At 32.8% G+C, this 144,179-nt stretch overlaps 9 protein-coding genes across 12 annotated transcripts; 4 read left to right on the top strand and 5 right to left on the bottom strand.

Moving 5' to 3' along the window:
- The first annotated feature begins 1,795 nt into the window (after positions 1 to 1,795).
- LOC145593112 (uncharacterized) lies at positions 1,796 to 6,390 on the top strand. The gene is made up of 2 exons (XM_081649623.1): positions 1,796 to 2,046; positions 5,727 to 6,390. The coding sequence occupies exons 1-2, from the start codon at positions 1,879 to 1,881 to the stop codon at positions 6,276 to 6,278; spliced, it is 720 nt and encodes a 239-aa protein (XP_081505749.1). The 5' UTR covers positions 1,796 to 1,878; the 3' UTR covers positions 6,279 to 6,390.
- Positions 6,391 to 17,025: 10,635 nt separating this feature from the next.
- LOC145591826 (uncharacterized) lies at positions 17,026 to 19,235 on the bottom strand. Its single transcript, XM_081648320.1, has 4 exons — positions 18,663 to 19,235; positions 17,788 to 18,585; positions 17,491 to 17,632; positions 17,026 to 17,369 (listed from the first exon to the last, which is right to left on the bottom strand). The coding sequence occupies exons 1-4, from the start codon at positions 19,233 to 19,235 to the stop codon at positions 17,026 to 17,028; spliced, it is 1,857 nt and encodes a 618-aa protein (XP_081504446.1).
- Positions 19,236 to 50,198: 30,963 nt separating this feature from the next.
- On the top strand, positions 50,199 to 55,843 carry LOC145593110 (basic leucine zipper 9-like). Of its 4 annotated transcripts, none has more exons than XM_081649621.1 (6): positions 50,199 to 50,573; positions 53,926 to 54,049; positions 54,215 to 54,359; positions 54,649 to 54,724; positions 55,072 to 55,197; positions 55,313 to 55,843. In XM_081649621.1, the coding sequence occupies exons 1-6, from the start codon at positions 50,292 to 50,294 to the stop codon at positions 55,601 to 55,603; spliced, it is 1,044 nt and encodes a 347-aa protein (XP_081505747.1). In that variant the 5' UTR covers positions 50,199 to 50,291; the 3' UTR covers positions 55,604 to 55,843. The 4 variants fall into 4 exon arrangements, with proteins under 4 accessions (XP_081505747.1, XP_081505746.1, XP_081505745.1 ...); XM_081649620.1 differs by having other exon boundaries at positions 53,923 to 54,049; XM_081649619.1 differs by lacking the exon at positions 50,199 to 50,573 and adding an exon at positions 53,727 to 53,762.
- A 2,121-nt stretch (positions 55,844 to 57,964) lies between these two features.
- Positions 57,965 to 58,735, bottom strand: LOC145593109 (calmodulin-like protein 2). Its single transcript, XM_081649618.1, has one exon. The coding sequence runs from the start codon at positions 58,636 to 58,638 to the stop codon at positions 58,090 to 58,092; it is 549 nt and encodes a 182-aa protein (XP_081505744.1). The 5' UTR covers positions 58,639 to 58,735; the 3' UTR covers positions 57,965 to 58,089.
- Positions 58,736 to 64,961: 6,226 nt separating this feature from the next.
- On the bottom strand, positions 64,962 to 77,517 carry LOC145591506 (uncharacterized). The gene is made up of 19 exons (XM_081647981.1): positions 77,421 to 77,517; positions 75,855 to 75,953; positions 75,522 to 75,752; positions 73,726 to 73,812; positions 73,007 to 73,096; positions 72,753 to 72,879; positions 72,446 to 72,546; positions 71,927 to 72,095; positions 71,658 to 71,779; positions 70,726 to 70,854; positions 70,550 to 70,648; positions 70,399 to 70,456; positions 70,198 to 70,273; positions 69,990 to 70,119; positions 67,778 to 67,935; positions 67,310 to 67,382; positions 67,017 to 67,211; positions 66,398 to 66,491; positions 64,962 to 66,202 (listed from the first exon to the last, which is right to left on the bottom strand). Exons 2-19 carry the CDS (start codon positions 75,927 to 75,929, stop codon positions 65,283 to 65,285), a joined length of 2,934 nt encoding a protein of 977 aa, XP_081504107.1. The 5' UTR covers positions 75,930 to 75,953; positions 77,421 to 77,517; the 3' UTR covers positions 64,962 to 65,282.
- Positions 77,518 to 83,248: 5,731 nt separating this feature from the next.
- On the bottom strand, positions 83,249 to 91,970 carry LOC145591505 (uncharacterized). The gene is made up of 15 exons (XM_081647980.1): positions 91,668 to 91,970; positions 90,972 to 91,099; positions 90,629 to 90,700; positions 90,431 to 90,544; positions 90,059 to 90,127; positions 89,892 to 89,948; positions 88,166 to 88,219; positions 88,014 to 88,076; positions 87,794 to 87,856; positions 87,396 to 87,560; positions 87,152 to 87,307; positions 84,652 to 84,732; positions 84,499 to 84,560; positions 84,250 to 84,374; positions 83,249 to 83,645 (listed from the first exon to the last, which is right to left on the bottom strand). Exons 1-14 carry the CDS (start codon positions 91,837 to 91,839, stop codon positions 84,293 to 84,295), a joined length of 1,338 nt encoding a protein of 445 aa, XP_081504106.1. The 5' UTR covers positions 91,840 to 91,970; the 3' UTR covers positions 83,249 to 83,645; positions 84,250 to 84,292.
- A 1,592-nt stretch (positions 91,971 to 93,562) lies between these two features.
- On the bottom strand, positions 93,563 to 95,736 carry LOC145593108 (large ribosomal subunit protein eL42-like). The gene is made up of 4 exons (XM_081649617.1): positions 95,602 to 95,736; positions 94,084 to 94,263; positions 93,921 to 93,995; positions 93,563 to 93,818 (listed from the first exon to the last, which is right to left on the bottom strand). Exons 1-4 carry the CDS (start codon positions 95,602 to 95,604, stop codon positions 93,759 to 93,761), a joined length of 318 nt encoding a protein of 105 aa, XP_081505743.1. The 5' UTR covers positions 95,605 to 95,736; the 3' UTR covers positions 93,563 to 93,758.
- Positions 95,737 to 101,497: 5,761 nt separating this feature from the next.
- On the top strand, positions 101,498 to 108,380 carry LOC145591825 (uncharacterized). Its single transcript, XM_081648319.1, has 10 exons — positions 101,498 to 101,516; positions 102,731 to 102,894; positions 103,564 to 103,725; positions 103,823 to 103,867; positions 104,689 to 104,905; positions 104,990 to 105,091; positions 105,179 to 106,060; positions 106,173 to 107,620; positions 107,686 to 107,751; positions 107,811 to 108,380. The coding sequence occupies exons 1-10, from the start codon at positions 101,498 to 101,500 to the stop codon at positions 108,378 to 108,380; spliced, it is 3,675 nt and encodes a 1,224-aa protein (XP_081504445.1).
- A 14,843-nt stretch (positions 108,381 to 123,223) lies between these two features.
- On the top strand, positions 123,224 to 132,572 carry LOC145591504 (SUMO-activating enzyme subunit 1B-1-like). Its single transcript, XM_081647979.1, has 11 exons — positions 123,224 to 123,326; positions 123,479 to 123,577; positions 124,241 to 124,292; positions 124,387 to 124,582; positions 127,405 to 127,484; positions 127,615 to 127,731; positions 128,606 to 128,656; positions 128,803 to 128,869; positions 131,705 to 131,808; positions 131,877 to 131,981; positions 132,082 to 132,572. The coding sequence occupies exons 2-11, from the start codon at positions 123,495 to 123,497 to the stop codon at positions 132,196 to 132,198; spliced, it is 972 nt and encodes a 323-aa protein (XP_081504105.1). The 5' UTR covers positions 123,224 to 123,326; positions 123,479 to 123,494; the 3' UTR covers positions 132,199 to 132,572.
- The last annotated feature ends 11,607 nt before the right edge of the window (positions 132,573 to 144,179 follow it).

The following is a 144,179-nucleotide window of genomic DNA, read 5'->3' as shown; positions in this document are numbered from 1 at the left end:
TTCCAACGTTAAATACACTATAAGAATATCATCAATCTTAAGTGGGACATTATCTATATAGAGTAGCACAAATAACATCTAATCGATCACCCTAACATCTTATTAATGAAGCTGCACGCGAATTTGAGACAGATACATTATATGATGACTACAAGAATAACATCAATTATTTCTAATTGATTGCAATCCAAAATGAGAGAATAAGTATAGCATGAAATTGAGAATATAATTTTTTACTCTAATGAAACATATTCAGATTCGAATAACTCAAGAACAAATTCTAGTTAAATGGATTACAATAATTCGCATTCGAAAATCTCAAATTAAATTTATTGGGTTATTCGCATTTCGTTAAAAGGAAGTTTTTGGGTTGGATAGATGGTACACCTGGATGGTCGGAAACGTTTATTAAACGACAATTACATACTTCCTCTGTTTTTTTTATTGCACTATAACTTTTTGAGGAATTATATATTAATTGTACCATTCCCTTATTTGGTCATTTGGTGTGCTTTACTCACCCTTTAGGTGTGTTCACATACAAAATACCTTAATTATCCTTATTCACATGTAATAACAACTATTGTTATCCACATTTTCTCTCTCTCATTTGTTTGTTTCACATACTCTTTTTCTTAAAAATCGTGCCCATACTTAATGGTGCAATTAAAAAAAGGATCTTGTTAACGAGTGCCCCAGGGCGTTAGATAAGGAGTAATTATATTGGTTGAAATGGTATTAAGTTAGGAATGCATGACAAAACCACTCGTCGTTCGGTGTAATTTATGTTAATTTTACTCTAATATTTGCACTTTAATTCTCTTATCTAACGCCCCAGGGACGCTTATTAGATTTTGCCTTAAAAAAAACATAGGAGCATAATGAAATTTAAATGCATGTGTATATAGAATGGAAATTAACATTATAATCCCCATAGCAATGCAATTTCATCCTCAAACATTTGTCTTCTTCATGTTTTTTCATTACCATATTTATTACCACCTAGGAAAAGGTATTAGGTTGGAATGAAATTTTTTTAAAGAAAATTGGTCAATTTGGGATGAGCTAGCATTACCATGGGCATTAACCTTGATTTTTCTTACAATTTTACATACAAATTCATTGTCATTACCATCTCTTATGACCACCTTACAAACAGGCCATAAGTGCTAAAACAAAAGAAAATGTAAATATTAATTAAAACTTTTTAACACAAAAGAGGTTTCCAATACGATCCCTTAACTTATTAGTTTATCCCATTTTTTTAAAGTAGTGATCATTACTATCCTTTCTATCTTCTCTTAATCAATGAATTTTTGTAATTTTAACACCAAATCAAATGTGTTCGTTATTTAGTTGTTGTATGCACCTTATGTATAGTTTGTAGTGTTGCAGTCAATTTTTCCAATCTTTTACTAATTAATTAAGTAAAATCTCTTAATTATTTATTCATAATACCATGTATGCTATTTTAAAATTGGCATGCATGTACATAAATCCATTAAAATTTATAAGCAATACTATTAGCTACTTGTAAAATATAATATGGTCGACCTAACAAAGTGGGAGAATGAGACAAGTTCCACATAATTGATTTATCATGTTGCTTATTAGTAGGTAAAGGATAGAAAGCCCGTCACACCTTTATTTATTTGTTTTAGTCTTTTTCATCATGTTTTTGCAAATTGCACATCTTATTCAAACACGTCCACGTACATTTCATTCCACGAGTATATACACACTATATATATATATTCCTCGATCTACTTATAAACTTAACTAGGTAGTAGAAAATTATAAGCATTTCAAACATTCTTGCTTATAAACTATATTACAATAAATAAAAGAGAGGGCAAATAATTATCAAATTGAAGAGAGATGGAATGGAGAAAATGTTATTTGGATTTGCTATTGGTGCCTTTGAGTTTCTTGGTTTTGACTATATATCATATATGGATATGGAATAAGGTTCGAACTCAACCCCTCTCTACAATCATCGGCACTAATTCTCATGCAAGAAGATATTGGGTTGCAGCCATTATGAAGGTAAATTATAATTCTATATCTGTGACTCATTGGATAATCTATATTTAACCATATTAAATAGATATCCGATTTGGTTGGAAGTGATTTACAATGAGTAGATAGCTAAACATATTAATGCTAAATTTATTACATTCAATTGAAGTTTTTGTTGAGCTTGGTGAAAATGATAAAGATTTCATGTTAGATTTTCATAAAATTCTAGATAGTTAAGTAAGCTAACTTACCTTGGATTGGATTACTTGGGTGAAAAAAATTTAAATTGTGTAGAAGTTGAGCTATAATTTAATTAATCAACAAAAAAAGAAGTAATCATGGGAAAGAAAGATTAAAGCCTATGTGTGAGTGGTTACTAAAGTGTGTATAATTTTTTTTATTTGTACTTAATTAAATTATATTCTTGACAAATTAGTTACCCTTTTATTTTTATTTTTTTTCGTTTAAGAAGCATATCATTAGAAGAGTTAACTCTGGGTGAATTTGAACTCCATTGCACTCTTTTAAATTGGTTTCTTAATTATATTAACTATGATGAAGACCTATAAAAACCTCAAAGCTTTTTTTTCCCTAATAATTTAACACGTATGATTTGGTGTTATCATTTAAAATAATTTAATTACTAAAATAAGCCATTTCATCAACTTTTTATGAAATATATACAGTAATAATGACTCCGTATGAGGTGTTACTATATCTTACCCTGACGTTTTTTGACAGTATTATAGTTCTGAAGTAACTGAAAACAAAAACGAGAACATCTCACGTATGAAGCATATTTTTTTATAGCACACTAATTCTAAGGCAATGCATCTCCATTCTTGTGAAATAAGTTTTCATTTCTTGTTTGGTAACGTATGAAGCGTTTGAACTTATTTTGCCTAATATAACGACTAGACATCATCACAAACACAAGTTCCATGTGTATGATGATTATACATGAGGAAAAGAAAAGACATTTAAGAATTGCAAAACCAATCTCGTTAAAACTTGGTAAATAAAATGTGATATTTACCTATGAAAATGATAATATTTTTTTTTTGAAAGAATGAAAATGATAATATCATGCGTACACGAAAAAAATATTTCATAAATAGAATGAATAATAAATTAATAATGCATGTACACGAGTGTTACAACTATATACTTACTATAATAATATTTATATATTAAGAAAAAAAAAAAGAAAGAAAAAAAGCATGCAATATGAAACGTTAAGACGGCTAATACCTTACTATCGTTACGATGTGAGGTGGTGATGATGATAACGGTTTATAGTTAGCTAGTAGTTGTTTGCACGCATTTTGGCGCGCAATTTCAGGATGTTTAACAACTTATACTACAATAATACAGGTGTTCTACAAGTGTAAAGGTGTTTTAACAAATTTAATAAAATTTTCTACATTGCTAAATATGGTTAAATACTTAGAATATATAGAAAGAATGAAGTTAGTGTAGTTACAAATAGATAATCATAATTTTAGTATGTGCTTAGGTAAACAGTAAACTTAGTTAATCAACCACTTGTATCTATTTTCTTCGAGATTTTTTTTCTTAATATAATATGTTTAATTTTTAAATTAAGGATATACCTATTTTGTCTCGATTACTTGTTATTCCACCATATGCCCCACTTAATAACCCACTATACCATCAACGCATTAACTAGTAATCCTCATCAAAGTTATCAAAATTGAAATTCTACTTAAAATCGATAGAGGGATTATTCAGAATCGAATCTTAATCAAGACATCATATCCAAATTCAATTAAACATAATTAAATTATAAGCTAAATACTTAATTAATATTAGGAAGTAGTTGTTTACCCATCAAATAATCAATAATTGACGATATATATGTTTATAAATGATTTCGTAAGCATCTTTTAAACTTGTAATAAAGTTAGAATTAAAAATCAAATCGTATGGACATACATAAATCGTAAAATCATATGATTGATTATAAGATTTAAATCGGAATTCTAATAACTATGATAATTCTCTTTTGTCCCCTTCTCTCTTTCCACGTTATAGTGGTCTAAGGATGTGGAAATCATGGGTGGTATTGTTGTGGTGGTGGCGATTTGAGAAGATAAATGAGGGTAAAAGAGAAAAAAGTTTGGTTCGTATATACCTTAGGCTTGCCATCCGTTGTCTTATTCTAAACTTGTAAGACGACCTGATTGGCCTTGACACGTGTACTTAATCAATTAATCTAAAATGCTCAATTTCAATAAAGATTTAAATTATGAGATACTTTTATGAAAAGAAGTAATGTCAATTAATTTCAATTCGAGATTGGAGCTAAGGTTACAAATAATTATACTTGTTCATCAATCAATCAAATAAGTGAACTCAAACTTTCTGATTGATTAAGGTCATTGACAAACTATTTTAATAAAGTGTACTATGACAATGATGAGTTTAGTTTGTACATTTACTTTCGTGCTTTGACGCTTGCTACATTTTTAAAGCGTACGATGGCTTAAGCATTGCAAGACATCTTCAAGTTACATATCTTCTTTCAGCATTTATATAATTACTTCATTACTAATTACTTCGTATTAGCATTGGATAATTTAAAAAGTTTTTTAAAAAAATTAGGCCACTATATATTCTTAGGTACTCAATACATAATAATGGTCCTTAAAATTTGAGAAAAAGTTATATTTTCACAAACATATACTTCCATTCCAATGTAATATTGTATATATTAGATGTGTACGTATTACTCTATTTTCACTCAATAACCAATAAAAATAAGCTTTGTTAGTTGTTACAACCAAAAATCATACAAGTAATTGTCCTAATTAACCTTTTACCTTTGCTTATTTTTCTTCCACTATATCCCAATAAATGTTTCATTAATAATGCATGACATAAACTTTTGTAACATAGGTAAATGGTTCAACAAAATAAAGTGTATTATGACTCGTCCAATTATAATGCAAATATGTTATTACTTTATATTACATGCTCACATCTTCTCATACTAATTGGTTAATCCTATTTAATAAAAACTACCAACATTATCTTCACTTATCAAAGGTTCAACATTCACGTCACGTAATTGTTACATTGTCTCTTTCCAATTTCACGTTGTTTTAATAGATTTTATGGCCTTATGTGCGTAATCTCTTTAACAAAGTTTGGGTTTGTTGTCAATTAATTGAAGCATATATAAGGTGTTGTTATTTTCCCTTAAAAAAAAAAAGAAGGTATTATTATTTATTTAATTGTTGAAAATCTTTGAAATGGTTGTAGCACTAGGCCATTTTTGGAATCACTCTATTTTATATTAGTTTCATATGATTGTCTTCTATTAATGTCATGCATATATATTAAGAAATTGTTTGTTATTGTATTGCGTCAAGATTGATAAATACATCTGCAATGATATTATAAAATGATACATGATAATGTAGTAGCGATATTATTCCACTCTATCAAAGTAATTATTCCTTTAACGGGTTATAAGAGAGTCGCATACTAATAGTTAAATTTGGTGCAGCCATTACGTAAGGACTAAATCCTATAACTTTATTCTACACACTATCAAAGTTATTCCTTTAATTCTTTCCTTTTTTTATGGACATGTGTGATGTCTAATGTGTATGACCTATTCTCTATTTATATAAGATATGCAATCATTCATGAAAATTGATGGTGTACACGTTTGCATGCAGGATAATGAAAAGAAGAACATCCTAGCCGTCCAAACAATAAGGAACACAATCATGGGATCAACCCTAATGGCCACCACTTCCATCCTCCTTTGCTCAGGCTTAGCAGCCATCTTAAGTAGCACATACAGCATCAAGAAGCCGTTAAACGACACCGTGTATGGTGCACACGGCGAGTTCATGATGGCTCTCAAATATGTGACCTTGCTCCTCATCTTCTTGTTCTCATTTATGTGCCACTCATTATCAATTAGGTTCATTAATCAAGTTAATTTCTTGATTAATACACCTCAACATGACCTAATAGCTGCAAAAATTCCACCAAGTTATGTGTGTGAATTATTGGAGAAAGGGTTTGTGTTAAACATTGTTGGAAATAGGCTTTTTTATGCTGCCCTACCACTTTTGCTTTGGATTTTTGGGCCGGTCTTAGTTTTCCTTTGTTCGGTTGCCTTAGTTCCTATATTTTACAATCTAGATATTGTGTTTGAATTTGATGATGATTTGGGCAAAGGAGATCATGAGATGACTCGTGAGGATTTCTTGTCTGTTTGAATAATTTGATTCTATGTTAATTAATTGCAAAAAATATATGAAATGAGATCGATAATATTTGATGGAGTTTGTTTTATCTCTTTGTACTTTTGATCGATGTGATTGTACCTATAAAAGACAAGCTAGGTTATTTATATTCAATTATGAGTATTTATCTCCAAGTAAATTTAATTTAGAAGTGTTCATGAATTTCATTACCTTTTTTTTTTTTTTTTTTTTTTTTTTTTTTTAGGGATCATTACTTAATTAGTGAAAGCTTATAGTACGGTGTGCGATTATTTTAAAGAGGTATAAGTTGTTGACAAGAACTTTGATAAGTAATACCTAAATACCAATTGTGCATGTACTTTGTAGCACATTATCATGAGTAGTGTACATAATATGTCTCGACGATAAATTTTCTAATAACACTACTTAGCTACATAATTAGATTCAAATCCGTTAATAATCATCCATAATGCATGTAATATTATGTCTAATTACAACTATTAATGAGTGAATTGAATATAATAGAGTAGCTAGGAATCATATCATTTGTGTTCTTTCCAAATAAAATGAATATTCTAGTTTAACACTTTAAAATAGATTCAATCATACTGCATGTTATATATTTACAATGATAATGAAACATGAACAAAAGGAAATAGTACTATGAACATCTTTATTTAGGAAAAGCTTGAACAATGAAAAGTAATAGATGTGGAAATAATTAGTTAATGTAAAAGTTTTAAGTTTGACGGAAATTTTGAAAACATCTTTCTTTGTAAATTGTAATGGTTTGGCTAAGAGTGTGACATTTTTGGTCCATCTCATAAAGCACAATGTAATCTAGTATTCTTTTTGATAAGCTTTTTAATGATGATAAAGCCAAATAATAAGCTAAATATATTGCAATATGAGTAGACTCTTAGTGCTAACCTTTCATGCTTTCAAGCCATTATATTTTGACTAACGTGACATGCTATGATGTCACATGACTTTTATTATTATTATTATTATTATCGTCGTCGTTATTGTTCACCTCATGCATTGTATTGTATGTAATATTTGTAGCTTACTAGATTGTACTCGTACAAATACATTAAATAATTATATTTTTCGTCTCTCATTAGAAGTTTCTCAGGTGAGGAGGGTTTTCTAATCTTTATTTCTTTTTATCTTTTTTAAAATAAAAAAAAAATACATTTTCGTATATACACACACGCTAAAACTTCATTAATAATATTAATACTTCATACACAATACACATACGCTAAAAAGGTTAATATATACATCTAAATAGCTTCTTTGAGGTCTAAGATTTCGTCTATACACATACACGATGCAAGAACCGACATAATGAACCTTAAATCTCCATTAATTTCCATTACATACACTTGTCATAATGGCATATGTAAGGTTTTGTATAGTATTGCACCTTAAGTTGAATAAAAGCCAATTAAAATTCGGCAAAGTTCATTTCAACAACACTAATTATATAGCTTGGGTGCACTAAGCACCCCCACCTTTGACTAGTAGTTAAAACGAGATTAGTAACTTTTGCAATGGTTTGTCAAACAAAATTGAGTCTTTTTAACTTGAGTAGGGTTTGGATAAAGAACAGTTAAGGTTAGTCAAACAAGCTTGAGTCACTTTAACTTGGTCTATCTAGGTCTCACAATTACAACCTACTCTCTCCGTATTTTTTAAGTGCCTCACTTTTAAAAAAATAATCGTTTTTATTTAAGTGTCTCATTACTATATTTAAAAACTTCTCATATTATATATTATCTCGCTCTCTTTCTTTTTGACTCGCCATTATTTTATACATACGGTTCCCCATTTAAATTCTCCTACTTACTTTTCAAATTTTGTACTCTTAACCAACCCGTTTATATATTATATCATCCTTTTGCCTAAAACTATGTGCACACCTCAATAGGACACTTAAAATAATAGAGGAAGTACCACTTTAAGTGATTCGACACCCTTCATTGTGATTATCCTCACCCTTTTATCATAGGATGAAACTATAGTGGACATACTATGAAATTCAAATTTTTTTTGTAGGGAGCATGCTCAGATAAAAAATTAAAAAAAAAAAAAAAAAAAAAATGGAATGATCATCCATTACTCTACTTAGCTAATATTGGGATTACACCAAGATAATCCTTTAGAAACAAACATTAACCAACAAGCCAAGGCCAACTCCCAAATCAAACAAATTCCAAAAATTGTCCAAAGAACTTGAAGAACTACTCTGAAGGTATACATATACTTACACAAGTATACATCTTTTCACAACAAGAACACTCCTACCTTATTAATCGAAAATTCTACTATGGTCCCCTTTATTTAGACCATCACTATACTGAAATATCATTGGCCGATTTTTTTTTTTTTTTTTTTTACCTTGGTCAAACCTTAATTTTAGTATTTTCCTTTTTTTATTTTCCAAAATTTAATTACTGATTTTCCAAAAATTATTTTATAATTTTCGAAAATCATTTATTAAAATTAGTATTTACTTAAATAAAAAAAAAAGATTAAATCAAAAAAATCAAAATAAAAAAATCGTTCATCAATGATCTTCATGTTCATCATTGTTCTTCAAGTTTGTTAATCCATGGATGAGATTAACCACCATTATGGTAATCTTTGTCCCGTATTTACACTCGCACATCAACGAAAATTGAAAATATGCATCGATTTACATATTATATGTGAAGAGTTCATTCGAAATTTGGATTCATATTTGTATGAATCTGGGATTGTTTTTAATCCTAAAACAATATATGTTAATTGGATAATCGCAAACAAGGGATGCAAAATCAGTCATTATATGTATGCAAAAATAAAAAATTTTGAAATCTGGGTTTGTGAGGCAAATTGGAGAAGACAACGATTTTTGTCTTGGAATACTTGTTTGATCCGGAAAAAAAAAGATATAGTTTTCAATTCTGTTTGTATATAAGGCATTAACCCAAATGCTAATAGGACATTACCTATTAAATTCACTCGTTGATTAAAAACATATGACACTAAGTTCTTTTGTACCAATGACTGATTTATAATTTAGTAATATCTTGTTATCTTCTCAATTGGTTGTAAATATGAATGTGGTCTTCACTGGACAACCACAGTTCATGTTAACCGGGTTTGGTATAAATGGTAACTAATATATATTTACTATAGTGGTTTGCTTTATGTATTCATATACTTCAATATTAGATTAAATACTTTAGAGAAACTAACAATTTTTTTTTTTTTTTTTTTGTATTGTTTGATCCCAAAAAACTTAGATTGAAATTTAAACCTTATTTATGAACAAGGAATTTACCAAACATCCAAAAGGGATTTACCTGCGTAAACAAATTAATTAATTATTGGATATGGTCATAAAATGTTGTGGACATTATCAATTTTTAGATTATAATTTGTTAATATCTTGTTATCTTTGTTGTCTAAATAGTTTGTATCTATCTTGTGACCCAATGGTTATATAGTAGTTTATATAGTCTCAAAACTGTTATTATTCACACTTTTAAAATCTGTAAATTTGTAAAAAATATTTTAAGTAGAATAATGGTCTTAACAATATTCATAAAAAATATTTTAAGTGGATAATGGTCTTAACAATATTATTGATTTTGTCGACATATCCTATGATTTTGTAAAATTATTGATTTTTATCACGCCTAGAATTATGGTAATATGTATCTTTAATAATGCAATAAACATGGAATGTTTGATAAACAATCGTGTAAAATGAATTTAAAAAGAGGATAAAATTTGGTAAATAGAATATTAATAATTCTTAGGATAATAGCTGATTTACTTTCCCTCAAATTTTAAATTTTCCTGAGATTTTGTTATTTCTTCACGCAATTTGGTTAATAGAATATTAACAAAATTTTAGGATAATAACTTACGTATTTTCCCACAAAAAAAAGATAAAATTAGGAAAATACCATAATTTAATTAAGGTTTATGATTTTAAATCTATCTTATTTTTTTTTAAGGAAATACTTTAAGTCTTTCTTTTCTAAAATAAAATCAGATTTGTTCAATTTTTTTTTTTTGACATGCTTATTGTAAAATAAATCAAAATGTTGTTTCCCTCGGCTCCACGTCGAAAAAATCATAAAATTGGAATTTTTACAATATCTAAAATACATATGGTCATTCGTCAAACTCAATAAACTTTCTTTTTTAGGTAATAACCAAAGTACACATAAGTTAATTCCTGAGCTATAAACAGATCACAAAATTCACACTTGTGTTCTACGTATCAAACAAGGTTTATGAGAAGAAAATTAAAAAAAAAAATTGCGTCTTCTTCCTCTAATCGATTTGCTCATTATATATCTTTGTATCCTGAAATTGCGTCTTCTTCCTTTGATCAATTTGCTCATTATATAGGTTTGGACATTAATTTTTGTTTTATGGTTTGCGTAATTTGAAATTCAAACCATCTTTCTATAAGGTAAAAAAAATCATGTATTTAAAGCAACCAATCAAAATGGAAATTTAGATTAACAATGGAATGTGTTAGATTTAAGATCTATTTGAAGAATATTGCCTATATGATGGCTGTTGATTGCTTATTTTTAGGAAATATTATTACTAAATGATACATAAGTTATCCCATATAATTGTCGTCCAAATCTTTTTCAAATATACTATTATAATATCTAACGTACTATTTAGGAAATAAATCAATGATATACAATAGTGTTCTAATCAGTTATTTTTTATGACACGTAAAATATAGACTATAAATTAAAAATGAAACTAAACTAATCAAAAAAAAAATACTTGTAGAGTCGTAGTACTAACCATTAGGTAAAAAACTAGATACAAAAATTCACATTTAACATGTAACGCTATTTTGACAAATAGGAAAAAGAATATTTTCAATTCTCATTAATATAACTAAAATACATGTATATACAAAACAGAAGCATGATATGTCCTAATTATAAGGAATACAACTTGCAATAGTAGCATACATTTAGCCTAAATTTAAGGGGTTGAATATTGGCTTTTCTAATTTATAAATACAAAAATATATTTACTATATTTAACAATTTGTCATTGTATTCTTTCAAAAAAAAAAAAAAAAAAGTTTGCATGTAATTGCTCACCTCCACGTTTTTTTTTTTCATTTGGTTATTATATGGGATTCGTCCAATATTAGAATATGACATTACTCATATATTTAGAATAGGTCTCAATCTCCTTAATTATTGTAAAATTATAATAATAACCAAAGACGGTTCATTATTTTAATTAATAACAAACTAGTATCCAAGTAATCCAACCATTAGGTCACACGATAGATAAGAAGATAATCATCTAATTTGACAATTAGGTCGCCATTAGAATAGCTCTAAAGGTGGTATGATTGAGAGTTAATTTAATTTTGAGAAATATGCATACATAAATCAAACCACAATAGCTGATATATAAGTGATCATTGATATCAAACTTGGTATATGTACATTGTGACTTGGCTAGTGAAAGAGGATTGAGGACCACGATCCTATTTGCTATCAATTAAGAAAAATATTAGGATATTAATGCATGCACAGTATGAACTAATAATTAGCAATGTCGAAAATAAAGTATGGCCGTAGACCAAATAAACAATAATATTGCGTTTTATAGGTAATGTCCTATTAGCATTTGGGTTAATGCCTTATATGCAAACAAAATTGAAAACTATATCTTTTTTTTTTCGAATCAAACAAGTATTCCAAAACAAAAATCGTTGTCTTCTCCAATTTTCTCACAAACCCAGATTTCGAAAAATTGTTTTTTTTTTTTTTTTATTTCGCATACATATAGTGACCGATTTTGCATCCCTTGTTTGCGAATATCCAATTAACATATATTGTTTTAGGATTAAAAACAATCCCAGATTCATACAAATGTGAATCCAAATTTCGAATGAACTCTTCACATATAATATGTAAATCGATGTATATTTTCAATTTTCGTTGATGTGCGAGTGTAAATACGGGATAAAAATTACCATAATGGTGATTAATCTCATCCATGGATTAACAAACTTTAAGAACAATGATGAATATGAAGAACATTGATGAACGATTTTTTGATTTTGATTTTTTTTAATTTAATCTTTTTTTTTATTTAAGTAAATACTAATTTTAATAAATGAAATTATAAAATAATTTTTGGAAAATCAGTAATTAAATTTTGGAAAATAAAAAAAAGGATATAAAAAAGGAAAATACTAAAATTAAGGTTTGACCAAGGTAAAAAATAAAAATAAAAAATTGGCCAATGATATTTCAGTATAGTGATGGTCCAAATAAAGGGGACCATAGTAGAAACATCCCTTATTAATTCTTATGGTACCATAGTATTAATGATATTCCTGCATTGTAACTGTATCATATAGTTTAATTTATTAGTCCAGTTATGAAATTCTTCAATTCGCGAGTACCATTAATTTGTTTACTTATTTATCTCTTCTTTTTTTGGAGTGCACTTTGTATGTTTAGAGGAACATCTCAATCAAAAGTTTAAACTATTAATGGTTAAATCCCAGGATCGGTTATATATCTACTCTATCACGCTCCCTCACACGAGAGCCCTTTAGAATTAAAATGTGGAAGTAGCATGAGCCTCCTCATACCCACTTGAAAAGAGAGGTGGATGAGATTTATTTGAATCTGTGACCTTCTTGTCACATTGACTCTTAATACCATATTAAAAAATCGTCTCAATCAAAAGTTTAATCTTATGGTTAAACCTCAAGATCGGTTATATAATTTAACATTGTACTTACACTTAATTACCAAAATAAATTAGAAATTATAGCATAAACATGCATGTACCGATCGAGTATACCAAATGAGTGGGAACTAAGATGATCTTTAATTCCAAGGATAATTCAATAGCTTAATTAGTGGATTATGATCTTTTATCTGAGTTAAATAAGATCAGGAAGGAATGATAATAATGGTGTTTCCACTATCTAATTTAACACATACTTAAGTTATTAGTTGAAAATAATTTGCTGCCGAAATAATACATGATTACCTCTTTGATAAGGATGGATGAAATAGCAACTTGTTCATCAAAACACAAGAAAACACCTATTAACATTTGTCGCGTGATATAAGATTTTCTACACAACAGTTACACAATGTTATGATATCTCTCTCAGTCTAGAAGTCTAAAACCGTTGGAAAATTACAATCGGTGTAGGAGAAGTTTTCAAATTAGGCTTCAAAAGAATTTACAATTTTTTATTTATTATTCAATAACTCTATGAAAATGAATAAATAAAATAAAATAAAATATCAAATTACATAACTCTAATATAGTGTTTAAGTGTTGTATTAGTAAGTTTTTGCCTACTGGGCCATCATTAATTTAAAGAAAAATATAGCAACATTCTAACTTAGTCCAGCCCACTAAAGATTATTATAATACCTTCTAGAAGAGTCCAACCTCCAAACAATATGGACCATAATAAATCTGCCACGAAATTTATTTTGAAGTTGTAGACTGAAAACAACTTCTTCAACTAACAACGCAAAGTCAATCGGATTAGCCCACACAACTTCAATTTCACAAAATTTACCTAAAAACTTGTACTCCCAATGATTTTCCTCTACATTATTGCCCTCCTCCTCTAATTCTCTACACCATATATGATGTATACTATTTCTTGATGTCAATAGTTAGTTGCTTGTTCTAATCCCATTGCATGTTGTTTTACTTGTTAGATACAATTCAATTTGGCCCAGAATACTGGTTTGGGCCGCACTTGTAATCAAGAGAGAGGGTCTACTTCACAAGTTCTAGAAGGTTTCATCCCAAAATCCATATGACAATGGAGGAGTAGCCCCTTAGCCTTATAAAGTGATCAACTCTCTCTTCTTCAATCAATATGGGACACATATATGTGTTATTTGGTAAGAATGTAGGATATACTTTAACATTACTTAGTATAATTTGAAATTATAATGTCACAACCAATAGCTTAAATGGTTAAAGCTTATCTCCCAATTTCAGAAGATTATAGTGTCGATTCATCATTCACCCATGTACTTATCTATAAAAAAAATTTAAAAAAACCTACAAAAAGTAACTGATATTCGATGAATATATAACAAATTGAAGAATCCAAATAAACATCACGTGATAATTTTATTCTTATACTAGACATAATTCTAGAGATATGGTCAAAGTTTTAAAAAAATTTGGCCACATAAATTGCGAGTATCACTTGAAGCTTGTTCTGATTTACTGAAAACAAATGAACTGAACTGAATTGAACTGATTGGAGCTGAATTAAACTAAACTGAACTGAATAGATCAGAGCTAAAATGAATTGTTTATGAGAGAAGGAAATTAGGAACTGAACTGAAATTAAGTTGAATAGAACAGGCCCAAGGTACCTTGTATAGTTGATTAAAGATCATGTTTATAAGTCCCGATCCCATTGTTTCCAATGGTGGATGGGTGAATGATGCAAGATTATTTGTTATCAAAATTCTACTTCGTAAATTCTATTGTATTTAATACATGCCCTATAAGGTAAATTTGGAAAATAAAAAAAAAAATTAAAAAAAATTCTCACATTTATGTAACTTGTTCAAAATAGGTCAACCTTTGCGTAATCTGAGGAGGATCCCACATTTCAACCTTATTTTAAAAACAAACCCTTAACTAGTTTTTTTTTTTTTTAATTGGTAACCAATTTTAAAAGGTAATTTACCATGTGTTACCTTCTGATTGATCCTATTTTTAAAAATAATTTTAAAAGAAACCCACCCCCTCCCCTCCCCTTCTCCTCTGCCGCAACCACACCTATTGGCCATTGACCCACATGTCAACCACCCTTTTCTTGAAACTTATCCCGAAATAACCCCGAAACAACCTATTTATACCCATCCCTGCCACCACCGCCTCACCAAGTTAACAAAAACTCACCTAAAATCCACTTGCACCCACAAACCCTTCTCCAATGTTGCCCCCGCACCTGAAAATCAGGAACAGGGCAGGGAAAGAAGGTGGGGAAAATGGAGGGGGTTGCTGGGAAAGGTTTTTTATTTAATTTTATGAAAAGATTAAAAATATAATCACTTTTGGTTCATGTACGTGACCTCGCTTATGAGATTAAGGTTTTGATTGATTGACTAAAAACAATAACCTGTTAAACAAGTTTTAGGTAAAAAAAAAAAAAATACCACCTCCGTTTATTATTAGTTGCAACTTTGGGGTATTATTTGTGAGATATAAAATATTCCAAAGTTGCAACTAATATTTAACGAGGTAGTATAATGTTTGTTTGAGAAATAGGAGTAAAAGGTTGGTTCGTTTTTAAATTGCTTAAAGATTACCCGTTTTGATGAATAGGTCACACAAATGTGGAATTATTTTTTAAAACTTTTCATTTATATAGTTTACTTCATAATAAAATACTCCCTCCATCCCCTTTTGTTTGTGACTTTTGAAGGAAAATCACGAGAATTAAGGTGGAAAATGTGAAGTAATGAAAGTATATATGAGAAAGTGAAATTCCCAACCAATAAAGTAATAAAAGTGCTTGGGCAAGAGACATTTTCAATTAAAAAAGTAATTAAAGTACATAGAAAAGAGAAATTGAGAGATTCAAAAGTGTAAAACATTAAATTAGTCAAAAACTGGCATAATTTTTTTGGAAAATGTTAGGATAAAATAGGAAGAGGACTTAATAAGATAAAAAAAAGGGGTATAAAAGTCTTTTTATGTATCTTAATAATTATGAAAATATGAAATATGACAAATATTTAGAGTCACCCAAAATGGCAAAAGTGACAAACAAAAGGGAACAGAGGGAGTAAAACTTTGTATTATTTTTTTTAAAGTAGCATTAGATGTGGCTACAATTCTATGTGATGCTTCCTATACATTTGAAAAGAGCCTTCCTCCCATATACTTTCTCCATTTTTTGAAAGTTAGACTTGCTTTACATTTTGATCTGTTTTAAAAAATTTATTTAACGAAACTTTGGCACAATGTATGTAGACCTAATTATCTTATAACTTTATTTAATAGGCTATAAGCCTATAATAATATTTCAATTACTCTTTTCTTGGTAGCTAAGTTCTTGATTTGAGAGTTGACGCGTGGGCAATGCTCTACAAATTGAATTATGCATTAATGACTAAGTCACTAATGGCCTACTCACTTCACCTTAAAAATAAAAAAAAAATTAAAAAATTGTTTTTTTAAAATTAAAAAATTGTTTTTTAAAAAAATTAGTAAAAATAATTTCAATTCAGTAAAATTAATTTAGTTTAGCAAAAACAATTTCAATTCAATAAAACTTATTTCAGTTTCGTAAAAATTAGTAATCTTAAAAAAGAAATATAATAGATAATCAATTAAAAAAAATCAATTCAGCAAAAATATTTTTATTTCACTAAAAATAATTTCAGGTTTAATAAAAATTACTTCCTCCGTTCTAGTAAAATTACAACAACTGCACTTTTACACTATTCATCATGCTTGTTTGACCACATACTATGATTAATTCGTAAATTAAAATATAGTCATGTGGGGGAATAGAGGAAGTATTTAAGTTCAGAAAAATAATTTTAATTCAATAAAAAAATAAAGTGAAGTGAATAGACCTAATTAATGGAGAAATTATAGTCAAAAATTTGTCTAGGTCCATAACTTTACATACATTTTTTTTTTGAAAGGAAGCAAAATATTAATCATTAATAGCAAGATAATCTATCTATACATAGTGAGCAATGTCTTGAGGGATACAATTTTCCCAGATTTGTTCTACTCCAAAAGGGAGGTATTTAGCTAAATTGTGAGCCACTACGTTTCCTTCCCGCTTTACGTGCATCCATAGGAGACTTGTGTAGGAAGAGCCCAGCTCAATAGCATCTGTGAGGATGGTATCAAGGTTTATTAGACGAGCAACACCTTTTGTCAATCGGTTAGTTGCAACTTGACAATCTGATTCAATGATGATATGATCACATCCATACTTCCGCCCCAGCCTCAATGCCATAACAATGGCTTTAGCTTCCGCTACTTCAACCTTCCACCACGCCTTCACTCTCCTTGAAGCTGCAAATATAACCTTCCCAGCATAATCCCGAACCACCACTCCTAATCCCACCCATCCCTCCTCCAATAAAAATGCATCTGTGTTGATTTATTACACCGTTAGGTGGGGGATGCCATATACCAGGGCTAGCACAACGAGAGTTCAGAGATGATGAATAAATGGCTTTACCATACCTTTCATACTCATCAACCCACCTGAGAACACGTTCAATCAACACAGATGAAGGGGTTTCCCTCTGTTGGAAGACCTTTAGGTTGCATTCCTGCCATATTACCCAAAGGAGATATAGCCCAAGGACTTTAGTTTCTGGGCTTATATTCTTCCAGCTCTCTAATAGATCACAGGGATTTCCAAAAAATTACTGATCATACATCACAGAACACTCAGCCTCATCCCACAAGTCTTTAACTCTCACACATTCGAAAAGGTGTGTCTCCAAGTCTCAGTGCAATTCCCACACCATGGGCAGCTATCGTCCTCAGTCAAGTGACGGTATTTAAGTAAGCATCGAACCGGAAGGTTTTGAGTACAGAGACGCCAAAGGAAATTTCTTGCCTTTGGACAGACATTGGCCTTCCATATGTCAACCCACGCATAGTGAAAGTCATCAAGATCACAACCCTTTCCCAGCATATACGCGGTTTTAACCGAATAATTACCGTCTTTTGAGAAAGCCCAGGTTAGCGCATCTGTGGGTAGACGAGAGCTTAACGGAATTGCCATAATACAACTCCTATCACGCTCATTAAAATAAGAGTTCACAGTTTCCCAATCCCACTCCATTTTCTCAAAATTAATTAACTCACTGACCTTTTCAATTGCAGTAGAGGGGTTGCTAGTAGCAAAACGAGAGCAATCATCTGCCAACCATGGGTCGTTCCAGATATTTATTCTACCCCCATTTCCAACTCTACACAAGATTCCCTCCTTAACTAAAGCCTTCGAACTCCAAATGCTGCACCACGAGAAGCTGCCCCCAGATCCTAAATAAGAGTCAAGAAAATCGCATCGGGGATAGTATTTTGCCTTCATCACCTTACTAAGTAATAAGGTGTCGGGTTTACAAGCAAGTCTCCAAGCTTGGCGCCCCAAAAGAGCATCATTAAACACTGTAAGATCCCTAAACCCATACCCCCAAGGCATTTGAGAGTACATAGTGAATCCCAACTCCTCCAATGAATTCGTCTTTAATCTCCAATTTCCCCCTATCCAAATCTAGCCATCAAAGAGTGTAATTTTTCAATGACTTCCGTTGGGAACTTTTAGACACCCATTAGATAAGTCGGTATTACTTGGATAACTGACTTGAGCAAAACTTCCTTGCTTGCTTGTGACAACAACCTTTCCTTCCAACCTTGGAGTTTTTTCCATACTTTATCAAGCAAGGCTTCGAAAGCAAATCTTTTTGATCTTCCAAGAACATTCGGGATCCCCAAATATTTCTCATGTTTTTCAACTTGTCTCATGCTCAAAATTTCCATAATCTCTTCCTTTTGCTCCGCTCTCACACCTCTACTAAAGGACACCTCCGACTTCTCATAATTAATTTTCTGTCCGGATGCTGCTTCATACTGGTTGAGAATATCAACAATCAGTGAGAATTCCTGACGAGTTGCCCTGGTGAAGAGGAGACTATCATCTGCAAAAAGAAGGTGAGAAATTCCCGAGCCATTCCTGTTAGCCTTTACTCCATGAATCTTCCCTAAAGAGACCTTACTCTGTATCATCTGAGAAAATGCATCAACCACAATAATAAAGAGATACAGAGAAAGAGGGTCCCCTTGTCGCAGACCTCTAGAGGGAGTCACTGAACCACACACCTCGCCATTAATGACGAAAGAATATTTAACTGTAGTGACCAACATCATCACCAAGTTCACTCATCTTCCGTCAAATCCCATTTTGAGAAGAAGTTGACGTAGAAGACCCCACTCCACCCTGTTATATGCCTTGCTCATATCAAGTTTCATCGCAATATGTCCCTTCCTGCCCTTACTTCGGATTTTCATGGTATGAAATAGCTCCATGGCAATTAGTGCATTTTCTGTAATCAATCTTCCCGGAACAAAAGCACTTTGATTTTTCGATATAATCTCCCTGAGAACATTTTTCAGATGGAGCATAAGACACTTTGAAATGAGCTTGTAAATAACATACATACACTACTAGAAAACAGCCCATTTCCGACGGAAAAATTCCGTCGGAAACACCCTAAAATTCGTCGGAAAAGGGGTTTCCGACGGAATTCCGTCGGAAGTGGTTGTTGGAAACGGCTTGGTTGGAAAAACCACCTTTTCCGACTGAAATTCCATTGGAAACACTTTTCCGACTGAAATTTTCCGTCATATGAGATTTTCAGGTGTAACAATCACAAGTGCACTAGCCAATGATCAGCTACCACGTAGGCTAATCACATATACCAAACGAGCAAAGGGAGCCTTGAAGGACAAGGGTAGTGGAGCATCACAAGGAGCAGGGCAGCTGTCCTATGCAGCCATACAGCAGCCAAATGGTGCATATCAGACAAATGGTTAGGTGGGATCCTTTTTTGACAGCCATTGGCTAAATGTACATATAAAAAGGGGAAGAGAGGGGTAAGGCTAGGTAGCTGATTATTGTGTAAGGAAATCCTAGAGACTCTTGGCCTCAAGTCACCCTTAGGAGAGTAGCAGCCTCAAGCTTCCCCTGTAAGAAACTTGCTCGAATGAATGAAAAATCCCACCTTTCTTCCCTCAAATTTATTTCTTCCTTTCCTAGCTGATTAATAGTAGTTGTTATTGCTAGTGGTTCATTACAAATTGGTATCAGAGCGGTGGTCTTACGACCTCCGACGCCGGAGTAACACCCTTGTTTTAAAAAAAATAAAAAAAAATAAAAATGGTACTCGGCACATCACAGAGATGTGACCAACTTGAAGAGAGGATGACTGGAGTTGAACACAGGTTGGGCACGCTGGAGGAGAGGTTATATGCCCAGGAGGAAACTATTAAGAAGATAATTGATGAATCAACCCAGAAGCTGGAGGGAAGGATCGATCGCTTTAGAGAAAATCATGAAGCTCAGGCGAACATTAACGCGGCTAATCAAGCCAAGTTCTTTGAGGAACTTCGAGGCTTGGTGGCTAACCAGCCCAAAACTAGGGACAAGCTAGGTTAGGCAACGAATCAGTTTAGGGGTCTTGGAGGGCAGCCTAATGGAGAAGTTGCCGGAACTTATGATGGTGGGGGCGGCGGACCTCACTGGAAGCATCGAAAACTTGAGATGCCCACTTTTGAAGGATCCGACCCAGATGGTTGGATCTTGAGAAGCGAAAAATACTTCAACTTCTATCGCCTTAAGGAGGAAGAGAAACTGGAAGCGGCGGTGGTGGTGATGGAAGGCGACGCTTTGCGTTGGTTTCAATGGGAAAATCGGAGAAGGCCAATTGCGGGCTGGGCCGGGCTGAAAGCACGAGTATTGCATCAATTTCGACCAGCTCATACAGGTTCCCTCCATGAGCAGTGGCTGGCAGCAAGACAGGAAACCACTGTAGTGGAGTATTGAAAAAATTCATAGAACTGGCAGCACCGCTAGAGGACGTGCCGGAAAGTATAATGATGGGGCATTTCATAAATGGATTGAAGGATGAGATAAAGGCAGAGGTCCGGATCTTAAACCCATTTAATTTAGAGCAGACCATGGATCTTGCGGGTCGGATCGAGGAAAGAAATTGAATGGGTGGGCAGAAGAAAGGAGCCTTAATTGTTGGGCCAAACAAGTCCATTATCCAAGTGAGTTCTTACAAGAGTCAAATGGGCCCTAGGCTCATTCAAACATATGGGACGCCATCACATCAGGCTTCAACTTCTAAAACGTGGCCAAAGGCTCCTAGTGAATCACAAGCTTCTGTAAATCAAGTTGGACCCTCAAATTTCCAATCTCAGAAGTTTGGCAAGCCACGGCGATTATCGGAAGCGGAGTTGCAAGAAAGGAAAGCTAAAGGATTGTGTTTTCGTTGTGATGAGAGATGGAGTACGGGACACAGGTGCAAAAACAAACAGCTAAGTGTGTTGCTGGTGGGCGACATGGAGGACCAGGAAGAGGAAGACGAACCACCAGACGGTGACGGTGAGGGTGAATCCCAGGCATAGGTGTCACTTTGTTCCGTGGTTGAACTATCCAACCCGCGTACCATGAAACTTGAAGGGAGGGTTGGGCCGAGATCGGTGGTGATTATGGTGGACCCCGGGGCCACTCATAATTTTATTTAACAGACAATCATAGATGAAATAAAGGTTTCGGTGGATGGTGACAGAAAGTTTGGGGTTTCTCTTGGCAATGGAGAATCGATTTGGGGAAGGGGATTATGCAAGGGAGTACGGGTGGTCCTCAGAGGAGGTTTTGTGGTGGTAGATAATTTTTTGCCACTCCAACTTGGCAATGCTGACTTGATTTTGGGTATATAGTGGTTAGAAAAACTAGGTCCAGTCACAACCAACTGGAAAACCCATGTCATGCAATTTAACGTGAATGGTAAATCGGTGGTCTTGGTGGGTGACCCATCTCTGGAACACTCTAGGGTGTCACTCAGGGTAATGATTAGGACATTGCGGCACGAAGGAGGAGGGTTATGGGTAGAAATCAACAAAATTGAGAAGTCACAGGAAGGTGGAGTAGGGGAGGCAGAGAGCTCCATTCCCAGTTGGCTGGAAGGGGTTCTAGAGGAATATCAGGAGGTTTTTTCGCCACCTAAGGGGCTACTACCAAAGCGAGGGCATGAGCATGCCATTATTCTGAAAGAGGGTAGCAACTAGAGATGGCAATGGATCGGATTCGGATCGGGTGGAGCTTCACCCGCATCCATCCATTACTCTAATCGCTCCATCCACATCCATCCATCATCCGCTTCACCCATCATCCATATCCATCCGTCCATCATCCGCGGATGAAACGGATGGAGCGGATGACTAATGGATGAGTATTAAAGTTGAAAAAAAACTCACATAAACTTTAATATTTGGTTATTTGTACAATAGTTTTATTAATTTTATTAATTAAAAAGGAAACAATAACAATATATTGTTTGAAAAATTAATTTGCAACAAAAAATACATATAATTTTCTTGCACATTTCATATTTTATTATTAAAATTCTTTGATTAAAAAATTAATATATGTTAAACGGGTGGGTGGATTGTTAGCGGGTGAAAAAAGTATCATCCATATCCGATCCGATCCATCATCCGCTTCATCCATCACCCGCTTCTCATCCATTTAATTCGGATTTTCGTCCATTTATTTATTGCGGGTGGAGCGGGTTAGTGGATATCCACTTAATATTGCCATCCCTAGTAGCAACCCGGTAAGTGTACGACGTTACCGGTACCCCCAATTTCAGAAGACTGAAATAGAGAAGCTAATTTGAGAGATGCTTGAGGCTGGAATTATCAAGCCATCCGTGAGCCCCTTCTCGAGTCCAGTTTTGTTAGTGAAAAAGAAGGATGGTTCGTGGCGCTTTTGTGTCGATTACAGACCTCTGAATCGAGAAACCATTCCCGACAAATATCCGATCCCAATCATTGATGAACTTCTCGATGAACTCCATGGGGCAGCCGTGTTTTCGAAACTCGACCTCAAATCAGGCTACCATCAGATTTTGGTACGGGAGGAGGACACCCATAAGACCGCCTTCCACACCTATGAGGGCCACTACGAGTTTCTCGTTATGCCCTTTAGGCTAACGAAGGCTCCTGCAACCTTCCAAGCTCTTATGAACGAAATGTTTCGGCAATATTTAAGGAAGTTCGTGTTGGTATTTTTCGACGATATCCTAGTCTACAGTGACAGTCAGGAAACTCACTTAGAGCATATGAGATTGGTGCTATCCAAGTTACAGGAACATAAGCTTGTGGCCAACCTCAAGAAATGCGAATTTGGCCAATCGAGAGTGGCTTACTTGGGACATGTGGTATCTTAGGAGGGGGTAGCAGTTGATATGGACAAGGTGTGGGAAATGGTGGAATGGCCAATTCCGCGGAACCTCAGGGAATTACGAGGATTTCTAGGGCTGACCGGTTATTATAGAAAGTACATTAGGGGGTATGCTCAAGTTGCTAAGTCGTTGACTGAGCAGCTGAGGAAAGACAACTTCGGTTGGTCACCTGAAGCGACCGAAGCCTTTGAAAGGCTGAAGACAGCCATGGTTTCTGCCCTTGTTCTAGTGATGCCAAATTTTAGTGAAGAATTTGTTGTGGAAGCAGATGCCTTAGGTTTTGGATTGGGTGCGGTGTTGATGCAATGTAATAGGCCTATAGCATTTTTCAGCAAGCTGTTGGGCCCTCGAGCACAAGGAAGGTCTATATACGAGAAGGAGCTCATGGCCATATGTTTGGCCATAGAGAAGTGGAAGCATTACTTGTTGGGTCGACGGTTCATTGTAAGAACAGGCTAGCAAAGTTTGAAGTATTTGGCCGAGCAAAGAGAGGTCGGAGGGGAATATCATAAGTGGCTACGGAAATTAGTGGGGTTTGATTTCATCATACACTACAAACCCGGAGCTAGTAACAAGGTGGCTGATGCCTTGTCAAGAAAAGGGGGTCACGAAGTTCAATTTGGAGCTCTTATTTAAGTAGCTGGTTTTGATTGGGAATTGCTTGAAGCAGAGATAGAGAAGGATGTGTATCTTGTTAGTGTTCAAAAGGATTTAAAGGAAGGTAAAGAGGTGCACAATGGTATTCATTAGAGGGAGGGCGTTTGCTATTCAAGGGAAGGTTGGTCATTCCGAAAAATTCGAGTTTGATTCCTAAAATACTCAGGGATTACCATGATACACCTTCAGTAGGACATAAAGGAGCAGAGTGGAGCTAGACAGGATTGAAAAGGGAAATATTTGATTATGTCAAGCACTGTCACACTTGTCAGCAAAACAAATATTCTCAACAGCAACCATCTGGTCTGTTATAGCCCTTACCAATTCCGGAAGCTATATGGGAAGACATACCGATGGACTTCATCGAGGGATTGCCAAGATCGATGGGGATTGATTCGGTGATGGTAATAGTGGATAGGTTGTCTAAGTATGCCCATTTTGTGGGGTTGAGGAATCCTTTTAGTGCAGCTACTATAGCAGAGATGTTTGTGAAGGAAATTGTTCGTTTGCACGGTTTTCCTTCTTCTATAGTTTCAGACAAAGATCGAATCTTTATGAGCATATTCTGGAGAGAGCTTTTCAAGTTACAAGGAACCTCATTGATGAAAAGTACAGCTTACCACCCACAATCCGACGGTCAAACGGAAAGTGTCAACAAGGTGCTGGAAACATATCTACGATGCTTCATAAATGGATAGCCAAAAGGGTGGGCTAAGTGGTTGCACTGGGCAGAGTTTGCATACAACATCTCCAGTCACGCTTCTACCGGCTTGAGCCCATTTAAAGTGGTTTATGGAAGAGACCCGCCTCGCCTTGTTAAGATTGGGAAAGGTCAGACACCAGTGGATAGCCGGGAAGAATGGCTGCAGATGCGTGATCGAATGTTGGAAGAGCTACAGATGAATCTCTTAAGAGCACAACAGAAGATGAAAAGAAATGCAGACAAGAAGAGAAGAGAAGAATAATTTCAAGTAGGAGAATACGTCTATTTGAAGCTTCAACCTTATCGGCAAAGAACTCTTGCTCGGAGACCCTTCGAAAAATTAGCACCTTGCTTCTACGGACCCTTTAAAGTGGTGCAGCGAATTGGAACAGTGGCTTATAGGTTGCAACTGCCGGATACTTGTCGTGTCCACCCAGTATTCCATGTGTCCCAACTTAAGCGAGATGTAGGAGATAGCTGGAGCAGTCCTTTAATCCCCAGCCAACTGACAAAGAAGCTTGAGTTAATAGTCAAATCAGAACAAGTGTTGGGGTTCAAGCCTGAGGGGACAGATCGGGCCACCAGGGATGAAGTCTTGATTAAATGGAAGGACCTTCCTGCCAGTGAAGCCACGTGGGAAGAAGTCACTATGATTGAGCAGCGCTTTCCTTCCTTTCACCTTGGGGACAAGGTGGCTCTTCAAGGGGAGGGGGGTGCAACGATCACAAGTGCACCAGCCAATGATCAGCCACCACGTGGGCTAATCACATATACCAGACAAGCAAAGGGAGCCTTCAACGACAAGGGTAGTGGAGCAGCACAAGGAGCAGGGCAGCTGTCCTATGCAGCCATACAGCAGCCAAATGGTGCATATCAGACAAATGGTTAGGTGGGATCCTTTTTTGACAGCCATTGGCTGAGTGTACATATAAAAAGGGGAAGAGAGGGGTAGGCTAGGTAGCTGATTATTGTGTAAGGAAACCCTAAAGACTCGTGGCCTCAAGTCACCCTTAGGAGAGTAGCAGCCTCAAGCTGCCCCTGTAAGAAACTTGCTTGAATGAATGAAAAATCCCACCTTTCTTCCCTCAAATTTATTTCTTCCTTTCCTAGCTGATTAATAGTAGTTGTTATTGCTAGTGGTTCGTTACATCAAGCCCCGGAAAAGTCCGTCGAAAATTTCCGATGGAATAGTAAAATCCGTCGGAAAGTTATTTTCTGCAATTAAAAAAAAAACGTCTCGCCACCACCGGCGCGGCGTATCACCACCTCCACCACCCCTATCAAACCACCACCAACCCATACACTACTACAATTTCCTTACTTTTCGACGCTTTTGGGTCGACACTGTGCATAAGGTGTCAATGAATAAATTTATATCCCGTGTCTTCTCGACGCTTTTTGGGGTCTTCATAATGTCTCGACATTAAAAAGCGACTAGAAAGTCATATGCCTTGCACGTGGCTTCAACTGGAAGCTACTCGGATAAAAGTGATTCGCCCACTATACATTACTCACTCAACGCTATAACTTCCTCCATCAGCCTAAACCTAATTACCGAATACCTCTTCGTCAATTCCATAAAAACTTCTTCAATTCAATTGGATTTGCTTCCTAAAACTTTAAAAATTCAGCGAATTGAGCGAAATGGGCTTGAAATGGTGGTAATTTCTTTCGTTGCTCTTCAATTTCTTGTAATCTTGTTGCTCTTTATAAATTTGTTGGTTATTTTGCTAATATAACATTCGAATTCCTCTGTCAAATCATTTTTTTTTATATTCCTTGCTATGATATAAATTTTCTTTGATTTCGATCTCCATGCCCTATCTCTCTTGCATAACTTCCAGATCTACCACAAATTGAGGTGACAAGTTTGACCAAATGAAGGGCATATTCTTATCCCTCTGTAGATTTTCGATTTTTTGGGTTTTTTTTGCCCATCTATTACATGTTTCTATTGGTGATTAAGGGTTCTATTTGTTTAATTTCGTTTTCAAATATGTAATTACCTAAATATTTCAAATAATTCATTTTTTTCAAGGGTTTCGGGATTCGTGCCAAGGTATCTTCTCCCCTTTCTAGTTCATTTGTCAATTGATTTTCTGCCAAATTTTTTTTTTTTTTTTGAAATTAATCAGAATACTGGTTTTTCTTTGAATTGTTCTATGATTTTCGTTTCTATGAAAATGATTGTATTCTTAAATGAAATTAATGGATCTTTAGGATGAATTGAGCAAGCTAAGTTAAGAGTAACTGATATCTCTTAACAAATTATTTGTTGGAATGTAGTTAACAGTAAGATTTGCATGTCTTAGCTAGTTTATTATCAGTATGACAATATCATCCTTTTGAATCTTATACTGAAAAATATGACCCAAAATTTCTCCTTTAACATGTATTGTCAGTGGTAAAAGATTAAATCCTCTCCGTCAAGAATACTTGGTAGTAATTGAGCACATAATTCTCAATAGTTTTAGAAATTTGGGCTATGAATGTATTACTTTTTGACATTTGCCTTGCATTGTTTGATGAAAAAGCTTGATACCCTTGTAATTTGATAAGTGATTAGTACAATGAGTGATTTTTTTGATAAGAAAATGAATCAGGTTCTTTGAAGAGCAATGTAATTTCCTCATTTTCTTTTCCTTTATATTTCTTTGTTTTTTAAATCCAGGATTCTTATTAGAGTACCCACAGCCATTAACTATTTGGGTGGTTATTAAGAGAGAGAAAATGAAAATATTAATAAAATATTGAGGAGAGAGAAATTATTGGGGTATCAATTGAATAACCAGGTTATTCAAATAACCGGTTATGTATATGGTCATGCAATTTTTTTTTTGCTTTTTGGTTGACATGGATGGCTAAGATTTTGACACGTAATACAAATATCAATGGTTGAGATTTGCTCTGAATTTATAACCGTTGTAATTTTTGTAACGGCCATAATTTTTAAAATACAATTCTAAAAAAAAAAAAATACACCAACGGCTCTATTTTATTTTTCTCTATAAAATGAGCCCAATATTGAAGTATTTTGAAACAACTTTTTTTTAAGTGAAAATTACTCTTCTTATTAGCAAATTGTGTTAAGATGAAAATATCATTGTGTTTGTACTTGTTCGCGGTTCGTTATTATCTTTCAAAGACTTTTGTCATTTGATAGAATATATATGTATGATTTTTATTATTGTGGAATGTAGTAGGGTTACAATTATTGTTTGTGTCTTAATTAACGACTAATTACGTACTAATTAATATCAAAATTGCATTATTTTTAAATTTTTGAGATTTTATCTAATTAATGTATGCTAATAAATAATTATTAATTTTGAATGATTATTACCAAATGCATTATTTAATAATAATAGAATTTAAGTAATAAATTGTGTGGTGGGGTTGGGTAAAAGTAGGAGAGAGAAAATGTATAACCAAAATATTATGGTTAACTATTGGCATACATTGGTTATTAAATGGTTATAAGAGTGGTTATAAGTGAGGTGGAAGATGGATAAAATAATAAAATAATCAATAACCAAGATGGGGTTGGGCAACCATTGTGTATGCTCCTTAGTTCTTAATATTTGTATTTCATTATAGGGCTTTTGTGTCTTAGCTTGTATTATAACCCAATAACCCCATCCTAATCACTAATCAGATAACTATTATTGAACCTTGTTAAAATTTTTGGAGTACACGAAGCTTTTATTTTTTAAAAATTTGATATACTTGTTTTATCTTGGTGAATTTCTTTTTTTTTTTCGTTTTTTGTTGAAAAAACATTGTTAGAGAGAGTTAAATCATCACTTTGAAGACACCATTCTATCCGTTTATACAAGGTTTGTTCCTCAATATTTTTGGAAACGTGGTCTAGGCTCACATGCTGCTAGTGGTGTCAAGGATATGAGGGAGAATGTTTAGGAAGGAATTTTGAGTTGCTTCCTTCCTTTCCTGCTGTAGTTACTTCTATTTAAGGAATACAGGTATAATTCGTTGATAATTTTTTCACAAGGATGATAATTCTTTCTTTGCTTCTTTTTTCTTACACATTTTTTAACTTTAAAATTAGCAAAAACAATAGCAGAAGTGCAGGCACTAGTCCATTGGAAAAACTCCTTGTCTGATCCTTACTCGCTCAACTCGCTCAAATCATGGAGACTTTCCGATGCCCAGAGTCTTTGCAGCAACTGGACTGGCATTGTCTGTGACAACCTTAACTCTGTCACCAACATCGACCTGAACAATCAAAGCCTTAGCGGCACACTCAGCAGCCTTGTGCATTTCCTAGTCTTACAAGCTTATCCCTGAATATCAACCAACTGCAGGGTCAAATCCCACCAAGCATTGGTAATCTTTCTCAACTTACTTACTTAGACCTCAACAGTAACTTGTTTGTAGGTGTTATACCTGCTGAAATCGGTCACTTATTACAGCTCAAGTATCTTGACCTGTATAATAATGATATAGCTGATGCAGTTCCTGTTGAACTTAGTAAATTGTTGAGGTTAAGTTACTTAGATATTGGATCAAATAAGCTTAGCAGTCCTGATTGGTCAAAGTTTACTACGATGCATTCGTTGACCCACTTGAATTTTGGATAAATAATTTTAATGGAGAGTTTCCAAGTTTCATATCTAGCTGCAGGTTCATGACTTACCTCGATCTCTCAAATAATAAATTTAGTGGGGTGATCCCAAAATCCTTTTATACCAGCCTTCCTAAGCTTCACTTTATTGATCTTAGTTATTGGATCAAATAACTACTACATTTTGGTAACTAGTTTATCTTGCTAATGAAATTTTATCTTCTGACATATCTTACTAAATGATATTTTTTTATACAGTTGCTCAATGTAGTAGTTTTTTGGAGCTGGGGTGCTGTGATGGTGCTGAGATCAAGGTATCTAGATTATTTCTTTCTTCCTTTATTGAGATTATGAATGTTTGTTCTATGATGATCTAACTTATTTTAATGTACAATTTATTCATGTTGTTAATTGAAATGGTATGAATCCATAAAACTAATAACTTAAAGAATTTACTGATGTTTTAGTTTAGAGCTTTATTTCTTTTCTCTGCCAATTTAGAGTAGCAAACAAACACCATTTTTGAATTAGCTCTTCCCTATGTCACTATATATAGAGACATATGATTGTATTTTAAGTACTTGCAAACTGAAATTGTTGTCTAATTGAATTGGTTTATATAGCCTCTTATGATCACTTTGTCCTGGTAACGTTAACCTGTTTCAAATTAGTGATTTCCTTACGTAGTTTGTCCCTTGCATATGGACAATAAGGTTATGTAGTGTAATGATAACTTGTATTGACTATATATGATGTCTCTATAGATTTCCGCATTAGATTTTCAATGTATTTACTTGGTTTGCTGAAGTAATTTTTTTCCACAGGTTATATACATCATGAACTTCCAAACAATTCTTATGGAAAAATCAATGATTGCTACTATTGATATTATTGAATGTTGCTGCAATTGATATTGCTTGACACTGCTGCTGTTGCCTTTGCACTTAACGTTACTACATGTTGCTGCCTCCGCCTATGCTTGACGCCTCTAATGCTGCTTCTTCTATGCTTAGTTGTTGTTGCTTTATATCCTTGATATTGCTCATGGGGTTTTTAAAGCTAACACAAGATTCTCAATTAGTGATGACTGAGCACAAGTTAGTATTATAACAGATGTAATAGAAAACTTTACTAGCTATGAAATATTGTAAAAAATTTATGTGCAATGATAATATATTATATTTTGGCATATTTTATAGCATATACTTGTTTTGGTAATACTAGCTAGTAGAATAAATTCAATTTTATTTTTGTGGTAAAAATATTCACCACACTAGATCTTTTTATAAAGAAAAATGGACTTGAATAAGAGTTGCTAAATTTGAATATAAGGACAGAAAAAAGCGTCGATAAAAAAATATGGAACTATGAACATAGAAAAGCGTCACCAATTTTGTATCTGGAGACAAGAAAAAGTGTCGCAAAATTTAAGTTAGTGCGCCAATTATTGTAATTGTAGACGCTTCGTATAAAGTTTTGGACACAAAAAAGCATCGCTAAAAAACTACACACACTTGGGATAATGCACGAAATATGTATTTTTCGACACTTCGTATATCAGTTAGGACACAAAAAAGCGTCGAGAAATATATTTGCGACGCTTTTTAGCTTCGAAAAAAAGCCTAAAAAGCGTCCAAAAAATACGCTTTTTGTAGTAGTGATAACCCTAACCCTAATCCCCACAACCACCAGCCCCTCTATCCTACTAGCCCACCACCAACCCGTAACCCTAACCCTAATCCCCCACAACCACTAGCCTCTACACCCCACCGAACCCACTACCCCACTTTACCTTAACCGAACCCACCACCCCACTTTACCTAACCCACATCCAAACCCAAATCCACCCTAACCGACCCAACGACCAACTTAACCGACCCAAACTCACACACCCAAACCAAACTCACACACCCTAAAACCGACCCACCCACCTAACCCTAAAATTGACCTACCACCTAACCCTAAAACCGACCCACCCTCCTAACCTTCTAACACAAAGACTGACCCATAAAAGCCACCACATCCGACCAAACCACCACAGCACCAAACCACCAGATCCGACCAAAAAACCAAACCACCACGGCACTAAGCCACCACACAAGCCACCACAATGACACCGACCAGCCAACAACCGAAATTATTAAAAAACAATAACAAAAAAAATTAAAGACTCGAAAAACATACCTTATTTACTGAAATTGGCTTCGAATTCTTGAAATTTGGTTTAAATAGGCCAAATTCGACCATGAAAAGTCTAGATCTACACTTTTCATGGTCGAATTTGACCAAAGAAACCATTAATTCCGATTTTTGACCATGAAAAACACCAAGAAAGAGAAGAGAAATGAGGAAAGAGAAGAAAGAAGGAGAAGATGGAGGAGGAGAGAGGAAGAGAAGAAGTAAAGGAGAGAGAGAAAGAGAAGGAGAGAAGGGTGGAAGAGAGAGAAAGAAAAACTGGAGAGAGAGAAAGAGAAGGAGAGAAGGGCGGATGAGAGAGAAAGAGAAGAGGGGACGAATGAAATGAATGAGGGAGGAGAGAACCTTTAGGGTTTTTAGAAGGCCGGTTTTTATATATATATATATATATAATTATATATTCCGACGGATTTTAATTCCGTCGGAAAGTGTATTTATACCGACGAATTTATTTTCCGTCTTAAATTTCCGACGGATTGTTAAAATCCGTCGGAAATAACTGACAGAATAAAAATCCGTCAGAAATTCCGATGTTTCCGACGGAATTTCGTGTCCGTCGGAAATCAGCCTATTTCTAATAGTGATAGTTTACATACATAGTTTTATAAAGACTGAATTTTTTCGCTTGATGTTTACATAACTTAAATTTTTTTTTATGATTAAACCTAATTTTTATTGATTTGTTACTATTACATGTGTTATGCGCAGATGCTAATTTTATAATGAAAAGCGAAAACTAAAAATCCCACATTTGCTCTATCTTCCCCTAACAATCCCACCTTTCGATTATTCCAAAACAATCCCACCTTTCACCCTAATCTTCCTCTAACAATCCTTTACCGGTTGATTGGTTTTGGTAACCGGTTTTCTTAGTTTTTTTGTCACGTGTCACCATTTAATAAGTCTATTCTATTTTTTTAAATAAAATAAAAGAAAAAAAAAACCTAGCCCCACCCCACACCTAAGGCTTGAACGATCGATCAACCACCGCACCGTACCCGCCCCCACCCCTTGCACCCCCTTGGGGTGAACGGTTAACCCCTTCCCCTCCTCATCCTGCCTGAACAACCCATCCCTCCTTGCCCTTGCTTTCTTCTTCCCCACGGTAGCCAGTCCTACCCCAATCCTCACCTCTGCTTTCTTTTCCCCCAATAGGTTAGGGTGAAAAGTGAGATTGTTTTGGAATAATCGAAAGGTGAGATTGTTAGAGGAAGATAGAGCAAAGGTGGGATTATTAGTTTTTATTTTGACATTTTATGATTAAAAATTAAATTTTGTTAAATATATTATTATTTTGAGCTGAAAAAGAACAAAGAGTACGTTATACAGAGTATACCACCTCAATTTTATAATGTTCATAACATATTATGTACAAGTATGTTTTTATCAGTTTAAATGTTGTTAACATATGCACTCTCTCTCACATTATCTTTCATCTTATATACTCCTTATCAATTTTTGCATTCCTTCCCCTTACACCCACACCCCTTTTCACAACTCCTCTCCCCTTTGTATTAATTCTTGTGCAAACAATAGATGTTATGAACATTATAAAACAAATTAAGATAACATGTTTTTGTATTCAAGAAATAATATTTTATACGAAATGTTTTATGTTCTTGTTAATGTTTTATTATTCCTAGAATTTCAACACACTATTACAAGTCAAATTTAGATTTCGTTGTGAAACTAATAAGTTATAATATTGATCTTAAGTCCTTGATAATTAAATAGGCCTTGAACTCTAAAAATTTTATTACTTACTAAAATTATTTTTACTTTAACGTGGAAAAAATAGGACCTTATTTTTCCTTTTTTTTTTTTTTTTTTTGGTTCTTCGCTCATCCCTTCTTCATTGGGAAGGTTAATTTTATCTTGACATAAGAATATTTTCCTAAAGATCCCATTATAATAACTTCACTCGGCCATCTATTATAATCGTTTATATAAACCCTAAATGACCCCGTCCATTGTATTTCAATCTCACTCACCTAATCAACTCCATTCATTCATTTTTTTTTCTATCACTTGCTACATTGAAGAGCACACTAACAGATGTTGGTTTGAGAAGGTTAACAATTGAGTCTATCAACATGATTTATACATTATAAATAGGGCAAGATATAGATAATGTCACTCTCTTTATGTCTAAAAGATGTTCTTGTTTGCAATCTTGCTACAACCTTCTCTGTTTTTTAAAGACTATTGTTTTTTTAAAAAAAATAAAATTTTTATATGTTATTGTATAACATGTTGAATTAGTCACAATGTACACTTTTCATTTCATAATATTAACTTTTCTATAATATATTGTTGGATTAGTCACAATAAAATAGTTCCAATCCTAAAGAAGTTCATAAATCATAAAACCTTTGAATAACCTTTTTCTTAGCAGCTAAGCTCATCATTTGCAATTTTGCATGTGGTTTTAACAATCAATCAAGAATCAACATGCCTTTTGATTAATTATTAGTCAAAAGGATCATGCAAGCTCATATTAAGTTTCCATTATAGTATTAAAGTATCAGTTGAAAAAGTATGAAGTTTGACGAATGTTAACTAATCATCATCATAGAAAAAAAAATAATGGTTTATTTAACAATGAGAAAGAAAAGTTATAGCTAGCTAACACTATAGATTATACTATCAACTAAGGGATCGGAAAGAATACGTTCAATGACACGAGCCTTTTGGCTCAAATACACAATTGCTTTTAACAAATACCTCTAAAGTTCGGAAAAATATTTGAAAATGTAAGGTCTCAGTGTGTCACTAGGAGCAAGTTAAAGATGATATTGTATGTCTTTCCTCCGTGTTTGAATAAATAAAATGTTTTTACTTTTTACACTATTTATCAAATTCACTAATTTTTTTTTTAGAAAGCCATAAAGGTGAGGAATGAGGACCGATCCCATAATTTTCCTGGAATCGAGAGGGAAGTTTTAATCACCTGAGTTATCCCTCACTTTCATGTTTGTGATATATATACATAAGAATAAATATAGTCATGTGGGTACTTGTTGGAATAATCTCAATAGATAATTTATTAATATTCAATTATTATAACTTTTACTTATTAATAATTAAATATATTTTCAGTCAAAGTTTTATATTGGCATACGTATACAAGAAAAACGTCTTATTTATTTAAACACGTAGGAATAGGTATATAAATAAGATCAAACACGATCATGCAAAGTGGTATGAAACTTGCATTATACAAAGTATTAAAGAACCAACTTTTAAATATATGAATATAAATTTTTAGAAAAATAGAGGACCAACTTTGATTTAGAAAAATTGGCTCCAAGCTTGAAGTGATTAAAGTTTTCTCCCTATTAAAAGAAGTATCAGGTGGCTTCTTTTTCCAAACTAAAAAAGCAGAGAAAAAAGCATTAGAACTCAAAAAGAAAAGGAAATAAAAGAAAGCAAAAGAAGGAAGAGGTCTTTTTTTTTTCTTTTCTCCTCTTTCGGTCAGATTTGTCCTCTTCCTGCTTCTTTTTTTTCCTTTGGTTTATATTGTGATTAATTGTGGAGATAAAATAAACATTATATTTTTTTAATTACTATTTATATACTTTAATTAGTTTTTTTTTTTTTTTTCCTAACGTTTTCGTTTCATGTAAAATTTTGTTAAATATTTATAAAGTTTCATAATACAATTTTTTCCTATACAATTTTACTACTCCATGTGTTCACTTTAAATTGTTATGTTATGAATTTTACGGTCTCCAATACAAATCTTTAATCACAAATATTCAATAAAATGTGTAAAAATTCTAAGAAAAAGAATATATATTTTGAAAATATATTTTAAGTCGAATCTAACAATATCTCACAAAGTGATATGATATTGGATATAACAGTGAATTTTTATACTCCGTAGTTGACTAGTCGTAAAATTTTAACAATGCGTCTTGAGTGCGGCTGGCTACACCATGAGACCACTTGCAAAATAACAAATTAACTTCTATAATACTGACCGAGTTGATTAACCCCTATAATACTGATTGAGTAACCCCTACGTCCCTACGCTATAACACTGACAAAGTGAACCTTGTAACACTAATGAAGTAACCCCTAGAATAGATGGCCACACCGTGTAGCCAACCATATATAAAAATTTGGGAAATTTTAAAGTTGACAATAAAAGTCAAAGTATAAAGAATACTTTCTCCGTGTTTAATTAAATGACACACTTTGACTTTCACGAAGTTTTAGAAAGGTTAGTGAATTTATTAAAATACACTGTAATAGGCAGTGGGATATATTTGAGGAGAAAGAAGAAAGTACAGGGTTTCGTAAAACCATTAGTTAGTAGAATATTATTAAAAAAAATGAGAAATATTATAAAATAAGGGGAAAAGGGAGAATATGAGAGAGAGATATAGAGAGGTAATAGTGTTATGTCTATCTTCATCCATTTCATTAGTCACCTATATATATACTTGATAGAACATTGTAACTTATATGGACAATGAAGAGTCCATTCATGAGAGGGTTAATGTGACCTAATGACAAAGGAGGATTACAAGGGTGTTATTACAACCATACTTAAGATAGTCATAAAAGTGATATTTACAAGCTATAATGACCATCCATTATTAACATATTTTATAACACTCCCCCTTGGATGGTCATTATCTTAAAATAGAATAATGCGCATATATGCTGCCTCATTAAAAACCTTTCCAGGAAAAACCCTGTGGGAAAAAACCATGGATAAGGGAAAAAGAGTACAGCGCGCAATTACTCCCCCTCGTTATTATATCACTGAAGATCTCTGAGACGACGCAATCCAATACGATAAACTAACTTTTTAAATGTTGCTGTCGGAAGAGCCTTAGTGAATAAGTCTGCTAAATTCTCACTTGAACGAATCTTCAATACTTTTATATCTCCATTCTTCTGAAGATCATGAGTGAAGAAAAATTTGGGTAAGATGTGCTTTGTTCAGTCGCCTTTGATGTATCCTTCCTTAAGTTGAGCAATACAAGCTGCATTATCCTCATATAAAGTTGTCGGTGCCTCCTTCCCAGATGATAAACCACAAACTTCTTTTATGTGTTGAATTACTGACCTTAACCATACACATTCACGACTAGCCTCGTGAATTGCTAAAATCTCAGAATGATTGGAAGAAGTAGCTGCAATGGTTTGTTTCATAGAACGCCAAGAAATGGCAGTACCACCATATGTGAACACATATCCAGTTTGTGATCGACCATTATGAGGATCAGATAAATAACCTGCATCTGCAAAACCAATCAAATTTTCTTTGGACAACTTTGGGAAAAATAATCCCATATCTTTCGTACCTTGAAGATAACGAAGTAAATGTTTGATCCCATTCCAATGCCTCCGAGTTGGACATGAACTAAACCTTGCTAATAAATTAACTGAAAATGATATGTCGGGTCGTGTATGACTTGCAAGGTACATTAGCGCTCCAATTGCACTAAGATATGGTACTTCAGGACCAAGAATCTCTTCATCATTTTCCCGAGGTCGGAATGGATCTTTATCTACTTCAAGTGATCTTACAACCATAGGGCTACTCAATGGATGTGTTGTATCCATAGAGAATCTTTTAAGAACCTTTTCTATGTATGTTGATTGATGCACAAGGATTCCATTCTCTAGGTGCTCTATTTGTAACCCCAAGCAGAATTTTGTCTTTCCAAGATCTTTCATTTCGAACTCTTTCTTTAAATAATTGACAGTCACTGAAATCTCTTCAGGAGTTCCAATGATATTCAAATCATCAACATACACTGCAATTATAACAAATCCCGATCCAAATTTCTTTATAAAAATACATGCACCATTCTCTAAACGAAACTATTACATTGATCACTCCTTAAGTATACTTGCCAAGAAAAAAAAAGTCCAAAGGTATTCATTTTATAATATTAGTTAACACGTATCAAATATTGATGCTAGGAATTGTATTATATCATGATATCGTGGTTACATGCCTTCTAAAGATTTCATCAATATTGGCTTCTATATATACGTGTCTATGTTATTCATATCCTTCGTACATCTTTGTTTACTATGCCTCCACCTTATATGCCTTTGGAATTGCTCCTGACCAAAACTTTATAATTTTTGTTATTGTGGTAGATAGATAGTGCCGAATTACCTCCACTTCATCCAACTTATCTCTTTATCATTTTTGTTTGATAATGCCGATTACCGTATTACATCATTTTTGTTTGTTATTTGTTTGCTTATTGCTATCACGTGATTAGTGTTAATTTATTACTTTTAATGTGCATATTTTTCTTGTTTGATAGTACGATTATTTGAAACATTAATTTGATGCTAATACTAATCCATTTGATTGATAGTATATTATTTTCTTTGTTTTTTTTTAAAGACAATGCATATTGATTATTTTGGCACCAATTATAATTATGATTATTATACATATTAATATAGGATCTTAATGTTAACAATTCTTTATATTATGTATCTTTTGGATACTGCTTAATTTTTATTTGTTATCTTGCCATTATTTTTTTTATTATCAACCATTATATTTTGATATGTATATGTTTGATGTTTTATGAGATCTAATTTTGAATATTATTTTATATAGTGAAATATGTCGAATCTTGCCAAGCTTGAATTTGTGGCCCTTGATATTACCGGAAAGAATTATCTATCATGGGTGTTAGATGCTGAAATACACCTAGATGCTAAAGGCCTTGGTGAAACCATTAAGGAGGCTAATGAGGCAACACCTCAAGATAAGGCTAAAGCCATGATTTTCCTTCGTCATCACCTCCATGAAGGGCTCAAAAATGAATATTTAACTGTGAAAGACCCACAAATCCTTTGGAGTAATTTAAAGGAAAGGTATGACCACCAAAAAACAGTGATACTCCCTAGAGCTCGTTATGAATGGTTGAATTTGAGATTACAAGATTTTAAATCTGTTAGTGAATATAACTCAGCTATGTTTAAAATAACTTCTCAATTGAAATTATGTGGAGAAAATATTACTGATGCAGAAATGCTTGAAAAGACATACTCCACTTTCCATGCTAATAATATTGTCCTGCAGACACAATATAGAGAAAAAGGTTTTAAAAAATATTCTGAATTAATATCTTGTCTTCTTGTGGCTGAGCAAAATAACGAGCTGTTAATGAAAAATCATGAATCACGCCCTACTGGCTCTACTCCATTTCCTGAAGCGAATGTGACAACCCATAACGGGAAAGAAACTAAAAACAGAGACCATTCCAGTAGTAGTGGTCGAGGTAGAGGTCGTGGTCGCGGTCGTGACCAATGGCGTGGTCGCGGTCGTGGGCGTGGTTTTAGTGGATATGGTAGAGGTCGTGGAGGTCATTACACAAATTATCATTCCCACCAGAAGTGGGAACGTAGGGATGATAAAGAGAAAAATGAGACCAATATATGTTACCGTTGTGGAGGAAAAGGCCATTGGTCTCGGGTTTGTAGAACTCCAAAGCATCTTATTGAACTTTATCAAGAACCATTGAAGAAAGGAAAGAAAGTTGAGGCAAACCTTGTTCTTGAAGATGGTGAAGGTGATTTTGATTTTGGCAATGCAAATCATTTCGATGTTGCTAATTTCCTTACTTCCCCGGAAGGGAATAATTTTGATTTCGGCAGTACAACTCATTTAGAAGTTGGTGATTTCTTCAATGCCCCGGAAGGGAATAATTAAATTTATATTATTTTATGTCAACTTTAAGTATTAGACTTTTTCTAGTTATTTACTTATGTTATATTCTATGGTTGTAATAAGGACTTTATATGCTTTATGAATTTATGAAATATTTGGGTGTTTTTATTGAATTATTTATTTTATCATCTTTATTTTTATGCTTAACATTTTGACATATATTTTATTTCATGAAGAACATGGATATTACTCAAGTTCAGTTAATACAGGAGTTCCAATGATAGACATAACACTATTACCTCTCTATATCTCTCTCTCATATTCTCCCTTTTCCCCTTATTTTATAATACGTTATCAGCACCATTCTCTAAACGAAACTATTACATTGATCACTCCTTAAGTATACTAGCCAAGAAAAAAAAGTCCAAAGGTATTCATTTTATAATATTAGTTAACACGTATCAAATATTGATGCTTGGAATTGTTCTATATCATGATGTTAGTTTATGATTATATGCGGTTCTGAATTAGTATAATGTTTCACAAGGTGTATTATAAAGAGTGCAATTTTGTTGGTATAATATGCGCTGCATTTCTGCTTTTCTTCCTCTTATATGCCTTCGGATTTTTTTTTTAGAAGTGTTATATGGTGTTAGTCCTTGTAAGGTTTATGATAGTATAATGTTTATGATGATTATTTTTAATGTTGCATATTTTTTTTTTATTATTTTGCTACTTCATCTTTATAGTATGTCAGAATGTGATCTAATTATATTCCTCATCTTTATAATAGTAATTTATCAGTACGATTATTTGAAACATTAATTTGATGCTAATACTAATCTATTTGATTGATAGTATATTATTTTCTTTGTTTTTTTTTAAGACAATGCATATTGATTATTTTGGCACCAATTATAATTATGATTTTATATTTAGATACATTGACTTTGATGTATTTTATTATCTCTAATTTTTAATATTATTTTATATAGTGAAATATGTCGAATCTTGCCAAGCTTGAATTTGTGGCCCTTGATATTACCGGAAAGAATTATTTATCATGGGTGTTAGATGCTGAAATACACCTAGACGCTAAAGGGCTTGGTGAAACAATCAAAGAGGCTAATAAGGCAACAGCTCAAGATAAGGCTAAAGCCATGATTTTCCTTCGTCATCACCTCCATGAAGGGCTCAAAAATGAATATTTAACTGTGAAAGACCCACAAATCCTTTGGAGTAATTTAAAGGAAAGGTATGACCACCAAAAAACAGTGATACTCCCTAGAGCTCGTTATGAATGGTTGAATTTGAGATTACAAGATTTTAAATCTGTTAGTGAATATAACTCAGCTATGTTTAAAATAACTTCTAAATTGATATTATGTGGAGAAAATATTACTGATGCAGAAATGCTTGAAAAGACATACTCCACTTTCCATGCTAATAATATTGTCCTGCAGACACAATATAGAGAAAAAGGTTTTAAAAAATATTCTGAATTAATATCTTGTCTTCTTGTGGCTGAGCAAAATAACGAGCTGCTAATGAAAAATCATGAATCACGTCCTACTGGCTCTACTCCATTCCCTGAAGCGAATGTAACAACCCATAACGAGAAAGAAACTAAGAACAGAGACCATTCCAGTAGTAGTGGTCGAGGTAGAGGTCGCGGTCGTGGCCAATGGCGTGGTCGCGGTCGTGGGCGTGGTTTTAGTGGATATGGTAGAGGCCGTGGAGGTCATTACACAAATTATCATTCCCACCAGAAGTGGGAACGTAGGGATGATAAAGAGAAAAATGAGACCAATATATGTTACCGTTGTGGAGGAAAAGGCCATTGGTCTCGGGTTTGTAGAACTCCAAAGCATCTTATTGAACTTTATCAAGAATCATTGAAGAAAGGAAAGAAAGTTGAGGCAAACCTTGTTCTTGAAGATGGTGAAGGTGATTTTGATTTTGGCAATGCAAATCATTTCGATGTTGCTAATTTCCTTACTTCCCCGGAAGGGAATAATTTTGATTTCGGCAGTACAACTCATTTAGAAGTTGGTGATTTCTTCAATGCCCCGGAAGGGAATAATTAAATTTATATTATTTTATGTCAACTTTAAGTATTAGACTTTTTCTAGTTATTTACTTATGTTATATTCTATGGTTGTAATAAGGACTTTGTATGCTTTATGAATTTATGAAATATTTGGGTGTTTTTATTGAATTATTTATTTTATCATCTTTATTTTTATGCTTAATATTTTGACATATATTTTATTTCATGAAGAACATGGATATTACTCAAGTTCAGTTTGCTATGAATGGTGAAGAATTATGTCTTGCTGATAGTGCAACTACTCATACAATACTTAGAAATAAAAAATACTTCTCTACATTAATGATGAAAAGGATTAATGTGAGTACCATATCGGGTAGTACAAATATTATTGAGGGCTCCGGAAGAGCCACTATAAAATTGCCTTGGGGAACTGAAATTAAAATAATTGATGTTTTATACTCCCCATTGTCTCAAAGAAATTTATTAAGTTTTAAGGATATTCGCAACAATGGCTTTCATATTGAGACAATCAATGAAGAAAATAGCGAATTCCTTCAAATCACAAAAATAACTCAAGGCACAAAACATGTTTTGGAGAAACTCCCTACATTCTCTAGTGGTTTGTACTACACAAAAATCAATACTATTGAAACTCATGCTATAGTAAACCAGAAGTTTACTGATAATTTTGTTGTTTGGCATGACCGGTTAGGCCATCCCGGTTCAATAATGATGCGAAAAATAATTACGAATTCATGTGGACATTCTTTGAAGAGCCAGCAGATTCTTCATAATAATTTTTCATGTGCTGCTTGCTCAGTAGGCAAGTTAATAATTCGCCCATCACCAGCTAAAATTAATTTTGAATCAATTAGTTTTCTGGAACGTATACAAGGAGATATTTGTGGGCCCATACATCCCCCATGTGGACCATTTAGATATTTTATGGTTTTAATTGATGCATCAACTAGATGGTCACATGTGTCCTTGTTATCAACTCGTAACCTGGCGTTTGCGAGATTACTTGCCCAATTGATTAAGTTACGGGCACATTTTCCAGATACTCCTATTAAGACTATTCGGCTTGATAATGCTGGTGAATTTACATCTCAAGCTTTCAATGATTATTGCATGTCCATTGGGATAAATGTTGAACATCCTGTAGCACATGTTCATACACAAAATGGTCTGGCTGAGTCATTAATTAAACGTCTTCAGTTAATTGCTAGACCATTACTTATGAAATCCAATCTCCCAATTTCTGCTTGGGGACATGCAATATTACATGCAGCAGCACTAATTCGCATTAGGCCAACAAGTTATCATAAGTTCTCCCCATTACAATTGGTTTATGGTCAGGAACCAAATATTTCCCATCTAAGAATTTTTGGATGTGCGGTTTATGTTCCAATAGCTCCACCACAACGCTCTAAGATGGGTCCTCAAAGGAGGTTGGGAATATATGTTGGGTTTGAATCCCCGTCAATAATTAAATATCTTGAACCTACAACAGGGGATTTATTTACGGCTCGTTTTGCAGATTGTCATTTTAACGAGTCGCTTTTCCCAACATTAGGGGGAGAAAAAAGAGAGCTGGAAAAGGAAATTAAATGGAATGAATTATCATTATCCCATCTTGATCCTCGAACTAAACAATGTGAAGTGGAAGTTCAAAAGATAATTCATTTACAAAGTTTAGCGAATCAATTGCCAGACTCGTTTGCTGACCCAAAAAGAGTGACCAAGTCACATATTCCAGCTGTAAATGCTCCATTTAAAATAGATGTCCCGGAAGGACAAAATAAATTTGCTAATGAGTCTAAACCACGTCAGAAACGTGGAAGACCAATAGGTTCCAAAGATAAGAATCCTCGGAAAAGAAAAGGAGCATTGATTGATGATGGTCAAATTGAGGAAACAATTTCCGAAGGATCTCCAGAAGAGAATTTAGACATGATACAGGAAGAAATTCAGGTACCTGATAATGAAGAAATTTCAACAAATTATATCATGTCTGGAATTACATGGAACCGAAATCAAATCGACGTCGATGATGTTTTTGCATGCAATGTAGCATTAGATGTCATGGATAATAATGAGGATCATGAACCAAAATCCATTGAAGAATGTAGACAAAGAAATGATTGGCCAAAATGGAAAGAAGCAATTGAAGCAGAATTAAAATCTCTTGAAAAAAGAGAAGTATTCGGACCTGTAGTCCGTACACCTGAAGGTGTAAAGCCAGTGGGATATAAATGGGTCTTTGTGCGAAAAAGAAATGAAAAGGGAGAATATGAGAGAGAGATATAGAGAGGTAATAGTGTTATGTCTATCTTCATCCATTTCATTAGTCACCTATATATATACATGATAGAACATTGTAACTTATATGGACAATGAAGAGTCCATTCATGAGAGGGTTAATGTGACCTAATGACAAAGGAGGATTACAAGGGTGTTATTACAACCATACTTAAGATAGTCATAAAAGTGATATTTACAAGCTATAATGACCATCCATTATTAACATATTTTATAACAAGAAAATATTATTTAAAAATTAAGAGAAACTATTAAAAAAAGTAAACATTTCATTTATTTAAACACGCCTGGAAAAAAGAAAAAAAAAATGTTTCCTTTATGTATATATATATATAAAAACATGAAGGGAGTAATAAGAAACGAATGAATCGAAGTAATACTTGATCATATATATTTAGAGTCAAACTAGTGCGTTGATAGATATATTAAATTTAACGTGTCAGCTATTCAAAAAGGAGAGGTGTAATATGCTCATTTCGTCATTTTTTTCCATCAATTCACCCTATTTTAGGCAAAAATTATAATTTGTGCTAATCGCTTTGCTTAATTCCAATTCGGCTACCTTTTTACCATTGAGTCATTGACCCTTTCAACCCCATAATAAGTATGGAGTGCATTATTTCATATTGTCTTTTAGTATCACCTTTGTCTTAGCAATTAAAGTTTGGTTTAGTGGTAAGTTTTGTATCTCCTAATCTTGAGAATGTGGGATCAAAATTTATTAGTGATATTTTGGGGTGGAGATTCCCTTATCCTTCATCTCACTCTCAAAGTGCCTAACTCGCTAACCCGAGTCGAGAGAACATGTGTGAAATTGTAGTCCAGTTGGGTCTTTTTCTTACCAACCATTTTATTTTTTTATTTTTATAAAAAAAAATTTGTCTTACTCAAATCAACCTTTACCTCGTTCTATATTTCACAATCGTATTTTATTTTACATCCACTCAAAATTATATCATCCTACTTTAATATTGAATTTGCGGTTGAGATTAAGGAATATGTTTTATAATCTATCATTCCTAATCCAAACTCACTTATTTCATATTGAATTTGTGTCGAATTATCGTATCGTGTTAGTTTTTAATATCTCTATGTACAATTATAATATGACGCGTATATATAAAGGACAACCTAAAAAGAAATTCGACGCAAAGTTATAACTTAAAAAGGAATTGAAGAAGTAAAAAATAATATAATGATGAGTTGATTCTTTTAGGAACAAAACAATGACATTTGAGGAGACCATGGAAGTGCTACCTATGTGGTCGGTGGTACGTCTAAATCAAACATCTTTTGTTGATAGTGCTCCATCATGTGGAACAACCCCTACTCTTCTTTTTTATTTACTTTATTGCCTTTTGCCTTTTAGGCCAATTATTTATTTTCTTTAATCTTTGTTTACTTAAATCTTAAGAGAGAATTCATTATGAATGGCCTATAATGGCTTAATCAAAATTTAATAATTTATAATGTTACTATATAAATTATTATGAATGGCTTAAGATTTTAATGTTAGTTGTTTTCGTTATTATTTTTTGTAAAGTGGATAAGCGGATAGTGTTTCAATAAGTTATTATTGAGATTACGAAATTTTAATGCATAATTTTATTTTAATTTTGTGAATTGTTTCCATGCATGAAAGTATGTTTGAGTGACTAATGTACATGTGAATGGACATGTACAGAGTAATTTCATTTAAGACAATACACATTTCACCTCAAAGGTAATGTCTATGTTCCCTTTTTAATTTAAGACAAAAATTTACATTTAAAGATAGAAATGTATGGAGATATATGTATGTACTGGTATGCAAAATCATCATTCATAAAAAAATAGTGGGTGAGTCTGTTTCACCGTGACTCGCTCTATTCCACCCAACCGATACATAAAATTTTAAAAATTGATATATTATTCAACACTTATACTGCGTATGAAATTTCCAAAAAATTGTACCTAAATTCAAAAGTCGAGGTGTTAAAAAACTTATAAAAAATGTCTAATAATTTATGTCCTTCTTAACATGAGTTTTGATTCACATAATATTTTCTTTTTCAATATTGGTGATAAGAGATCTAATATTCGCGAAAATGATGATAACTTCTTATTTAATGCATGCCTTGATTTTTATTTCATACTGATAATTTGGCTGCCACAATGAGCCCTAAAAAGTGAAAATTGCATAGTACATCAGGGTGTACCATGCTCATGGTACACCTAGTGTTAAATGATGCGTTTTTTACATTTTATTTGCAAGCTGTTAGTTTGTTATTTAAAAAAAAAAAAATCAATCTCTTCCACAATTCATGGAATTTAATGTGATATTCTCCATTTTTACATAACTTTCAAAATTAAATTTCACCATATTTCAATTTCGAATTAAGAGAGAACAAAGTTTATAAAGAATTTTGTAGAGAGAAAAATACAGAGCAAACTATGAGGACATTGTAATCGATGGATCGGAGAAGGTAATTTAATTTTATTTGTTCTGATTTTAATTTCAGAATTTTGCGTATTAGGTTGATTATATTTTGTTATTATTTTGCACGATTATTGTAAATATCATTGTTTTTTTTTTTCAATTTTGATATTTATGAATTTGAGATCCATATGACAAAGGTTGAAGATGATGTTCTTTTCTTTTGTCAATGGTTGAAGATGATGTTCTTTATATTTGTCAAATGTTAAAGATGATGTTCTTTATAAATTGTACTTATGTTCGTTATTATAATTATTAAACAATTATAAGAATGTTATTTATTTTTATCCTTTATGTTCTTTGCTTTGATGTTCTTTGATTTATTTTATATGTTCTTTGAATTATTATAATATTTTTTTAAAATAATATATCATTTATTAATTCTATATATTTTTTTAATATTAATTATCACTAACTACATTTTTTTTTTAAAGCGGGAATATGAAAGTTGATGACGATATTCTTTTGAGATCTCCTCTATTGATGATTGTTTTTCAGATCTAAAGAACATCCGTAATATTATTAAAGAACATGATAATATTATGTAATGAACATAACTTATATATATACTTGTCATGATCCAAAAGACAAAATTCAAAGAGCATTTCACAATAAGCAATGAACATTATGTGACGATAAAAGTACATTGCAATTACAATCAAAGAACATGGACATTTAAAATAATCCATTAAAAAATCTAATAAAAATAATTTTGTGATATAATTATGGACATAAGGAAAAAGATATAGTTTTAAAAAATAATTGTACATTACAAATAACTATGAAATACATCATGTTTTCTAATAAAGAACATTATTAAATCACATATAGAACATCACAAAAAATATATATGTACAGACCCTAAAATGAATATTATAACTATATATATTATTGGTGAAAAATATGAATGAAATAAAAAAAAATTTAAAAACTGAAATTTTGAAATTAAAAATAAATAAATTTGAAATTTGAAATTTAAAAACGAAATCTTAAGTTACTTTTAGGTGAAATAATTTTAGAGAATAAAAATAATTTTTTTTTATAAAGAACATTGTATAGTCATATGAAGAACCTCATAAAAAGTATACAAAACAATCATTAACATAAATATTATAATTAAATTTTTTTTTTTAAATTGGTGAAAAAATATGAAAATAATTTTTTTTTTTTTAAAGAAAGGGAACAAAATATAGTATTTTGGATAATAAGATTTTAAAAATGAAATTTAAATTTTAAATTTTAAAATTTGAAATTTGAAATTTGAAATTCAAAACAACTGCGTTTTAATTCAGGTGTATCATGCGCATGGTACACCTGGGTGTAAGAACCACGCATTGTGCGTTCGCAATTCGTGAAAATTCTTGTTTAGCAATTCCAAACATGTTAATTGACAATAATTCATCAATTTTACATGTATATGTATCTTTAAGGTGAACTTTATTCTATTGTTTTTTTAGCAATCAATTGTATGACCTTTTCCCAATTATTGATAATGTACAATAATCAAACATAATTTTGAACTCATAAGAAAAATAAAAACATAACTATAAACCACATGCTATATTATATATCTCCCACACATATATTAACGGAGCCACTAGTAATAGGGCTTATTTGACATCGTTTTTTGTTTTTTGTTTTTTTGTTGTCAGCTTTCAAGAAAAATGAACCTTGTTTTTTTAATAAGAAAAGGTGTTTCTACTTTTCTATTATCAGTTTTAAAAAATATTATAATTTTTAATTCATTTTACGGAGTCTGACATATATAATATATTATATTATGAAAAACAAAAAACCAAAAAATAGAAAACCAAAAATTACAGCGATACAAAACGAACCTTTTTTAAAAAAAAAAAAAAAAAAAAAAAAAAAAAAAAAAAAAAAAAAAAAAAAACTAGTTATGTAATTTAGACACACTTAATGGTTTTTTTGTTAAAATTATTACTCAATATATATATATATTGGTCATACTACGCTGATCTAATCGTGTTGAAGATTTATGTAATGCCCATTATACAAGTGCACAATTAGATTATAATTGATTTTAATTTGCCCCTTTATAATTTGAATGGGGTCGACATCACTTTGAGGTTGAGGTCGCTAAAAATCCCCATCAAAAAAACACTAAGCTACTTGAATAATTGTTTCAAGTTTTATAATTATCTTAGTGTGTCAATTGGTAAATGAATATTATTTATGTCATTTTTTGGCTTAAATTTTGTAATTTGTTTTATATTCAATCACCATTATAGAAGGAAAAGGAAAAATAACGTAAGGAAAGTTTGTTAGCCAATCATGTACCATTTCTAATAATGTAATATTGTAATGCACTAATGTTTAATAGTTTATTCCTAAATGCGTGAGCATTAAGAAATGTTTATTCTATGTGATGACCTAATTAAGCATCTACAAACTAATTAAGCAATTCATTTGTTTCTATGGATTAAACTAAAACTTCATTTACATTTGTTTGTAAAGTTTGTCATTCTTGTTCTCTTAAACATAACACATAATTAAGTTTCTAAGAGAATTGTTTTAGTAGCTAGGTATGTAGCTCACCCATATGAAACCATGTTCTGTTCGCCTTAATTATTGTGGCCGGTGATTCACCGATTCTTTTGAAACAGATGATCGAAGAAGCTAAGCATATCTATATAAGTATACATAAAGGGTGGAAAAATTGTTGTTATTCTTTTGTAAAGAACATTCTTTATATTTACTTCCGAACTAATCAATTAACAATAGTTTTTTTTTTTTAGAGAGCCACAAGAGTGGGGGTGAGAATCGATCCCAGGATCTCTCCTGGAACCGAGAGGGGAGCTCTAACAACTAATCAACGATAGTTAATAGCACGCTATAATAAGGTGTGAGATTTGTAAAAATTTTGGATGCAATGTTATTTGGTTGAATGATCGATGGGTGAGGTTAACCCTAATAGGCAATTGGCGACCTATAGAAGACGACCTAATATTTACACGTACTTCATTCATTTAGAATTGAAACACTTACAACACAATCCTTTGACATCATGTTTATATATGGAGATAAGAAGATTAGATCGAGATCGAAGTTAAACTCGGATCTATCATTTTTATCTATAATAGAATATTAATAAAGGACTAAAAAATTAAAAGGTAGTGTTAGAATTAGAGCTGACAAAAACTGACATAACATAACACTAATTGGACATACAATTATTATCAAGAGTTTACAACACATTTATGGCATGGCATGACCATCATATTTAATTAAATGTAGGTTGGATTAGTGTTAAGATTCTAAACACAAAATTAGCACGGTATGACTCAACTGCTTAAGAAATAAAAACCACTCCCTCCGTTTCTTTAATAGAAGCCTATTTCTTATATTTATTACTCACATAATAAAGAGAAATAGGTTTTTTTTTTTCGACAGGAAATAGGGTTCTAAGTTAGGAATGGAAAAAGTAATAATTTATGGAATTAATGATAAAGATGTTGAACGGAGCTTACGTTTTTTCATATACAGAATAATATGATAGCACGACACGCGTCGAATATGGAATAACCCAATTAGTGTTAAATGCTTTCGACACATGTATAATTACATGGGTCATTATTATGACACGACGACATATTAATTAAGTACGTTGAGTGTGTGTTGAGGTTTCACAAATCGTTTAAAATCAAATACGAACATAAACACGACACGACACAACACAACACGATTAATTGTAACCTCTAATTAGAAAACAACATCTTGAATATGTTAGTTTAATTTGCTCCCATATAATAACTATATTATTTCCTTTTTTTTTCCATATATCTTAATTTTATAAGATTTTATATCAAAATGTAGAGAGTTCAACACACATAATGAGGAACTCCAATAACATAAAGTAATAAAACTACGAGGTGTTGCCTTTTCAAATCTTAAATTGATTGATAATTTGTACCGGACTCGTATTAGGCAATCTCTACTTTGTATGTAGTCCTAAAACAAAGATTAAAAGAGGCTGCTCCATGCCAGGATCATGTGAGCCCCACAAACTTCATTCTAAACTCCTTTTTTTTTTTTCCAAACTTACGTGTTAACTTTGTTTTCTACTACTAATACTATATGCCTTTTATTTTATTTTATTTTTCCTTTTTATTTTTTAATTCCGAACTCACAAGGGTGTTGCGAGTTTGGGCCTATATCAATACTTCTACCACCTTACCTCTTTCCCCTTTTCCCTCTCTCTCTACTCACACCCCCTTACAAAAAAAATTTCTCTCTCCTCCCTCTAACTCATTCTTCTTCCTTAAGTTAATAATAACATCATGAACCACAAAAATCAAACCCTATTCGCGGGTAATAATAATCCCATGAAGCGCAGCCCATCTGAGGCTGCGCTTCATGCCTTATTCAACAATGATCCAACAAACATCAATATCGATCATCATCACCATAACAACCATCCCATGTTCTATGATCATCATCATCATGCCGCGGCTGAATTTGTTGATCCAACGGCCGCAGTTGTTCCTCCTCCTCCTCCTCCTCATCATCATCATAATCTTGGTGATGATTTTGGATTTAAGACTAATAACATTAACCATCAGGTTTATTTTCTCTCTCTCTAAAATCCCTTACTATATTTTTTTTTTTTTTAATCTTATGTTGGTTTTATCTAACGTTTATTTGTTGGAAAAATATGAGATATTTATATTGTAATAAAAAGGGTGTAGGGAATATGTGGTAGGTTGGCGGAGTACTCAATCATTTGCTACTCTCTACTACTACTTCTAGTCCCGAGTGCTGTGTACTGTACTTTCTGCTGCACTTCTAACTTGCACGTGCGTTTCACGTGTTTCTTTATTTTAATTGTCTTTTGTTGCCTTTGTGTTGTGTTCCACCTATATTAATATCATTTTAATTACCGGCTTTTTTTTCCTTTTCTTTTTTCTTTTTTACATGATTATTTTATTGTAATTTTGAGTAAAATATGAAGGAAATTACAACGGTAAAATTGTAAAGTTTTTTTTTTTTTTTTTTTTTTTTTTTTTTTTTTTTGTAAATTATAAGGTACTTAATCAATTATTGAACGTTAAATCTTGGACAGTCTTGTATCATACAAGTATCATATTATGATAATATTTCGCATGTAGCATGTCATCTGTTTCATTTTGTTATTAAATTTTAGATTCATTGATAAAAAAAATTAACTATAAACTTATTATTTTATGAATTTCATGAAATTAACCTGTCTATATATCCTATAATTTGTGATTAATATTCTAATTGAAGTTTGTCAAGAAAGTTTAATAAAGAAGACCAAACAAATCTACTTAAATTTTGTTTCCTTCAAAAAAAAAAAAAAAAAAAAAAAAAAAAAAAAACTAGAAAAAAATAATTACTTCATATTTATTTTGCCCATGATATAGCTATATGATTTAGTACAACCGAAACAATTTGAGCAACCTACAACTAACAATTATTTGCAGAAATCACTTTAATGAACGTATAAATCTTGGAAACTTGTATATAATAACTCAACAATCTTCTCAGTATATATTCAAGTTTAAACTAGAAAACCTTGATCATTAACCTAACTTATTTAACATTAACATTTATGTATTTAGAGTATTAATCTGCTCTTTATTTGCATCCAGAAAAATCAAATAAATAAATAAATATGTAGTAAATAAATTGGGGTCTTAAAAAAAAAAAAAAAAAAAAAAAAAAAAAAAAAAAAAAAAAAACCTAAATAATGATCACTTGCTCAAAAAATAAAGTAGGTTACATTGTACCAAAACATATTTATTGAGCTTGACTTTAAAAAAGTTGATGTAGATTGGTTTGTGAGCAATAAATATAGTAGCGGACCATGAAAGTGATGAAACACAACTGATATTTTATAAGGGTAATACTATATGTACTTTCTTTAATTTTTAAGTATTATGTTGGGAATTTATCGACAATTTACGAGTAAATTAGTGCAATGAATGTTTATTTATTGTCTTTTCTTTCTACTTTAAGGGTTGTATATATCTTTTTCCATTTTATAAGTCTAATTAAGAAGGTAAATCATGGATTAGTTGTTGGTTTTTTTGGCTAATGCTATCCCCAAATCAAGTGCTTAAATCAAAGTTGTCCAAAGTTAATGACTAGGAAGATAATATAGCATGATCCATGATAGATACATAAAGAAATTATTTTGACCTCGTATTTTTTTTTTATTATTAATATGTACTTCAATCGTAGTTTTGTTTTTAGTGTCTCATGGAGGGGAGTGTCAAAAGCAATTTGAATTTCGACACATAAGGGGTTTTAATTTGTTTAATTAATCATCATGAATACAATATATATATTGTCTCATCGTACTTGTATAATTAATTTGTGTATCCATTTTTTCAGAGTGAATAATGTTCTGATTTTTTCATAAATTGCTGAGATTTGCACGTCTTACAGATTATAAAAGTATTTCATGTTCCTATATGATATCCTTTCATTATTGGTCTCATAATCATATATGTATCCCTCACTATTCATATTTTTGCGTCTCCATCAATTCCATCACTCCGGTTAAGAATTTTTTTAGTAGATTTTTTTGGTATTAAGAAAGGTATCCCTCGATCTGTATCTAATTACAAAGTTTTAATTAAACTTATTAGATTTAGAAAAAATTATTACTATTTGATAGGATATTTTTTTTTTAAAAGATTGATAGAGTGATATGTATAAAAAAAATTTATCGGATATAAGTTTTTTTTTTTCTCAACTCGAAATTAATAAAGAACAATCTTTATTTCTTCCTACCTTTTAAAAGTCTTTATTTTCCGGCAAAGAAGCAAATATACTGGAACTTTCAAAGTAAGCTTCGAGCTCATATTAGTCATAGACTCATAGCCGAGAATTTCATAAAGAATGGGGAAATCAAATTAAAACTACTCCCTTCGTCCTTTTAATAACACTAATAAATCCTTAATTGAGTGAGTCTTCTAAGTTGTTCTTAAAAAATGGAAAATGACTTCACATAATTTGTTCTTTATTTATTCAACTTTTGGATGTAAATTATTGTAAGCTTAGCTATGAAGAAATTGACAAATAATTAAAAATAAAAAATAAGGGAGATTCTTTAGGTGAAAATGACGTAAAGACTAAAGAGCACTTTAAAGTAGGGTTTCTAAAAAGATACTCCTAGATTACTAATTATGATGAGTTGTGATTCGGATTCCAAACTATTTTAATCGGGCCCCACCCGAAAAAATAAAGGTTCATGCTAATAATTTACGTAGAGAATACTTCCAACTTCTATTTAAAGAGACTTTCTAATGGATTATTATAAGTATGTAATTAGTGGTAAGAGCTTTTTGGTTCTTTTCTCTCTTTCTTTCCTCTTTCCTTCTCTTAAAAAAAAATAATAATTGGAATTTCATATTCTAGGAGATTTTTTTTTGTTCCACCAGGTATAATTCTATTTCAAATTGAATTTAATTTTAAAGATCGAACTATTATCAAATACATATATCGTATTATGTTCATTTGAAATTAGTTGATAGATTGTACGGATTTTTCATATAATTTATAATATTGTATTACTGTATAGATGTACCTTTACTTTGTCATAGGTTTGTTGTTTAATCTCTTCGATCATCACTTATATTATATTATATAAATACCGATATTTTAGAAATGAGTCAAGTTTTTCAAACATCTTGAAGTAGTACATAATGCATAGCATAAATGCAAGGGTATTATGCATAGCTGATTCGTTACAATATTTTGACATGAACAAGTCCGTGTTATTGGTAATATATCGTTACATTATTTTTTTCATGGACATGTTACAATATAGTGCATCTTTTCTTATGCCTATTATGCATATATCGTTACATTTTTATTTATTTTTTTACAAAAACTTGTTTACATTATTTTGACATGTACTTGTATTAATATGAACAAATGAAGCAGGACATTATCAATAGCTTTGCAACTGGAGGAGGATTTGATCAACAAACAATTTCATGGTATCAGAATTTCACCCCGCAACAACCCTGTCTCTCTGCGACGATTGATTCGCAATCATCGATCTGTGGTATGACCATATATATGAAAATAAACTGAAGATTTTATGCAGCGTAGTATAATATATAACATGTTACAATATTGTTGCATGTGATGGTGTTACAATTATGTGTACTTAATATAATGTAAAATGGATGAACATTACTAATTAATATTCCATTCAATGTGCGTGCAGCTGGAAGTCCAACCTCAATTCTTATTAAGCCGAAAACAGGAGATAATCAAGGAAGTGGTTCCTCAGAAGATGATGAAGAAGAGACAGAGGCCGGTCAATGTGAACAGAGCGGCGATGATGGTGTTGATGTAAAACGCCAACGAAGGTATATTAAGTATTCTTTTGCATTAGTACATATGTTTGTTAAGAACAATTGATAAGAGTATAAAACATATTCCTTGGCCTATTTGTACTGGATCGGAATTTCAATGTATGGTCTCTAGGGTCATGAGGTATGAATGCTGTGAAATATGTACAGCAACCAACCTTAGTACATAATTTGATTATATGCTAGTAGAATGACCACATAAAATGTACAATAACATAATACATTAGATGTTTTCAGGATGAAAAAAAATAGCAGATTAGCTAATAATGTGTGTAATATATTTCAGGATGGTTTCGAATAGGGAGTCTGCTCGTCGTTCCAGAAGAAGAAAGCAAGCACATCAACAGGAGTTGGAAGTTCAGGTGACATATGCATTATCATTCTAGTAAAATTTTACTGAGTATTACAGAGTTTGTCAGTTGAAATCTGTCATTAGGAGCTAGCTTAGTTGAAACCATCCAATTGAACTTACTGATGTCGGTCCAAGTTTTTTAGTTAATTAACTGAGTTAATTCTGTTTTGGCATTAATTATCTTTATATCATCATATATATTAATGTTAATCAATCTTTAGTTCGGCTTGATAGACTGACCTTGTGACTGTCTGTACTGTAATTATCACTGATCTTTGTATAAAAATCTTGCTATTATTGCCGTGTTTTTAATGTAAATGTGAGTTCTGAATTTAACAAATGTTCTGTTCTATACAGGTTGAACAACTTGGTGTAGAGAACACTACGCTCTTCAAGCAGCTGAATGAGGCAGCACAGCAGCTCAGAGAAGCTACCACAAACAACCGCGTGCTCAAGTCAGATGTCGAAGCTCTGAGAGCCAAGGTAAAGAAACATATATTATTAAGGTCCTTATTATCTTGAAGTACTAACTAATTATATTAAGATGTACAAATAATTTCTGCAAAGTATTATGAATGACATATGATCGAAAATTCAGGTGAAATTAGCAGAGGACAGGGTTACTCGAGGCACTCTGAATCAGCTTCTTCAGAGTACTAATTTGGGATCAAATTCACCTCAAATGTCAGGCAGCACCCAAAGCATATCATGTGTCACGAATGTCACCCCAACAATCATGGTTCAAGGACAAGACTCGTCATTCGATGGGGCATTTTCGTGGCAGAATTCCAATGATCATGTGTTGCATGGAAGTGCTAGTAGTGGCCTAATGAGTGACAGTACAGTTAGCTGTGGCGGTACTAGCTGTGTGACAGGAATTTGGCGCTGAGAGACCGGGTTTCGAGTGTATTATGTAAGTACTCCTAGATGGTTTTTGTGTTCTAGGAAGGTGATAGAAAGAGGGAAGTATCAAGGGTTGAATAATAATAATAATAATAAGTCTTGTAAGTTGCTAAAGCTAGAGTTGTATGTGTTTGTTACTGCTGCTGCTGTTGTTGTAAGTTACCTATTTTATGTAATTTTCTGTACGAGAGTCAATATATTAATGGTTCACTTGGCTGGTTTAATACATCTGAATTAGTTAAAATAAAATGGGAAAAAAATCAGGGGATCAAAACTTCTAGGCCAAATTATAATCACCTAAAAATGTGTGAGTATACACTATATAGTAATCTGCATTTGAAAAATCTGAGAATTGATACTTTCATTATTCATGATAAGTTGGATACTTATAACTTGTCAGTTGTATGATACATTTATACTACATTACTACATAATAGTATGATCATTGAAGATGTATGAAAGCCAACAGGCATATGTGTCAAGAATTTGCACAATTCAAGCAAGTGATAAATGTATGTTTCATCCGGCCCCAATGGCTTGAACCCCCTATGTTAAGTTATGTGACAAAATGCTTGTACCTGAGACACATTTTCTATAGCTCTTGAAAAGAGTGGAAGAATTGACAAGATTTATGAACACACAAATCATGATATGCGTGCATATTTGTAGTTTTGACCTCTCATAGATCCAGTCTAAGTTTGCATGCTAAACTCATTATGAGTGAAAAGATGGAGAACTGGATGGATAAGGAAATCCTCACCCCAAAGAGTCTCTAATGGTATTTTTTTTCCCCATAATTTAAATCATAAGGTCAAACCCTTATCCCGAGGTCAAACCTTGCTTGATATAGATTATAGTAATTAAACCTCGAGAGTATATGTTGATAATTCTTGGCCTATTATTTGAAACGGCCTAAACATTTAATAGTTCAGTTCCAATCAGTTCAATTCAGTTCAATTCCTAATTTCCTTTTCTCATAAACAATTCATTTCAGCTCTATTTGAGTTCCGTTTAGTTCATTTGTTTTCAGTAAATCGAAACAGAGACCCTTAGTGTTTCGGGTTAATCATGATCAATCCTCACAATAAATATATAGGTTAGTTCATTTTAATGGACAACTCTTTTCTATCTTGATCTATGCATATTACGAAAGGTAGGTGTTTAATTGGTTCGTTGTCAAATACAAGTAATAATTTGATATTGCCAACTCAATATTAGCGAGTAATTAAGAAACTATAACACGTTGTGGTCTTAAATTCCAGTTTATAAAATAATTAGTAGTAAGGAAGTAGCGGAACAACATATTACGATATTCCGAAACATGAATAATACATCTGTTGTGCACGAGGAGGACGAAGAAGAGGACGAGGCTGAAACATGTCACGAAGTCATGAGTTCTACAGCTAAAATGGGATGCCTTCTGGTTGTTAATTTATCATTTGTCAGTACTCATTGCTACAAAGAGTACAAACTACAATGGATCTTTTTTTTTTTTTTTTCGTATTACTTTCTTTTAGATGCATCACTTTTGAATTCATGGACTCTTAAGGCAGTTTTTTTTAAGTACAAACAGATATAATATGAGATAGAGAGAATTTATTAACTAAAATAAAAAGTGATGCATTTAAATTGAACCATATCTATACTTCGTATTATTGTAAAATGCTTATTACCGAGTAACATTCATCACTCGTTGGATCATCAAACAATGACCGACTCACTTGTGCTGTTAAGATTCTTTCCTCAAATTGGAGAATTGGGGTTTGAATCTCAGATCATCAAGTAAAGGTGCTGGGTAAGAATTGTTTCTAAGTGATTTTTTATTCTTTAAGATTTGGCCTGAGTCATTTTGAGAAATTATGGTAAGGGTTATCTCAAATAATTTCCTTTATGTGGCTAAGGTATCATGATAGCATAACACAAGTGAATTTGGTGTGCTTAGAATATTAAGGGTTTGTCAAAACCGAATAAAATGAAAGTTTTGAGAACTTTGTACGTAGTAAAACAAAAGTAAATGAAAAACGTTACTCGTAAGAACTTTATGAAATAATAGTACATGTTAATAACAATATTAATATGTATAAATTCATACATTACTTTTCCTAAATTAATTAAGTCTAAATAGGTTGAAGAAGAAGGACAAAAGCTAAGTTTTAGTTCATTGCACATCATCCGGCCCCTCCCTTCGATTATGAAAGTTAGGGTCGTTGAGTATTGAATTCCAAATCTTACAATTAAAAATTGTAAACTCAACCAATAAACAAACTAATTTTAAATTTGACTAGAATTCATGAGAATTTTTTTTGAAGGAATATATTTCTTCATGTATACCCATTTTCCAAGTATGTTGTAAATTAACCAAAAAATATATAAAATAAAAGTATGTCAAATAATAAATTGGCTAATTTTGATGTATATCTTACATAAATTAAGATGAAATAATGTTCCATTATAAAATTTTTAAAATGAAAATCATCCCATCATCAATTCAAATTCATGGAAATCAACTTTTCCATCAAGATTAAGATCAACCACCTTAATCATCTTCTCAATTTCATTCATATCCCATCCATTATCCAACCCTAAACATGCTAAAACCCTCTTAATCTCTTTTGCATCAATAAAACCATCTTTATCCTCATCAAACACCAAGAAAGCTTGTCTAAGGAGTTGTTGCTTTTCTCTCTTCTCTTCCTCCTCTAGCTCCATGAGGAGCACTTCATTCGCCTCGAGTTGTTCTTCTAGTACATCAAAACTCGATTCTTCTTCTTCCTTGACTAACCCTAGTTGCTTTACCACATTACAAGCCTTCTCTTTGGCTATTCTTCCATCTTTGTCCATGCCAAACACGGTTATTAACGCTTTTGCCCTTGTGTCGTTGGCTTGTGCTACGTTCTTCTTGCATGGGGTTGCAAGGGTAGGATTGGAAATCGAATTTCGAGCATTCGAGTGAGGAACTACTCCTAGGGATGGTACTACGTTGCTTACAAGCATTTGGTATACCTTACGAATTCCTAACATATTGAAAATAATAGAAAGAAAAGAATAAAATTTGTAACAAAAATAAAAAAAGAACAAGAATTAAAGAAAGTTTTAGGTTAGAAGAGTAGTAGATTTTGTCTTGGTTTTTAGTTTTGGATGTTCACTACATTTATATAGTGGGAAATTTGGTAACACGTACACCATTGGTGTGTTTCCTAACAATTTCTTCCCACTATATGCCCAATTATTGAGGAAAGGTACAATTAATATTATTAATTATCATTATCTTAATTTTGATTATGTTTACCAAAATATTCTAGGAGCATTAATTTGCCTTGTCGAATGGGATATGAACTGGATTTTAATTAGTGTATATAAAATATGGTGTATTATTGTGTGACTGCAAGAAAAATGGCATATACATCTAGCTTGATACTATAATTAATTAACAAATTAAAGAATGTGAAGATGGGTCATGTGATAGTAGAATAATGGATAAATCTTCACTTATGTAATGGAATATTGGTAATTTAGAGATTACATTAATCAACTCTCTTATTGAAAAGATGATTAACCAATTAATAATCAAGGGCATTTGTAAATTGGTGGTATATCATAAGATAACAGAAATGTTGGTATAATAGTTAATGTGACTTGTAATCGAGTAACTCCTTGCATTGAAATGGTATGAAAAATTGTACATTAGTTAATTAGTTGATTGTTTGATTCATCTCATCAATTAGTACTCTTTCTAGGAGTTTAATGTGTAAATATCGTACGTATAATAAAACTTAATTGTAATGTACCAATTGAAATATAATTTTTTTTTCATGAAAAAAGTGAATCAATTACGGGGTTATTAATACTACTCCATATGTACTTCCATAGTACATAGCTTAGGCATACAACTTATTACTCTTCCTTCCTACCTTACCCCACACTTTTGTACTTGTGCACTTTAGTGCCTATTCTAAAACTTAGGTAACTAAGGTCACTTCTTTTGTATTGCCTATCTTGGACTAAATCTATTGTTTTATACTCCTTAACTAAATTTGGATCATACAATACAACCTAACTCGAAATGAACATGGTTTAATTCGTATAGAATACTATATCAAGGAGAACTAATTAACAAAAAAGAAAATGATGTACCAACTGAAAATGATTCAAATTGATCCAATGCCTAAACAAATCAGATCAACTACTCATCACCAAATATGATTCACACTAATTGATCAAAACCAAACCAATCTGGATCAAATACCCCATTCGCCACCTTTAGCCTTCCGACAAGACCAATACATTGAGCAAAACATGTTAAACTATACCCCTAATCCATGAGACTCGAACCAACACGCGACATTGAATATATTGAAAAGATCATTTGTTAACTCTCATCCCATTTTGTTTGGGTTGTTTGTATGAAAGTCATAAATCATCTTCATTCAATATTGTCATTGAAATTGAAACAAAAATTATCCCTAGTCCGACAATAACGTTGAATTGATGCACACAAATTAAAGGCAAATATACGTTGAACAGAAACATATAAATCTACATTGTATGATTTCTTGTCAGCTACGTATTTAATTAATTTCACATAGAAAGTGGAGATCCGACTACATGTTGCCTTTACTAAATAAGTGCAAAAACAACTAAGCAAAGTCAGAAAATCCACAAAATAAATAAATACTTTTAATTTTCTGATAGACCTTCATTTTCAGTGTCAGTGTGTTTAGTGACAACCCATTTTATATTCCATGCACCTCGAGGTCCAACCTATTACCTTCCATGAAGGAGGTATTAAAACGACTATGTTATTCATCCTTATTATTGCATATAAGCATTTTTATGTATTTTAATTTTATATTGATATTCCGTATTAGGCCCTGTTTACTTCACCTAATTTTTACTGAACTGAAATTATTTTACTGGACTTAAATTATTTTAACTGATTCTATACTATATTTCTTTTTTAACATTACAAATATTTACTGAAATGAACTTCTTTTTACTGAATTAATTTTAATTTTACTGAATATTATTTTTATAAGGTGAAGGAACAGGGCCTATAAATTTAAAAAATATGTATATGAAACACAGTGTGTATCGAGTATTGTTATAAATTAATGTTTAATAATTCTTTTATATATTTAATCAAATTGGCTAAAATACTAGTCGAAAACGTTTTGTAAGTCCTTAGGGATATATATCCATAGAGAGCTTGATTTTTCATTTCATAAATTAAAATCTATTTTTAAATCTGCTTAATGCTTATATATAGCGTTTAGACTACATGTAGCAAATCCGTATCTTTTAATATATAAAGATCATGAATAGTGGTTTGGTTTAATTTACTAGAATAAATGATATTAAAAATAAAGATCTAAAAAACCATGGCACCATCTCTTGGCATGTACTAATAATAAAAAGGCCACCATACCAAATGCGCAAGATACAAGCTAGCTGCCAAGACGCGTTTTCTACCTAAACAGCTAAACTTGTTTCCTCTACCTTTTTCCTTTTTGTACGTTACATCTCATTAATCATTGAATTATTATAATTAATATTTTACTAATTATAATTTATTGTCGGATTAATGAATTATGAGATGCCTAATGTAATGTTCATATTGTCCTTTAGAGATGGATGTCCAAAAATTTAAAGAGTGGACTTGGAACTTGTCATTCCTAATTTCCTACTCCGCATATAAGTAGAGGTGGCCTTCTTAATTATACTTCCTCCGTTTTTTATTTATTGCACCATTTGTCTTTTAAGAAAGTTTCACAAATATTACACCATTTCTATTTTAGCAAATAAAATATCTATGTTCACACTACAAATACCCAATATACCCTTACTTTTGCCACTTGATTCTTTAGTTTATGCTTACATTACATGGATAACTTTGTAATTTTACCCCTCTCTCTCTTCCCTTTTCCCACTACCAAAAAAAAGTGTGTCAAGCTATATGGTGCAATAATAAAAGAACGGAGGAAGTTTAAATTTTAGAAAAAAAAAAAGTTATGAGCGTGGAAAATTATATTGACAATGATTGTCACTCATTCTACCCTTTCACTAAACATTATTTTAGAAATAGTTCCTCATCCTCATCTATTAACCTATACTAAAAGCAAATTATGACACTTGTCATTACCTTGTAAAAAAATTTCTCGCCTTTTTCACTTTTTTTTTTTTTTTTTTTTTTGTGCAAAATCTTTAAGTAAACTATTTATACCTTATGATATTTTCTTTCCAATTTGACTATGTTACTCCATATATACCCAAATAAAATATTTCTGAATATCTTGCATATACTTTATATATTGTAATATTATTGTCAAAGATATTTAACAACAGGACATTGCACGAGATTTTAACCATTGTATTTAAAAGAGTTTTCTTTTCTTTCTTAAAAAAAGGTTATAGGAGGTTTTGATGTAAAATGGTTTAAATTTTGAGGTGGAATAATCCAAAAATTACAATTAGATATCACCTATATTATTACACTTTATGGCTCTCTAAACTCAATAAAATATGAAATAGTCTCTATTTATTAAGTTGGATTCAAATTTGGGTTAAGTTTATTTAAGTCTCCATGAGCAAAATTCAAAAGTCTTTGAATATGAACTTGCTAATGGCTACACGAAACAATAGAATAATTAATTACAAAGTATGCGGTAAACTTTATACCAAGTAGATCAAATTTTTAATCATAAAGTAGTCTAATTAGATGTTGATTGAATCAACATTTGCAAACATTGTCCAAAAAAAATAAAATAAAAAAAAATAAAAAAAGAGAAAAAGACAGATATAAGGGTCTGTTCACTTCAGCTTAATTTCAGTTCAGGTTAGCTACTAATTTCTTTCTCTCATAAAATACTCATTTCAGCTCTATTTAGTTTAGTTCAGTTCAGTCTTGCTTTAGTTCAGTTCAGTTCAGCTCCAATCAGTTCAGTTCAGTTCAGCTCAACTCAGTTAATGTGAACAGGCCCTAAATTACTAATTAGTTCTACTCCATATATTTATAATGTATTTTTTGTTATTGTTATTACTGGTATGTTGCATTGGTAAGAAGTCTTGTCTTCAAGGATCGAAACCCTTGAGGGTCAACCCGATCAAAGGGGTTAACCGGCAAAGGGTCAACTTGATCAAAGTTACAAACTAGGCTCAGCTCACTCATTAGATGTATGCGGGAAAGGTAAGCACTTTCCACCTCTAAAGTGTCTCTGGTGAGAGATAATTAAACCCAAAAAATCAAAGTTGGAACCAGTAATCATTGTGTTCTATATTTACAGGAAAGGTATACAGAAATTAGGAAATTCTTCTCTCAAAACTATCTCTGTATTTTATACAGTAAAAAGTCTAACGACCAAAGATATCTAGCTAATCTTAATATAGTGTTTGTATATATGTTAGTTAAGACGAACACTACAAGGGGGGTGAATTGTATGTGAGTTCTTATTGACTACTTTTGCGGAATATAAAACGGAATATAAAAGGAACTTGCAATGCACACAGAATTTTACGAGGAAACCTTCCAGGGCCCAATTGGAAGTAAAACCTCGACCCTCTAAGGGATTTCAAACAAAGAACCAATCCACTATATAATAGGGCAAACACACGAGTTACAACCTATTATACTTAGACCTTTACTCACAAGTTTCAGACAGAACTTGCTACACAGTAAAACCCTATTCTACCCAACCTAAGTCCCTGACTTAGATTCACTTGTACTCCCTAAGTACACTCACACTCAGCTTCAACCTTGAAGCTTACAAATCTCTATGCAAAGATATACTTCACTCACCCAAGAATCCAACCAATACAAATAAATGATCTCTAGTATATGAAAGGAAAGCTACACATGAAATCCGAAACTAATATGACAAAGTGTGAACTTGACAAACTTATACAATTAAGCACTCTTCGAATTCTTCACGCATAAACTCACAAAGAAATGTGAATTCTACTATTTATACAAGATTAACTCGTATAGAAAGTAGGGTTTTCAAAAGATAACTTAGTTAAATTTCTAAATCACAAAACACGTTTTTGAGTAAATCTTTTGTAAAGAAAATCTTTATAGAAAACTTGTCAAAGATAAATTATGAAAAGAGTAATATCTTTTGATAAATCCGGATTTTAAGAAATAAAATCTTTTTAGTAAATCTTTTCATAAAACTTATCTTTTTCAAACCTTCCTAATTTAAACTTGCCAAACTTTTTGTCACGTTTCTAATAGATCTCATATGTAAACTTACCAATCATATTTACAACAATTCTAAAGAACAAAAACTTAACAAAACTAAATTGCCTCGTCAATTATTGCACTTTCAGGATACTTGGGCTTCATGCAGTTCAGGACTAAGTTCTTGCTGTCACTTGTTCTCCAACTCTTAGCTGGAACCTCGCAGGCCAAGTTCTTGTGAAACTTGTTGTCTTCAACGCAAGCCAAGTTGAGCTTCTCAAGTTGCTGTCTTCATGTTCCTGTTAGGGAACTCAACTAGTTCCAAAGTGGAACTCTTCTTCCTTTAGCTTCTTTAACTTTCCTCATGATTTTCTTAAAGTCTTCATTAAGCAAACATGTACTAATTCCAACACTTAGAAAATACTTGTTAGATGAAGTTTGCTATTTTGTGTTCATCATCATCAAAACCTGTAAACTTCAACAATATGCTAATGTTTTTTTGTGGGTATACAGTTGGTATGGTGGGAGTTGATGTGGGTGCTGAAGTAGGTGTTTGCGGAGGATAGACACCTAAAATTATACTGTTAAATATTTTCAGCTTGACTCTTTTCCAAAGTTGACTGGAATTACTTTTTTTTTTTCATTTATTATTTTTTTAAGTATCAATTTGAAAAGGCTTTGTGTATATGAATATATGATGAACAATTTTACTTAAATCACTTTGCAGGTGGAACTAGAAAATTGTGAACTAACTTTATAAACGATTAAGACCAAAGAACCAGACTACACAGAACTGAGTACTTGAATGAAATTTTATTTCCCCGGAATTTCAAAGTCCTGCTAATTGCTCACAACTAAATTTTTTCCAATAACTTTTGCCTAGGAGACCCATTAACACAGGCAAATTACAATGATCTCTCAGCTCTGGACCTGAGACTCTGAGAGCATGTCGTCGTACCATACTCCAGGAATCATACACCCTCGTGCAACTTTACATTCGAGCAATAGATGTGTAATGCATGATCCTATAATTGACATGGTTCACTGGCACAATTAATTCACACATTTCATATTCTGTATACATATCCACCTCTGGGAATTCTAATTCTACCTGTAAGAAGAATATGTTGCATAATGGTCATACACCAAAAGAACACACGTCTCATGCATTAGAAGTGCTCGTGACAATCCCATTAAATACCACTGACAACTAGATACGAATTAGAACCCATCGAGCTATACTAGCTCGGGTTCTTTAGCTGACTGTTTACAGGCTTTTTAAAATCTTTGTATTGAATTAATACAGGTAGTTATCGAGAATCTTACGATATGCTTTCAGCATGTATTTGTATACAATTGCTACGGTATAGCCTTCAGTTTCTGACACTTTCGTATCTTATAAATATACAGCAATACAGAGATATCATTACAGAAGACCATACAAAATTTTGATAATGAATACAAGGGATGATAATTGAAGAGAAAATAATTATCAATTAATCAAGGGCCTTCCAACATCTGAATTACTTTTACTATCGCCAAGACCTTTCAATTCCTTGGGTAAAGGGAGGTTCAACTCTGAACAAACCAGCTGAATAATCTCTCCGGTGACACCACCAAATGACATTTTATTTAGGGTAATGGCTATTGAGAATCTGTTTTTTATGTCACAGAAACCAGTTGACCCACCCATTCCCGAGTGACCAAAACCAATAATGGATCCATCAGCAGAGTTTATCCGCTTAAATCCTAACCCAAAATCTCCATTAGGCAAAGCAAAATTCTCATATTCTCCTATACCCATGAAGGCATCATGAATGCTGGGGTTACTGAAAAGTTTCACAGTTGTCATATCATGATCATAGCGATTCACATCACTACCCAGTATGTTTTGATCAACATGACCACCATTGCCATTACTATTGCCATTGCTATTGCTACTGCTGCTAACCTCATCACTTGGAACCCTATCATAACTAGGATCCTTGACAGCCTTTGCACCTTTTTCATAATTAAATTTTTCGGACATCATGGTTCTGCATAAAGAAACCAGATTTAGGCGCTTCTTACTAGTGTTGTTTTCTTTCTTTCGAAGTTTTTCAGATGAAAACTTTGGAATATGGACGTGGCTGCCAAGGGGTGGTGAGGAGGAGGGAAGCTTAGGAACCGTTCCGCAATCGGCCAATGAGGCATAATAACGCGCAAGAGCACGAGCAGAGCAGTGCCCATTAGCAGCAGGTATGATAGCACGGCGGACAAAAAGAGAATTGAAGAGGGGTGGGAGTGCAGTGGCAACCTGAGCAATCTGACTTGGTTGGAAAGAGGAGGGCAGGTCAGAACGAGCTTCCACAGCAGAGAGTTTCTTGAGATCATCAGTGTCCAATGTAAGTGCTGCTAGTCGATCTTCGACTCCTGAATTCAAAAATATGTGAAACAGAAGAAATGAAAATACTAAGAATTAAAGGGAAGGAGGGAAAAAAATAGCATCAATGGATTGATTCTCTTTTTTCTCATTCATAAATCGAATACATTCAATCTAATTTCAGTTTTATTAGAAACTATGCCCCAGAAAAAGCTTTAAAAGAAGCACAAAGAATGCTAAATCACCTGGGGGAATCCCAATATACAGCTCGCCCTCAATACCTAGTGGACGAATGAATGCTTCTTCAAGAATCTCTTGGAATTTCTTCCCTGATGCACGCTGTAAAATGCAAAAACACAATGTAAAAGAATAGCAGGTATATCAAAAATGATTAATTCTGAATGTAGAGTCCAAAATGGAGTCACCAGTCAGGCAGAGAGAATAGCAAACTTGGGAGTCAGGATCACTGAAACCCCATTAGAAAAAAAAAAAAAAAACTTGATCCAATATAAACAGAACCAAGGCAATATCACAAATTAGAACAAGAATATGGACTGTTCAGATCAGGTCAATTTGATTTGGCTCATATTAAGTTTGGGTGATGAGTCACATTACATTAAATTAGGTTTAGTTCAGTTTAATTTGGGTGGAAACCTATTCGGCCCCATAGATTAATTACTTGTATTTACAAATCCATCAATGATAATCGTATCAACTTTCAGATTCAACATGTAGAAAAATGTACAGATAAAGATAAAATGAATTTTGAGATGGAGCCAATTGTTTATATCTAATGCCAGCATGCCAAAAAAAATAAGCATAATAGCATATGATAAGTATTGTAGTAAAAGACAAGATTAAAACCTCAGCAATTCCACCACAGAGCCAACCAAATGAGAGATAATGGTACAGCTGTAGTTGACCAGGTTCACTCTCAGGAGTAGACTGAGAAATTTGTTGCAAGCAATCATTCCAATCAGATACTGATAAAGGATTATCTTTCATGATGTTGGCCAATGCATTGTGAAGACCAGATGTATGATTAAGAACGTGATGAACCTGCAGAGGAAAAGCATGTAATGTAACACAATAGAAGGCAGCAGAAAGGAAACAAACTAAAGCAAAGATCGATGTTTGTGTGCATGTAAGAATAATACCTTTATCGCATCCTTATTATTTGATGCAAATTCAGGCCATATAGAGGCAATATTTTCATCATATCTTAGTTTTCTGCAGGATAAGAAGCAAAAAGAATTATCCAACAGAAAATTTCAGACTTTTATATCCTCCCCACTGCAAACCAACATAATCATATTCCTAGATTTTTAAAGGTGTAGATTCTGCTTTGTAGTTGAAGACCCTCTTTATAAAGTACATCTTGATTACACTTAGTAGCTTCACAGTCTATGAAAAACACAAAGCTTAGTTGCTTCCAGGGATCTGATACAAATGTCTAGCTGCAGGAATGCAGGAAAGCTATTTATTTTATTTTTTTATAAAAAAGGAAGACAGACAGATATTAAAATTTACACACGTTAGCACCACTTGCCAACAGGTTATAGCTTCAGAAGCTCAAAGCCAGAGAAGCAAAATTAGCACAATTGCACGACATTAGTAAATCATACCCGTTATCGACTAACCAATGTAGCAGTCCTGCAGTGATACCCTTTGTCACAGAAAAGACAGGAAACAATGAATCAAGCTGAACTGGACGGGGATCATACTTTCCAAGTGCTCCAGCAGCAGTGTCAATGATGACTTCCCCATCTTTGTAGGCACAGACCTAATTGACATTGCAGAAAACTGATCATGATAAGTACATGCTGTCATAAGAACCCTTCAAATGCCTTAAATTGTTGTGACCAGTTTGCTGTAATTGGCAGTGGTTGTAAAATTCTCATTTCAACATCAGCAACAAATATTTTTTAAAGCAGAATTATACTCCTTCCATCCCCATTTAGTTGTCATATTTAGGAAATGAGAAAATACTAAGGGAACATTGCGATGCTTCCCACCTTCTAGATTATTTTTTACCAATAAAAATTGAGTTTAGTGGCACATCAAATGTTTTTGTGGTTTATTATAGGAAACTTGACAGCTATTTTGAAAAACCCAATACTGGAAATGTTGACAACTATAATGAGAGGGAAAACTTTCATCTGCAATTCTGCATAGGCTAAATTCCATTTTAAAATCTCTGTGGTTCGGTGGTTCCACAAGTGATATTCTATGTTTCAAGTCCTAGGTAATGAGTCTTCATTAAAAAGCTTCTGCTTTTCCTCATGCATTTTTATACACTCACACCCACATCTTTGGATGAAAATGAGTAATAATAAAAATAAAGAATAAGTGTTTTCTAAAGAAGATCCATTACCTGGACATTCACAAGGGACATTCCGTGTAAAACTATAAATGTATTTTGCCATTCCCTAATTCATTACTTTAAAGAGTTAAAACAGTTGAGCCATATAACAATATAGCAAGATGGAACTAAGAAACTTATATCAAAACAAAAGGGATGCTTCAATTTTTGTATCCAAGACTCAAAGAACACATAAACTTAAAAGCATCCTCAAAGATTCAAGAGAAAAATTTCACAAAAAATTATAATAAGGGAGCAAGAAGCACCTAAATTTGACACAACTGATAAAGTGATAATTAATGTGCTATAAACTGATATTAGGGAGAGTCATATTTTAGTGAGTAGCATTACAAGTTAGTGGCTTGAATAATAAGCTAGTTAGTTAGAGGAAGAGCTCAATAAATAGCTACATTTAGAAAGAGGGGGAGTCATGTTATATTTTTGTGGAAAGTAATTAGTATTATGCACCCTAGGAGAGGGCCATTCCTCTCGAAAGATTGGCTATGCTGTAATTGGTGATTCACCTTGATTAGCATTGATACAATCATATCTTGCACGTTCTTTCCTGGTCTTCCTTCCTCTCTTTATCACTCTTTTCTGTCCTTCACCTCTCTGTTTTGGTCACTAATATGTGCTAGTCCATAGCATAATGCTATTTTCACTGTAAGACACTAGCACATGCCCAAAGAATGGAAGACATGTCACTACAATACTACATGTCTACAACTAATATAATAAGTTGAGCTAGTTCAAGCAACTTCTCAGCTAAATCTCGAGATCTAATATAGCTCTAAATCACTAGCGATAAGATCCAATACCATTTAAGAGTTGAAAATAGGCACTTGATAGATTGTGTGTGAACAATTTGTATATCAAGAATGGAAATGGAAGATTATGACACTAGCAAGTAGCAACCTCTCTTTTTCAGAACCACCACCCAGAACATATAATAGACGCATGCAAACATGTATATCAAATGTCAACAGACCTGTAACTATCTTGTTCAAATTCCATTGAACTTTTGAATAAAAAACAGCAATAAACAGTTCAACTAAAAGTTCTAGCTTAGGACAGTAAAATTTAATGTTGTGAAGGCTGAGTAGATATTTCAATAGATAAAAAATAAAGACACTCCAACCTTCAAATTTCTAAATCCTAAAAGACGCCCTTCCCAACCCATTAGGATTTAATGAGAAAAAGATGAAAGGAGAAGACAAACAAAATACAGATGAAAGATGTGAGAAAGCAGAATAAAACAACTAATAATTTACTAAGTAAAGATACATATATCTTATTTACTTGTGAGCATGCTTCATCTGGTAAGCAAAGTGAAAAATACAGTAAAAAAAAAAAAAAAAAAAAAAACACAAAAAACTTAGACAAGTCACAACTTAGATTCAGTACTATAAGGAACATGAAAAGAGTCATGACTCAAAAAAAAACTTGTACAAGTATAATATACATATATAACATACCTGAATACCAAGTATCTTTCCAGCATTTCCCAGATCGATCAAGAGCTTCCGCAGCTTGCCTTCCACATCTGAATGCACAGGAGTATCACAGAGCCATTGCGTATTTGTTGCAGGCCCCATATTAATGATTCTGACAAGTAATCAATCTACGTCAGACAAGGCATGAGTTGAATTTAAAACATCCACATTTGGTAGAAAATTAACACACCCGCCCAAAACAGACTCGGCAAATGGTCTCATGATATCGAAGTACACTATGCGGACTTCCATTGTAGCAGAAAGACCTAATTCAAAGTCAGACGTTCAATTAATATCAAGCCATGTATAATAACCTCAAAAGTCAAGACAATGTTAAAGGAAGGTGAATTAAAAAAAAAAAAAATATCTAAAAAAGCATTAACGCCCTAACCTCTCAAAAGATTTAGCACCCGTGCAAAAATCACTATATCCCCAGGAAAGGCATCAACCTAAAAGCAACCATTACAATGTTTACAAACATACATTACAGGACAAAAAGAGTAGCAATCGTAGCATCATTCATTGAAACCAAGTGTACTTACAGGACTAAATCGTTTGGCTTCTTTGTCATCAAGCTTCATTTTTTCTTGTAAGGCTTTCATTTTTTTTGCTCTTTCTTCTGAGAAATTCTTTAATGTTTCCTGGACAGAGAACAATGATATTAGTATAGATTAGTTTAAAAATCAACGGTGACCTTGAAACCAAACTGGGCACTCACAGCAGCTTCACTTGCGGGTGTTGAGTTACGAAAGAATATTGTTGTCACTTCCATTGCCTGCTCAGGTAAGTCCATGCGCAACTTAAGTCCCATTTCTGAAAATGCAGACAAAAGGGCCACGTGATCCCCCTGCCGTTGAAACAAATATTTCGGAAGTCGATCAATATGATGAAATAGAAGTTCTGATATGTATCTTATCTTTGAGAACTCAGTAAAGCACATGAGGTAAAAAAAGAATACTAATTCAAAAAAGTAACTATGAAATCAGATTAAATGAAACAGCTGCTACACTAGAAACAAAAACTAACATAGATATTAAGGTTGTAGGCAATCAGGAAGAGCAGAGTGATTGCAGGAATCTGTTGAACTGCAAATCATTTCTACAAAGTATAGGGCTTTTAGGCAGTCCTAAAATTTTAATAAAATTTTGTTTATACCTGACACTACATTACAGATCTTCAAATAATATTACATTCTGGTCTGCTGAAATACTGGAAAAGTTTTTTCCAGTATGGATGTCACAGCGTTCACCCAGAGAAAAAAGTTCTTTGTCATATGTTAAGGCACTGTTGAACATGTCATTCATTCATTTCCTCCCTATTGACCGCAAAAGTGTTTTGTCAGGCTTACCAAAGAAGCATAACATACGTCAATCCCATGTACACAGACCAAGGTCCAGACTTAAAATACAAACAATTAGGATCTATAATCTTTGTATAATATAAGGAAGAAAGCAGTCTTCAAGAAGCACCAATCTTTAGTCAACATGATACTCATTTAATTCAAATGACCCCTGGATTGCAAACAGATTTGGCCTCCTATTGAAGCCTGAAGCTTAGTACCCCACAAACAATATTACTAAAAACACACTTTCCCATCATTTGATTTACAGGAGGAAAATCCCCTAAAAAACACAAAGAGCTCCAACTAACCTCCGCAGCTGCTAGGAGCATTTTTGCAAGAGCTTGTTTTGTGGTTTCTGGAAGTGACTTAGTGAGGCCAAAGTCGAGCAAAATTGGACGATGTGGATACTCTTTACTTACAAGAAAGTTTCCTAGTTTAACATAAAAACAAAACATTTAATTAGAAAGATATAAATGGATTTTACTAGTAATACAAGCTGTGAGCATATATAGTGGCAAAAAACATTACAGGAATGACAAGCAGCAAGGATGGACAGTAACAGAGATATCTCACATACCAGGATGAGGATCGCCATTGAAAAATCCATCAACATAGATTTGGTGAGCATATGCACGCGTAATTTCTTCCACAAGTTTTTTTCTATCAACACCCAATGCTTGCAGAGCTTCAACATCACTTAAACGAACCCCGTCCATATACTCCAAAATTATCACTTTCTCAGTTGACTGTCAGTGGTAAAAATGCAGAAATCAAACAGGGAAAGAGCCATTGTTTTAGTGAACTCTTTAAGGGGAAAACACAGCAAGGCCTGAATATGATCATAAATAAATTTCTCAGATAAGTCTTGGAGGTATCTCACTTAAGATCCTATTGGATCTCAAGCTGAGTTGATGTGCTCATTCTTATATATTTGTAGTTCATTTTTGGAGACAAATATATTTTCAGGACGAATTCTCTTGTTTGTACCAAATTTGATGGAAATAAAACCTACACTCTGGCATATTATCCTCTGTCACGGCTAAATATTTCAGCGTCAAATATACCATTCAATTAAGATCTTTCAAGAGAGTAATACCTGTATAACTTCTGGAATCAAAACTTCAATGCTATTGGTGCCCCTAGAATCCTTGTTTATTTTGTCACAGCCAAGATTACTGGCCACCTTTCTAGTATTCTCTACAAATGTGAAGAAACTTAGTGAAAAACATGCCTAGAATTAAAAGAAAACTAACTTAAGCAACAAAACTGATGATTGAAGAAAAGTTGTAGCACTAATTTAGTGAAAAACATGCCTAGAATCAAAACAACTTATTTATGAAACTGATGATTGAAGAAAAGTTGTAGCACTTAATAACAATTAATAGCAACAAGAAAATAAGTACCAGCCTCAATGTTAAAATCAAGTTCTTTTGGTGCTTCTCTGCACCATTCATCTATCATGGGGTTGAAATTGTAAACAGGTTCAGCCCATGCTATCCACTCAACAATTGCCTTCGCATTCTTCAAGTCCTATAAAAGAACAAATATTACACCAAAGTCAGTGATAGTTTACAGGTTGTGGCTCTTTTATTTTGATTATGTTTTAGTTTTGCTTTCTAATGCAAAAGTCAGATAGGGAGGAAAAGTCAGTAAGAACCTCTAATATAACTTGCTTGATACCCTCATGCTGAACTTTGACTACCACTTCCTGTCCATTTTGCAGTGTAGCACGATGAACCTGTGCTATCTGCACAATAAACATAAACTAAGTCACAAATAATTTTAACATGCTAAAAGCATTGAGCATGCTCCTTCATTTAAACATAGAGACAAAATATTTAAAGGATGTTTTCGTATATATATAATAACTAAAGTTAATTTTAAAAATTCCATAACTGTCACAGGCCATCCTATTATAGATCAGGATACAACCTTGGCATAGTCTAACGAGGTTTTCATAAAGAGTAAATAAACACAATACATGTCAAACACTGCTTGATGAAGTTCAAGATATGGTAACACAAGACATAAAAGAATGTCACCTGAGTATCTCTACACATTCAAATAATCATACTAAACAGTGAAACCATTTCCCATCCTTGACAAGGCCCTCCCCATAGGAAATATATAAATAAAGAAAAAACAAAAAAACAACTACCAATAATGAAGTATATTTGATTTGACAGGAAACCAAGTTAATTGTTTAGACGAGTTAATTTTTTAATCATTGGAAAAAAGAGGGGGGGAAGGAAACGGTCGGTCCTGATGCATGTACAAGCAACACTCTGAGATATAACAACTTATTCTATATTTTTATCTTGCAGAGTTAGGATGGCATACAAAAAAACAACCAGACCAGTAATAAATAAATCTTACTGATGCTGTAGCCAGAGGTACTTCTACGAACTTCAAAAACAACTCCTCCACAGGTTTTCCCATCTCCTTCTCAATGGTATGACAGACCTGTTTGGCAAAAAAAAAAATACATTTTAAAAAAATAATTAAAAGAAAAAAGAGAAGTCAATCCAATGGTACATGTATATCTGTGAAACATCTTGTACATGATTAATTTGCTTTTTCACAGATGAAAACAACAACACTTATGCAATATATAGTTGATATTGCCCCCGTGTCCAGAAATGTTTCATGTTTTGAAGTATTAGATTTAATATCAAAATTGACAAAGGTAAACAATATATATGTGATTCTTTGAAAGTGGTTGGCTCTAGTGTAACTGTTTGTTCAAATTGGTAAAGCATGATCAAATCAGATTGTAGCTGACGGCTTGACATATTCAACTTCATCTTTGAATCTTTTCAAAACATTTTACCCCTGGTTTGTTTCATAAAGCACTTAGTGCAGAAAGAAAACATATATTATAGTAGGTTGTCAAGAATGAGAGGCTTGAGAGAAAACTGGACTATCAGAAAACACACACACACACAAATTAAAAAGTTCAAAGTAAAGTCCTAAGGTCAATACTTGATTGATATTGGATACATAAGCTTCAAGCTAAAGACATTAATCTATTAATATGCTGCTCGAAATGTGATATACCTTAAAGTCATATATCACTCCATTTCCAAAACGAGTTAGTCATTAAACAGGCCCCAAATCCATTCCCATTCAGTGATAACAATTCTTAAACTTTTCACTTGGTGGAGTTCTTTAGTTATTTCCAATAAGTACTCACAAAAGAAGCAGCAATATATGATTAACCAAAACTATACGAAATGACAGATAATATTAAAAGAAAAAAAAATCTTCTGGACTTCCATGTGAAGAAGTGATGTTTACTTCACATCCTAAGTAGTTTTTGATTAAGATTGCAAAAACAGTGTTAAAAGACCTCTCAAAGGCTGAACCTAGCATATCATGAACTAATATATCAAAAGCAGCATCAGCCAGCCCCACACATAATAATACTTGGACTCCAGTCATGGAGAATAAAATGACCAAGCTTAGACAAATAATCTGCAACACAATTAGCCCCACGGAAGTTGTCAGAGCTATACATAATTTCAAAATCTTGAAGGAGGTAGTTGATATCTTGAATGAGCATATGGATGTTCCATGGGACTGAGTAATAACCAAGGAGGATAGGATTGGGACTTGGTTGTCGTCTTCATTACAAAGGTATAGATTTGTGAAATAGAGATTTAGGAAAGAGACTGGATCATACTGGAAAAAGTACCACATATATTGAATATAAAGGCTAAGGACTAAGAAGAGAAAGGCAGATAATTATGCAAAGAGCAACTGATGATTAACCTGGATTCTCTAAAAGTTCAAAACGAGCATCATCCACAATAATTTGAAAATGTACATATTGGACCTCTCAAAGATGAACTTCCAGAGGTAGTCTTTGATACATATTACAAACTGGGCAATAACCGATGATAACTCACTCTCTTTCTATCTTTCTAAAGGTATCTGTCGCTCAAGCAAATTCCTAAAACAATCTCAAGCTAGCCATGTCTACCCATAACTAAAACCCAACAGGAAATCCAATATACTTAAGCTAACAGCTACTCGTTGAATCTGGAAATTAACATATGACATGCAAGGATTGCATGCAACAGCTACTCATATATAAAGTACATCCAATAACCCAAAGCCTCTAATACTTTCACCTATTCAGGTTAATTTTGCAAAAGCAGTTGGAAAATAACCTCATCTAAGGGTCGAGGAGGAAGGGAATCCTGTAGCTGTTGAAGATTCCGTATATAGGCCTCAGGAAGAACATCAGCTCGTGTGGACAAATATTGCCCAAGTTTTACCCACAAACCCTCCATTTGTATCATGAAGTTGAGAATACGCCTAGCATTGCGCTCATGAGCCTTTTTCCATACAGCAGCCTTTTTAGTTTTGTTTTTAATCCATTTACTTCTCTTCTGTAAAGCCTGTGAGCACATAATTCCTTAATAAAGCTTTCAGCACATTATTTGAAATAAATAATAAGAGGAAAAGGAAATGAAAGCAGGAATATATGTTGAAAGGCTTACCTTATAGTCCAGGTAGATTATTAAGGCCAAGGTAAAAACTTTGATACGCCTCTTATAAATGTTCCCCCACCCCATCAGATGAGCAAGATACTTCTTGATCTTCTCAATAAGAAAAAGGAAAAGTTAATATGCAAAACTATACATGAAAGGAAAATAATACAATTAGCCAAAACATATCGACAAAAATAACAAAGAAAAGGTAGACATATACACATGAGAATACATAGAACAATTTCTGGTGTGATAATACTCAAACATACATGTGACAAATATATAGATTCACACACAAGGACGTATACAACTTCTGGTTGTGAGCATCTAAACCAAGCAACTCATCAGAATACTCCCGCAGTCCCGCCATATATCCTTAATCAAGTTACATTGAACAAGGATCCTTTGGTTTTATCCTTCACACGCCTTTACCATACAATGGTTCTTGGTCTATCACTTGTCTGCTCCTAGCTTAGTATAAATCATTTTTCACCATCCCTTGAATCTAGTTTATCGTAAACATCCATATAAGCCCTCAAATCAGCCTCTCGAATAACTTCTTTTGCCTCACCTTTAGCATCCTTATCTTTGCAATAATTTCTTCATTTCTGCATTCTCCCAAGACCAAGAAGCACTCTCATTCATTCTTAATTGCAGCTTTTACATCCTCATTCCACCAAAATGTGTCCTTGTGCACTCCCCAGAACTTGATGTCCAGCATTAATGTCACATCAGAATTATAGGGAATAGAGTGACAGACATATGGACCAACCTAAATGACCACAAAGCTATAATGTGCAACCTCTCCACTTTCTTGACAAATCAACACTTACAAGTGAAACTTCTACAAATCCGCTCTCGCAGACCCTTTTTTCTTTTTTGTATGCCAATTCCCTAAAGTACAATTCTCTCTCCTACATATATAAAGCTTCTATAGTAGACAGTGCTCTGTGTTCATAAACATCCTAACACAAATAGTGATCCATAGAACTAGCACACAAGCTAGGAGAATTCTGTAACGACCTGGCAAATGATCACAACGACTATCCAGCACGAACACACCCGCCGTGCACGGCGACACACACCAAGCCTAAATGAAGACCAAATACATCTCAATTTCACTTCCTCTATCAAACACCCATTTAATAATTTTGTAATTCTCAAAGTAAACACCTTTTTTTTCCTCACTCAAAAACTCCAACAACCAACTTAGCATCAACATTGCAAACTTTTACAGTTTTACCAATACTAACTAACTAAAATCCAACTGTCTAGCTCTCAAGTAGCATAATTTAACAATCCACAAGTACTCAAATTCGCTTTCAATGCACAAAAATTACTCAAATTCAGCCCAATTCATCACAAAACCATTCATATTACATAATCTTCATACGTTATTAAAAATAAAAATTGCAAAAAAAAACTCAAATGACAATTACTCAATTACGATTAAAATAACATCAAATTTCATAACCAAAAATAGCAAAATTTAAGTGATTGAAATTAATACATGAAATAAAAACGCGATCGCCAAATTGAACAACAACATGATCAAATGAAAGGGTGAAAACTTACCTTGAAAAAAGGGGGAGAAAATAAATGAAAACAGAGGAGAGAGAAATTGAGGCGAGAAAATAAAGGATTAGTTCTTGGCTTGTATACTACTCGTATGTACTAGTGGTCCGATTTAGTATTTCTTTAGTGTTAAAGAGACCCGGGATAAAATAGAGATGTCAAAAATTTGTCAATAAGTTTAACAGTAATGTGTATCAAAAAAATATAACTATTTAAACAATAAATTGTATTAATATTTGAAAAAATCTACTGTAATTTGAATTTTGACTTGTATTCACCACTTCTTCTTTAATTATCTTTTATTAATTATTTATAAGGAAAAACATATTCAATTAAAAAACATATTCACTTAAGTATAATTTAACTTTTCGACTCGACTTGATATCACAGAGTCCAAATTAACACCTTTAAGTAAAATGAAATATAGACGGATTTCAATCGAAAGTCGTATCGGGGAGGTGGAAGAAATAATAAGTTGAGGACTTGTGGTTGAAGAGAGTGGGGTAGTAGTACTACGAATTAGGTGAGCAAAGAAGGGAAAGAAGCGGCATGCGTCGTTGCATAGTTATGAAAATGAAAAAGTGAGGAAAGAAGAGTCCAAATAGATACGCCTTCCTTCGCCAAGCATTGTGGAATTGTCAATCGTTACGTATACGTGGGGTTGCCTAACTTGCCTTTGGTTAAGTTATAACTACCGGCTCATATTCTAAAATCATGTCCTCCTTTGGTCTTTTTTTAATCGTTTTATTTTGATTTTGTACGATATATAAAATTTACTCGGTATTATTTACTACTAATATCTTTAACTATAAAATAATATGTAGTATATTATATTATTTAGCTTAGTTTATTTTTTACTAGTACTATAGTCTATTATACTTTGATACAAATCTAATAATATCTCTTCTTCAAAAAAAATACTTCATCCGTTTTATAATATTAGTCCCATATACCAATTTAGGCGTTTTAAAATGATATACCCATATTGAATATATTCCATTTTTAACTTAGTTTTGATTTCCTATTTTATACATATTAAATTCTAATTAGTTAAATTTATTGATTGTTGATTGATGACATGGCTTTAAATAAGGAAATCTCACCCATGAATTATGCAATTATGGCTAATACTTTCCAAAAAAAATCAAAAAATATAAATAAGGCAAAACTAATTATGAACAGTTTTTGTACTTTAATGTTAGATTTCAAATATTATTCTTTTCTTATTTTATGTGATTGATTCTATATGGGACTATCATATTGAAAAGGAGAGAGTAAAAAAAAAACACCTAATAATATCAGATGAGATATGACTATTTAATAAATATAAATAAGAAACTTTTTGTTAAAGTTTAGTTAGACTTTGAAGAATTACAACAGAAAAAATAAAAAGAGACATAAGGGTACGATATTAGATTTTCTCCGTTTATTTTTAACATGATTATATTTTTCCCAATCATACTCCGTAATAAGTTATTCAAAGGGTATGTGTTTATAGTGTATAAGTCAAACAGGTCAAGTATTAAAAAAATAAAGGAAGTAATAAAGGTTATGATAGTGCAATACAAAATGTAGTCCATCTAACCTTTAAATATCTTGTTCTCTATGACATTATTTATTACAAAAACTTTTGTATACATCCGCTTTACCCTAATATTAGTGTATATCGAGCAGTATAAGGGTAATTATAAGTCAATTTAGGGTAACTTTAAGCCTTTTTTGGGTAATTTTGAACATACTATGTATTTTTTTTATAAATAGAACGAGAAATTTTTTATAAAGGTAATAAAATTACTTTCAATCACTAATAATTGAATTTTAGTCATTTAAAATGTAATTCTATACCAATAAAGTGTAGATTATTTTTATTTGAATTGGGTTACTTTTATACATATTGGGGTAACTTTTATTCATTTCAAGGATAACTTTTGATCACTTTAAGAGATCTTTATAATGGATGATGCGATTTTTTTTAAAAGTTTGTGTATTTATTATGGGATATTTTCTTAAACTTCAATCTAACTTTTTTGGCTAAAACAGTCCATTAATTGACATATGATTATATATATATATATATATATATATATATATATATATATATATATATATATATATATATATAGAGTCAAGATTAGTAGGCCATTTATTAAAGATCGTTATCCGCCAAAGTAATTAGACAGATGATTATTTACTTCATACCCTAAATATTTAATTTTAAAAAAAAATCTACCATCTTTGTTTTTTTTTTTCCTCAATTCGTACTTTTTTTTTTTTTTGGTGTATAGAGAGCCACAAGAGTGAGAGTGAGAATCGATCCCAGAACCTCCTAAAATAAAAAAGGAAGCTCTAACCAGTTGTCACTCCCAGCTAAAGATGGGCAACGGGCCATGTCGTGCCGCCGCGGTGGTGGGCCTGCCATGCCTAAATTTGGCACACCCCAGCCCACGTACCTGGCGGGCCGGACCGTGCCAATTTTTTTATTTTTTTTATTTTATTTTTTTTATTTTATAAAAAATGTAAATTAAAAATGATATATATATATATATATATAAATATATATATATATATATATATATATATATATATATATATATATATATATATATATATATATATATATATATATATATATATATTAGTACAACTTAATTTTATATAAATAATGTTATTAATTTATGTTTACCTTAATATATTTTTTTTGAACAATTTTATTTTAATTAAGGTTATATAAATTATTTATCTAATTATGTTTAAGTTTATGTAAATAATTCTATTAATTTAGCAAAAAAACAACAATACATATAATAAAAAAAAATTATGAGTGTCGTGCCGGACCGTGCCAAGTGCCGTGCCACGTGCCGTGCCGCCGTGTCGACCCACGGGCCGGCCACCGTGCCGCCCGCCGTGCCTCGTGTCGTGCCCGTGCCGATTCCCAGATTGGGCCGCCGTGCCGTGCCGGCAAGATGCCGGACCCATGTCGCCCGCGTGCCAGCACGGCCCGTGCCCATCTTTACTCCCAGCTCACTCTTAATTCGTACGTATTATAAAACGGAGTTTTTACCATTTCACAAAATAAGGGCCCTTTGCACTACGGCAGTACCTATTGAATATTCATATATTAGTAGATTTGTCTAAGTTGGATCAAGTCATTGATTGCTACTTTATACTTACCATATTTATTTTTATGTTTTTTTTTTTATGTTTTTCTTTTCTTATTTTTTTTTTTTTTTTTGAAAGAATATGTTTTTCTTTTCTTATTATTATTAATCTAAATATTTGCTAAAATCCAAAAAAAAAAAAGAAAAAAAAAAAGAAACATGTAAATTTTATAAGAATATAACTTTGTCAACTTTAAAGTATCAAACAACGGTTTTGTTTTCCTTATCATAAAATAACATGAGATTGCAAAAAATCTTTGGATCACAAGTTCACAACACATGCATGATTCTCCAAATAAAATACAAATCAAATAGGACAAGAAATAAACTTACTCAAAATAATTGTACTACAACACAAGCCACGCTTACTAAAATAAATAAAAGAATTGAAAAAAATTAAATACGGAGTAATATGAAAAAGTTAATAATCTCAGTCTTCATATAATTGTCTTTAAATATTGCTCCCTTCAATTCTTTTAAAGTGTACAATTGAGAATTTTGGCACTATTCACTAAACATACTTTAATCAATGTTAATTATACGTAAGAAAAAATATAATTTTGTGGGTCTTTGTTAGAATCGTCTCAATGAGTATATAATAAATATTCAATTGTTATAATTTACAGTTAATTATAAATTATTAGTTAAAGTTTTATATCGACCTACGTGTGATGTCATTATGGGTACAATTTAAAACAGAGAGAGTATCCAATCACATAAATGGAACATTTCACTCACTCAACTCATTCAACCCATGTGACATAAGCTCCACCATTATCTTACCCTCACTCTTTCTTTGTACTAGTATTATGAGTAACTATAGCCCACTACCAGGTATGGGCTCATAGTTGTCTATATCATAATATAATTTTATTTTTTTTTCCTTTCCTCTTCATCTTCTTCCTCCCTTAAATCCTTTCCCCACCTCCATGGATAACTCCCATTGCCGGCCAATCCTCTGCCCACCACACCTCTACCTCCGACAGCAAGGAACCCACCCCACCAGCCACCACCTTGGTCGAAACCCAGAAACACGCAACCAACTCCGTTTGAAATCACCGAAAACCACCCAAAAAACATAACCCCAAAAAAGAAAGAGTGAGCAATGCTATGGAGTACTTCCGGTTGATTTTCATGGCCTTCAAACATAGACAAGTTCCTTGTCAAAGACACAAACTTATGGCTCTAGCCATTAAAAATGACAAGTTCTATGCTGAAATTGACGACATTAATTGTTTATCGGTGCTCATTTATTATTGATTTGTATACTGTTATTATTGGTTAGTAACTGTTATTATTCGTTTGTATACTGTTATTCTTGATTTGTATACTGTTATTAAGAGGAAAGAGACTACTTTTTACAGCATAGCAAGTAGTACGCAAAATTACTTTTTTGCCCCTGGTATGGGCCCAACGAGCCCATACCTGATAGTGGTTTATCACTACTCCTAGTATTACATATGATGTGATGCCTTTCAGTCTTACAAAATTTTTATGCTTACTTATTCACATAATGTAAGTACTATGAAAGTATTGATTTAGAAATATGTTATAAAATCACACCAAGTATTAAAGATCTGTTCTCATTTACTGAACTGAACTAAGCTGAACTGAATTATTTATGAGAGATGGAAATTAGGAATTGAACTGAAATTAAGTTGGAGAGAACAGACCCTAAGTAAATTTCTTATCTAGGTATAGTGTATTATATAGAAATACGTGACAAAATCATGCATTAATCTTTATATTTAATATTTTACGAATTATATACTAATATTTATACTTTTGACTCCTTATATACGCCTAAGTAATATTTCCCTCTTTTTAAGCCAACTATCTCAGCATCAAAAACTGATTAAGCAACATAATAGGTAGCTTATGCAAAAATAAGTCTAGTCTTTTTTTTTTTTTTTTTTTTTTTTTTTTGGAAACACAATAAGTCTAGTCACTAGTTTAGTGTGAAGTATACAACATCAAATAGCTTGTATGAAGACTACAAAATCAAGTCTCTGCACCATTTTTTTAATTTGGGTAAAGAGAAACACCAAACTAAATTGACATTTTCACGATACGTTTAGTTCACCTTATTACACGTACTTATTTAGATCAAATCAGAAAAAAGTAAGTTCAGATTAAAATAGATTAGGAAAAATAAGTTTTGAACACACTTTATCGTATTATGTGTGATCTTTAATCATTAAATATCTTTAATTATGTGATAAAAAATTATAAAAGTAATGTAATAACAAAATACATATTAATACAAATCAAATATAACCACATTTAATACATTTTTTTCCTTAAAGATTAGCGTTTACGGACAAAGTTCTATCAAATTAGATTACAAAAAATAAATTCATTATGATTAGATTAACAAAAGATAAATTCAAATCAAATCAAATACGAAAAACTAAGGTGAATCAAACATAGCCCGAGAAAAGATAAAGCACTCTATTCCAAAGCACAAGAAAGAATGTAAAGCCTAAGGGCATGTTCTGATTGACTGAAATAAGCTGAGCTTAGCTGAACTTAACTTATTAGAGCTGAACTGAACTGAATATTTTATAAGAGAAGGAAATTAGGAGCTGAACTGAACTAAACTTGACTTATTAGAGCTGAGCTGAACTATAGAAGATTAAGTTGATACGAGTAAAACAAATACTTGATAAATTACCCAACAAGATATTTTAAGTTTTCAAAAAAAGATATATTAGTCTTACCATAATACAACAGATGATATTCTAGCCCTCGACAGATTCTATGATAGTGGAAATCACCTAATCCCTAAAAAAAGGCTATCTACGACTGTAACCTAGCAATGTGTAGGAGAAAATTACAAACCCAGGAGGTTAAAAATGAGAAGAGAAACATCGTCATCCAAACATAAAGCAACCTATTATGTTGATAGTACAGCTTCCGGCTCCATTATCGACATAAGTTACTAGACAATTTTTCACAAAAGAATCAACAATATAAAGAAAATTGTGCCTAGCACAGAAACCTCCTTTGGGGGATGATTGATGCAGTACATCAATGACTGTAAAATCTTCTAAAACTTCATTTCAGCCTGCAACACGAAAAAGCAGAAACGAATGAGAGATGCCATGACTGTTAATTTATCAATCTGTTGGATTGGTGAGAAAGACTTGTACGAGGAGAAGAATAATCTAATCATCATAGTTAAAACATGCAGAAATTTACGTGACAGAATACTACTTCATCATCCTTGAACAAGGCACAGAGAAAATGAACGCATTCATCGAAACATTCATGGATATAAATAATGTTCAAATACACACATAATGGTCACAAAACCTTTTGTAACCTCCAATACACCTCATACTGTAATTCTTGACATAACACCTCTTGTAACTCATCAACTACACACACATACAAGCAAGGAGAAGAGTTACAAGAGCAATCATATGGGGGTGTAACAAGGGAGCTTGTGACGAGGTGCTGTGACAGGCTACAGCCTACGAGTAGTGGCGTAGTGTTGTGACACTCACTCCCAATCTCCCATTACTCCTCTCAAATACCAGTTCCACCATAGCAGATCAATAGATAAAAAGGGTCCCAAAAGCAACAATAACTGGACTATGTGAATAACAAACTACGCAATAGACCAACATTCCAAGAACAGCATATAACAAGCAATGGTGGCAAACTACCTCAGACGTGCCACAAAAGCAAATCAAACTAGAAGCTGATAATCTATTTGTCTGAATGTCCCCTTTTATTCTTTCGGCGGGCATGATGAGCTTGAGTATTGCGAGCAGGCTTCACTGATTTTTTGCTGCACCAACCAAAACAAAGATAAATCCAAAAAAATTTAATTCAGTAATATTCATAGTACATCTTCATTTTTAATCTAATTTTCCTAGGTTCTGAATTAGAGCGGAATAGAACTTTAAACTTACCAGAACATCGCTGAGCAAATTTTAGATAAAAAAATCACAGGAAGGACCAAAAGAGCAGAGGCCTAAGAGGAGAAAATTATAATAAGCTTTAAATTCAACAAATATATATATGACCAGCAAACTGAGAAACAACAGGATCAGAATGGAAATTACCAAAAACCAAACCAACTCCTTTGTTGCTAGATGTCTTGTAACCTCATGTTGCTGCATCTTTTCATGAACTGCAGATTGGACCTACCAATCCCATTACAATGTGAGAATAAACTAATTTTAAATTTGTAAAATATAGTAATAAATAAATAAATATATATATAAAATAAAATGGCAGGGGCTAAGATAATGATTGCAGTATGAGAGATTAATAATGAGCAGAACTACGGTGGAATTTCAGGTCTTGAAATGAAGAGATAGTTTCTCTGCCTTCAAACCCAAAAGGAGATCATGGATGATGACTTCCCAAAACCATATTTAAACAATTGATGCTTTCACTTCTGAAACTTTCACTAAAAAAACTCACTCTACTTCTATGCATACTGCATAACCCAAATGGACAGTAAATGACAAGCCTAGACCACCTGAAAATTTTGATTTGTGTTCTCAGTTGTTCATGGAAATAACAGGACAGGTGGACTTCCACTAAAAAAGGGTAACCCCAGTTACATTGGGCACACTTTTCTTGCATAGCCTATCTCACCTTCCCCGAGTTACATTATTTGCACATCTGTCCCTGAATCAATTACAAAAGGAATCCCACCCTCTAAACAGTCAAAGACGTTCTTGATAAATGGTCCTTTACTTTTGCTGTTTTGCAGTAAAGTAAAGTTGCCTAACAGGGACAAGGCTAGTTTCTAAAAGAGCCTCTCAAAAACTGCATGCACAAGTATCTCTTCTGATTATTATTTTAATTATTATTAATATTTCTTGAAAGAAGCATATCCTCTGAAGTTCTGAACCTCCTACACCACCCAAAGTATAACAGAAAAGCTTATTATTTATTGTAGATATTTCAAACCATCAGAAATTAAAGAAGTTATGATTGCAACCTAATCGAACAAAGTGGTGTGTGCTAACCACACTCAAGGCCCAAAAGGCTGTAATTTTCCGAGCAACAAGCATAGGATAGTCAAACACATACAGGATACAACCCTACAAATGTCTGTTCACAATTTCATTGCCAAAGTCAACAGTCAATCCAGAAACACCACAATTAATTGAAAAACACTCCTCTCCAGTTCTATCGCCAAGAGAAATTACATGTACAGTGCAAGTGAAACATCAAGTGGGAATGGGAGTGGGAGTGGGAGTGGGAATGGGAGTGAAAGTTAGCTCTACCTAAGCCAACACCGGCAATTTATTATACCACTTTATTGTGACAGTTATTCCTTAATACACTAGCACACAACTACACAAGATTATCACATATGAAAAAACTAAAGTACTACTAGCTTTATCATATCTTTGAACATGTAATGCTTCTTTATTTATTCCTATTTCACTAAATATAGCAAAGAGTTAACCATAAAACTTGCAACCACCCCTACTACACCTGGACAAGGGAAAGAAAAAATAAGGATTAAGCCTAACACGAACTCCACAATTTTCCTGAATTGAAAAATGCCACAGGAGTCCCGATGAAGATTTTCTTTGCAAAGCCATGCCTAATTTAAAAGTTTCTTTAACAGGAGAATGGTTCCAACGGAATTATCACAGCCACTATGGAAACTCACAACCCAATCTGCCACTTCTATATACATAGGGCACAACAGTTCAAAGGCTTGGGGAATCATTTGAAGTTTACGGGCAAAGTTGAATGCAACAGACACTGAAAAGTTGTGAGGCTTAGGCCTTAGTCAATGAGAAAATCAACAAATAAGTCTCTTGTTTTAACCCTCAAACAAGAAAGATATCAAAATTTTCATACGAACCCAATCTGACGCTCACAAATTGGGGTCTTGTCCAACTTCCTAACTGGTCAAGCTTTCCAATTCCTTAGGATGTGAATCTGACGAATCCATGCAAAACGGAAGGCCTCTAATATCAACAAGAGGGTAAACAATCATGTTAATGATAGACACAATTTTTCTAAAGTGAGGCTCATCCTTGACTTCCAAATATTGGCAAGATAAAACACTAGAATATCACTGCTGCATAGCCACAAGAGTAGAGCACTAGAGCTAGAACTCTGTCCTGTACAAGTAGACAGCAAATTCAATTAACTACCAAAAACAAACTCTATTCAAGTATGACCATTTCACTCCCATTAAGCATGAAATTTGGAACAGCTATTAAACACAACAACCTAATTTAGACATCACATAGCAACTAAGCATAAAACACAAACATAGGAGCTTGTATCTAAGCCATACTCCTTCAAGATTACCTAGCCCACTATGCCCAAGTGGCATTTACTACATTACATATGGTTGGCAATCTCACTCTCCCATTTACCACAAAGTATTTATTCATCATTACTTCTTGGGAATTGCTTAATTTACTTTTACTAATTTAAATTGAGTGAAGACGCTGGCATTCATTCTTCCAGACCATTTAGGCAGCTTTCCACCTAGAGTAGGTAGGTAAGTTATAATGTTACACTAAAAGCTGAAATACATAACAAATTTTTTTTAGAAAAAACTACAACTACATAAGATACCTGTTGATGATACGTAGTTGCTGATTCTAGAAATTTCCCATAGACATGGACTGCCTTCTTAGTATACGGCTTCAAAGCAGTTCTTGCTTTTTCGACATGAGGCTTTGCCACAGTGGCAACATGATCAATATATGGCTTACTTACTTTCTTCACTTCCTGGCATAGTACAGAGCTTGTCTAAGCAAACAACATTATCTGAGGTAAAAATAAAGAAATAAATAAACAAAAATAAGACTTAAAATACCTGATAGTAAGGGTCTGCCAACTCCTGTGCTTTAGTGATGTGTGGCTTAACAGAATTCTTAGATGCCTCAAATGCATCAGCAGACTTAGCAGTCAACGTCTGAATATGGGGTTCAACAAACTCTGTTGCCATGACCCATTGCTCCTTCACGAATGGGACCCATTTCTTCAAAATTTAAACCAGGTTATGAGTGTCCATGATAGAAATAAAGTGAATATAAAAATGGTAATATGAAGCATAAGCAGAGTTCAAGATGCCAGTGTTATCGCTCATGCATATTGCATACAAATTAATTAGATCAATCAACTGGAAATATTCATGAAAGTAGACTACAAAATAAAGGCAAGCACAACAATTACACACATTAAAATTGACATTAATATTCCCTGGTGACTTACAGTTTTAATATTTTCAATGTGAGGTTCTGCCCATTTTTCAGCTTGGTCCTTCTTCTCCAATGTCTGGCAAAAACATTACAAAAGCAGTGAGTTGGTAAGTTCTGAATACACTTTAATAAATTACATGACTATCTAGTATCTAGAACCAGCAACAAACAAATAAACAAACAAAAAACTAGTAACGTGGTTAAACGATAAAACATGGATATCACAACATTACCTTCTGAACCAAAACCTCCATAACAGGTTTTCCATGCTCATTCCACTCAACCTTTATGAAAGACTACAGTAGAGAAATGTCAGTAATAATAACAGGTAGTACAGGTTTATTAATTATGAGAGAAAGAAAGGAAACAAGGACAATTAGTTTACCCAAGAACGAAGCGCATGATCCAAGAACCATGGTGGAAGCCATGCACCATGCACCTAGACATCGATAAGATCAAAATCAACAATCAAGATTGAATAGGCTCCAAACAATCATCAATTTCAAAAACTCGTTCTAAAATGAATTAGATGTGAAAAGTTTGCAGCTTTATATGTTTCAAACTTTCAATAAACAAGTCATATATGACCTTGAAACAAGATAGTCAACCATTTTTCTGCCATTTTTGCTAAATTATCTTTTAATTATTTACAAAATCATGAATTTATCAATCAAATCCTTAAAGAAGATGCATCCTAAGGTTTTAGCAACACAATAGGTCCGAGCTTTCAAATTTTTGTTGTTAAAGCCTAAAACCATCATTATGGAGAAGACCAAGCTACTTGAGCTCTGGACAAAAATGATCAAATTTTCTCACATTATACCATAAAGAATAATAGGTAGTATATTTCCAAAGAGCTTTGAACATTATTTTAGGAACACATCTCAGTAACTTTCAAAAGCACACTAGTATCTTATTATGCCTGCATATGCAGTGCTTCTATGATACTACATCTACTGACTACTGTTTTCAAAAAATTAGCCTCGACAATCAGCAGGACCCTAACAAGATCTAGAGTTAAAGAGTGTAATTTCTAGAGATAAAGGATAGCACTGCAATCCAAACCAATTTCTGAAGGAATTATGTTACTACCTTTATCATATACACATTGCCTCAACCATGGAATGGGGAAATAAATATCACATGTATATTGGTCAAATAGGTCCTAAACCTTGATAGAAATTGTGTCATGAATACCTCTTTTTTATAATTCTGAAACTACGATATTTGCAACATGTGTAGTCCAACACCAAGAGTCAAACCCACAATTCAAGAGAGAACTCTGCATCAATACATACGACATTTTGCAACGAAAGGAACTAAAGACAAGAAAATCCATTGTAGAGATAATTTTCCAACCTTCCCTTTCATAGCAAAAAAGCATAAAAATGATCTACATGTGATCTTAAAAGCTACAAACTTAACTGCAAACTAACCTATAGCAACAAATGCTGCTAAAATGGTCAGAATATAACTAAGTATCATAAAGGGATATCTAGATCTAACAATAATGCCAAAGGCCTATCAAATTACTCAATTGCACCTCAGTAATTTAAAAAACTTTATTACTCCCTTTGCCCCATAATATATATAGTTTCCATTTCTCATCTTTCATGTGAATTAAGGAATAAGGATAGTAGAGGAGAGTGTAATATTCTTAAAGTAAGAAATACATAAAATGGCATTTAATAAATCTTTGGATATGTGGCTATTTTATATGGGGAACAATAGTAAATAATGACATGAAAACTCAGGGAAATGTATGGGACCAGGGACCTTATATGTTAAAGGTAAAAACAAAAGTAGGTGTATTATGGTAATATTATGTAAATATAGAAAATAATAGAAACAGGCACAACGTTTTGGGACACCCAAAAGGGAATACATGCACCCAAAAGGAACAGGAGTTTCAAAAAAAAAAAAAAAAAAAAAAAAACTAAATATAAGTTAACGTGTCAATACAAACTACTAAGTAAAAACATTTTCCAAAGAATAATTCCAATGCAACCCTTAAATTTAGAAAATTCGACAGTATAAAACTGGAACCAAGCAGGCTGACTGTAACAACAACTCAGAAGTCATAAGTTAAAAAATTTCAAACAAATCTTTACCTCCATTAGCTCCTTAGTCCTTGTGGTGGCCTCTGACTTAGCCTTCATCATCTCTTCCTGATAGCATTAAGATAAAACAAAATAAAATCAACAAAATGCTAAGGTAATTCATCTATCTAAAAATAAGTAATAAAAAAAGGCAGGCATGAAGCATCAAAAACATATACCTCTGCCACTTGAAGAGCACGCTCAGTTTTACGGATTCTGCTCTTCTGTTCATCATTGATCTTCTGGAGCTGTACAATCAGACATAGAGCAAAAGTTGAGAAAATAATTACCAACTCCAACTCTCCAAGAGGAACAGTATATTCACGCAACTCATCAATAAACTCAAAACGCAATGAATTTTCCAAAGTTTGTCATTAAAATTCACACCCATTAAAAAGCCAGAAATGCATCCACCAAACAAGAGCAAACTACATAGTTACTTTACCAAAAGAACTCTTAGATCTCTGTAGATGCACTGTATTTTTTTAACCCAATTACTACTTATTTGCCGACTTTAGATGGCCATTACAAATCTACAATCACTAATTTACCTTGTCCAATTTTGAACTCAATTCGGAAATTTTGTTCTCTGATTCAACCGCTCGGGTTTCCAAGGCCTCCTTTTCCTTTTTCTGTCCTTCAATTTCTTTCTTCAATTTGTCAACCTATGAAACATAGGAATGCAAATTAATCAATTATTAAAGATTCTAATTCTGACCAAAAGGTTTATAGCATTTTCCTTTAAGTACCTTCTTTTGCAACTCACTAGCCCGAGCATGAGCCTTCCCAACCCGCTCCTCAGCGTCAGATGTTCCCTTTTTCTGACCAAACAAAAAAAAAAATATATATATATATACGGAATCAACACTGTGTTCAAACTATTAAGAATCCCGTAAATCTCTTCAGCATTGTCTAAACCAAACTTTTATTTAGTCTATTGTCTATACATAAATTCAACAGAAATTCTCATTAGCACTTTCTCAGTATTCTCACCCTGTGTCTCCATGATCTGAAGCATACAAAAACATAACTATGCTCAAGATTAATAATAATACATAAATAAATAAAAAAAGCAACAAACACAATTCAAACCTGAGCATTCTCAATCTCACTTTGCAACGATGCAACAACATCCAACTTCTCCTGAATAACAACCTCCAATTCCGATAATTTCTCATCTTTTTTCTTCAAATTCGCATTGCTCTCGTCAAGGCGAGTCTCTACAACAAGCAAACAGCGCCCACTTATCAAATAAGAAAGCACCTCATTACCTCAATGCATGACATCGCTTACAATGCTTTGCTACAAACTACCACGTCTCGACGCAATCAATGGATTTTGATGGTACCAATCATCCATCACATTATTACCAACAGTTTCATCAATGAATAGTAATAATAATTGTAAACTTTAACTACTACTTTGTGAAACTTCAAGATCACAATTTGTTTATTATTTCACAATATCCAAACACAGATTATCTTCCAATTCAAAACTCTAAGCTTAATTACAATCTGTAACCCTAATTTCTCTTTCGACTCAAAATTCAATAACAGCTTTACTACAAACAAAAATCATAAATTCAATCAATATTCACTTCAATAACAAATCAAAACCTTATCAAATCGAATCATTCACAACTAACATTGAAATCTTACTCAAAATTAAGAATTTATATCGAAAATCATAATTCAAAGTAATAAAAACACATATAGAACAGTCACTACAATCAAAATCTATGAAAAAAAATAAAATCAATGAAAACAAACTAAAATTCAAAAACCTAACCAAGAAGTTGGATCTTAGACTTAAGCTGATCGAATTCAAGCTTAAGAGCGGAAGAATCATCCGATCGAACTTCCTCAATAAGTTCCGAATTTCCAGAATCTGCGATTCCGCCGCTAAAAAACAACGAAAACAGCAACAAAATCGACAAGAAAACGAGCTTCGATTCCGCCATTGAAGAGTTTTCCGAAGGAAAACGATGAGAGAGAAAGTAGAGAGAGAAAAGGAGAGATTTCAAAGCATACAAAGAGAGCAGCTTCGAAACCCCCGAAGAAGAAGAAGGAGAGACGTGGTAGAATGACAAAAAAATGAATTATAAAAGAAACAAATACTACGAGTAGTAAAATAAATGTTGGTATTTTTTAATAATATTCTATTCAATTCTTTTTCTTTTCTTTTTTGTTATTTTATTTATATTTTATTATTTAAAAAAAGGGTGTGTGATGTAGAAAGTGCAAAGTGTATGGGAGAGCATGTATTAATTATATTTGAATAATTTGATTGATTTATAATAAAGTTTTTGGTTGGGAAGAAAAATCAAAATCAAGATCAAAATCAAGACAATTGAGTGTATCTATGTATTTGTATAGGTGGTAGTTGGACATAGAATCTTGGGAAAGGTTTGATAGTTGAATGGCTTAAATATACTATTATCTATTTTGGTTTTTTAAAAATTGTTCTTGAATAGAATTAATCAAAAGCCTACAAAAGTTGGTATGTTGGTGGTCTTTGTCATCATGTGTAATGACTTTTGGTAAAGCTTTGGTTCAAGGAGTCAAATCGCTTTCGATTATTCCTCAATTTGGTAGTGTAACGATGGAAAAAATAGCGGTTTTAATGAATTGGTAAATTGTTTACTCGATTGGTAGATTGTTTAGAGAGGGATAAGATTGTTATGATTTGAATTGAATTTCATTAGTTGTGTCTACATTAATATTCCGTCTAATTTAAAAGGAAATTCTACATGTTTATTCACAAATTGAATGCATTATATTTAGACCTTTTCACTTATGGGTATAATCATGATAAGGGCCACCTTTTGAAAATAGTCTAAATAGTTGTTTTCCCAAAATTATCACAAGTAAAAATTAGGTAAAATTTGTGATTCTTACATCCTAAAATAAATGTGAGTGCTTGGAAAAATTATAACACATCATATGTTAGTGAACAACTTGTCAGCTAAAACAAGTAATAGTTGATTCCAAGGCCACGGACATTGATGTTTTCTTTTATTCACGTTTAATTAATCAAATTCCATATTCTTTCTTTCTTTATTCATTTTCCTAAAGAAAGTCACAAATATGAGAATTTTAACTAAGATCGAAGGAAGTACTTCGTATAAGAGAAAAAAATTATTGTATATACTCATATTCAATACAAGTACTTCCTACTAACTCCGTAAATATGAATGGTTAAAGTTGTGCATTAGCAAACGTGACTAAATAAACGTATCAACTAAAAAAAAAGGAGAAAGTATTATTTTTTCTAATGACAGTAAGAATGTTCAAAGCCATACGGTTAATCAAACAGTTGCATTAAAGAAAACGTAAGAAGTATTAAGATGCCAAGAAAAATCACCCAAATTAGAGGGTAGGTTTCACGCCAAACCCAACGACCACTATTAAAGAGAACATGGCAAACGCAGTGTTCAAGCTTACACGCTCTTTTTATATGAAACAAATAGCGCATCGGCTAACCCAGTTTATATGTGCACATAAGCTTGTTTCAGCAGATAATTTGCGTTCCATTGTTCAAAGATGATCAACCTCTTGATGCCAGATACCAAGTTTGTAAATCTGAATCCAGATGTTCTCGTTAATTTATACAGCTATTAACCAATGTGATCCATTCAGATTCAAAATACAGAGAGGTAGTTATAGTCTACAATAGCACCCACAGAAATAACCATACTACGTAGATAAATAGACTAGTCAGTCGTGTAACAATGTAAAAGCAACTCAGCAAGTATATATTTCTGTCAAAGAACACTAAGATGATAGGTGTCAAAAATACTCTAGCGATTCTTCGAAGATGGCTATAACAAGTTTCACCATTCATGATAACTGAATAATCTGAAACACAATAATAACACGTCTAAAAGAGTGAAGTTCCTTTTCCCTTCTTGTCTCCACCGATCTCAAAGTGCTTGCAACGCTGCATAAACAAAACCGTGGACACATACAGTCAGCAAAAACACAAATACATAACTACAAGACACAAGAATAGGATCATTAATTAGTATACTGAAACACAAACCTTGATGGGGTGCTGGGAGACATGCTTGCATGACTGGCACTGTAGCCTCAACACAATCTTCTTGGTAGTCTTGGCCTATTGAGCAGTAATACACAAGCTATGTCAATATACAATGCTGAAGTAACATTTAAGTTTTACATTAATCAAAAAAAAAAATAGTTACCTTCTTGTGAAAGACGGGCTTGGTCTGACCACCATATCCAGATTGTTTACGGTCATAACGTCTCTTTCCCTGGGCAGCCAAACTATCCTTACCCTTCTTGTACTGGGTCACCTTGTGCTGGGTGTGCTTCCTGCACTCCTTGTTCTTGCAGTAAGTCTTCTTCACCTTAGGTACATTCACCTGTCATCAAAAGACCAGTACGAATCACACGAAGTTCTAAAGATTACACAAGTGCCAAAATCAGATACCAATTGAATGAGTAATTTGAATAGAAATACATATCAATATCAAACATCAGAACAGGAAACACCAAAGCCCTCACACCCCACAAGTCCCAATGAAAAAGAGAGTTAGTCTCAACAAGAAATTCACGGATCTTTGAGAGCTGCTATTCTATCTGATACTATTAATGGAATTCTCAAAGGCGTAAGGAGTAGTATTAGATTGCTATTGTCAATCCTACTAGATATATCTAATACTACTGCAGGTAAAATTCAGGGAGGTTTGCACTGAGAAACACAAAATTAAATGGCAAATACATTTGCAGGAGCCACTTCAAATCTTATCGGATAAACTAAAGGCCTACGAAAGGGTTAAGTACAATAAAACCTAACATTGATGGGTTCTTTAACCTGTGTTAGCCGATGTGTTCAGATGTAGTTTCAGTAAAATAAAGAAACGATCTCAAAAAATGTATACAGCACACCTAAAAATTGTTCATAACAGGAAGATGGTCTCTTCTATCGCTATAGATATAAATCTTAACATGTATATATAAACAATGCACAACAGCTAAGTAATTGAAATATCAACACAGCGTATAACAGAATAACAGTTGCAGCAGAAACATTGGTCAAAGAAATAAGCTATAAAATCAGAATCAGAAGAATAATAAAGCATTACAATGTCGTGTAATTAGGATAAAAATGAGTCTAATCGATTCTATTTGTAACAAAAACTAGAGTTCTTCATGATCGTAAACAATCAAATGCTTCAAAATTTAAACTAAGAAACCACTTCAATAGCAGGAATTAGTGAATTACTAATAGTATAGCTTGGATTTATAGTACTCCGTAATACGTAATTCAAACACTATATTGAAAAAAGAAAAAAATCGCACAAATCAAAGCAAAAATTAGTACAATTATACAAATTCCAGTTTCAAATATCTGTATAATCCAAAGATTATTTAATATTCAACGTAAATTCAAACAAAAATCGCACAAATCGAAGCAAAAAATTAGTCCCATTCCACAAAACCTAACTTCAAATATATGTATATCAAAAATAAATACGTAGTAAATAAAAAAAAAATCTTCTCTAAAATTGATGGTTATTGAACCGAAAAAGTGAAAATAATTCACTAAAACAACCATCAAAACATCGAAAAAAAAAACAAATTTCTAACTTTAAAGATTAAAAAACTAAGTAGAATTCATTGAATCTGATTTTTTTTTAAAAAAAAAATAATAAATGAAACGAATCGTAAGATTAACAGCAAGAGAAATGAGAGAGTACCATTGTTTCAGGCGGCAGGAATATCTGGTGTTGATAAACCCTAAAAATGAAGAAGACGACTCAAAGCAACATTTTGGGTGGTATTTTTTTTGTATATATATGAGCCTAGTTCAGGGTTTCTGTAATTGGGCCGAGTAATATGGATCTGGGTATTTGAGATTAGAATGGGCTGAAATTCTTTTGATTTATCACTGGATTAATGCGCTGTACAAACTTTTAAAAATATCGGATGTATAATAATTATTGTACATCCAATATAAAGATATCCTAAATTGATCAAAAGTTAACTCTTAAATAAATAAAATTTACAATACAAATAAAAATTATCTACGATTTATTAGTAAAGAATCACATTTTAAATGACAAAAAATCAATTATTACTAATTGAATGTAATTAAATTATCCTTATAAAACTTTTCTTGTTGTCTATTTTTCTAAATTATGCCCTCAAACTTCTTCGGTTTCTAAGTTGTGCTGTAATACCCCGTATTTTTATACGTATTTTATTTTAAGTAAGTATTTTGTGGGGAATTTAAATAATTTGAAATGAATTATTTATGACATTTTAATTATTTATTTTAAATAAGTTTGGATATATTTTATAAAAGGAAAGTTTTATTTAATAAATTATTTTATTAAGTTGGGATATAATTTAGGATAATTTTATTTTAGTAAAGTTTAATAAGGAAAGGGATTAGGAAAGAGTAAAAAGGGAAAGTTTAGGTAAGAAGGGTTTATAGAGAAAGGGGTATAAATATTCAACACTTGGACAAATTAAACTTTGCCTAGAGTAGAGAATACCCAAGGTAAATTTTCTTTCCCTTCTCCTTTATTTTTCTTTCTTTTTCTTTCTCTTTCACTTTCCCCTTTTCGGTTCACCACCGCCGGCCACCACCAGCACCAGCCGGCAGCAGCGGCGGCGCCACCACCAGCCTGGCAGCAACCGGCTGTGGTGCCGGCCTGCTGTCCGGCCACCCCCTTTTCGAAAAAAAAAATTAATCTTTTTATTTTTCTTTTGTTTAAATCCTACATCTAATTATAAATTATGAGTTTTGTGTTAATTTTATGATAATTGATATTAAGTATGGTGCAAATTAATTTTCAGATTTTAATTCTAATTAAAAAGCCCCAATTTTGAAACCCTAGATTCATAAATAATTGATTATTGAAGGAATATGATTTAGGGTGGTAGGTTTAAACCTTTAATTTAAGGGTTTTAAAGTATAATTTCAGCAAGTTTTTGTTAATTAATATTGCTGGAATTTTTGATAGTATGCTAAAAATTAAGTTTCTTGAAGGAATTTCAATTACCCATTAATTGGGATTAAAGTATGAGGTTTTAAATAAATTTTCAGCTTCTTTTAATTAAATTATGAGTGGTTTAATAAGAGTATATATTGCTGAAAATTTGTGTAGAGTGGATTTTAATGCCATATTATGATTTTGGTTTGTAGGAGACTTTGAAGTGAGTGATTTCTATTAGTCGTGGCGATTTTAAGATCGTATTTAAGGTATGTTCGCGTACTTAGCATATTTTGATGATGTAGTACAGTAGTAGCATGCTAGACTTGATTAATTAATTTCAAGTAGTATCATGCTAAATTATGATTGGAAATTATGATTTGGTTAATATTGGTGATTGAATTATGAAGCATGATTTATTTGTGATGGAGTAATGATTTGAAAATAATCGTTTGGCATGTTGAATATGAACCATACTTTTATTTATGGCATGATAGAAAGCATGTTTAATTAAACTAAATGTTTAATTTGGTTTGGAATATTAAAAGGGAATTTTATTATGGTTCATATAATTCTTATTGATGCTATAAGCATGGGAAAGGAGCTATGTAAGTGTCTATGTACACAAGGAATAAATTGTATTTTGGTGTCTTAGTGCACTTAAGGTGTTTTTAACACCGAGGGATAGGATTTGTGGCGCATTATGCGTTTAAGGTGTCTTTGACACCGAGGTAGATTTTAAAAGAGTTCAACATTAAATATTATGTGGTCACTAATTATTCAAGAATTAAATTGGAATGTTTAATTGTTTGAATAATTATTATGATTGGATGATTATGGTTTTAGAGTCATCACCAAGTTTAATAATATGAAAATAACGTAAACTGGAAGAGATTACGCACCAAAACTCTTGGAACGTATATACCTTGTGTATGAACATATGGGGGGAGTTATGCGACTTTATATTTGACCATAACTTCTATTGGGAGTACAGGACGCTGTATTTTCTTTTTATTATTATGCGCAGGAATTCTGCCACTTACGAGTGATTCTTTTAAACTGGCACGGTTAGCTCCCGTGTTAGTACCCCTTTATTGGGGCCGGTTAGGGGGAAACCCGTTCGATGCGTAATCAATACTAAATAAATTATGTAGTTACTTAGTTGAGAAGTCTTGTTGTGTGATGTGTGCTTGTAAACAGGTGCAACGAGGTAAGTAGTGTGTTGATAGGTGAAAGCATGTTAGTGTGTTAAACTACGCTTATGTACTCAGCTTTGCTAATTGTGTGTTTGTTGGCCTTGTCTTTACCTTGGCCCTATGATGACCCATTTTTAATGAAGAGTAGTGGAAACAAGTAGAGAGAAGTTTTTCAGGTGATGAAGCATATTCATGATGGGCATTGAGTGAAGAGCGAATCATGCTAGTTTTCATATGTTTATGATATGTTTATTGCTTTGATTATTTTATGATATTGTTGTTTGTGAGACTAACGCGAAGGTTGAATTTGGTTTGGTTTTGTTTAAAGGTCTACAATGGTTCCAAGTTGTAGGTTGACTTTATTTTACTTTGGTTTGACTTTACTTTCGTTGGTTGACTTTTTTAGTTGAGTCGTTTTTAAATATTTTAAAGGAGAGTCTTCCGCTGTGTGTCTTTGATAGTTGCCTTAGCCGTTTTCATGGTGGCGGTAATATCTTAGATTTTCCTATTTTGAGTTTAAACAGAGCAAAACAGGTATTTTAAAAGAAAGGAATTTCTAGGGTGTTACATGTGCCTATGCCTTTTCAAACGTCTAAGTTGTGCCCTCAACCTCACTAATTTTTATTAACAATTACCTTTGACATTAATAATAACCTTTTTTATTATTTTATTTTCTGATTTTTTATTTTATTTTTTTAAAGTGTTAAACAAATTAAATTGGGACACATGTCAAATTAATAACGCCACGACACCATTGTTGATAAAATAACTTAACTTTTGTTAACGGATACAACTGTCAAAGGGTATTGTTGATAAAATATCGTGAGGTGGAGGGCATAGCTTATAACTTTGAAAATGCATGGGTATGTAATACCCTGTATTTTTAATGTATTTTTATATATTATTTATTTAATTATAAAATATATTTTGGGTCAAAATTAAGTATTGGATTATAAATAAACAAGTATTAATATATAGGTCAATAATCATTTAATCCAAATATAGTCCATCTTCATAATAAACCCAATCATTCTATTTTTAATCAGTGAACACTAGACACTAGTGTAGGTAGGACACCCTACACCCCCTCTAAACACGTCGTTTAGAGTACTACCCACACCCCCTCTAAACACGTCGTTTAGAGTACTACCCACACCCCCACTAACTTTCATTTTATCTGTCCTCACCCTTTTTTACATTTTCTCTCTCCATATCCATTTCTCTACAAGTTTCTCTCTCATCAAAAGCTTTAATTGCAAAATTGTTTTTAAATTATCACAAAAAAATCTTCAAGCACTATGAAATTCAATAAAACAAGGCAGGAAATCTGAAAAAATAAGTGTAGACACCCAATTGTGTCTCCCCAAAAACCAAACCCAGTGATGAATACCTTTCACGTCATTTGATTGTCGAACGAGGTGAAAGTGTGAAAAGTCTAGTGATGAGGATGTTTTTATTAAAATATCTCTTCTTTCTGTTTTTTAAAATATTTCTTTTCTTACCCTATTTATGAAAAACGTGCAGTCCAGTTTATTTTGGTCCGTGATATGGGTCCAATAATAGTGTAGTTGGATGGGGCTTGAAAAGACATTTCCAACGATATATTATAAGCCCAATTCCCATGAATAATGAGGAAGTTATGGCCAAAATACTAAACCGAGCCCAAACCGGATTTTACCTACGACCCAATGATCATGTGGAGGGTCCAAAGGTTTAATCCTATTCCTAAACTAATTAGGATTAATTAGAAACTTCTATATGTTTCTAAAAGGTCTTAATTATCCTTTTTGAAAAGATAAGATCAAAGAATTTGAATTTGAATAAAAACTTTCCTTTTTTAATTCCTAATTCTATTCGAATTTAAAGATGTTCAACGATAGTCAGATATTACTTTCGTTCCTCATGATTTTTATCCAAATCTTATATGGTTGGATAGATCTTGAAATTATCTTTTCAATGATATATTATAATATTAATTCCGAGCTATAACGAAAAAGATTTTAATTGGGTTGGAAATTAGACTTCAAGAGCTTTCCAACGACATATTATATGACTTATTTGGACTTCTGGATCAAAAGTTATGATAAAAACAAAATTCGCAAAAACTGCTGACCGACGAGTTTTATTTCGATTTGAATTCGGATTCTTTTCTTATTCTTCGACTCTCTTTTTTCCTATAAATAGAGGTCATATCTCCCCTTTTTTTTAATCATCTACAATCAACAATCATCATTTCTCTCTTTCTCTCTCTAAAGCTAGAAGCTTTCTTTCTCTTTATTCTTTTTCTAAACCTTCCCTCAAACACAATTCCACATTCATTATCACTAGACACACCTAGCCAAGTTCGAAGTTGCCTTCGCCCTTGACGTGAAAGGTCATAATTTCTGAGGGTTTGGTCCCAAATCTCTATTTCAATTATTTAATTTGATCGTTTGATTTTATATTTTCCTTGAAGTTACTAACACGTGTATTTTGTTATTAGAAAGAGATACGAGGCATCAAAGTATGTAGTCTTATTGCTCTATTCTTGTAGAAAACATGTTTGTTATTTATTAATTCCTAGCATCATGTTAGGATGTTATTATTGCTTTTTAGTATCATGTTTAGGGTACTTCCTATGCTTTCTAATATCATATCAATATCATGTTAGTATCATGTCAGGGCTAAAGCTTTGATCTTTATTGTTTAGTGACATGCTAGGGTTTGTTATTAATCTTGTTAGTAACATGCCTAGGATCTTGCTATTAATATTATGCTTTAACATGATTATGATAATTATGATTATTATAATGATTATTATTATGATGATTATTATTTTTATGATTATTATGTTGCTTGATGTTTATTATTGTTGTTGTTTGATCACACCTTTTATGCATGTTTAAAGGAAATTTGTACTTGTAATCACGCTTAATAAGATAATTAATAATCTTGTTTAGGGCTAATATGATTATAATTCAAGTGATCGCCAATAATAGTTTTGCTTGTGCATTAAATTCAACCAACATAGATAAACAGGTTTATGGTAAACCTATTGATTGCATGTTAGTCAGAAAGCGCACATGAATACGAGTAGAATGAAGTAGAGGCCTATTATTAGGGCAAGTTCAACCTCTTTTAGGTTGGATTTGTACCTTCATCCCCGAACACCAGTCATGGTTCCAGACCTATTGGAGTTGACGATCTCATGGATCGTTAAGGGGTGTAATCTTCACCCTGTGAACAGTTTACAAGTTCCTAAAACTTGTTGGCAACTCTTTTGCTCTAGCTTCCTTCCCTTCGGAAGCCACCATACTTAAGTGTATGATCACAGTGGGGTTCAAGTTTGGGGTAATGCTTGAAATATTCCCTACAATAAGTTATTTTGTTTAAATTTGGAATGAAAAAGGGTATAAACCCTAGGTTTTACTAATTTTTTTGTTGTGATGTATTTTGAAAATATAATCCAAACATCAACCATGAAAAATGTATATCAATGTAAGAATTATACTATAATCTTAGTAATTTTTATTGAAAAACTAGTAAATTATATCAGTATATTATTCAGTTTTGTTTGCAGAGCAAAGGAAACCGTTTCAGAGAAGAAAACAAAGATTATAGTTCGTAGTTTTTTTTTTTTTTTAATTTCTATGAATGTTCATTTTCATTTTGTTAAATGTTCATTTATATATTAGTATAACGTCATTCACATTTTAATAAATGATTAATATACATGTTCATTTATATATTAGTACATAGTCATTTATGTAATAATATTCGTCCTTTTTCATAGTTTAGATTGAAATATTATTTTGATGAATGTTCATATTTATTTTGGTAGATATTCAATCATATATTATATGATCATTCACAATTTCACATATAAATATACAATTATTAGAATTTTGATAAATATTCATATTTTTAGTCATTCTCTTCAAATATTCATGTTCATTTCAATTTTGAATTTCAATATATGTTTTTTCTTATATGGATATATGGTAAATCAAACATTAATAGATTTAAAAGTTTAATAATTCGGTGTATATTTCATGTTCATCGATCGTTATCTTTCATGGTCATTTTCAAACTAATAAATGTTCAATTATATATTAATAGATATTCATTTCCATATTGAATTACGTAAATATGTTCATTTATGTATTAATAATTGTTCATTTTCATATTAATAGATAGTCAATTCTACACTAATATATGTTCAATTCATTTATATATTAATACATGTTTATTTATATTGATAGATGTTCATTTCCTTATCGATCATGTCAATTGTTATACTCATCCATGTTCATATCCCTACTTTATAAAAAGTGGAAAGTTGTTCTTATGAATAGTGGTTGGACCTTTATACCCTTAAAATTGTTTTTTACCTTATTACCCCCCTTTACCTTTCTCTCTCCTCTCCATGTGTCTTCATCTTTGTTCAAATTGCCGAACAGAAGTATCAAGTGCTGAATCCTTTAGCTTTCTCTCTCCTCTCCATGTGTCTTCATCTTTGTTCAAATTGTTGAACGGAAGTATCAAGTGCTGAATTTTAATTTTACAATTCTCCATTGAAGTGCTGAATTTTACAATTCTCCATCTCCATTCAAGAAAAATTGATACCAAATTGGCCAAGAGAAGTTGAAATGAGCTTCATTGAAGTGCTGAATTTTACAATTCTATCAACGTTGATACCAATCAATTATAAGGTCCATTCAAATTGGGTCCTTCAGAAGTTGATACAAGAAATGACATCAAAGAAGCATTTCGTGGTCCATCGGCTGGTGACGACCATGGTGAGGAAGGGGGTAGGACAGCACAACCACCTGTCGAGGGGGAGGCGGCGGAAGATGACAGCCGGACTTTATGGGAGGTGGGTCACCGGTGCCTCCGGCAACTCTTTCCCTCTCATCTCTATACAGTGCAAAAATACAAGGTTTGTACTCCTGCACTAACAAAATATTAGTTCTAAATTGTGGCCAAGAGTTGGTTTAGTATTGATTTATACTCACAATTTTGCCACCAATCAGAGATAGAGTATGTTCTTCTTTTGATAGTTTAGTATTGATTAAGAGTAATTAGTTGATAAATAATTGACTATGGCTTTTTAATTGCATAGTTTAGTACGGAGTATTGATTTTTGCTCCCAAATTTGCCACCAATCACGTCTGGGCTATTGTTCATTTTGAGTTGTTGAAATTTGTGACTATAAATTTGAAGGTTGTGAAAAAAAATGGATAGGCAAAAAGGGTTTTTGATTGGTGTTTATTTGATGGTTATTTTTGTAATATTATAAATTGATTGATTAAATCAGTGATTTTTCTAGCTGGGATATTCATAAAGTAAAATTGATATGTAGTTCATATTTGTGTATATCAATGGCATGTTTGTGAATTAGTGTGAAGCTTTTGTTCAATTTATATGTGTAAAAGTACATCATTTGGTTTCATAAGTATATAACATATGGTTTAAAGTACATATAATAGTCATAGGCTTATTAATAAATTCCTGCCTTGGAAATAACCATCCCCTCTTATTTCAGGGATACATAAGTTCAGGCTCTCCCGAGGCTTCATTTACTGTACATGATGAGATGTTACGCCAAGGCTTAAAACCAGATAAGCTTACCTATAATATGATTATCCTTGCTGCAGTGAAGACAGAAAAACTGGATTCTGCAATGCAGTATTTGGAGGAAATGAAGGTCTTAAGAAAGTGTTGAAAGGCCAGTTTAGAGCTTCTATATCATGCTGAGCCTGAGAGTATGCAACCAGTTACTCATATCTCCCCTCTTTTTTCAGGATGCTGCACTGAAGTACAATTCCGATTATCTTTTTCCGGATAATGTAACATATACTTTAACGCAGTTCGGGTGACAACTCATCCCTACATCTGCGGGTCGGGAGCCTGCCAACTCCTACTCTATTGAAGGTCAGTATACTTACCCTTTTATTTTTTTGATGCTAAGTATACTTACCTTATATAACCTTTTTCTGGAAGTTCTCCATGTTGTCTAGACTGTAAGTGTTGTTGTGTCATTTAGCAACGATGTATTGAAAGTTTGAAACCATATGTTATACACTTATGAAACCAAATGATGTACTTTTACACATATAAATTGAACAAAAGATTCACACTAATTCACAAACATGCCATTGATATACACAAATATGAACTACATATCAATTTTACTTTATGAATATCCCAGCTAGAAAAATCACTGATTTAATCAATCAATTTATAGTATTACAAAAATAACCATCAAATAAACAACAATCAAAAACCCTTTTTGCCTATCCATTTTTTTTTCACAACCTTCAAATTAACTCTAGCTTTGCCGTTCACCAGGTTTGGCTCTTTTCATGTGCCTTTTCTTATGCTTCAATTTGCACTCGATATAATTAGAATTTACCATTTCTTTGCTTGTAAGGTGTTGATGGTAGGGCTACAAATGTAGCACTTGGTGCTCAGTTGTACTATTCTTTTCTATCAAACAAGATAAATTATATCTACAACATTAATAAATTATATCTACAACATTAATAAGTAATTATCTCTGATTGGTGACTCGGTTAGATAGATGAATTTGAAAGGTCTACTCAATTAATAAGTAATTAAATGAGAAATAGAATAATTCCATGACAACATTAGTTACTGCCTACTGAAGAACCAAAAGGTTGTTGATGTAGGAGTACAAAATAACTACGGTGAAAGGTGGAAGAAAGCAAGAAGGGATTCAAGGGAATTATCAAAGGTTAAAAAAAAGCAAGAAAGCAGGAGTACAAATCAGAGCTATTTAAAAGCAGCAGGTTCTCGAGTTGATTCTCTTTTTACTTGTCCAACAACTGAACTTTTAACTTCTATATGTGATGGGTATGCACAATGTTTCTTTTACCCCATGAATTCCCATTATTTTTAAACCGAGAAACTTCACATTACTTAAATAAGGGTGTTTCATATTGTAGCAGTTTTCCCAGAATATCCTACAACATCAAAGACAAGAATGAGTGCTCGACAACGGCTGATTTTGGGGATTCCAAAACCTAAACGCCAAAAGCAATCAAAGACAGGTGAATGTCTCTAAATAATAAGCTATCCATTTGTCTGAGTTTTTACAGAATTGTTTCGACTAAATGTTTATTTAAAACTGCTTATAGCTGGTGCTGCAATAAATGTGGGCCAATCGCTACCTACTAAGCCCATGGAGTTGTCTGCCCCTCATTTTTGCGATAAGTGTCGTGCAAAAAAGCTAGCCTTTGAGTCATTACATTTTTGTTGCTGTGATGGTGAAGTTGAAATTGCTTCTAATGCTTTACCCCCTGAATTAGATAAACTTTATACTTCTAATGACGATGATTCGGATCATTTTCAGACATATTCTCGCCTTTACAATAACCTATTTGCTTTTAGCTCAATTGGTGGATCAATGGATGGGGATATTCATAAAGGAATATATGCTTTGAAGGTTCATGGCCAAATTTATCATAATATTCCTGACCTGTTGCCTGATAATGAACCACCAAAATATTTACAACTTTACTTCTATGATGCTATGTTTGAGGCAGAAAATAGACATGGTCTTTTTCCAAACTTACGTCCGAGTATAATTTCCTTGATCATGGCTATTATGCTTTTGAATCCATATGCTAAGTTTTTCAAGTCTCTTCGGGAGATTGAAGTCACTGAAGAGACTGAAATCAGGCTCAATAAACACCCCGTTCTTGATCAACGTGTTTACAATGCTCCGACATCCGAAGAAGTAGCTGTGATATGGAGTGAAGGTACTTCATCTACCCAAAGCAACAGCCCACATATCATTGTTCATGGGAAATCAAACAAGAGCCATAGGATATATCATTATTATGGCTATTACGATCCGCTACAATACCCGCTTCTATTTCCTCAAGCCGACTGTGGGTGGCATCACGGATTACTAAAAATGTCTCACGGAGGACGGTCCCAGGTGGAAGACCTTTCAAATATTGTCATTTCAGACAATGTTCAAGAGGCAGCTGATTTGGTAACTGAAGAAGGTTTTGGTAAGATAACAAATTGTGACTACTTACACCAAAAATATGTTATTTAATTTATGTCATTCCCATATTAATCATCTAAATGTAACTATTTTTATAAAAACTAATGGAATTGCAGCTGCTGCTCGGGGGAAGAAGGGCAAGCTTATTTCTTGCAAGGAGTACTATGCATACAAGTTTCAAATGCGTGCTAGAAATTTCATCCTACGGGCTGGGCGGCTATTCTTGCAATATATTGTAGACATGTATGTGAAGACAGAGAATACTCGGCTGGATTTCTTTAGACAAAATCAGGCACAAATTAGAGCTGAGCTATATCAGGGTTTAGTAGATACACTTGAAGGCGGTGAAGCAAATGCATCGAATGTAGGTCAGTGTGTTATCCTCCCTCCTTCCTTTTTGGGGGGGCCTCGTGATATGCAACGATGTTACCTCAATGCTATCCCTCTTGTACAGCGTTTTGGGAAACCGGACTTATTCATAACAATGACCTGCAACCCAAATTGGCCAGAAATCAAAACAGAGCTGGCACACGGGGAAAAACCACAAAATCGACCCGATCTTCTAGCTCGTGTTTTTAGAGCAAAGCTTATAGCACTGAAAAAAAAAGAAGAACAAGTGTTTGGAGAGGTGGCTGCGTTCATTTATGTAGTTGAGTTCCAAAAACGTGGCTTGCCACATGTTCATATGCTCATTATTTTAAAGCCGGAATTTAAGATAAAGCATCCAGACTCATTTGACAAGTACGTGTCCGCTGAAATTCCTTCCCATGAAAACCCACACTTACGAAAAGTGGTCTTAAACCATATGATACTTGGCCCGTGTGGGAAGGATAACCCTGAATGCCCATGCATGAAGCATAGAGGAATGGAGGGGAAGTGCAAATACGACTACCCTAAGTCTTTTTCTGATATTACAACAAGCCATGAAAGTGGGTATCCTGAATACAGATGCCGGGACACAGGTGAGTCTATTGTGATTCGAAGGAAAAGGTTGGACAACCGTTGGGTCGTTCCATATAACCCTTATCTATCTGCCTTATTCGGCTGCCACTTGAATGTGGAGGTATGTTCAACAATTCAAGCAGTTAAGTACCTTTACAAATACGTTTATAAAGGACATGATCGGGTATCATATAACGTACAAGCTTCATCAGGCCCTGTAAATGAGATTGAGCAGTTTCAAGCAGGCCGTTGGGTATCCCCTTGTGAAGCCGCATGGAGAATCTTTGGGTTTGACCTATTTGAAATGAGCCCCCCAGTAGTAACATTGCAAGTTCACCTGCCTAATCAGCACAGTGTGAGGTTCTCTCCCAATGAACAACTAGCCTCTGTTGTTTCAGATAGGCGCCGAGCCCGTACTTCATTAACCGAGTTCTTTAGAATGAACAATATTGTCCCAAACATACCAAAATACACATTTGCAGAATTTTGTGAGCATTATGTGTGGAATCATGCTACAAAAACATGGTCTAAGAGGGCTAATTTGCGAACTACAATAGGGCATCTGACTTTTGTGGCTCAATCCGAAGGGGAAAGATATTTTCTCAGGCTGCTACTAATCAATGTAAGGGGACCAAAATCCTTGAAGATTTACGAACGGTAAACGGCCACCTTTGTGCAACATTTCAGGAAGCAGCCTTGAAACTTGGTCTTCTGGCAGAAGATGACGCCGTTGATAAATGTATGGCAGAGGCTGTTACTGCACACATGCCAAAAGCTTTGCGTAAATTATTCGCTACAATATTGATTTTCAGAATGCCAAGAGATCCCCTAGCCCTTTGGCAGAAGTACTACATTCATTTGTCCGAAGATATCAGGCACCAAAATCCAGGAATGGAAGACAGAGTGAAGGCCCTTACTATGCAAGGGGTAGAGCGTTTCTTAGAAGAAATGAGGAAAACTTTGGAAGAGTTTGGCCTAAAGGTGTTGATAAGCAATGCAGACTCCGGTTACGGCAAACAAAGGATATTGCCGATGCACTCAATGCCACAATACCGGTTGAATACATTGAAGCCATTCACAAGCTCAACCTTGCCCAACGCGATGCCTTTGATTGCATCATTAAACATGTGCAGCTTAACAAACCCGGTTCATTTTTCATTGATGGTCCGGGAGGCACTGGCAAGACATACCTTTATTGTGCATTGTATGCTGCTGTTAGAAAAATGGGCAAAATAGTTCTACCAACAGCTACGTCCGGAATTGCTGCCTCAAACATAGTGACTGGGAGGACAGCCCATTCGCGTTTTAAAATCCCTCTAGATCATACAGCTTCCATGTCTTGCAATGTGTCTAAACAAAGCAGCTTAGCTGGTCTTCTATGAGAAAGCTCCTTGATTATTTGGGATGAAGCATCAATGGCAATCAAGGAAAATGTAGAGTCATTAGACTTGCTGCTTAGGGATTTATGTGATAGCCGTACAGCTTTTGGTGGCAAGGTTGTCGTCTTTGGTGGGGACTTTCGCCAAGTATTGCCTGTGGTACCCAAAAAATCACAAAAAGAAGCCGTACAAGCAAGCTTAGTCTCTTCTTATCTATGGCATGGTTTCAAACGAATACGCCTTACTGAAAACATGCGAGCCCGAACTGATCCTGCATTCTCTGATTTCTTGCTTGCATTAGGGGACGGCCGTATGCAAACAGAAGAGATAGCTGACATTCATCTACCAAGACACCTGGTTGTGCCATTTGAGGATGAAAACTACTCTCTCGACCAGCTTCTAAGCCAAATATTCCCTGAACTAAGTACAGGTGGTTTCAGTTCCAGCATCTTCGCTGAACGTGCAATCTTGACTCCCCTCAATGATGATGTTGATGAGATAAATACTCTGCTAATTGCAAAACACCCTGGGGAGTCTGTAACTTATAAGAGTTTTGATGTGTTGATTGATGAAAATTGCAAAATTTACACAACTGAATTCCTAAACACTTTATGCCCCGGAGGAATGAGTCCACATGAATTGGTTCTCAAGGAAAATTGCCCCGTTATTCTGTTGAGGAACCTTGCTCCAGCCTCTGGCTTATGCAATGGGACACGACTCATATGCAAAAGATTCTACCCCAACATGATTGAGTGTGTAATTGCAACTGGCCATCATACTGGTGAATATGTATTTCTGCCACGCATTGACTTGCGGCCCTCTGCCTCAACTAATTACCCGTTCCAGTTCCAGCGAAAACAATTCCCAATCAAGCTTTGTTTTGCTATGACAATCAACAAGGCCCAGGGACAAACACTCACTCAAGTAGGGATATACCTTAGATGACCTTGCTTCTCTCATGGACAATTATATGTTGCTCTTTCTCGGGCCCGGAATTCTAAACATGTAAGGGTACTCACCAAGCCTACAACTGAAGATCAGCATGTGTACAGTGCAAAAAATGTTATTCGTTTGAGATCTTACTACGATCAGGTGTTACAAAGAAATCTCCTTCAAGGTCAGTATAATTACATCCTCTTGATTTATTTTATTTTTGATAATGTATGTCGTTCACCTAATGTGTAAAATTTCAGTGAATTTTAAATTTTTTATGTACGAGAATATTTCAATAAACTTAGTTCAGCTTCAAATTAAACAAAGCATACTTTATTTAAAATGATTGTCCTGCCCACCAAAAGAAAAGACCTATTTACTGGCATTAGGAGGCCCCCGCGAGGTATAGTGTTCTAGACTACAACATTTTTTAATGTGTCTGCGTCTACCTTAACATCTAAGTGGGTGAGTGTTCTAGCCTCGAGTGCGTTGGTATATTCTTGTTAATCTATAGCCTGCATGTCATGATCAATTCCCGTGCAATGGTCGTGATAGGTTGGTGAAGGTCAAAAGCTTGTCCGGACCCTCTTCATGGTTGCTATCTCGAGGCAGCCTTCTGTAATTTTTATGGATGACTTATGTTTCTGTTCTGAATCCCAAAACTTATTATCTAGATGGTCAAATTCTTCAAAAACTATGTGAACAACTATTCTGTAATGTAGTTTGTTGTGTCTGGGTCCACGTGATATATATACATGTTTTATCATTTGCAAGTTAGAACCCCAAATAATACCATAAGTCATTCAATAGAAAACATTAAGATGTTACTCAACCCAGATAATTATCTGCCGCCTTTGGAATTTGTGGTTCACCATGTTTTGTATTACCAAAATTCTAAACAGGGCAATCTACTTAAACTTTTTTTGGCAATGTCAGACAACCAGAATATAAGAATGCCAACCAAATAAATCATTAGGCTGTTAAATTGAGAGGTTATAGTACATTTATTGCGCAGCATCTTCTGTTAACAAACAGTCACAGGAAGCTTCAAACACTACTTAAAAATAATCAGCAATAATTACTCCTAATTACAAATAACTACAGTACAATTCTTTTCAAATTCTGTGCATTTAGTTCCTATTATCGATATAATTAAATTCTAATTAAAACCAAGCTCAGGAACTGCAAAAGTTTGAAACTGAAACATTGGTCTTAAACAACAATATATATCGATATATATGTGGTTTGTTCTTTGTCATTTCCACCAACGCCATCCAAAGTCTCCTTCATTTTAAAAAAGGTCAGTGTGATTCAATAAACAAGTATTATATCACATTGGTCATATCCATATCGTTTCTTAACTTACCCTTTCTGTTTGCATTGTACATGTATGTTGATGCAGAGTTTAATCATGAAGCCAGAACAAACTTCACTCGGGAAACTAACTCCAAGCACCAAAGCTTACAAAGTACGAGCTAAAGTGATAGAAAAATCACAACCACAACAATCACCAAACAAGAAGCGCTACCAACACGTTGTATTTGAGGATACTGAGGTATGTTCACTCTGTTACTAGGCACTTTTATTAATAGGTAGAATATATATAAACAATTCACATAACCCTATTGTAAGCTGTGCAGGGTAACCATCTTGGAGGTACTCTTTTTGGTTATGAAATAGACACTTTCAAGGACGTCCTGCAACTAGGGAAAGAATATGAGATCGCAAATGCTCCACTGAAACCAATAGATCCAAAGTACCAAAAAAGAGAAAATGATTGCCAGATGACATTCGGCGGACAAACGATCATCGAACCACTAGACCCAACTGCAGGTCCAGTTTTGCCAAATTATATCTCTATCAACTCAATTCCAAAAACCAGCTTTAAAAATGAACGCTTCGGTAAGTACAGTGCTAACCCACTTCAACTTTATTAGTAAATGCACTTTATGTAGCACTTACTAACCGTATGTAACCTGTCACACAGATTTGCTTGCTGTTGTCCTTTACATAGAAGAGGTCAGGAAAGTACCAACATCTGGAGGAAACTTGATGGATGTACGTGAAATCATAGTCACTGACCAAAGGTACGTAAACAATGGCAATAATAACCTAATATAACAATGTATTCCACCATTTGTACAAAATTCCAAAACTATCCATGACTCAATATGCCATGATAAACAGCACTGAACAACCACTGACCATCTCAATGTGGGGAGGCCTTGCTGTTTTTGACACCGAGAAACTTGCAGGTTGGGTGCTAAGCCCAATAGTTGCAGCCTTCACACACTTACGACCAACCACATACAAAGGTAGCCTATCATTTGTTCTCAAATTGCTAACATACCTTAACACAATGCATAATTCAAAACCTTTAAACATGTAGGGTTCTCCCTTGCAAGCTCAATGTCAACTACTATCATCTCAGATCCTACTGGGGAGGAAGCACATGCTCTTCGAACATGGTAAGCAATGAAAAACACACTGCACTTACAATATGTAATGCTAATCAACGGTACTAAATTCGTTTAAAACAACCTAGGATGAAAGAAAAACAAGAAATGCTTCTTGACCAGGCTACAAAAATACTGCACATCAGAACACCATCAAGAACAACATCAGCCAAAACTATCGGTGAAATTGAGCAGAAAAATGTAAGGACAACAACCCCCACCCAGATAGATAACCAATACCAACCTATTAACAGATAACTGATGCTTTTTCAAACATTGCAGGCTGGAAAACACAATGCAAGAAGAACGTCATTGGATACAAGCCACTATCCCTGATGCTCAGTTGGAAAATGTGATTGCTTACCTAGGATGTAACAACTGTGGAAAGCGCTGCCAAGAAGCAAGGGACAAAACTTTCAACTGCCTAAACTGCTCAAAAAAAAAGTACTACTATAGTAAGGTAAGAATTAATTAAAATCAACCAATTCAACAACTACAATAAACAAAATACTAATGTCCCTTCACACACAGGGTTAATTTCACATTCGATGTGAGTAACGCCATTGGGACTCTAAGACTCACTGCTTTTGCTGAAGACTGCAAAAAGCTCATTGGTATCCCTACTTCAAAGATATATGACAAGAAAATGGCGGTAAGTATAGAAAAAAAAATGCAACGGCCATAAATTTCAAATTAATACTCAATAAAAACATTAACGACATTATTGAACAGGGTGATTGGCCGGAGTTTGAAGAAATAGCTACCAACCTGAGGATGAAGACCATACATTTCCAAATTGCACCAACAACTTCTCTCACTAGAATCGAGGTCCTCAAATGGGCTATCAAGGAGATTGATCTATGACTAAACATGCAAGGGCTACAACAAAAAAACAACAAGCAGCCGTGGCACCATATCCTTACCTATATATTTATATTGCTTTAGTACTACCAGGGAAAAAATAAATGCCTATAAGGACACTTTTTGCAAAACATTATATATATCTATGTACTTCATAATACTAGGCTTAATCTAAATTGATGTGCCATGTAAGAACTCTTTTGTTGAGATCAAATAATAAATGGCAACGTACGCTGTTATACAGCAACACCTTTTGTAAGTTCAATTACAAGATCATTGCACTACTCCAATATGATACTCACAACACCGACTCAATTCAGCAATAACATATAGCTTTGGTTGTTATATGCTACACAAATCACACACAGAACTAATTCACAATTGCCTTTACAAAACACCATCACACAAGCGATTGATTTAAAAAAAGAAAATCTAACAGAAAATGAAAGTATTAAGCAAATGAAAAACAACGCAATATAAACAAGAAAGGGCAAGCCGCTCCGCACGCGTTGGCTCCCCTAGTTCATATGAAAATTGGTTCATTCTAACACTTATTCTTGCTCAAATCTAATAAAGTAATTTATATTTTTTTTATCTGTTAGTTAAACAAAGAATCGTGGATATAATGAGTTAAACCACACAATGGCAAGGAAAAGACGGCAAAAATAAAGAGATCGAGAAGGCATGGAGTCGTCAAGCAATATGAACCAATAACACGTGCTTGAATTCTTCAAATTTGAATGATCGAGAAGTTTATATTTATAAATGCAAAGGAATAGGAAAAAAAACCTTAACAATAAGATGAATATCTTCATCAAGTGATATGTTGGATCCGATATTGCTTTTACTGTATATTATTAGTTATTACACATCTTAACTATTGAATATGTAAAATGATAATTAACATATATCAACCCCTCCTCTTTACATAGTATACATGTTATATGCTTATTAATTTCAAAAGATAAATTAATTTTTATTATATATAAATGTTAATTTACGTATTGATAAATGTTCATTTTCATTCTTATTCATGATCATTTCATTTTTAACAAGTAAATGCATTAATTTTAAAATGAACATGTACATATACTTAAAAGTTCATTTTTATACTACTAATTAAAGCACCCAGTAATATCTTGAAGTAGTTATTTTTACAAATTTAATAAGGAATTTCAATAAGAGTGTGTGCTATATTGTAGTTGTCATGGAAATGATTCTTACAATTACAATAAGGAGTGTGTGATACCTTCAAAAAATTTCAATAACAAGTACAAAAATTATAAATTTTATACATTTTTCATCTATAATAATGCTCCTTACTTAAATGTTCAATTATAAATAATTGTATGTTCATTTACAACTATTAAATAAATATGTTCATTTTTGAAATATTATATGTTCAATTATAAATAATTGTATGTTCATTAACAACCATTAAATAAATATGTTCATTTTGGAAATATTATATGTTCAATTATAAATAATTGTATGTTCATTTACTACTATTAAATAAATATGTTCATTTTAAAATATTATATGTTGAATTATAAAATTATACGAGTTTACTGTTTATAAAAAAAAATTAAAAATTACACACTTCTCATTAAAATCAGAAGCAAGCTTTATCAATGGTGGTTTAAACTTCATTCTTTACCATTTTCTTTCTCCTTCTTATCATTTGCATTTGTCTCCTTTAACCCAACCTTAACTCCAACCAAAAGAACTCCTACCAGAAGAAATAATCGTCGCTACCACAAAATATCGACCACCGCCGCTGCCACAAAATATTGACCACCACCCCTGCCACAAAAACCTATGTTATTTCACCTTCATCGCTTCCATCACAACATAACAACAAAAGTTGCATTTTGCTTGTAAATTGTAATTACTGCGATTTGGATCAAAATCATGAAGCAGAGATTAAAAACTGAAGAAAAAAAATCATAAAAAATCAAAGATAAGAACATTATAAACTCACATTGATGAACAATTGAAACCACAATTCCAATTCTAGATGGAAACACAACTTCATAATCATAATCAAAATCGGAAATCAAAGTATTATCTATTAAAGCAACACAATTAAAAGAATCGAAATGAGAAAAAAAAAAGTTGATTAATAATGAGATAACATCGGAGAAATTAGGAGAAAAAAATGTTAGAAGAGAGAAAATGGAAAAATTAATTGAAAAAGAAAGAAATTCAGGCTTTAAAATCATATGTAACAGAAAAAGAAAAGTTAAAAAAAAAAAGGAAAAAAAATTATAAGCAGTTTAAAATGACATAAATTTGATTGTTAAGGAAAGGATGTAGTGAGGTGAAGTGTAGGGAGATATGGTGGGAAGGGGTGTAGGTAGCTATACCTACAAGGGGGTGTAGGATAAAATTAATATTCTATTTTTGTATTTTGGGCTACCTATTTTATTATTCAAGTCCACAATTTATGAGGCCCAAAACCTACCCTACCCTACTCTACACTATAAATACTCCATTTGTCCCCAAAATTTTCCCACACAAGAATCAAAAGGGGTAAGTTTTATTTTTCTTTTCTTTTCTTTTTCTTTCCTTTCCTCCTTCCCTTAACTTTTCTTTTGTTTTCTTCTTACGTGATGCTCACGCATGGTCCTTCACCACCCAAGGCAGCCACGCTCCGGCCGCCCAGCCATCGCCGGCAACCCTCAGCCAGTCGTCGGGCACCCCCTCCGGTGGTTGCTTCTCTCTTTCCTCTTTGTTTTTTTTTAATTTAATTTATGTATTATATATTTTTGGGTATTGATTTTGATTGTTAAATTATGAATAGTATGTTTTAAAGTTGTGTTTTAATCATTAAAGAGTATAAATTTCAGATTTTGTATTGTTTTAAATTATGATTTTATAAGGTATTAAAAGTTAGGGTTTTTATTATTAAAGACTTGATTTTTAGGGTTCTTTTTATCAATTAATTTGGGGGTTTTGAATACCCATGGATTTTGATTATTAACTAAGTATAAAGATATGATTTTGATGAGCTTTTAAGGAGCTTTTAACAAAGTAATATTGCTGGAATTTTAGTTAAAGTAGCGGTATTGTTATTTTAAAAAAAGGGTTTAATTACCCATTAAAGGAGAAACTAATCAAGGGTTTTAAAATAATTTTCAGATTATTATAAGTTGTTTAAAGTAAGTTTAAGTTGCTGGAAATTGTGTATACAAGGGTAACTAATATAGTATTATTGTCCCTTTATGTAGGAGACTTGGTTTGGGAATTGTTTTAGTGTACTTGGCTATTTTAATAGCTTATTTGAGGTACGTACGCGTACTCAGAAATTTATTAAGCATGTAGAAACATGCTAGGAATTTATTTAATTGATTCCAAGTAGTGTCATGCTAGGAATTGGTTGGAATGGTTGAATTGAAATGAGATTGGTGATTGGAATTGAATTGATTGAATTAAGAATGGTTTTGGTGAATTATTTGTGAAGCATGATTGGTTGAAATAAATTATTTATTGGAATTGGTGATATTAGAAAATTGTCATTGAACCATATTTTTACTTTTCGCATGTTTGAAGGTTTGTTTAATTAAACTAAATGTTTAATTTGGTTTAGGATATTGAAAAGGAATTTTATTATGGTTCATATAATTTTTATTGATGCTATAAGCATGAGGAATGAGCTATTTAAGTGTCTTTGTACACGAGGAATAAATTATATTTTGGTGCCTTAGTGCACCTAAGGTGTTTTTAACACCGAGTGATAGGATTTGTGGCGCTTTATGCGTTTAAGGTGTCATTGGCACCGAGATAGAATTAAAAAGGGTTCAACATTAAATTTTATGTGGTCACTAATTATTCAAGAATTAAATTGGTATGTTTGATTGTTTGAATAATTATTGTTGAGTGAACGATTATGGTTTGGGAGTCATCACCAAGTTTAATAATATATAAATAACGTAAAGTGAAAGAGATTACGCACCAAAACTCTTGCAACGTATATACCTTAAGTATGAACATATGGGGGGAGTTATGGGGTTTTATATTTAACCATAACTTCAACCGGAATACAGGACGCTGTACATTCCTTTTATTATTATTATGCATAGGAATTCCGCCACTTACGAGTGGTTATTGATGTTGGCACGGTTAGCTCCCGTGTCAGTAACCTCAATTTATTTGGGGGAGGTTAGTGGGGAAACCCGTTCGATGCATAACCAACGCTAAATAAATTATGTAGTTGTCTAGTTGAGAAGTTTTGTGGAATGTTGTATGCTTGAAAAACAGATGCAACAAGGTAAGTTGTGTATTGATAGGTAAATGCATGTTAGTGTGTTAATTACGCTTATGTACTCAGCTTTGCTGATTGTGTGTTTTGGCCTTGTCTTTATCTTGGCCCTATGATGACCCATTTTTAATGGAGAGTAGTGGAAACAAGTAGAGAGAAGCTTTTCAGGTGATGAAGCATATTCATGAATGGACATGAATGAAGAGCGAATCATGCTAGTTTCCATAAGTACATGATGTTTTTAATGCTTTAATTATTTATGATATTATTATGCATGACTAACGCAAAAGTTTTAAAGTTGGTTTGGTTTTTATAAGGGCCTATAATGGTTCCAAGTTGTAGGTTGATTTTATTTTACTTCGTTTGACTTGGGTTTGACTTTACTTTCATTGGTTGACTTTTCAAGTTGACTTGTTTTGAATGGTTTTGAAATTAGTCTTCCGTTGTGTGTCTTTGATAGTTGCCTTAGCCGTTTTCACGGTGGCGATAATATCTTAGATATTCCTATTTAAAGTTTTAAACAGGGCAAAATAGACATTTTAAAATAAAAGATTTTCTAGGGTGTTACAGGGTACAGCTTAGAAACCGAAGAACTTGGGGGGCATAGCTTAGAAAAACCCTATTATAAAGTTACCAAAAAAATGAAGACAAAAAGTTACCCTAAAATTAGCTAAAAGTTATCCTTATACTGCTTGATGTACACTAATATTAGTGTAAACCGGGTGTATACAAAAGTTTTTCAATGTCCTAAACCCGCGGTTTATAAGTTGGATCCGGGTTCGGTTTCTTCTAAATGTATTCGAATGAAAATGTTTTTGTTTTTTATGTCCAAATGAGTTACAAGGGCATTACAAATTACTAGTAGGGGGGAAAGTCATGGGGAGATTATTGTAGCACCCCAATAATTCTCTCTTTAAACCTGTGAGAAACCTGAACAATATTCAAGAGAATTACTGCGCGTGCTACCGCCACGTGTTCAAACATTAAGGCTATATCAGGAATTAGCAGCAGAAAACTAAATCAGTTTTAAATAAGTTTCAAAACCAACAAACAAAACCAAATTAAGTCTTACAACTTGGAACCATTAAGGCCCTTATTCAAAACTCAAACCAATAGAAGTAGTATAAAAGTGAAATTGAGTTTAAATAACTTCAAAAGTAAACAGCAATAAAAATGAGAAAAAGCAACCAACACTCCACTCAAGATCTCACCACCTAGATACGAATGTTGCATGTGTAAAAACCTGTGGTTAATCTGCTCCCCAATATTACAAGTGTAAAAATTGGATCGTCACAGGGTCATTTAAAGGCGAAGGCCATGACCAAAGAAAGACACAAAAAAAAGCACGCAATCAGCAAAGCTGAGTACATACAAGTTGCGAGACATAATAAGAAATCCCTAGCATGCTACTAATAATCAATCAACACACATCATTAATTTGTAGACCCAACACATGACTCAACTATCAATTTTCTAAGACTTCACTAGTTAAAAGTAGTTAACTCATCATTTTTATTCATTGGATTAAGCAATAGATAAGGTTGTCCAACCCATGCTCCATTTGAAACATCAATAAAAGAAAACCCCATGCCTCCTTTCGGAAACATCAATAAAACATCCAACGACCACTGGCGCGACTCCGTGACTGTAACTAGTATGAGATCTCATCTAGCTCCTAGTTTTGAAAAGTATTTGAAATAAGAGACTCGTAGATTAGACGGCCTCGAGAAAAGTGCACGGCTAATACCCCGTGTACCCCAATCCCTGATTGTCATTACTCCAGAGGTGCACAAATCTAGAGTTTTATTGCTCATCCATCTTGCACTTTACGTGATTTAAAAGTTTAGACTTAGAGATGACTTATATGCAAAACAATACATCCAAATCCAACATCAATTCGATCAAGCAAAGCAAGTTTCCAATTTCAATTCTTGATTTATTAGTGACAAGCAATATTTATTATTGATTCCTTTAACTACCTCGGTGTATAAACACCTTGAGTGCATAAGGCACCCCAAAACCTTAACCTCGTCATATAAGACTTAAATTCTTTGTTTACTCATTCTATTTCAATAATCATGAATGAGTAATAAATGAATCATTTCACCAATCACATACCTCTGTCTCTAAGCGCACCTTGCATAATTAGAGCATAAACAATACTTGCAATATAGAATAGTGCACAACATACGGAAATTACAATGTATAACCAAATAATTTAGCCCAGTCTTCTCTATACATGATACTAAGTTCTCAATCCGTCCCTAAACATGCATCTAAAAGCAAGGTTTCGTAACTCATACGTACCTTGTGTAAACAACTCGGTTGGTCACTTTAGAAACTAGAAGTCGCCTTCTACAAAGTCCTCTCCTAAACCAAACAACGAGAATTAAATCAATACCCAAGCAAATAAATTTACAGCAATACTAAACTATTTTAAAACCTCTTAAACCATCAAAATAAAGCTTTTAAATTGTTCCCATTAGTCAATAATAATAATATAATATCCCAACTATAAGTTTATATGTTAAAATTATGAAAATATAGTGTATAATATGAAATTCCAGCAGCTTTAAAGTAAGTAAATAAATCTGAAAATTTAGTTAAGTGTATAAAATAACCCCATAAGCATAATTACTTGAAATTATTATTATATAGCAAGTTAGTGTGTTAAAAACCCGAAAATATACCAATTCAATACAATTAGAAGCTTCAAATTAAAAGTATACAAATCTGAAAATTTATACTTAAGGTTGTAATTTAAAGTTCAAAGCTTTTTAATCATAAAATACCCACAATAATTATTTTATAGGCTTAGAAGCATAAAAACATGAAATTGACATAACTTGTTCATAAAAATTAAAACTTTAATAATCTGAAATTTTATACATAATCAAAATAATTATACTTGATGTAATTTAAATATAATATGATTAGATAACTTAGTTAACACGTTTTTAAGCCCTAAAACATGAAAAAATCAATGTTTAAACCCTAAATTTTGTACATACACAAATCTGAAAATTTATATAATAAATTAAACATGTCAAAACTCATAAATTTATAATCTTTTATAATCTAAATATATTATCAAACCATAATAATAATAATAATTTAGAACAAAATTTAATTAAAGATTGAAACTTTAAACAAATTAATAAAACAAGGAGAAGTGAAGAAAAAGGAAGGAAGAAGGAGGGGCGAACTATGTAGGGGTGGTTGGACGGCGGTGTTGCGGTGGCCGGTGATGGGCGGTGCAGTTGGCTGGGCGTTTCGGCTGGCAGCAGCTTCGACTTTCTTTTTTTTTTTTTTTTTTTTTTTTTGTTTGTAAATGTCGTGGAGAGGAGGAAGAGAAAGTGAGGGTTTTTTTTTTTTTTTTTTTTTTCTCTTCTGTTTTCACGTGAAAGAAGAGGAAGGTGAGGGTTTTTTTTTTTATTTTTTTTATTTGGGTTTTTGTTCCCCAATTTCATTAGAAGTAGAATTTGGGTAGTTTGGGCTTGAATAGAAATCAACTTTGGGCCAATATACTTATAAAAGGAGTTATAAATTAGACTAAAACTTAATGGTTTAGCTCACTAGTAGTAAAATCTTATTACTTTTATATTAAATAATTCATATTGTAAAATTAAAATAAAAAAAATATTTGTATAAATAATAAATAAATATATTAAAAATATGGGGGATTACAATTATTTTAAAAATGTGATTAATTGTAAAGAAACTCTCATCAGTCTTTACCATTGAGTCAACAACTCGTTAAAAGATTCGAATATATATGTGGTTGTAATAGTTTGAGCATGACTTATTGAAATAAATGCATGGGTGTATAAGAAAATGTAGTAATTAGTGTGTGAAGGTAATTTTAATAGAGAAACTACTGTGTGACCCGGGCTTTTGCCCCAGGTGATACTTTGAATAATTTTATTTTTATATTAGAAGCTTTAAAAGACTTATTAATTTATTTAACATGGGTAAATTAGAATACAATGACATTAATAATTTATTTTGGTTTTTATTCTACATTCTAATACATGTATGTATTTATATATAAATTTGGATTAATAAAGCATAAATTAATTCTAGCTAAGATGGTAATGCATTTGGTTTCCATTCAATGAGGCTTAGGGTTCAAATCTCTTTGTATGCATTTTTAATTAAGATCATTGGATGATGATGTGGCAAGATGTTAAAGGCTGTTGAATGATGATATGGCGCTATAAAGGTGTAAGAAAGGAAACATGTGGCACATACACAATTTTATGAACGCCTTTTAATATATAGTATAGATATAGATGGCGCTATAAAGGTGTAAGAAAGGAAACATGTGGCACATACACAATTTTATGAACGCCTTTTAATATATAGTATAGATAGATAGATTTAAGACGTTTAAAAAATAATTTTGTTTGTAAAAATATATATGCAATGTATTGAGAACAATGCTCCGATAAGAATATCTTTGTGTAAGGTTTAGACATGGAGAAAAGGAATTTAAAATAAATTATGTGAAGTTTGTTGCAATTACATGTATAATACAAAAATAACCAAGAGAACTATGGTTCGAACTATGTACTTAATTGACCAGCCGTAGGTCATTCAAAACTCGCCTTGAGCATCAGTAATAAACGAGTACAAGACAAAATTCTTAAGCTCGAAAGTATGAAATTAAAAGTAAAATTGAATCAAATCCATAAGAAGGTTTGCATCCACGATAGTAATAGGAACAATATTAAAAGTTGTTGGAGAAGGATAACTCACCCTAGTAGATGGAGTAACAAATTTTGTAATAGATCTTTCAATCAACCAAATTACAATCTACATCAATGAGTTTTAATGAAGGTTATCGAGTAGACTTGGTTTTTAGTCACATTGTAAAGATTTAAATTAGACGTGTCTCCCTTATTTTTGTACACACTTGTAGGAAATACAATTGTAAAAAACAATGGTGTCTTCATCACAATTCATTCCCAAATGCAAAGGTGTCTTATACTCGCAACATTGATACACAATACATTCTAACTCATGAAATCATGATTGAAATGACCCTTATTTCCAAAATTTGGCTTTTGAGTGTGCATAAATAATAAAATTATTTTTTTGTCTTCGCACTTCTTCGTTAATCAAGTCGTGAATACTCTAAAAACTCATATAAGTTTACTAATATAAAGAGAGAAAGGGAAGGAATGAAAGGGAGGAAAAGAAGAGGTGGGAGTATGTAAAGTTACATTTTCCCTCAAAATCTTTTCAACATTGGACAAATTTGTTTTATATAGAAAGAGAGAAAATGAATCATTCGTTCCCTTTCTCTTCCGTCCCTTTCCTTTCTCTCCCCCTCCAATTTTTCTCAATCCAAACAAAGTGTTAAATCCAAATTTTAGGCATACTATTAAAAATAAACAAATAATGAATAAATAAATAATAAAGAATGAATATATATATTCAATTACAAGTGTTCAAAGTAACAATCCGGAGTATCACCCGGGCCATACACTAGTTAAATATCTATTCCTAGAATCACGTATTGATAAAAAAAAAAAAAAAATAGTGAATAGGCCACATAACATGGAACCCTTAATTGACTAGCTCCAAAAACAATTCATTATGTTTTGTTATCTAAGTTAGTTAGGATGAATCCGAGTCGTTTGTTGAAACAAACCTGACTATGATTAGTCTCTTCACTTATTGTACTAAAAGTATTGACGCTGCTCTCTCGGGTGCAAGATAACCTATAATATCAATTATTTCTCCCCAAAAGTATACAACTTGGTATAATCCGAATAAACTTGTCAACTATTGTAAAAATCCAATCACAAATATAGGTGAATGTAGGGTGTGTTGAACAACAACTTTAGATAGCAATTTAGCTTTTGAAATAGTATTGTTTCACTATCGTTTTTGAAGTAATGATTGTCAAAAGCTACTAAATTTCCATTGTTAAAATTACTTTATTAGTTAGTTTTTTTTGTCGAATATTTTCACCAAAAAAAGAAAAAAAAAAAAAAAACTAAAACTGTTTTGATAGTTATATATAATATCTGCTTGTTGGCATCCGATATCTACTAACATCTAACTCAACTCCAAGTAATTTTGTCGAACTTATTAGTAGCGTAAATTAGGGTCACTAGGTTGAATTTGGCCAAATCTATCTAGGTTGGGTTTAGATCGAGTTTAATTCACATTAAATTATAGTGTTAATCCAAATTGAATCCCAAATCAAATCACTTTCAAATTTGTTAGATCGAGTCAGTTTTTGACATCGAGCCAATACCAAAGACTCAAGTCACACTTGGAAAAGTAGTTGTTGACCCGTTGAAGTAGAACACAACAAAAGACGGAATAAACCCCAACCAAATAAACGTTTCCACACTTTCACTTCCCGCTGCTTGGAATTTCATTCGTCACTCACCCATTAACACTTTCTCTCCAGTTCTTAATCCAGTGAGTTATTCCTTTCATTTTTCCCCCATAATTCTTGATTTTTTCTGTTTAGTTCTTCTGCAATTTTTAGTTTGATCTCGTTGATTGTTAAAATTATTTAAATTTTGTTACAATTTGTTGATTTTAGGGCTAATTTTAGTTGTAATTTTTAGGGTTGATTTTCAGAAAATGGATGGAGATGCGTTAACAGAGCAAGAAACTGCGCTTTATGATCGTCAAATTAGGGTATGGGGTGCTGATGCTCAACGAAGGTATACCCAAATTGATTATTATTAATATAAAATAATGTTAATTTTGCTGTTATTTTATAAATTTATGATTATGATTGATTTTAATATGCTTAACTATGTGCAATGTTTTGAACAAAATTTAACACTGAATATTAGTGAATTAACTTAAATGTTTTGTAAGAAAATTGTTTGAATTGTGTCTAATTTAACTCATGCTATACTTTTAGGAGATGCCCACATGAATATGCATAGTTTTCTGGTAATTTTAAGTAAAGTTGCTTGTTTTTGTGCAAAATTTGCTTGGTGTTAGCTATATTTGTCAGGAGTAGAAATATGCTTTTAAAGATCATGAATACATTGTTGGAGGGAGTGTGTTCGTATTCAACGTATTGTCGATATAGAGTGACAGTTTACACATGAAGGATCTACTCATATGGTGTGATATGGATAATGCATTGTTTTCTGGTATTTCAAGTAAGATGGCGTGTTTTTGTGGAAAATTTGCTTGGTTTTATTTAAGTTTGTGAGGGATTGAAAGTTCTTACCAAAGGTCACAACTACATTTTCGTGATCTTCTAAAGATGGGTTCATTTTATTGGAGGTAGTGTTTTTGTTGATAATGATTATTGGCAGTTTACACATAAATGCTTGTAAGTTTGATGATTGATTGGTTTTGTGTTGTAGGCTGAGTAAAGCCCATGTGCTGGTTGGTGGGATGAAGGGAACAGTTGCTGAGGTTTCTTTCTTATCCTTTGTGAAATTTTTCTTGATGCAAAAAATGAAGGTGTTACAAACATTTATATGCTGGTGTTTCTTTGAGTACATTGCAGGTCTGCAAGAACATTGTGTTAGCTGGTGTTGGAAGTCTTACATTAGTGGACGATAGTCCAGTAACGAAAGAAGCACTGAATGCTAACTTCTTAATAACTCCAGACGAGAAGCTCTATGCAGGGCGCTCTATAGCAGAGGTTTGTTGCGACTCTTTGAAGGATTTCAACCCAATGGTTCATGTCTCTGTGGAAAAAGGTATGCAATTTGGGAAATACCTTATACCTTATTTATTTTCTCTCTTTTATTCTGTTCAAGTTCTATAATTTGTTTGTTGTTGGTTACTATATTGTTTTCATTGAAATTTGGAAAAGACACTAGTTGTTAACTTTTGAAGTTTGGGACTAAATGATTTCTTTTGTAAAACAAGTGTTTGGGTTGTTGGCTTTAAGAGATAGAATCAGAAATGAGGTTATTCGCAAGAAAGTAGGTGTGGCGGGCATTGTAGATAAATTAAGGGAAAATCGTCTGCGTTGGTTTGGACATGTAAGACGGAGACCCGAGGGTGCACCGGTGCGAAGAGTGGAAGAGTGGGACCATGGAGGGATTAAACGAGGAAGAGGGAGACCAAAGATGACTTGGTTGGAAGGAGTGAGGAAGGATATGAAGTGCATGGATTTACGTGAGGATGAAGTTTTGGATCGTAAGGGATGGAGGAGAAAGATTTATGTTGATGACTACACGGAATAATCAAATTTGGTTCATGTTAGCCGACCCCACTTTTGGGATTAAGGCTTTGATTGATTGATTGATTGATTGATTGTTTGGGTTGTTGGCTATCTTACTGCTTGCGACGGAGTTGTAGCCAGAGATTGTTGTAGCTGTGTAGCAGGGCCTTTCTAAAAGATTTTGGAATGTAATTAAAGCAGAACTGTATTAATTATCAATTTTAGTTTGACTATTTAATGTGTGGAAAGTAATAATTTACATAGCCTTCTATTATTTGGCTTGTAAAAGAGGATAATAATTAACAAGTTGATTGAAGAACTGAAAAGTTTATTATTTTAGATTAATCCCATCAGTTTGGAAGGGAAAACTAAATAGTCCAAATATAACTAGAGGATTTCCTTATTAAACAAACACAGTAAAACTTAGACATCTAAAGTTTTCTGCACTTAAACAAATTTTACCTCTTGAAATCCAAATTCTCAAAGACACAGTGTTGGTCAAATGTCAAATTTTTATTCCATAAGAGAGCCATAGCTTGCTGATTAGCCGTATTGACAAAAATGAGAAGCTGTTTTGTCTGGACTCTCCAAATCATTAAAAGTTTTCATGATGGAAAGTTTACCTTTATTTTGTTTATCTATTAGATTTAAGGATTATAGTCAAGCTTATTCATCCAACTGTCCAAGCAAACTGTTGGACATGCATATGAGTAGATATTGTCATCATAAAATCAGATGGTGTTTAGTTAAAGTTATTTGCTTTTGACTAAGCCATGGCATGGACTGTTTTGTGACTTTTGTAATCCAGAAAGCCTGACACTATTTTCAAGGTTGCTTCACTTGGTCCTTGACCTCAAGTCTATGACAATTTACACTGAGTAACAGAGCATGACAACATTTTGACACATGTTTTTGCTTGTATGAAAATTGTTAATGTGACCACGGTATCTTGGTTTGACGACATGATGTTTTGGTGATGACAACAAGAATGTTGTTCATAACTCTGGCTTATTTATTATGAAAGGGATTGTGAGAGAAAGGAGGGTTACATGTTTCTTAGGAAGGAGGTGAGTAATGGCAAGGGCAAGGTTGGTCACAACTTCGATTTGTTGATTAAGAAAGAATTGTGAGAGGAAGGAGGTTAACATGTTTCTCTGGAAGGAGGGGAATTTTTAGCGTGGCAACACAGGTTGAGTTTTGAAGCTGCATAAAGGTGGAACCTTTGACGATTATAGTTACTCCCTTTGTTTTTATTAACTATTCTACTATGGCTTTTACCTTTGCCAGTACACAACTTTAACCATTAATTTCTTTTATCTATTTATAATTAAAATTATAAAGTTGATATTTTGAAAATATACACTGGGACAAATCCAATTATATTTGTTTTTATATAATTGTGGAAAATTTTAGTCAATGCAAGACATGTGAATAGTTTAAAAGTCAAAGTAGAACAATTAATCAACAACAGAGTTACTCCCCCCGTTTCAATTTGTTAGTCCCATATCCTATTTTGGGGCTTTCAAAAAGATCTATCCATCTTGAATATATTCCATTTTTAATTTATTTTTTTCTTCTTATTTTACCCATAATAAATTATGTTTGGTTAAATTAATTGATTGTGGATTGATGACATGGATCTAACTAAGGAAATCCCTCACTTGAATTATGCAATTATGACTGATGCTTTCCCAAAAAAAAAATCAAAACATTTAAATAAGGCAAAACTTATTATGAACTGTTTTTGTACTTAAATGTTAGATTCCAAATATCCTTCTTTTCTTATTTTATGTGATTGATTCCATATGAGACTATCATATGGAAACAGAGGAAGTACTATTTTTGTGATGTTGCAGAACATTAAAGGAAGGGTTTAGTCGTCTAAAGGATAATTTAGCAAGTAGACAGGTATCTAATTTACTTTTCAGTATTGCTTTCGCTTGGCATTTTGGAATCAAGACTCCACCTCAAAATATTGGATTTAATTAGGGAAGAAAGAATGTCCTCTCTAAAGATACAATACAGAAGAGTTGCGTCAATCATCATTGCTAATTCTGCCGTGAGTCAAGGAAGTTAAAGAAGCTGTCATGGACACAAGATAGGGTTCTCTTTAGCTCTTGTCAGTATTTATGGAATTGGATAGTATGGCTGTCTGAGAACAAGGTTTGGCTGATTTCTGCCTTCATATTCAGAAATTACTAAAAGCGAGCTACACTAACTATCCAAACTAATTTATTTGTATCAACTATCATTTGTTATTTCAAAGTGATAAGTTTCTCTTCAGAGTTCCAATTGATATAGCCCATATAGGTTTTCTGGTGAGAAGGTTTATAATAAAGTTTACACTTGCAGGTGACTTGTCAAGTCTCAGTACAGATTTTTTTGAGAAGTTTGATGTTATTATAGTCAGCAATTCCTCTCTAAGCACAAAGGTAGACTAGACATATTTCATTGTATATTTTGCTGTGTAGTTTGTACCACCTTGAAATGTTATGCACCTTCATGTAATATTGATGACACTTGACATACATTCTTCTTCCTGTTGATGGTCTCAAATTTCAGAAAGCAATCAATGAGAAATGCCGGAAGTTGTCGAAGCGCATTGCATTTTATTCAGTTGATTGCCGTGACTCTTGTGGTGAGATATTTGTTGATCTGCAGGACCATTCTTGTACAAAGGTTAGCTCTTGCTTTTTGGATTGCAATTGTAAATTTTGTCATTGCGTATTTACTCGTCATATTTAAAAGGGTTACTGTTATGAGTGTAATCTATGTTATGCAAGCTGATTCGGCTATAGTCAGACTAGCCTTATCTTGAGTGTGAAAATTTTGCCTATGCTGATGCTGTTCTAGTCCAACATTTTAGGCTCTATTTTGTTCGGCTTATTTTTTCTGTACTGGTCAGAAATGTTTTGATTAAGTCTGAACTTTTTTTGTTTTAACTTATCTTGAATTATTAGAGCTTATCTAGTCTATAAAAAGACAAATAAGTCAAACAAAACAGGGATTTAATGATAGTGATATTGTTGTTCTTGAGGAAGGGATCTTCTTCCACTTTCTTTATGTTGCTGTAATTGTCACTGTCATTAATAGGTATCAATATTAACAGGTTTGATTATTTTTCTCGGTATTAATTATTTTTTAATAATTTTTACTTATTGATGATTAAAGAAAAATTTGATTTACATAATACATTAGCAAGCGTGAAATCAGAAATGTTGCCCGTAAAAAAAAAAAAAAAAAAAAAAAAAAAAAGGAAGTATATTACCACCTCCATCCTTAATATTTTTAATAGGTTGATGGTACAATCATATTAAGAAACTAGGTTGTGACAAACTATTCATCCTTTTTTTTCCTTTCTTTTTCTAGTAAGTAGTTAATGACTATTACATTATTAATTTGTGTTCTCAAAGCTAAGAAGGGTATAAAAAATGCGTACAATTTTTGACATTCATGAAGGAACAATAAGCAAATATCTTTTCTTTTTTTGATTAATATCTGTATCTTTTTTTCTTCAATTTGCTGTAAGTGGTGTTATTCTTTATCCTTACAGAAACAGGTCAATGAGACTGTTGAATGCCGCCTGCAGTATCCTAGTTTTGCGGTATGCTTCAATAACCATTCAGCTAAGCACTAGAAAACGTGGAATTGGATTTCTTACCTTCTCTTCTCTGCTCCAGCTCCAGGGTCAGAAATTTTGGTGTCATGAAATAATGTTGTAACTCATTATTAAGATGTCTCTTATGGCAGGAAGCGATTGCAGTACCATGGAAGAATCTTCCTAAGCGAGTCTCCAAACTTTTCTTTGCCATGAGAGGTATGTAATTGTTTTTCTGTTTGGCTTCTACTTTGTGTTTTTATAGATACTGTCGCTGTTGTACCCATTCTTCTTCATCGTACACTCCGAATACTTAGATCTGTTATTGTTCATTGTTGTGATGTGTGGATTGGCTTTTTTGGTTGGCAATCTGTCATTGACTGGTTATGGACTGATATAGGCTTGCTGGTTTTGTTCTTAGTGTCTAGTTGCTTTTAGGATCTAAATACTTTTTCCATCATGCAACTTCTATTCGTTAAGAATATCTTTTGATTGTCAATGATACCGGGAGTAGTACTCTTTAAGTGTGATTTCTTTAGGCATTTGTTTTTTGGAAGATAGTAGTATATGTTTGTTTGGAAAATTTCTTCTCTATTATCTTCGAACACAAAACATTTTTCCCATTGAAGTTTCTCTATTTTGGGTGTAGGATAAGTAATTTTTAATTTTTTACCTGGCATCAGCTCGGGCACAGCCTTTTTTCAGGTGGAAAGAGGGGGCTGGGGTTTGTCTTTTTCTGTCCTTGTCGAATTTTCTGTCATTTATCTTTTTGAGGTCTGGCTTCACTCTCTTACCAAATCCTGCCATACGGTCTTCAGCTGCTATGCTTCTTTCTTAATTGTTTATGCTACAATTGCTACTTTATGCTGTGGGAGTGCGGTTTACATTCCACACAAACATGTATAGCTGTGGTTCCTTTCATTTTTTTTTTTTAAACTAAAAAATTAGCATATTTTGGCCTTTTTTTTGGATTATATACTAGTTTAAGTAGAAAAATCTTTAAATATATTTGAGTGGCCTTCATTTTGGGGTTTGAAGGGAGGTGCAAAGGCCAATTTAGAATAGCTCTCACTTTGGCTGGACAATACATCTAATATTGTAGCATCTATTTCCGCCATGCTTAGATGAGGATAAAAAAAAGGCAAGTTTACTATTTTTAGGACCATCTGTTCTTTACTTTACCTTAGCAAAGGAACATATTATTCTTGAATCCTGACCTCCATTATCCAAGAGATCTTTTTGACTTATAAATGACAATGCTAGCAAATCCCGTTACTTCTAATACACTGCCTGAACTCAGGTTGCCTGAATTCATGAAATTATTCACTGATAATATTATTGGGTTGCCAAGCAAGTAGCAGTTTACCAGCTATCTTTAAGCCACTTGTGTTACTGCTTATGTATAAAACACTTAATGGTCTGAAAAACCTATGTACAAGACTTGCATATTTGATGTACAATCAGATACTTTCAATGAGTGCCATTGTTTGACACCGGATGTATGTCTGTTTCACCCGGAGTTCAGCAAGAGGATGTTTAAAGAAAATAAAGATTATGAACGGAGGGGATTTGTTGTTCTGGAACAAGGGAAATAGCTTGTTTGTCCAAGCTCCTTCCCTCTGAACTGAACTTGATATCTTAAATTTTGATATGAGAATATCCAGAAAGTGGGGTGGTTACAGAGAATATTGGCGCTTTCTGGTGATGATAAGTTGCAGTTTAGCTTGTGATGACTGGCATGGGTAGAGACTAGAGAGGGAGGGTAAGGATTGAAGAGGAGAGATAAAATGGTATGGTTTATTTGAAATTTCCTTGGAAAGCATAATATTGGTTGTGCTTGAAGCCTTGAACTTTTCATTCTATTTTTTTAGGTTTCACGCCACATGTTTATGGCAAGCAATTATAATTATTATTTATTTTTTTTATTTAACAACCCAGTAAAAGAATACCAAATAAGTAGTTAATAGGCTTAGCTTTCATATGTTTGGCAGCTATTCCAATCAATATTAGCTGCACGTGTTTTTGAAACCCTCCCCCCCACCCCACCCCACCCCCACCCTCCTGGATAAAGACCACTCTTTAGCTCCCTCATACCCTTCTCTGCTGACAAGGTTGATATTGGAGATGGACACCTGGAGATGTGTAGTTACATCTGTGGTCAACTAATCTTGTCAGATGTATTTAAATGTAGAATCATGCCGTCGAAATGTGGGATTTTGACTGCGAGACAGCGTCTAGGAGACAGAAGAGGCTGGGAAACCCTTGACAGGAGATAAGTTTGTGAATGAATGTATCTTTTATGACTTAAAAGACCCTTTCATTTAAGAGATGGTTGGGGGTGCTCTCAAATCTCAACTGATTTGAGAACTTATCTACACTTGGAGCCAACCATATACAAGGGTACCGTGTGTTAAGTGAAAAAAGAACTAAAATTGTGAAAGTCATCGTTTTCTTCGTTTTCTTTTTTGGGCTCAGGTGATTAGTATTAGGCGTCTGTAGTTGAAAGTGAATATTCCTGGACTCGGAGACAAGCCAAAACCGGGCTGCCATTTCTGAAAAACTACTAAGATCTGTGGATGCGTCTTTTCAACAATTTGTGGCTGTGTGCAAGTATTGGTCTGGTACTGTCATATGTATGTCCATGAATTGTTTGAGACTATTGAGTTTAATTGACATGATATAAATATAGATAAAAGGCTTTGAGATGTTTGAGCTATTTTGATTTCTTGGAAATATATTTTCAATGACTTTTTAAGGTGGGGAATACATAGGTCTTTTCTCAAGCAAAATTATGAATTGTTTAAGGGTTGTTTTCATTGCCAAGAAAACAAAATAAAATCTGAAGGCCTTCAGCCTCTTTGCTTTCTCCGTAAGATTTATATAACTTGAGATATTAAAGAGCTTCCTTGATCCCAACACATCCTCGGCGACTTTCTACTATTACTCCCATCTTTATCCGCCAAACGAAGATTGTAGCTTATCTACTCTTTGCCACTTTGAGATGTTGAGGTTTGCTGATATCTATATCTTTTTCCATCTTTATCTACTGGTCAGTCATAGAAAAGTTCGAGGAATCAGAGGCACGTACTTCTGGTGAAATCTCACTTGATGATCTTCCTAATGTTCTGAAGCTAAGGAAGGAACTCTGTGAAGCACAGGTATGCTAGAAGTCTCAATTACTTGAAATTATCTGCCAATTTGTAATATTAACTTCTATCTGTTACAGTTGTTCAATGAATCTCAAATTCCCGACTCCCTCCTTGAGAGATTGCTGCTGGGTAAATTGGAGTTCCCTCCAGTTTGTGCCATTATTGGTGGGATTCTTGGACAGGTAACTAAAACAACCATTCTTCTTTTGACTGTTTAGGTTGTTCATCAGTTATTATTATAGTTTCTAATTTTTCTTCTACAATTTGGCATTCGAATCTTAGGAAGTCATTAAAGCTATATCATGCAAAGGAGAGCCAATCAAGAATTTCTTCTACTTTGATGCCATGGATGGTAAAGGTGTAATCGAGGATATATCGAATCCCAATTCTGCTAGTTGAGTAGTCAACATAAAGTTTCACTGTAACTTAAAGCACGTCATAACTCATAAGGTATTAGGGTGGTTTTGTTTTCCTTCAACTTTAGTTAGATTGAATGATGCTTTAGGGAAATAGCACAAATTAGCGGAGAAAATGCAGCTTCATTTGTTGCTCTGAATATCAGCTGGAAAACTTTCCACGCTTTGATGTTGAAGTGGCTGAAAATGAGCCTCGCATTTCTCGTAGGATCCAACTGTGATTATTCTCTGAGGATGTTAAGGTGCTCTACCGGGTGAAGAAGGGAAGTGTTTTTTGCGCAATTGTTTCTCCTAATACTTACCAATGTGATTAATGTGATTTAGGCAATGTGATTAACTTATATTTGTTTAACGTAATTTTTGCCGAACTTTTGCATAACTGGATTCATGTTATGTTGAACTTAATCTTGTTGAAAGTGTGCTAAATCTATCGTTTTGTTAAAACTAAACTAATTTTTTGCTGAAATACATATAAATACCTTAAGGAGAACAAAACCTTAATAATCTATTAAAGTTGATCTTTTTGATATAAGTATTATTATTCATTATTATTTCAATTAATCTATTGCTGTAAAATGTTAATGAAATTATTCGTTAATCTATCAAAGTTGTCTTAGAAAATCTTACGTCGAAGCACAATGAGTACAACCTATTAGAGCATTGTTAATGGCTAGCTACTAGTTAGGCTCATCAAATAAGTTTCATTGGTCAAGGGCTTTTAATACTCCATTTAAACACTAATGATTAAACTAGTAGCTTCGAACCTCGGTAAATTACAAGTAAGTTGACATCATACAGGTAAGTTTTATCTACATCATTGTGATACTCTTAGCAATTCTAATTTGGTTATTTTTAAGTTAAAACTAGGTGTGAAGCCCGTGCGTTGCACAACTTTATTTTTAATATTATTTTAGATTTATTTCGACATTTATTATTATTATTATATTAACAAAAATTATAAAAAAAAAAATCAATGTGTGCTTCAAATAGAATTCTCTCTTCTACACATCTATGCAGAGTACTCTATTCTTTTTTTGTAGTTTTGATTTATGTATTCTTTTTTTGTAGTTTTGATTTATGTATCTTGTCTCCTGTAAATGACGCTGACAGGATTATCCTATTCCCCTTTTCAGCCCTAAATATGTAGTGTGTAGAGTTTGTTTACCATTGCATCCTCGAAGATATTATAAATATTGCATCCTCGAAGGTATTATAAATTTCACTTTGTGTAGCCATGAATCTTGGGATCTCCGACTATGAAAAGAAACAATTAATATTTTTCTATGTATTGTGAATTAAATTAAGGCCTATTTATAAGGAAATACAATACATCATATCTTCTCTACATAAATCGAGTTAAGCACACAATTAGGTACTCAATTCTTTAAAATTTCACCTTTTAGGTACTCAATTCTTTTTACTTTGCTTTTGGGTACCGAGTTAAGAATTCAAGCCAAAAAAATTAAATCAACCAAAGAATTGAGTACCTTGGGTTAAAGAATTTAGTACCCTTGGTTAAGTATGTGGGCCACACCCGATTAAAAAATAAATATTTATAAAAAAAAAAAAAATGCTCAATTATTTTCCCTTTTCTGGAACTTTGCTTTTGAAGTTATTTTTAGTTTTGTATATTCAACCTTACTGCATTATTGGACTTGATATATAGGAATTCTTCTTTAGCATATGGAAACTGCAATCAATTTTGTAAATGGAGAAATAATCATCTAAACTAGAAAGGAAGCAGATGTTACTTGAAAATAGCCGAAAACTCTCAATGCATAAATAACACAATCTTTATCCTTCATTCAAAAGTACAAAGAAAACATATCTGGAGCATTTATTATATAACAAAATAATAGCACAAAAATAAAGATTTAAGAATGGTAAGAAAACAAATGGTGTATGTGTTCTAATGAGTACGATCCAGTGTATGCTTTTTTCAATTCTAGAAATCTTGTTGGGAAGCCAAATATAAAGCCATCAGCTTCAGGTAGCTCACTTGGAGAAATTATTGGAGCATCGGTCTTTGCTTCTGAAAACAAGAATTGTAAGCAACCTTTTCTTTCCGAAACTTGGATAACTTGTAATAAATAGCTAGAAGAGTTTCACTAAATGATATATACTTGTCCAGCTATTTCAAAAGACGGTTCAGCTAAAATTAGCCAGTTTCACTTGCATTTTGCACCAGTCAAACAAAATTTAAAAAGGTTAAAAAGAAATTCTGATGTTTACCTGCCAGAGTTTTGCATCTACACCTTCTACTGATGCAGCTCCTTTTTGGATCTCCTCTGCTATCATGAAGGTCACCATAGTAGACTTCACTATCATGTCTACTATCATGTCTTGGACTCGATGGAGGTTGCTCAATTTCCAATACAGTTTGCAGTAGCGACTCCCCATCCCGATGAAAGTCATCATCATGGAGATCATCTATATCACCGTCACCATCATCATCGACATAAAAAGCCTCACCATAAACATTATTCTTAATCCCCACCGAGGCTCCTCAATTGAACAAATAACAATCATCGATAGAGTTGCACCATATTAAGAAGCGTAAACAGAAACAATGTACCTCAAGCATCTACAGCCATGACTGGCAGTACATGCACATTCATCAATTCTGTTCCCATCATCAGAAAAGTATATTGATTATTGAAATGAACGTCAAAATTGTTTGCTTATATGCTAGAAATTTCTCTTAACCAGTCAATTTAACAATGCACAGCATAGAACCCACTAAACAGCAAGTAATTAGAATATTATTGCTGACAGCCAGATTTTGTAGAAAAAAAAATAAAAATAAAAAAACCATAAACAGAAGGGTTGCTGCTCTGCCTTGATGCTGGTACTTCAACTCTGCCACAAAATCATAGACAAATTTGTGAGAATTACAAGTGCATATCAAAGCCTTGTTATATTTTTTCTAATTTTTGTTGTTACTAGCTTGAGTGTGTGGGATGTACCTTCATAGTCTTGTAATGGTTTCAGTTGTAGTAGTTGCTTCAGAATTAGGCTTCCTTTTGTTTCCAGTTTGCTACAGCATTGAAAATGTAATGAGAAATTGAAATTGAATGGAAAAAAAAAATAGAAATTTAACTATAATTGAGCTTTACATACCCATGACTGTCTCTGAAATCCATTTGGGTAGGTGTATACACCAATACCTCTTTCATGCATAGGCACATAAGCTTGAGACTCTTGTGTTGGGACATGTTGCCTTGGTGTTGAGGAACTTCCTCCCTGACTTTGACTTTGAGACTCTTGTGTTGGGACATGCTGCCTTGGTGCTCCAGTTTGTGTGCTCCTCTGACTAGGCTGCTTTGGTGGCCTTATACAAGTTGTCTTCTTGTGCCCAGCTTCACCACAGTTGCTACATTTGTGGACAACACCCTTCTTGCCTAGCTTGATTCCCTCTGTTTCTCCCATGGAAGGCCTTCTCTTTGTAGTGGGTCTGTGGTTCACTTTCTTCAACATAGGGGGAATGATGGGAACTTGTGATGTTTGAGGCCATTCATCTGGTCCATTAAGAGGCTCTAATGGACATTGGTAAGCCTTTAGGTAAGTGTCTTTAGTGAACCAATGGGAAACATAATGCTCAGGTTGCTCCATGGCTTTCCAAATTGCTGTGACAGCATGGTGGCAAGGAACACCACTAATTTGCCAAGCATTGCAGCTACAAGTCCTCTCTAGCAAGCTCACCACATACCTTGTTTGAGTGCCCCCTTCCCTGACTCCATATGAGAAATGACCATCCCAATATGCAACCCAACCCCTTGCATCAATCTTAGCTTTCTCAAGTTTCTTCTGAATTCTGGGGCAGATTGCAATGTCTTTGCCTTGTATGAAGTCCCTTTTTTTGTGCATCCTCTCCATCAATCCCTCTCTAATGTCTTCAAGCATCGTAATAATAGGTTTATGCCTTGATGCCAATATATATGCATTAAAGACCTCATTCATATTATTGTCTATGCTATCACATTGTGATTGTGGGGTGAAGAAAGCTCTCACCCACTTCACATAATTCCTTTTCCTCAAGTCTTGGGCAGCCTTTGTATTGATCTCAGAGAAGAGCTCCATGTTTGCCTCAAATTCATTATCTGTTGTGCTCTTTGCAATCTTCCAAAATCCTTTCCTATATTGCAGCCCACCCCCAAAGACAGTCCTGAAGTTGCAGTACACATGCCTTGCACAACATCTAGTTTCAGCTCTAGGGAAGATAAGTGAAATAGCCTTTAAAAGTCCCTTTTGCTGGTCAGACATGATAGTGTATCCAAAGCCATCAATAGTGCCCAAGTCATCTGCCAAAATTTCCAGAAACCAACACCATGAATCAGTGTCTTCCACCTCCACTAATGCCCATGCAATGGGATACATTTGGTTGTTCCCATCTCTGCCTACAGCCACCAACAGTTGGCCACCAAAAGGCCCTTTTAAAAAACAGCCATCAATCCCAAAGAAGGGTCTACATCCTGCTAAAAAACCATTCCTGATTGCATCAAAACAGACGTACATTCTTTCAAATTTGCCGAGGCCCATTTTTAACTTCACATTGTTCTTAGGATTAGACCTAAGAATTTCAGCCGCATACCTGTGCAACAAAGAGTACTGCTCCTCATACTCACCTATAATCAGTTCTTGAGCCTTTCTTCTAGCCTTAAGAGCCATCCACATGCTGATTTTCACACCCCACTCAGTCCAAATAGTATCCACAATTTCCTGACATTTTAAATATGGATTCACCTTGAACTTGTTGTGATATGTTTTTGCAACCTAAGATGCCCTGATTTTTTTAACCTTTGGCTGCCTACCACATGAATGCTTAGGTATCAAGGTTTTCACCACCATAGTCTCATTTGCATTCTTTCTTGAAGCCCAAATGTACCAAGGGCAGCCCTTATCAAAAGATTTGCACTTAGCACCCATCCTATCCCAAGCATTTCTAGTATACACCACATCCCTCCCTTGACTAACACAGTAGTTAGTGATTGCATTTCTGAACTCCTTAGCATCCTCAAATTGCTGCCCCAATGTGAAATGCTTTCCATCATCATTTCTCAAATTCACACTTTGCATATGCTTAAAGTGTGTAACCCCCTTCTTCCTTTTTGCCTTAGGAGGTGTCGCTATGAGATTGCCACAATACTCCTCATCTTGGTTTTCAGCAGGGCTACCAGGGCAGTCCTCATCAATGTCACTTCCAGAACTCTCATCACCAAAACATTTCTCAGATGACCTATCCTTAAGCCTTAAGATGGACTCTGTTTCAGCAACAAGGTCTTTCTCTACTTGCTGACTACTAGCAATCTGTTCCCTAGCAGTTATCACCTCCACATCTTCATTATCACTCCCTTCATCATCATAATCAATGTCATCCACCACTGTCATCTCTCCCACTCTAGGATTAGATCTTTCTAATAATGAAGTGAAACTCCCCCTGCCATTAAGTTCATCCTCACTTTCTTCTTCATGTTCAACAAACACATCCATAACCCTATACATGTGGAGTAAACTCAAAAACTTCACAAAAGTGGCATCATCATAACTTAAAAACCTCATTCCTTCATCCATCCTTTTCACCGGATCACAATAGTGTAACTTACAAATGTCACCATATCCAAGCGAGTCAATCATGTTCTTAAAATAAGAGGCATTCACATCATTAGGCAGTTCATCAAATATCTTAGTAGTCCCACCAACATAAACAAGGGTAGGAGTCTCTTCCCATGACCCTCCATAGTGCACAATTATAGACATAGGAATGTCTTCCATCTACAACCATTATGCATAAAATTAACACAATACATAAGTACAAAAAACATAAATGTAAACTACTAACAACATATTTATATCCAAAATATTTTCATTTCATTCATTGTACAATATTTACAAAATGATCATGCTAATGAAGATGACATAATGACCTAAATGCATAACAACAACACTAAAGGAACAATTCTTTAGGACACCAAACCATGTGATTAGTAAAACATAATTAGTAAATTCAATTGTTTATTGACTAGTTTTTAATAACAATTGTGCCTAGTATAAAAACAATCTCAAATACACGTGTTCAGAGAAGGACATTTTGCTAAAATTCTAGTTTCATTGCAAGAACAAGCCAAAAAACACACATAATGATGACAAAAACAAGTGATTAGAGTCTCAATGTCTCATATCTTGGACAAATAGGACAAATCACAAACAGAATAAAGGCAAGAAGTCTCCAAAACACGACATTTTGTCACCATAACCAGCCTCTTTTGCTTCTATGGGACTATGAGTTATAAATTCGCCCACTATCAAGCAAAATCTTAAGAAATTCATTAAATCTATACTTATTATATATTAAAAAGCGTTCCTAATACAAGATATATGCCACGTGGCACCCTTCACATGTATTAGAAGTATGCCACATCACCGATTCTAACATTGTAATATGAATGAACATGTTTCAATTGCAATAAAAATGTTTATCACAAGGTTTGAACACAAAACCAATAACAAATAAAGTAATGTTATTACCAACTTTGCTATCTTTTTTATTGTGCTTCATATTCAATAATAATACACTAAATACTTTAATTTGTAGTTTACAAGACATCAATTTGAGAGTGTTTATTTAATTTTATTAGTTATTATTGTCCACTTATTTTTTGTAATTATATAGTATATGATTTTATAGCCCAAATAATATATGTATTGATATTCAAAGCAAAACCCGGTGCATCGCCCGGGGCCACACACTAGTTTAATATTTATTTTGGTGTAAGTTAGGCTGTTGTGAATCTTTTAGCTCTTCAGTATGCCACCTCTTTTTCCTAATTGAAATCACCTTGATTAGCCCAATTAAAGCTCTTGACCCTTTGGTTCCATGCAATCATTGAAATGGAACATTTTTAAGTTTGAGTGCAGTATATGTGATGCGAATTAAATTCGTTAAGCTCTTCTAGTTTTTAGAAATGTATTTCACTTTTTATACAACTTTTTCCATTGCTTGCCCTTTATCTATCCCCTGCTATATATGAGCATATCTGTCTCCTCAGTCCTCAATACTATCAGGTTCAATAATCACATAACTTTGAGTCATATTTCTTCCTGATCACTTCCAAAGACTTGGAAAATACTATATTCTAATCAAGTTAATTGCCAATTTCATTGAAGATACACCCCCCCTCCACACACTAAGCTGAAGCATATAAAAAATTATATCTAAGCTTTAATGTGTCTGTCTTCAATCCAGTGTTCTTTCTTATTCACCGTATTTTAATATCTTGACAGAAGAAGGGGTCCAAGGACAAAAAAACCCCAAAATTCGAAAACCCTAGGTCGCGAATTACATCATCAAATGGGCAAAAAATCTAAAATTTATATCAAATTCACAACATAAATGATGAGAAATTGAGCTTACCTCAAAAATATGGTGGTTTTGGTATCGTTTTCACCAGATTCGAGCACAAAGAAAGCTTTGTTCTTCGAGAATGAAGTGCGCAACAAAGTTCCAGAAAAGGGAAAATAATTGAGCATTTTTTTTTTTTATAAATATTAATTTTTTAATCGGGTGGGGCCCACATACTTAACCAAGGGTACTAAATTCTTTAACCCAAGGTACTCAATTCTTTGGTTGATTTAATTTTTTTGGCTTGAATTCTTAACTCAGTACCCAAAAGCAAAGTAAAAAGAATTGAGTACCTAAAAGGTGAAATTTTAAAGAATTGAGTACCTAATTGTGTGCTTAACTCACATAAATCTTATCATTCTTTATAAAATCCTTTTTAATTGTTATCCATATCAATGTTGTTTTTATTAATGACACCAATCACATGAATATGCCATGGTAATTTATCTTGTTAATTTAAAATTTTATCATTTTTTTAGTTATTATCTATATGAATATTTTTTATTTATTTATTTTTTGTTTTTATACATATTACATTTTTTTACGTGATTTTGGATATTTGGGATAACAATAATCATATATTATGATTTTTTGTAATTGTGTTTTTTTTTTTAATATCACTTTTTTGAATGTCGGTGAAACTTGTTAAAAGGATTAACATATTTTATTTCAAATAATTAGATAAATCATTAAATTAGTATGATAATTTTAATTTTTCATTTTTTTTTTTTGAACCGTGGAAAGATAATGGTAGGATAGAATTAATAAATTTTTAAAGGATTAACATATTTTATTTGAAATACTTAGATAAATCATTAGATTAGTATGATAATTTTAATTTTTCATTTTATTGTTTTTATTTCATCCTACGTGGCACACATAAATATGTGACGCTCTATTTTTTTTTTTTAAACAAAAAAATCATACGTGGCTCTCTAAAATCTCTGGGAAAAACTCCTTTTTATATATATATATATATATATATTAGATTATAACTTAATTTTGTTTAATTAGTGGTGGTTATTATATTAGAATTGATGATTTCCTTGACTGTAAGTTTGAATTTTTGAAATGACAGTTTCCCTCTTAGCAATTCACGATTTCATATGTTACAGTATTAAATTTCACCAACAATCTAAAAAAGGATTAATTGAATTAAATCACACTTGAAATAGTCACCAGCTAGGGCAGCCACCTTAGCTTATACGGAGTACTCCGTATGAAGCATGTGAATGATTATACTTTGTATATTATACATTTTCAGAAAAAAAAAAAAAAAAAAAGGGGAGAAACAATTACTCTATCATTGAACAGTTGTATAATAAATCCAACAAATTTGACTACCTTGGACGTTAAAGATCTTATAGCTAGGAGCTTGCCGTTGGACATTTAAAGAGAAGTAATCACAACAAATTTTTGAAAATCAAACTTCTTAACAATATGATAAGATTACATTCAAACTAGTTTTATCCCCGTGCAAATGCACGGATTTATAATAATAAGACTTGAAATAAATAAAAGTCAATTAAAATAGAGCTAGTTTAAATAAAATTGCTTATATATAACATTTTTTTATTTTTGAATTTGAATTTATATCATGTTTGACCTTAAAATTCAATTGTTAGATATATTATTTAGAATACTTTGTAAATTATTGAAAGTTTTTATTCATTAATTTTTTTTTATCATGTTATTTTTTAAGGAATCTTTTTTTTTTTTTTAAAAAAAAACCTAAAAAAATATTTGGGCGGGAAAATTTTCATTGTGAATGTGACATGTGTACTTAAGGGATAACTCTGGTGATTACTTTAGTATATAGTATAGATATCCCCTCAAAAAAAAAAAAAAAAAAAAAAATTACATTCAAATAAATTCCTTTTTTTAAAAAAAAGTATAAATTAAGAACGTGGGAGGTTAATTATAAATTCATAAATCACCAAATTATTAATCCCATGATAATGGTAGAAAATACAAGTGAAAAAGAAGAGAAAAAATACATAAAATCATCCGCAAAACTCATGCAAAAGTTGAAAACCCTTGAAGAAGAATTTCAAAAATTCATACAAACATCTTCAATAACAAAAAAATGTAACACTTTTGATAACCTAGTAGAATTAGATAGTTCTCCAAGAAATCTTATGACTGCCCTTCAACAACACCCTACAACAACAATAAAAGGGACATTTTCATATTGTTCCCCCTCAACTATAATTTCAGGAAGTAGTGGTGAAGTTTGGAGGGTTAGGGACAATGAATTGGCTATAGAGGAGGTCATTAGAAGGGATCGAAAACTCGGGTTTGAGACCGGGAGGCTTCGAGGGAGGCGGCTTTTTGAAGATGATAGTGATGTAAGTTATGATGGTGAAGATGTTCATAGTGTTTGTGATGAGATTAGTGAAGTGAAGGAAGTGAATGAGGAGTTTAGGGAAGTTGGTGATGTTAAAAGTCATGAAATTGGTAAGCTAATGTTGATTATTGTTGTTTTATTGGTGTTTATTTTACTTTGTTTTGTATTTTTTGGTAGATTTGATGAATATGTTAGTGAAGTGAAGATGGTTGTAATCCCGACTTGATTTTTATACTCGTAATACTATTTCTTAGAGTAGAGTAAATTAGATCTTGTATTTTTGCCTAATTTCATCATATTTAATTATTTATGATTGTTTGAAGAACTCTTTTGAGTTTTTTAGGGTTTGTGTTTGGAAACTAGGGATAGTTGAGAGCTACTAGCACGTTTATATGCTGTGAATAATTTCATTTTGATCCATAATTTATTTATTTGAATACGTTGTACGCTAGTAAGTTGATTATTTGGTCTATTTTGGGACTATATACTTGATTGTGCTGTGTAGTGTTGTGGTGTGTACTTAAAAAAGACGTATTTCTTCTGTAAAGTGGTGGTTAAATTTGGACTATATTAACTCGTAAGACATCAAGTCTAGTATAATTGTTCATTTGATCATAGTTTATTCGAGATGCAATTGAATCATTTTCAAGCATTTAGAAGATCAAGTTTTAGATTTAGGTTTTAGGTTTGACATCAATATTTGAAAATTTGACTGGGTACATAGTTGATTGTGTGACTCATTTGGTAAAATCAGCTAAATTTTTTTAATCAACTTTGTTTATATAAATTAAAAATAAAGATTATACTCCGTATAAAAATCTCAGCCGAATGAGTATCTACTGCCGAATTTAGTGGGTGCATGCCCGACTCACTAAAAACACGGCCCATAAATCGAACTTTATTTTATTTATTTTTTATTTTTAATATTATTTTTTATTTTTTTAAGGAAGAACTTTCTAATAATTAGTGTTGAACAAGTCTTCATAAAAATCATAGCGTATATTTTGAGACAAATCATACAAGTACATTATTATCACTGACTAGCTATAAGTTTGCATGTGTTATGTTAGCAATAATATCCTTATATCCATGTAAATTAAAAGAATTATGCTTCCTTTGTTCTAGAATAATTAACACGATTATTCACTCTTCAATTGTTGAATAAAAGAATTGTGTTCTTAATGTTAACAACGTTTAGAGCTTTAATCCTTTTGCCCATGATGAATACTAAACTTTTTCCTTTCCAAGGGTAATAAGAATGAAGTTCTTGATGTTGTTAGCAAGAGCGCGATGGAATTTTGTTTGTTCAACTATGCATTTAAAAGTTAATGCGATAGAAATAATCATGGAAGATCTAATTAGCTAATTATGTATTTAAAAGTTATGCATTTGATCATCATATAATTATATATTATGTATTTTATTGTGGTATCATTATTTTCTAGTTAATTAAATTAATTTTTAAAGCTATATATCTACCTCACGAAATAATTCAATTCCCTTTATAATCGCTAATAAAATCACGCTTTTATTTTATCTCAAATCTATCCATTTACAATATTAATCCATATCTTCCCAATAACATACTGTTATTTCTTTATTCAACCTTTCTCTTGTTATTGAATATTGGTATGTTTTAAATTATGTTTTGGCAATATCTTATACAAATAATAAAAGAAAAAAAGTCATCAATCTATATATTATTTAGTTATTGGTTGATGTTTATTACTCGTACTTGTTGATTATTAAGGTAATTAGGTTGGTAAAATTAATTTATAATAATCTTTTATTATTATTATAATCTACTATATGATATTTTCTCCCGTGTTGTTAACTTGTGATTGATTTTTTTTTTATTGTTTTTAAAAGTAAAGATTTAGACTATAATTAATTTTTAATCATTAAGGCAATTTACATATTAGTTAACTTTTTTTTAACCTCATTAAAACTTTACTTAATTAGTGTTTCCAAAAAAAAAAAAAAAAAAAATCTTTAAGACACAACGGGAGATGACACGTTTCATTACTGGTGTATCTTTTAGTATATACTAAACTAACCCCGTGCAATGCACGGTTTTAAAATAAAAATTGAATTATAGACTTTTAACACGTACTGAAAGAAAATAACTTTCTCATTTTTCCTAACTAATTTCTAATTAAATATGAATATGCAATTCCCAAAAGTGCATAATTTTCATTTTTAATTAAGAAATTTCAAT

This window comes from Chenopodium album, chromosome 18 (assembly GCF_948465745.1).
Source record: "Chenopodium album chromosome 18, dcCheAlbu1.1, whole genome shotgun sequence".
Taxonomy (NCBI): Eukaryota; Viridiplantae; Streptophyta; class Magnoliopsida; order Caryophyllales; family Amaranthaceae; genus Chenopodium; species Chenopodium album.
Note: the sequence above shows the minus strand (reverse complement) of the source record. Positions and strands in the feature narration are given on the sequence as shown.

Bases quoted from the DNA above. Each gene is read 5' to 3' on its own strand.
- LOC145593112 (XM_081649623.1), top strand. From the start codon at position 1,879: ATGGAATGGAGAAAATGTTATTTGGATTTGCTATTGGTGCCTTTGAGT. The intron at 2,047-5,726 runs GTAAATTATAAT...GTTTGCATGCAG, and splicing joins GGGTTGCAGCCATTATGAAG to GATAATGAAAAGAAGAACAT.
- LOC145591826 (XM_081648320.1), bottom strand. From the start codon at position 19,235: ATGTTGGTCACTACAGTTAAATATTCTTTCGTCATTAATGGCGAGGTG. The intron at 17,633-17,787 runs GTGTGAGAGTTA...GTAATATGGCAG, and splicing joins GGAGACACACCTTTTCGAAT to GAATGCAACCTAAAGGTCTT. The intron at 17,370-17,490 runs GTATATGGCATC...TTATATTTGCAG, and splicing joins CTCTCGTTGTGCTAGCCCTG to CTTCAAGGAGAGTGAAGGCG.
- LOC145593110 (XM_081649620.1), top strand. From the start codon at position 50,292: ATGAACCACAAAAATCAAACCCTATTCGCGGGTAATAATAATCCCATG. The intron at 50,574-53,922 runs GTTTATTTTCTC...GAACAAATGAAG, and splicing joins CTAATAACATTAACCATCAG to CAGGACATTATCAATAGCTT. The intron at 55,198-55,312 runs GTAAAGAAACAT...TCGAAAATTCAG, and splicing joins TCGAAGCTCTGAGAGCCAAG to GTGAAATTAGCAGAGGACAG.
- LOC145593109 (XM_081649618.1), bottom strand. From the start codon at position 58,638: ATGTTAGGAATTCGTAAGGTATACCAAATGCTTGTAAGCAACGTAGTA.
- LOC145591506 (XM_081647981.1), bottom strand. From the start codon at position 75,929: ATGGGGTGGGGGAACATTTATAAGAGGCGTATCAAAGTTTTTACCTTG. The intron at 72,547-72,752 runs GTACTTATTTTC...TCACATTTGTAG, and splicing joins TGATTTTAACATTGAGGCTG to AGAATACTAGAAAGGTGGCC. The intron at 66,203-66,397 runs GTGATTTAGCAT...TTTTGAATTCAG, and splicing joins GTATATTGGGATTCCCCCAG to GAGTCGAAGATCGACTAGCA.
- LOC145591505 (XM_081647980.1), bottom strand. From the start codon at position 91,839: ATGGCGGAATCGAAGCTCGTTTTCTTGTCGATTTTGTTGCTGTTTTCG. The intron at 90,128-90,430 runs GTAAATTAGTGA...CTGATTGTACAG, and splicing joins TGAGTTCAAAATTGGACAAG to CTCCAGAAGATCAATGATGA. The intron at 88,077-88,165 runs GTAAACTAATTG...TCTCTACTGTAG, and splicing joins ATCATGCGCTTCGTTCTTGG to TCTTTCATAAAGGTTGAGTG.
- LOC145593108 (XM_081649617.1), bottom strand. The intron at 93,996-94,083 runs GTAACTATTTTT...ACTGCTCAATAG, and splicing joins AGCCCGTCTTTCACAAGAAG to GCCAAGACTACCAAGAAGAT. The intron at 93,819-93,920 runs GTTTGTGTTTCA...TTGTTTATGCAG, and splicing joins TCTCCCAGCACCCCATCAAG to CGTTGCAAGCACTTTGAGAT.
- LOC145591825 (XM_081648319.1), top strand. The intron at 104,906-104,989 runs GTTTCTTTTACC...ATATTGTAGCAG, and splicing joins ATGTGATGGGTATGCACAAT to TTTTCCCAGAATATCCTACA. The intron at 107,752-107,810 runs GTTACTGCACAC...ATTGATTTTCAG, and splicing joins ATAAATGTATGGCAGAGGCT to AATGCCAAGAGATCCCCTAG.
- LOC145591504 (XM_081647979.1), top strand. From the start codon at position 123,495: ATGGATGGAGATGCGTTAACAGAGCAAGAAACTGCGCTTTATGATCGT. The intron at 128,870-131,704 runs GTATGTAATTGT...TCTACTGGTCAG, and splicing joins ACTTTTCTTTGCCATGAGAG to TCATAGAAAAGTTCGAGGAA. The intron at 131,809-131,876 runs GTATGCTAGAAG...TATCTGTTACAG, and splicing joins AGGAACTCTGTGAAGCACAG to TTGTTCAATGAATCTCAAAT.